The sequence below is a fragment of the Macrotis lagotis genome, chromosome X (assembly GCF_037893015.1).
Source record: "Macrotis lagotis isolate mMagLag1 chromosome X, bilby.v1.9.chrom.fasta, whole genome shotgun sequence".
Taxonomy (NCBI): domain Eukaryota; kingdom Metazoa; phylum Chordata; class Mammalia; order Peramelemorphia; family Peramelidae; genus Macrotis; species Macrotis lagotis.
The window spans coordinates 666,702,397-666,846,575 of record NC_133666.1 but is presented as its reverse complement, the minus strand read 5'-3'; the positions used below and the strand labels follow the sequence as shown (position 1 = coordinate 666,846,575).

Here is a 144,179-nt window from a genome sequence, read left to right as displayed (position 1 = left end):
TGTTAAAAAAAAAAGCAACAGTACAATTTTTTAAAAAATATCTGTTTTATAGGGAGATAAGTTTTGTCCATAATCAGTTTATAAAGATTATTTAAAGTACAATGAAAAATGCCCTCATCTGGGAGACAAGAGACTGAGGTTTGACCGGGATACCATTATTTACAATCTGTATAACTTTAGGTCAGTCACAACATCTCATATTCCTAAATCTAAATAAATGGGATTATAACCCTATCACTAAAAACCTATAATATAAAATGTTTACAAAGTAAGCCCAAATGGTCTCATTTGGATCAAATCAAGATCAGATAGATTATATACTTGTGGCTGTTCAGTCACGTCCAACTCTGCATGACCCCATTTGGGGTTTTCTTGGTAAAGATACTAGAGTGGTTTGCCATTTCCTTTTCTGATGCATTTTACAGAGTGAGGAACTGAGGCACACATGGTTAAGTGACTTGCCCAGGGTTATACAGCTAGTAAGGGTCTGAGGGCATATTTGAAATTAAGAAGGAAGATGAGTCTTCCTGACTCCAGGTTGGCCCTCTATCTACTGTGACATCTAGTTACCCATATAAATATGTATATGCTTATGTTTATCCATTGTGCATAAATGCATATTTGCATACACGTGTGTAGTATATCTGTGTGTGTTCTATATGTGTGTGTGTGTCTGTGTGTGTGTGTGTGTGTGTGTGTGTAATTAAGGACAGATAATACTAATACAATTGGTCTGCTGTAAAGTTGAATTCCAGATACTTTCTTTTTTGAAAACATTTTTAAAAAAAAAACCCATCTTTCAAATTCATTCTTTCAGAAAAAAAATACCTGTCACACTGAAAGCAAAGAGCATTTCAATTTAAAATGTGAAACCAGAAAAGTAGGGGAAAAGGCAAATAAAAAATGTGAAGCCATCAAAGATGAAAGTAACCCCAGCTCCCTAAACAATGAACCTCTTAAAATGTAAAGCCCTGGGTAGTGGAGTCACTTAAGATCCAAAGTTTGAGGTGATGGTCATTTACCCATTTTCAGAAAAGATGATGAGAAAGCCTAAGGAAAAATACACTCAGACATACCACTAAAAATGTTCAATTTCTTAAAGTTTTTTTTAAAAAGAAAAATCTTTGCAAATGTGACCAAGAAAATTAATAAGAAATACTCCTCACACTCCAATTATACATATATATATATATGTATGTATGTATATGGAGTTGGTTGGCCTCTAATGTAAAATACCATATATGTCAAAGCTAAAGATCTAATTTGGGATATAACCCACCCTACTTTGTGGGGAACAAAAGGCGGTGTAGAGCTGACTGCTCTCTCCTTCACCCTCCTATCTTCGAGAAAAGTATTGGGCTAGAACTATATTCAGCACATTCATTATATCTCCATTGGGCACCTAGGTGGCACCGTGAATAGTGTCAAACCTGGAGACAGGAAGACTCAGCTTCCTGAGTTTAAATCTGATTTCAGACATTTACTAACTGTGTGATCTGAACAAGTCACTGAATTCTACTTGCCTCAGTTTCTTCCTCTGTAAAATGAGTCAGAGTAGGAATTGGGAAGAAAATCCTAAATGGGGTCTTTCAGAGTTGGACTTGAATGAAATGACTCAACAACCAAAAATAGCAACATTAACTTACTTTCACTAGCTTAACTTGCTACAATCAAACTGGTTATTCAAAAGACAATCCTAAATAACTGGTAACCCTTCTTACCCAAAGTAAGCAGGAAGCAGAAATTGGGAAATTATTCTGATGCTAGAGTAAATGATCTAATATGGGAAGATAAATGAGCTATTTGGGAATAAAATAAGATCTTAGCTAAACCAAGGATAGATTGCAATCTTGATGGGGGGGGGGCTGAAGGAGGAGCTTCTAAAGGGTTTCAGGCACTAGAAATGAGAAAATGTGTTAGAAATTAGCTTTCCCATATGTCTATGGCTCCTGGGAGATCTCACTCGGGGGTATCTGAAGTCCAAATATTATCAATTTCTTTCTTTGTTTAAGGATTTCCCTGTTCAGTTTAAATCAAGTGTATTTACCTTTTTTTTTTTGTACTTTCCTCTCTAGACTCATCTATCTTGAACTCTTTTAAAATATCTCTAGCTTATGTAGCTCAGAGATCTCTCAGCCCATCTTAAATCATGTCCTGTTTTTATATTATATATGTATACACACACACACACACACACACACACACACACACATATATATATATATATATATATATATAATATATATACATATATATATATATATTATATATGATGGCTCATTCCTGGGTCTTATTTGTTTTCTGGATGGAGTCAGCATCTCTTGGTGAGGGAGACAAAAACCCTCACTCGACTTCTCTGAAATATTCCTGTGTGTTTTATATATATTTATATTGCTCAGAACTGGGGATGCCCCAGCATGCTTCCTCCTGGTCAAGGGAAGGGAAGGCCCATTTGTTCTCTGGATGGAGTCAGCATCTCTTGGTGGGGGAGACATTGTCATGTTAATTCTGGTTGGCTCAGTCTGGTGGCAATAATGTCTCCTTTCTCTCCATTTCCTCCTGGGGGGGAAAGATCATGGACCATATAATATTTTATATTATATATATATATATATATATAATTTGTATTTTTATATATGGCTCTATGAACCCTCTATTCTTTAGTAGATGACTTTCCTGGGTTGCTAATGCTGAAAAGAATCATAGTCTGGGATTTCTGTAAGTGAAATCTTTAACCTGGCTGATTTTGGACTCTAGATACATCTCTGGGTTTAGTTCCAAATCTTTTCTGGCTTTGTCAGACCTCTCAGATCATGCCAGCCACTGGCATAGTCTTTAATAAACATAAGGCCAAGCTCTAAATCACTACTGATTAGAACAATAGAAATTAAAACAATCTCACATCTATCAGATTGACTAACATGACAGAAAAGGAAAATGATAAATGTTGGAGGGAATGTGGGAAAATGGGGACACTAATGTACTGCTGATGGAGTTGTGAACTGATCCAACCATTCTAGAGAGGAATTTGATCTCTGCCCAAGCGGTTGTTAAACTGTGTATACCATTTGATCCAGTAATACCTCTACTAGGTCTGTATCACCAAAGACATAAAAAAAGGAAGTGGGGAAAGAATTACTTTTACAAAAATAATGATAGCAGCTCTTTTTGTGATGGCAAAGAATTAGAAACTGAGGGGATAATCATCAATTGAGGAATGGTTGAGCAAGTTGTGGTATATTTATTTAATGGAATACTATTGTGCTATGAGAAATGACTAACAGAGGAATTTCAGAAAAAACCTGGAAAGACTTTCATGAACTGATGCAAAATGAAGTAAGCAGAACTAGGAGAACACTGTACACAATAACAGCAACATTGTAATGATAATCAGTTAAGAATGACTTCACTATTCCCAGTTTTACAATGATCCAAAACAATTGCAAAGAACTCATGAGCAGAAATAGTATCCACATCCAAAGAAAGAAGCAATGAAGTCTGAATGTAGATCAAAGCTTGTTATTTTTCACTTTATTTTTTCATGGTTTTTTCTTTTAGTCTGTTTTTTTCTTTCCCAACTTGACTAATATGGAAATAGGTTTTACATGATTTCACATATATAACCTACATCAAATTGCTTATGATCTCAAGGAAGGGGGAAGTGAAAGAGGGGGGAAGAAAATTTGTAATTCAAAATTTTTAAATGAATGTTAAATTTGTCTTTACATGTAATTACAAAAATAAAATGATTTAAAAATAAATAAATTCAATTATTTCCATGCCACAATGAGATTATTAATAAGAATAGTTAATGATATGATCATTAGGGGTGTCTAGGTGGTACAGTGGATAGAGCATGGCCCTGGAGTCAGGAGTACCTGAGTTCAAATCTGACCTCAGACACTTAATAATGACCTAGCTGTGTGGCCTTGGGCAAGCCACTTAACCCCATTGCCTGGTAAAAAACTAAAATAATAATAATATGATCATTATTCATAAAAATCTTACTAATTATTATTACTATTATTATAATAATTTCTGCTACTGTTAGGAGCAGACCCAGGAATATTCTACACTTCAATCAAACTGGGGCCTAGCTTCATGGGAGCAAGTACCATCTTAACTAGAGTGATCAGAAACAAACAACCTTCACCATAGGGGGAGTAAATACTTTCCCCAAAACGACTCTGCCTTACACATGTCTGAAGTCCAACCATCAGGGATTCATTTCTTTTGGTTAAGGATTTCTCTATCTTGGGTCTTCCAAATCAAGGGGTCTTAATCTATTTTATGTCATAAATGAGGAAATCTATGGAGACATTCTCAGAAGAAAATTTTTAAATGCCTTAAGGAAAATACACAGGAATATAAAGGAAACCAATCATAAATGAAATGCAACTAACTATATATGTATTGTAAATATATATATATACCTTAAATTCATGGACCTCAGGTTAAGAAACCTTGGAAATAGGGGCAGCTAGGTGGCATAGTGGATAAAGCACCCCCCTTGGAGTCAGGAGTACCTGGGTTCAAATCTGGTCTCAGACACTTAATAATTACCTAGCTGTGTGGCCTTGGGCAAGCCACTTAACCCTATCTGCCTTGCAAAAACAAAGAAACAAAGAAACAAACAAACAAACCTTGGAAATGCATTCCCCATTCCCAGTCCTGCTCAAAGTCATATCCCTCAAGGTGAACCTAGATTTTCCCCCTTTCAATGCAATTCTTTATCCAGTGATAAAGTATTGCATTTTATCCATTGAACCAGATTGTCTCAAAAACTGATTTGCCAGGGCCATCCAGCTAGTAAGTCTCTGAAGAGAGATTTGAACCCAAGTCTTACTGTTTCCATATCTTATTTATCTCCTAAGACACAATATTGGACAAGTGATCAGTCATACTTATGAACCAATAAATCCACCAGGACTTATTAAATATCTACTATCTGTTGGGAACAAGTCTAGAAGCCAAGGGTGCTTTCATTCTATCAGGGAAGACAAATGTATACGTTGGACAGCCTCCAGGGAAAGAGACCCCATTACTTCTGGAGACCTCCCATTTAAGTCAGAAACAGTTCAACTTGTCAATATGTTTTTGTCAATATTAGCCCTCATTCGACTTCTCTGAAACATGGACCCCTTTCTCCCACATCTATTCCCAGAATAAGGGATTAGGTCTAACGGCTCTTCTGTATGATGGCTCTTCGGCTGCTTGAGGATGGGAGTGAAGCAGGACGGAAAGGAGTCTGAAAGGAGAGATGGGACCCTGCAACTCCAGTCCTGGCTCTCTACCCCTAGGTTCTCCTCCCAAGCTAGTCTCCTCTCTAGAGATAAAGCAGAGTGTTTGCCCAGGGCTGGGGATGCCCCAGCATGCTTCCTCCTGGTCAAGGGAAGGGAAGGCCCATTTGTTCTCTGGATGGAGTCAGCATCTCTTGGTGGGGGAGACATTGTCATGTTAATTCTGGTTGGCTCAGTCTGGTGGCAATAATGTCTCCTTTCTCTCCATTTCCTCCCGGGGGGGGGGGGGGGGCGAAGATCATGGACCATTAACAGAACGGATGTGCACTTTGAACCAGAAGATGTTTCTTGGGTGATAAATTTTCGGGCTGCCACCAGAGTACAATGGTCCAGAAATTATCAAGGGGCCCCTTCCCCCAACCGAGAGGGAGAGGAGAAAAAAGGGAGAGGAGGCCAGCTCAGAGGGAACTGGCTTGCTCCCAGGGAGTCCAGCAGAGTGTTGGAGAGGTCACATCCCAGGGGGAAGAAAGAAGAGTCCGTTCCCCTAGTGGGCTGATGAGCTTTCGGCCACACTTTCCTGACACCCGGCGCTTAGAGCCTTCTTGAAGGGAGGGGAAACCAGAAGTGGCATCTGGTTGAAAGAAGCTGGGGACACAAGGCTGCTGCCATGACAACGGCCCAGCCCCTGTCTGCCTTGGACATCTGTGCGGGTGTCATTCTTGGGAAGTTGATTTCACAGAATGTCACCAAGGACCTGGAAAGTCACTTGGGGCTCTTTCTGTCTCTCTTCCTTCCCCAGAGGTCATCTGGGGCCTCTGAGCATTCTTTGATGTTTCCTCCATCTCTGTCCTTGACAAGAGAGAGGCTGCTTCCTTAGGAGACTAAGTCTAGAGCAGGGATTTTTGTCAGAACAGGACCTTCAGGTGAGGCAACTCTCTCCACCAAAGTAGATCCCAACTGTTTTGCTGCTTAGAGTCTTCCAAAGTTTCCTGCAGCACAGAGAAATTAAGCCAGCATGGGCCAGAAGCAGGATTTGAATCCAGGCCTTTTTTTGACTCTAAGGCTCTCTACCATGCTATTCAGCTTGTCTCAATTTATCATGCCTGTAGCTTGTTTGCACATAGTTACTTGCATCTTATCTTCCCCCTATCGACTTTAAGTTCCCTGAGGGCAAAGACTCTCCTTTTTACCTTTTTTTTGGTATCTGCAAGGGTCTTCTGGAGATCCACAGCTAGCCAGGATTTGAATCCAAGCCCTCTAAACCCCAACTGGATATTCTTTTCCCTTATCTATGCTTCCAAGAATGCTAGAGTAAGGAGTTCAGATTTCATTCCATAAAAGATGGGGAATTTATTTCTAAAAGCCTTGAGAGACTTGGAAGGCACATCAATCAGAACAAGGAAGGAGGAGGCAGAACTAGGAAACTGAGGAGGAGGGGATGTCACAGCAGATGAACTTTTCTAACTTCAGAGTGTTGCTGTTAAGGAGAGAGAACAAATCTGGCTTTCCAAGGACTCAACAGGGCTGAGACAGGCCCAGCGGGGAAGGCCCTGAGGACTCACATCTTCCTAGAGTCTGAGGGTTTCCAAGCAGGGAGCCAGCGAGCTCTCCTCCCACTCTCAGGAGAAATCTGCTTTTCCCTGGCTCTTTGCCCATAGGGAGGAATGTATGAGCTAAGTTACTGCAAAACCTCCCAAAGCCTAATCACTTCTCTTTAGAAAAAGGAAGTCTCCCCCAGAGAGAGGCCTAGTCCTGAGACTGCTTGCATTTCTCAGGTAGGATTCCATCCCAGAAAGACCTCCCCTTACCATGCCAGCATGAATAATGCATTGAACTTGGAGTCAGGAAGAAATCCTGACAGCCTCAGATACTAAATACTCAGTCCCATGAAAATCATTTAACCTTGTTGTGGCTGAGCTGCTCCATCCGGGAAATGAAAGGGGTGGATCCAGTGGCATGTGAGATCCTTTCCACCTCTAAATCCTCTAAATCTGTGATTCTTCAATTAGCTGCTTGAGAGAAAGAGGCTCAGAATAGGCTGAGATCCTCTGTCCCCCTTCTCCAAAGAAAATCCTTCCTTTGTTTATTATCTCCAACTTGTCTGACATAGATTGAAGTATCTTGTTTGAATATATTTGTGTGTGGTCTCCTCCATTAGATTATGAGCTCCCCAAGGGTGGGGATTATCTTTTGCCTTTTGCTATAACTGCAGAGTTTAACATTATACCTAGGAACTTATGCTCATCCACAAACTGATTGACTTTATAGATGGGGATAATTGAGATATAGAAAACTTTTAAGTGACTTGTCCAGGGTCACATAGCTAGTAAAATCTGAGGAGACATTTGCACCTAGGTCTTCCTGATTTCAAGGTCAGTGTCCTCTTCATACCAAACTTTTCATATCATTGAGCTCTCCAAATTCATTAAATCACAAGTCAAGTCACAAAATCACAAGTCACAAAAAAGGCCCGATCTTTGACATTTATACACACACACACACACACACACACACAATGGCAGAGTCTAGTGTATTCTCCTAGAGATTATGGCAACTAGGTAGCACAATAGTTAGAGGTTTCAGCTAAAGTCCAGAAGATTGAATCAGCCTCAGATGTAACTCTGTGACTCTGAGCACATTGGATCTCTGACTCAGTTTTCCCATCTATAAAATGAGAATAATAGCAACTACCTCCCAGGATCATTATGAAGATAAAATGAGATATGTGTAAAGTCCTTTATAAACTGTAAAATGGTATAAAAATGTTGACTATTATAATTATTGAAGAATTTCAGCTGAATTGACATTGAACCACTAATGACTATTGAATTCAAATCACCCGTGCACTAGCACTAAAATGAGGGGGTTGGACTAGATGGCCTCCCTCTAAGGTTCCTTCTGGCGCTATTCAATCCAGTGCTCCTCATCTTGCCATAAGAAAAGCATGAGAGGCCTTTATTTTTGTTATTGCTATTGTTTGCCCTTCTTTTGTTGATAGCATAATTTTTCCAATTACATGTTATGAGGGTTTTTCAACATTCCTTCATTTGCATATTTTTCTACCACCCTCCCTTCCCCTCAACAGCAAAGAGTCTAGTGAAAGTTGTATATTCGTATTTGTGTTTAACATGTTTACATATGAGTCATTTTGTGTTTGAGGAATTAGGACTAAGGGAAAAGAAAGAAAACCATGGAATAGGAAGGAAAAACATAGGAGAAGTTTTAAAAAGTGACCATAGCATCCATTCAGATTCTGTGCGGTTTTTTGTTTGTTTCGTTTTGTTTTCCTGGATGTGTGTGGTATTATTCATAACAGATCTCTCAGGATTGTTCTAGATCTCTGAACAGCTGAAAGGATCTGCATCCATTATAGTTGGTCAACTTACACTGTTATTGTTAATGTGTACAATGTTCTCTTGGTTCTGCTCCCATTGCTCAGCATCAGTTTGTGGAATTCTTTCCATGCTTCTCTAAGTCCAAGCATTCGTGGTTTCTTATTGAGCAATAGTTCCATATTGAATAGATTCTTATATCATAAGTTGTTCAGTCATTCCCCAAATGATGTTTGCCCTTCATTCTTTTTTTTTAAAGTGACATTTATTTATTTATTGTTAGGGGCTTTTTTTTTTGTTTTTTGTTTTAGTTTTTGCAAGGCAATGGGGTTAAATGGCTTGCCCAAGGCCACAAGGCTAGGTAATTATTAAGTGTCTGAGGCCGGATTTGAACTCAGGTCCTCCTGACTCCAGGGCCAGTGCGCTATCCACTACGCCACCTAGCCGCCCCCTTCATTCTTGAAGAGGACCATGACATTGCTAACATTCAGACGACACTTCTCAACCTTCTTTAGATCTATTCTAATGGCCCAACTGTCAGAAAAGATACAAAAAGTAGTATGGAATGGTCTACTCCTGATAAAAGATGACTCTTGATGTATCTTTCTTTCCTTTATAGATAAAAGACTTAAATCTTTCTTAGAAAAAAAATTCTCAAATCTTGCCAGGAATTGAAGCCAACCCATTCCCAACTGATTATGTAGGTGCAGACAACACTCTCATTCCTAATTTGTAAAATGAGAAAACTTTTACCCTTCACCAGTCTTACAGTAAAATTCTCCCCACCCAACCCTCTAGCTGAGCAAGATCTCCCAATGATGATATCTGCAGGGCCTAGTTCTGACGTTCTTGAGTCCAGTGTCTCCCTTGGGTCCTCCAGGAGCAGAGCTGCCTTCTTTAGAGTTTTAACTAGTGTTCCCCTACCTTCCCATACCCACATGATTCCTTCTTTCTTTGATCTCCGGAAGCATCTCCTCTCTATGACACAAGCCTAAGTTAAGTACTCTCAGGAATCATGATCTACTAGGGAGGGGGGCAGCTAGGTGGCACAGTGGATAGAGCACCGGCCCTGGAGTCAGGAGGACCTGAGTTCAAATTCCAGCCTCAGACACTTCATAATTTAGCTACCTGCGTGGCCTTGGGCAAGCCACTTAACCCCATTGCCTTGAAAAATAGCCTAAAAAATAAAACAAAACACTGCAGACCCTAAATATGGAATTGGGCTGCTCAGTTTATGATTTTCTTGAAGGTAGAATTGTCATCGCCTTCTATAGGAGCTCACTTCAATGTAAAGAGTACTGGTTTTGATGTTAACAGACAGGCTCAAGTTCTCTCATTTACTGTGTGACCTGGATAATTAACTCAAATTTATATAACATTTTATGGTTTGCAAAGTGTTTTACATATCATTATGTCAATAATAACATATTTGTTTCATTCCACTTTGCATCTGCTGCCCTGCCTGGCTTCAATTCCACCAAACAAGATGCTTCAGTGCTGGGTACACCCCACCCTCTCTATCCCATCCCTTCACCTAGGCTTTTCTGTTTGTATGATTTCTCCCCCTTTAGACTGTAAGCTCCTTGAGGATAAGAACTGTCTTTTTATTATTGTATCCCCAACACTTCACACAGGACCTGGAATATGGTAGTGGCTTAACAAATATCTATTGAATTGGATTAGATGTAAAAGACAATTTGCAAACATTTTTCATTGTTTATCCATTTTTAGTCATGTCCAACTCTTTTTTTTTAAGGTTTTGCAACGCAAATGGGGTTAAGTGGCTTTCCCAAGGCCACGCAGCTAGGTAATTATGAAGTGTCTGAGGCCGGATTTGAACTCAGGTCCTCCTGACTCCAGGGCCGGTGCTCTATCCACTGTGCCACCTAGCCGCCCCCATGTCCAACTCTTTAGAACCTGATCTGACTTTTTTCCTGGGCAAAGATTCTGAAATGGTTTGCCTTTCTTTCTCCAGATCATTTTTACAAATGAGGAAACAGAGGCAAACAGGCTAAGTGACTTGCCCAGGGTCACACAGCTATTAAGATCTCAAACTGGATTTGAACTCAGGTCTTCCTGATTCTAATTCCACTACTCTATCTACTTTACCACCTCATTTTCCCCTTAAAGTGTTATAAATATATTGCTAGAGTCTGCCTTTGTATTTCCATTTTATACTTTTAAAAGTACTTGGGGCAGGCAGCTAGTTGGTGCAGTGGATAGAGCACCGGCCCTGGAGTCAGGAGGATCTGAGTTCAAATGCGACCTCAGACACTTAATAATTACCTTGGGCAAGCCGCTTAACCCCATTGCCTTGCAAAAAGCTAAAAAGTAAAAAGTACTTGGTAGATGAGGAAACTGAGACTGAGAGTGATTTAGCCCAGGGGCTCACAGCTAATAATCTCACCCTAACCTCTATACCACCTAGCTACCTATGACCCCTGTGAGGAAGGTACTATCATTATCTCCAGTGTACAGGTAAGGAAACTGAGGCTGAAGTGACTTTCCCAGGATGACTGAATAAATAGAGTCTAAGACTTCTGATTTCAAATCCAACACTCATTCCACCACTTCAAGAGCAAAAGAGATTTGTTCAGGGTCATTAACAGCAAGTGATGTAAGAACAAGGTTACATTTAAATTAAGTAAAAATGAATCCAATGAAGGCAAGGACCATCTTAATATCTTCTGTCTCTGTCTCTTTTTTAACCAAGGCCAGTCTTTCTTCAAGATTTAAAAGCTCTGAACATTTCCCTCCTGCAGACAGAAAGCCCATATCACAAGAGCTTTTCTAATTTGAAACAGACAGAAAAAATTAGTCCAATAGCAGCAGGCCAAGAGTCCCCCACTCAGGAGAAATGTCTTCATTGACAGAGGGCCTCAAAGTCAATAACGTCTCTCGCTATGCTGGGGGAAGGGTTTATCATCATTATACTAAGTTAACTTCAATGCAGGGGAAATGCTTTTAGGTTAATTATATTACCACTGATGTCTTTTCACTCCTTGAAGGAAGAATCAGGCCCCATCTGGAGAATAGCTCCAAGAGCCACATTTTAGGAAAGACAAATATAAACACACTCAAATAGCAGTTCTCAAACTTGATGGTCTTAGGATCCAATTACATTGTTAAAAATTACTGAGGATTCCCCCAAAACCTTTTGCTTATGTGGGTTGTATTTATTAACAGAAATCAAAACATCTTTGTATGATGAAAAGTTTTCATTTTCCCTTCAAGGGTCCCCCAAAAGGATCTCAAGGACCCCCCCAGGGGTCCCTGGCTCACATTTTGAGAACCACTGCACTAGGGAATGTATTCAAAGGTAGACAGCAAGAGGAAGGATCCTTGAGCCTATGTAATAAATGATTTGGAGAAATTGGGAATGGTTATTCTAGAGAGAATGGGAAAAGCATTATCATTGGAAAGACAGCTGTTGGGTCAACAAGGCAGTGCAGTGAATAGAGCACTGGAAATGGAATCAGGAGGACCTGAGTTCAAATCCAGCCTCAGACACTTAATAATTATGTAGATGTATGACCTTGGGCAAGTCACTCAACCCCACTGCCTTGCCAGAAAAAAAAAAGACAGCTGCCTTCAAGTTTCTGAAGAACAATCAGGCAGAAAGGGGACTGACCTTGCTTTGCTTGGCCTCAGAAAGCAGAACTGGGAGTGGAGTTTGCAAAAAAGTAAATTGAGGTTGGATTATTTCTAAGAACCAGAACTGTCCCAAGCTGAACAAGGGGGAGTAGTGGGGTCACCCTCTCCAGAGGCGTGGTGGTAAATGGCTATTCTTGGGAATGCTACAGAGAGGATTTATATATGAGTGGGATTAATGTTTGTCCTTTTTTGAAGAAGAAGAAGATGACCACATCAGGGAAATGATGCCATGACAAGCACATGAACTGGATTTGAATGAGGGGCACTGTGCTAAGTCACCAGCCTCACTTTCTCCTCCAGAGCCATTAGAGTCCAGTGGCCAGATGTAATCAGGACATCTGGAGATGGCCCTGGATTTGAGGCAGCCAGGATTAAGTGACTTGCCCAAGGTCACACAGTAAGTGGTAAGTATCTGAGGCTGGATTTGAACTCCCATCCTCCTGACTCCAAGGCCAAGTGCTCTATCTACTGGGCTACCTAGCTGCCCCTATGAGTGGGATTATGGGATCTTGGAAAGCCCACCCTCCATTTTACAGATGAGCAAATAGAAGCCTAGAGATATCAAAGACTGTTCAAGGCTAGATTATTCAAGGGGTTAGAACCCAGGTCATTTGACTTCAAACCCAGTCCCCAATGCCACACTAAGAGGCCTCCAGGGCCCCTCCCACCTCTGAGATTCTATAATTCTAGGATTCTGTCTCTATGGAATAATCCTAAGCAGTCTAGCTCTCCATCAGCCCTAGCTGTTTGCATCTCTCCATACTGCCTCGGCAGAGTCCTTAGGCATCTCAATAACCAACATCCAGCCTCTAGAAGACAGGTTTCTCCTTCCCTACTCCAAATGAAGGCTGAGAAGACTCAAAGCAAATCATCAGACCGCTCTGTCTGCCAAGGCCTGGCTCACATTTTGGAAGTGGTCCTGATGACTGACCTCAACTTGCCCATCCATCTGTCCTCTATTACTGCCGGCTCTGCCCCTGTGGGATGCCAAGAACATCCTTCCCATCCCCACTCAGCAGTTCAGATCCTTGATAAAGAATCAAGGTGAGTAAACATTTATCCACCCTTGCAAATAAGATGCCAAAAATGATTCTTCCTTCCCCCAGTCTGTACTTGCAGTGAGAAGCTCCCTTGAGAGTGAGATCAAAGAAATTACCAACGTTTTTCACTAACTCCATCCATATCCTTACCTAGAATAGGTCAGTGAATGAGGGGCTATTAGCGAGATTAATTTTTTTAATTTTTACATCAGCTGAACACTGACCCCACTCAAACCCCCAGTGATGGATGACCTGTGAAAATCTCCACATTGGCAGGTTGGCAGGGACCACAGCAGCAATCTAGGCTGCCCCATACAGAAAAGAGGTTGTCACTATCCACTGTCTCTGCTGGAAGATCCGCAAAGATATAGGACCCCCACTATCCCCAGAAGTAAGCCATTTCCTCTTGGCAATCATTGGGAAGTTTTTTCCTATGCCATAGAGTCTATGTTGAACTCAGCATTTTCTCCCCATTGTCTTCTCTGTGGGTCAAATGGCACCTGCCATGTCCCTTTGGAAATGAGGAAATTGGATTCAGAAAGACCTGAGTTCAAATCCTTCCTTGGGTAAGTCCTCTTTTGGGAGGACATGGATGAGAAGGGTACATACAATGGCCAGGCATGGATAAGTTTTCATCATTTCATTGGAGGTAACTTTGCATTACTGATGTCACACTTCTATTGCAGTTCTATTTTGCTTTGGTCCAGTGATGAGAGATGAATAATTGTTCAAGGACCTTCAGTCACCTGGAACCCTGAGAGGTTTAAGCCACTTGCCTGGAGTCACATAGCCAGCATGGGCAAAAGGGGAGATTTGAACCCAGGTCTTTCTGATCATAAGCTAAGTTCTCCATCTGTTGAATCTTGGTTATTTCTCACCTTAATAATCAAGGTCTCTGAAATACTTTTAATATGCCTAATCTTATTTGGGTCTCATGATAACCCTGTGATATATGAGCTTTGAACCACTTCTGTCCGAGTCCAGGATATTACCTTGGGCAGGAACTCCCAATGTGTGAAGCATTTACACCGATGTCAACAGGCCACTCATCTGCAACTCATAGACATGTTGTAAGACATGGCCAGACTGATAGAGGATTAGGTGCTGCAGAGGTTATCCGTTTTTGCAGATGAGGAAACAAACTTTGAGAAATCACTTTCCCAGATCTGATTATTATCAGTTTCCAGATTTGAACACAGGTCCTCCTGACTCCAAGTCCAGGACTCTGCACTGGGTTACTCAACATTTCTCTATGGAGCAGTGATATTTCAGAGGGCAGTGATTTCACCGACACCAGTTTATGTGTGTGCTATGGTGGAAGGAGTAACATAGCTGAGGAACTGGAATGTCATCTAGACTATAGGCAATGTATTGGGGAGTAGCATTAGATGAGGGAAGGTAATGTGATTCACAGATCATGGATTCAGTGATGGAAAAAATCTTAAAAGTCAATTGATGAGAGAGAAAAGGGATCTAAGTGGCCACCCCTCCATTTTATAATTGGAGAACTGAGGTCAGCGTAGAAAGGTCAAATAACCTATTATAGGATGTCAGAGTTAGAGCCAAAAGGGACCCCAGAAACCATCTAGTTTAGCTCTCTCTTCATTTTACAGATGGGGAAACTGAGATCTGCCTAGAAAGGTTAAATAACTTATGATAAAATCTAAGCTTTAGACAGAAAAAGACTCAGAGGTCATTTAGTTGATGCCTTCATTTTATAGCCAAGGCCCCTGTGCCTCACTTAGGAGTCACACAAGGAGCCAGAGCTGGGATGTGAACACTGCTCCTCTGGCTCCAGACCCAGGAGTCTGTGGAGTGGCACTTCCCATTGTGCCATGCTAATGACCTTCCATAGCGGAGGGTCAAAAAATCCATCCACCTGAAGTCAGTGACCTGCCCCAGTGAGCTCCACAGACCTCATCTGGGCCCATCCTGAGATGAAAGACACAGTCTCCAGGTCCTTGTAGTAGAGAGGAATAAGGCTATTTGCATAACCTGCCCTACAAGCTTGTTAGAAAAGCGCTTTCTTCTCCTTGGAGAGCCATAGCAGTGTGAGTGATGATGATTGGATATGAGAGTGATATGTGCAAAGCATTGCTTTGGGAAGCTTCATTCTGTTTCCTAGCAGCAGATCCTCCTTGCCTGTAGGATAAGGTCCAAATTCCTCAGTTTGGCATCAAATGTCTTCCGTGACCTATTTCTAACCCACCTGTTCAACCTTGATTCCCACTGTGGTCTTATGGGAAATGGATCTTCTGGTCCAACAGCCCGGGCACTCTTTTCTAAACATATCATGTGCATCCCTGCTTCCCTACCTCCATTCGGTTCTCTCCAGGAATCCTTCCTTTCTTCCTCACTTATCTAAACCAGACTTTTCCTTCAAATAGCTCCATTATCACTGTTGCCATGAAGTCTTTTTAGACTGGTCCAGCCCTTGGCAAGGAATTATTCCTTCTTTTGATTCCTGGAAGCTTACTTCTATTCTATTCATCTGACACAGGTCACTGGCTGATTGATAATATTAATGGTAATAGCTAGCATTTATGTCACACTGAAGTTTGCAATGAGTTTTATAAATAACGTCTGATTGGATCCCCACAACAACCCTGGGAGGGAGCTGCTAATATTATCCCCATTTTACATATGGGAAACTGAGGCAGACAGCAGTTAAGAGACTTACTCAGGGTGAAACAACCAGTAAGTATTTGAGGTTGGCTTTGAACTTAGGTCTTCCATCAGGAATTTCAAGATTGGGTTGGGGTTGGGGTGGAATGGGAATGTAGTCATCTGAGTAATTGTAAAATGAGGGAGGTCACAGAGTATCATGAAATTAGAAGTGGAAGGCATGTTAAGGGTCACCTATCCCAGTTGCTTTGTTTTACAGATGAGGGAACTGAGGCCTAAAGTGGTTAAGTAATTTTCCCAAGTAAGAAGTAGTATGAGTAGGAAGTAGAAGGACCACCTTGGACTAGATGACCAAGAAGGTCCCATTCATCTCGGAGTCAACGATTCTATGATCTTGAGTAAACCTTCCCCCATCCCCCATCCTCCATCTTGGCTTCAGTTCACTCATTTGTAAAACAGGAGAGTTGAATTCAGGAGCTTCCAGGATTTCTTCATCTCTAAGTCTACCATCCCCCGACACCTTTTCTTGACTTGAGATGTTTTTCACCAAAAGGTTGTCCATTAGGTAATCAGTTTTTGTTTTTTAAGTTATAGCAATTTTTTCTCACCACTCTCTAACCCCAACACCCACCATTTCCTTCCTCTGCCCCTCCAACCCATCCCAGCCAGCTCCCATTCATCAGCAACCTGCTGGGGCCTCATCTGCTTGTCAGCCACTAGGCTTGAGCCTTGATTTAAGCTTTCATTAAAGTTTAACTACAAGGAAATACAACAAAAAAATCACCTGCCTCATCACAAATCACAATGTTATTATGGGCTGAAATAGAGGATGCAGGCATAGACCGGGTGGATTTCGTTGGGATTAAGTACAAAATGAATTTAAACCACTGGTCGCTTACACACTCCTCCAGTAATACCCTATAAAGCTTTATGCATATAGATTTATATGAGTCCAAGTGTTGATTATTTTTCCTCACTGCACACCAATGGAGGAGTTAGACCCAAGTCATTACCGACTCTCTCACTGTCACGTCGGCCTTCCATAAAATGTCTGTCTCCAAGCTCAATAGCCAATAAGAAAAATGATGAATAATTTTCTGTAGACACTTATAATTGCTCACGCTTCCTCCCGTGAATTTAAATAGCTTTCCTGAATTACTACTTTTGACACAATCAATAAAGTTGAGTTATTGCTATATAACACATTTCGGTAAAACGTGGGAAACAGTGCTCCAGGCCACCAGCCGACCAACAATCACCCCATCGGACTAAAACATTAGACAGGATGGGGACGGGAAAGGGGACAAGGCTACCTCCCCGGTTGACCCACAGACCTCAGCTGGGCCAGTCCTCAGATGAAAGACACACAGTCTCCAGACCTCGTGATAGAAAAGGAATTTAATACATAATTCAATTCGTCACACAATTATTCAATTCAATTCAACACACAATTATTAAACACCAAAGATATACAAAAACATTGAACTCCTAATTCTATAACCCTCTGGGGTCAGCAAAGAACATTCCTCATGATAATCCAGTGAGGCAGGGAAGACAACACTGGGATCCCCATTTTACAGATGGGGGAACTGAGTATCTGAGAGGAAGAATAATGTTCTCAATAGCATATAACTCCTAAGTGTTTTAAGAGCAGTATGACATCAGACCCTAGTCATTTACTAGCTGGGTGACCCTGGACAAGTCACTTAGCCATGATTGTTTTGCAAAAACAATAACAAAAAAAGAAAAAAGTAATAGTAAGAATGATATGGAAGAAAACAGAGCTTGGACAGTATGACATGGAGATGCTATTGGGTTAAATATCATCACCATATTAGATAATTCCTTAAAGAAGAGAGAAAATATTAAACATTTATGATGTATCAAGGCAGCTAGATAGTTTGGTGATGGAGCACTGGGTCTGAGTTCAAATTCAGCCTTAGTACTTCCTAGCTGAGTGACCCTGAACAGGTCTTTTAACCTGTTTGTCTCAGTTTCCTGATCCATAGAATGAGAATAATTATAGCACCTGTCACCCAGAGTTCTTATGAGGATCAAATGAGATGATTATAAAACATTTAGCATGTGCCTGCACATAATATAACATATAAATGTTAACTATTATTATTAATTGATGTAAATAAATATTATTAATATAAATTATTGTTATTATTATTATTAAAATAGAGAGGTCTCTGAGGTCCCTTCTCTCCCTATCTATGATATTAAGTCAATATAGAGTAAAGTCAATCCCCCCAATATTGGGGTGCTTGTCATACTAGTCTCACAAGATTGGTTGCTTTTTGGTATGAAACTGTGTTTTCATTGATCCCTGTAGCAATTTTCAACTTATAGCTTGATGAGAATTGCTTAGACTGTTGAAAAGGTAAGTGACTTTTTCAGGGTCACATGGTTAATATATGCCTTAGTCAGAACTTGAGCCCAGGTCTTCCTGACTACCAGACTAGGTCATTATCCATTAGGCCAGGTGGGTTTATTGTGGAACACATGAAATTCAATGTCTATCCCATGTTTTGTCAATCCCAAAATGCTAGGTAAGCTAATGTTTTCATAAGGACTTAACCTCCTCAAACCTCTCTGTGTGGAGAAGGCAGCCTATTGGGTTGATCAGTGATGCTCTTCAACCAAGGTTGGAATCCGGGTACCTTCGGATCCATCGACCTTCTGGCCCAATTCTCATCAGTCATCAGCAGATAGATACAGGCAGCAAAAGAAATGCCAACTCGTGAGACATAGTTAAATAGAATGATGAAGGTGATTCTTGTTGGAATGAACTGAACCACAAAGCCAAATTTGGGGGATATCCGCCATTCGAAAATGGCCTGTTCGACTCCATTTGCTCAGATAAAGAAATCCTCCCATACATATTAATCACCATGAAAACTCTGGCTGTAGTACTCACCAACCATTCAATTTTCTTTCTTGAAACTTTCATCAAACATCTATCGAGAAAGCAGCCAGGCATTGGATTTCAAACCTACAGGCTAATGTTCCAGATCACACTTAACCGTATGATAAGGAACAAAGAGCTTCCCCTCCATGGACCTCAATTTCTTCTTCAGTAAAATGAGATGGTTGGATTTGGCAACCTCTATCTTCTGCCACTCCTCCCTCCCCCCAACTCTAAACCCCTGTCCTGACTCTCCTACAATCCTGATGAGCTCTCGTTCCTGTGTAACCACGGACAAGCTTCTTCCCTTCTGCAACTGGGTTCTGTCCTCTATAATTATGAAGCTGAATGACTAAATCTGGGGGCCAATGATTCTAAACCATAATCCCTTTTTAGACCTCACTTTCTCCATCTGTAAAATAGACAGAGTAAATTAAATGGCTTCTGAGATCCTTCCAGCTCTAAAGTTATGATTCTATGGTTTGGGTTTCAATTCTGCTTCTGCGTGACCTTGGACAGGTCACTTACACTCGGTGGATCTCAGTCTCCTCATTTGTAAAATGAGGGTTTTTCCATCTGACTCTAAAAATGGGATCCTATGATCTTACCTCTTAATTTCAATTCCTTCTCGTTGCTTGGTAGTTTCCCACTTGTGAAAACAAAGCTTGAAAGGGAATTATGAGGAGGAGGGGGAATTGAAGAAGTTCATGAGGTGGAGCAGCTGAAAGACCAAGTGTAAACTTGTTGTCATTCCCAATAGACTAATCCCTACCTTTGGAATAGTCACACCTGTCCCTGGGAACATGAGGAAGGTCATTTCCACAACTGTGTTAGCCTCTGCTCTGCCCTGGGCATCTCATGGGTTTTTCTCAAGCTGGTTGGCTCAGATACCCATTAATTTGATTAAATACAATCATGCACATTTTCTTTGTTCTGGGTCCAGATGACACAGTGCAAAGGGTCTGAGGAAGGAAAAAAAGCTGGGAAGTTGCTATTCCCCTTGTTAGCTACAAATGTATTGAATGTGCAATATGAGGATCTGGATTCAAATTGTGATTTGGGGTACTTACTACTGGTGTGACTTTGTTTCTTTTCTTTTCTTTTTTTTCTTTAGGTTTTTGCAAGGCAAATGGGGTTAAGTGGCTTGCCCAAGGCCACACAGCTAAGTAATTATTAAGTGTCTGAGGCTGGATTTGAACTCAAGTCCTCCTGACTCCACTCTATCCACTGCGCCACCTAGCCACCCTTACTGGTGTGACTTTGAACAAATTAGTTTCTTCACCTGTAAAATGAGGGGGTTGAAATTTTGAAGTCTCACCTCACATCAATCAGTTTGGCCAATATGATTAAAAGGAAAATGATCAAGGTTGGAGGAGATATGGGAAAACTGAAACTCTAAGGCATTGTTGGTAGAGTTGTGAACTGATCCAAACTTTGTGGAGAGCAACTTGGAACTACACCTAAAGGGCAATAAAACTGTGCATACCCTTTGATCCAGCAATACCACTATAAGATTTATATCATGAAGAGATCACAAGAAAGAATAAAAAATGCACACGAACAAAAATATTCATAGCAGCTCTTTTCATGGTGGCAAAGAACTGGAAATTGAAGGGATGCCCATCAGCTGGGGAATGGCTAAACAAGTTATAGTATATGAATGTGATAAAATAGTATTGTTCTGTAAGAAATCATGTGGGACGAGGCTTCAGAATAACCTGAAAAGACTCACACCAGCTGCTGCTGAGTGAAGTGAGCAGAACCAGAAGAACAATACACACATTAACAGCAAGATGGGGTGATGACCAACTACGATGGACTTGATCATTCCTGCAGTACAATAATCAAAGACAATTCTAAAGAGCTTATGATGGAGAATAGCATCCATATCCAGAGAAGGAATTACAGAGTTTAAATGCAGACCCAAGTTTACTATCTTCAACATTTTTTTAAAAAAAGTTGTCTTGTGAATTATGCCTTTTTTTCTCTAATTTTTTCTCTTCTGTTGTTATTCACAATATGAATAATATCGATCTATGTTTAGCATGGTTATAGATGCAGTGCCTATTATATTACTTTCTGTTAGAGGGATGGGGAGGGAGAAAATGTAAAAAAAATAATTATGGAAACTACTATTACATATAATTGGAAAAAATAAATAAAGGAGAAAATTTTTTAAAGAACAAGTATATTTGCTATTATATCTTTGAAGAAGTATTTCCTTTTAAAAGTGAAAAAAAATGAGGGTTGAATTGATGGTCTCTAAAGGATCTTCCTGCTCTAAGTCTATGACTTTAGACTATAAAAATGAGGTCCCTAAGCTTGTTCAACACCCTTATCCTACCTTCTGCACTATGGGTAGTAAGGCTGTACTAGAAGATACAAAGACCCCACACAGGCTTATATAGAGAGAGAGGTCTCTATTCCCTCTATCTTATCTATTGAAATCCTGGACTCAGGCTGTGGAACTGACCTTGATAAATAGACAGTGGCCACAGCCCTGTAGCACTAGTGCTGGTATCCTGTGTAATGGTCAGAGAACTAAGGTCGAGGGAGAGGATGTGGCAGGAGGCTGTGCAGCCCTTCACTAAACCTGTGAGACAGAACCCAGCATCCAACTGGGGCCAGTTCTGATCACTCAAAAATCAATTAAGTAGGGGTGGCTAGGTGGCTAGGTGGCACAGCGGATAGAGCACCGACCCTGGAGTCAGGAGGACCTGAGTTCAAATCCGACCTCAGACACTTACTAATGACCTAGCTGTGTGGCCTTGAGCAAGCCCCATTGTCTTGAAAAAACAGCAACAACAACAAAACAAAACCTAAAGAGAGAAAAATCAATTAAGTAGAAAACTAGACTGTTGCACTCTAATTTATCCAGTGTAGAAGAGGCTGAGACACTTTGAGACAGATTCCCTTGGGGAAACCACTATGGAAAGGGACTGAGTCAAAAAGTGAATTGGAAAAAATTAGGAAAGGGGGGAAATGACTGAAATTATCAAAGATCTCAGGAAGAAGAAAATTTAAAGACTTGAATATAAGCAAATAATTCAACAGAAAACATTAACAACAAAAGGAAATATGGCTTCCAGATCTAGGAAAAGAGTTCAGATATCTGTGGATAAATTACTGCAAGAGGAAAGGAAATGATCTAACACTTGATGAGACAGAGGACCTGGTGGAAGTTTAGGAGAACATAGAATCACAATATGCTGTTCCTGAGTGGGTCAAAAGAGAAATGAGAATTATGAATCTAGCCTCACTTAATAGCTGTGTGTCCCTAGACAAGTCACTTATCCCCAATTGCTCCAAAAAGAGGAAATGAGAATTATAAGAGTAGATTTATTATCTGTACAGCAAAAATAATCAGTAGAATAGAAAAACTGGAATTTGTGATAACATTTCACCAAAGAATAAAAGAGAGGAAAAAATAGGTTGTAAATCTATACAGAAAACTATACAGAAGTGAAGGACGATCTAGGGGGGAAAACAAAAAAATAATAACATTATAAGAAAATTTGCTTATTATGCAAGCAAAGCATACTGATCTTGAAGACAGGATATATAGAGACAACCTAAGACTCCCTGAAAAACACAATAGAACAAAAAAACCTTAACAATACAATGCAGGGAATAATAGACCAGAACTGTCCAGAACTTCCAAAGAAAGAAAATGAAATATTGATTGAAAGAATTCATAGATCACTTCTAGAAAAAAATCCCAAGTTGCAAACTCCAAGATATAAAGTGGTTAAATTGAACAGTTCTATACAGAAATGGCAAGCAATCAGGAGAAAGGCCTTCAAATGCAAAGGAAAGGAAATTTGGATAATAGAAGAATATGCCGTACTACCAGAAAATGAAATAATGTGTTCCAAGGAGCAATGAAACTCATGAAACAACCTAGGGTGACCCATTCTACAAAATTTGAACTTAATCATACATGAAAAAATAGACATTCAATAATAGTTATTTGAAACATTTTTGGAAAGAAAAGAATTAAAGAAATTATTTGCTTCTAGAAAACCTCAGATACCAGAAATGCAGTGAAAAAAAAATTCAGTAGCCAAGGACATCAACAGAATGATAGCAAAATAAACTTTTTTTCTAAAAATGCACAGGGAAACAAGGGTGAAGGAGGAAGTCTGGTGGAGGTAAGAGTGAAGAGGTGAGCATGGGGCATTATGGATAGAACCTACTGACATTGTGCCTATAAGTAAATCACTGTGTGTGTGTGTGTGTGTGTGTGTGTGTGTGTGTGTGTGTGTGTGTGTGTGTAGAACTATATTATAACATGAGAGGGTACTTAAAAGGGATAAAGAGGAATGTGTAATAGGTTAAGGTCAAATGAAAGGTTAGAAATAAGGAGGTAACCCCTAGGATCTCAGAAAGAGAAGTGCTTAGAAAGGAGTAGATGGGGAGAAGGGGGGAAAGATTGAAAAGGAGGAAAAAGAAATGTGGGAAGGGGGGGGAGAATAACCAAGGGAGGATATAGATCAATGATATTAGTAGCATTAGTAGGGATGTGGTGAGGGAGGGGCCATACCATGAAGCACTGTGCTCTCTGACACCTGCCTTAACTAGAATTGTTCTGCCATTTGGGCACAACAGAAAAGAGAAATTCATGTGGCAAACTCTAAAAGGTAGTGTCAGAAAGTGCCCAAACAGGGGAAAGCTAGAAAGGAGACCATGAAAGCTTTGATTGCACAAGCAAATCATTTAAAAGAGAGACACCAGATAAGTATTCATGAATCAGAGAAGGAGGGGCTAGAGTAGGCAGAAAAAAAGGATGGATAATGAAGAGAGAGAGAAATTTCTTTCAGAAAGGAGAACAAAAAATGATATTTTAAAAATAAATGATCAGGACTAGTTGAAAGGGAGAAGAAGGGGGACTACTTGACTAAGAGGGAAAAAATAGGAGGAAGAATTATATAAACAGATAAAAACAGGAGAGAAAAATGGAACCCTCCAAAGGGAACCCCCAAAGGAAAAAGGTAATAAATGGGGGGGGGTCAAGGATAGAGGGAAGAGAGCCAGTGGGAACAAGGCTACCTTAAAAAAATTAGGCCAAGTAATTAAAGGAATATAGTATTGTGTTTATAGCAGAAGAGGAGGAAAATCACAATTTGAAAAACATCAAATTAGAGATAGACAGAGGAAAATATAAACTTAATTCTCATATCTTTAAATGTGAATGGAATGAACAATCCAATAAATAAGAAAGTGCAAGAGAATGAATAAGGAAACAAAATGATACAATCTGTTACTTAGAGGAAACATATTTTTAAAATGAAGACAAATGCAAAATAAAACTGAAGGGATCTGAAACCATGTACATACATAAAAAACTGCTATCATGCTCTCTGGAAAAAAAACAAACATTCAAAAAATAAATAGAGATAAACAAGGAAATTATATTTTGCTGAAAGGAACCATAGACAACAAACCCAATATCAATATAAACTTATGTGCTTTATATACATTAGCATCCAAGTTCAAAAAGGAAACATTACCTGAACTATAAGAAGGCATAGACAGCAATTTAACAGTAATAGGAGTCTTTAATATTCCTCTCTCAGTTTTAGATAAGTCTAAAAGAAAGATAAACAAGAAGGAAAATACAGCACCAAACAATTTCTGGGAGAGACTAGAGTTAAAAGACATATAACGTCTTCTAAATGAGACAGCAAAAGAAGATGCATATTTCTCAACACTATTTGAAATTTTTCTAAAAATTTGAACATGTATTAGGGCACTAAAGATACTGAAAAAATGTGAAAAGATAGAACTAGTTAATACGTCCTTTACAAGACTATAATAAAGTCACTATAACAAAAATAGTGATTGGTTGAGGGACTACAGACAAAAAAATACAGACCCAAATGAAGACTTAACAATCAAATCTTAAATAATGAGAGGTACAAAGATCAAATCATTGGAAACTAATAATTAGTAAAAAAAAATGATAATTAAGAAATAATATACCAAAATTTCTGGAATGCAAGCAAAGTAGTCCTCAGGGGAAAAATTATCTCCTCATAAACACCTGTTAAATTTTTTAAGAAAAGAAGATTAATGAATTGAATATACAGTTTTTAAAGATTAGAAAGTCAACAAATGAACTAGACAAAATTAAATAGTGAATAAGCAAGATGATGTCATAGAAAAATCATAAGAAATAAAGTAATAAACTAACAAAATTGAAAACACAAAATTAAGAAGAGAAATACTTCAAAAGATATAAAATACCTAATTTATCAGAAGACAAGATAGAGATCTTAACTAATGCCCTCAGAAAAGGAATTAGTTCTAGGTACACTAGCTATAAAGGAAATACCAAAGGAAAAAGTTTCTGGTCCTAATGAGTTCACACGGTTATCTATCACACTTTAAAATAAAACAATTATTACTCACACTTCACAAATTATTCTCAAAACTGAAAAAAGGTACCCTACCAAAAAATTTTTACAAGACAAATATAATAACAAAAATAAACCAGAGACAAACAAAATACAGAAAGAAAACTATAAACTAATCTCATTAATTCTGCAAAAATTTTAAATCAAATTCTATAAAACAGATTACAAAGCAATTTATCCATGAAAACTTTTATTATAACCAAGTGAGGATTTATGCCATGTATTCAAGGATGATTCATCATTTGGAAAACAATCAACAAAATTAATTATTATTAAAAATGAAAACAATCACGTTATTATCTAAATGAATATTTTAAAAATCCTTTGACAAAGTACATTCCTTTAATTCTAAGAACTCTAAGAAGTATTGGCATTGGAGGACCTTTTTTTTAAATCATAAGAGGTATCTGTCTAAAAACAAAAGCAAGTGTCATATTCAATGAGAATATCCTAGAACCTTTTTTTTTCAATAAATATGAGAGAAACAAAGAAGGCAACTCTCCCTACTATTATAATTTGATATAACTCTGGAGATCTTAGCAACAGAAATGAGACAAGAGAAAGAAATTAAAGGCATAAATAAAAGTAAAGATAAAATGAACACTATTCCAGTTTGCGGATAAGATGGAAAATCTTAAGGAATCAGCAAAGTCACTAATTGAGACAATAGCTTTAGCCAAGCAATAGACTACAAAAATAAATTCTCACAAAGCAACAGCATTTCTAAACAATAATAGCAAAACACAATAAGCAGCATTGGAAGGGAAAACCCATTCTAAATAACTTCAAAATGCATAAAATATCTTGGGATCAATCTATTAAGGCAACAAAAGACATATATAGATTCAAATACAGAGAGCTTCCTACAGGAATAAATAACAACTTTAATAACTGGAGCAATATTCAGTGCTCATGGCTAGATCATGTCAATATAATAAAAATGACAACAGTATCAAATTAAATTGAAACTTTTAAATAAACTCAACCAATTAAATTACCAGGGATACTTTATAAAATTTGATAAAATAACAAAATTCATTTAGAAAAACAAACTTCTAGAATATCAAGAGAAAGGATGAAAAGGAGCAGGGACAAAGAAAAAATAACACTTCTAGAGCTCACACTATATTATGAAGCAGCATTCATCAAAACCATCTGTTATTAGTTAAAGAAAAAAAGATAAATCAATGAAGACTAAATAAAGAGGGAATCAGAAATAATAGAACCCAATAACTCAGGGTTTGGTAAAGTAGAAGATATAAATTACTGGGAAAAATTCTTTATAAAAACTGTTTGGAAAATTGGAAAAGTATAGCAGAAATTAGGATTAGAAAAACATTTTACATATATACATGTGTATGTAGCTAATAGCCATACCACAATAGAGAAATGGCCAAACATATGAATAAAAAGTTCTCAAAAGAAGAATTGCAATGATTTTACACCCTGCAAATTTGCAAAAAAAAAAAATGACCCAAAATGAGGATTGTGAAATGAATAATAAACACACTTATATTTTATTGGCAGGGTATGAAGTGGTACAACCATTTTGAAAAGCAATTAGAATTATGCAAATCAAGTGATTAAATGTTCATACTCTTTGACCCAGATATTCTATTACAGAGCTTATACCCCATGGAAACCATTAACAAGAATTAAGTTCCATGCTGCAAAATATTTATAGCAGCACTTTTTGAGATAGCTAAGAATCATAAACAAAGTAGATGCCTATCATTTAGGAAGTGGGTAAACAAATTGTGGTATATGAATGCAATGAAATATTACCATGCTGTCAAAAATTATATGTGAAAAGTACAGAGAAGCATGAAAAAATTTGTATGAATTGATGCAAAGGAAGCAGAGCAAAGAAACAAGATACACAGTAACTAGAACTATGTAAAAAGGAAGAATAAGGACATAACAAAAATTCAAAAGTTAATAACAAAATTGTGATGACCAAGCAGGACTGGAATGAAGAGATATGAGAAGATACTCCAACGTACTCCTTTGTGGAAATGGAAATGTGCATACATTCTATATGTTTTCAGTCTTTTTCAATGTATTGATCATAGAGCTGATTTTTTTTCCCCAACCTTTGGGCTTATCAAACATTTGCTTACGATGGCCATTTACCACTGCTTATCGTGTACCTAATCTTCTCCACTGATTTGCTACTCTATTTCTTAGTCAGTAGAAGACTGTTTTGATGATTACCATTTTGTAATATAGTTTGAGATCTAGTACAGATGGGTCACTATCCTTAACATTTTTCCCCAATGATTCTTTCGATATTCTTGATCTTTTGTTCTTCCAGATGAATTTTTATATTCTTTCTAGCTTTATAAAATAATTTTTGGTAACTTGATTGGTATGGAACTAAATAAATCAATTTAAGTCGGATTTTTTTTATTATACTGATTCTGCCTACCCATGAGCAATTAACACTTCTCCAAATGTTTTAGATCAGACTTTATTCAAGTGAAAAAGTATTTTGAAATTTTTTTCATATATAGTTTCATATAGTTTCTCAGCAGGTAGACTCCCAAGTATTTTACTTTAAATGAATTTTCTCTTTCTATCAATTTTTGCTGTTTTTTTCTTGGTAATATTTAGGAATGCTGATGAGGGTTTATTTTATATCCTACAACTGTCTTAAAGTTGTTAATTATTTCAACTAGTTTTTTAGTTGCTTCTCTAGGATTTTATTAGTATAACATCATATTATCTTCAATGAATGATAGTTTTATTTCCTCATTGCCTCTAATTTCCTTTTTTTCTCTTATTGCTATTGCAATGTACATACTCTTGCCTATGACAAAGATTGTGATTCTTCCTTGTCTGTCTATCCTGTGCCACTCTCCACTTCCCTGTCTACCAGACCATCAGCATCATCAGCTGGTACAAGGGAGGCAGCCTGTCTTTTTTTCTCAGACATAGATTCTTCTGGAATCCTTTATAACCAAGTCTCCCATTGACTCATATCATGAGCCTCCCCCATGGAAACACTAGTCCTCCATGACTCATAGCTATAATATGCAAAGAGAAAAGGTTGAAACTCAGGTAGGAGTATGCCAGAGTCAGTTTGAGCCAATTTGAGAGAGTGAATTGTTAAATTTTCAATGTGAACATTTACCCTTTGGGAATCAATAAATGCTATAAATCAGGACTTGATTTATTATTCTGGTGACTATCTAGATTTTTTTTAAGGTATTTTGCAAGGCAATGAGGTTAAGTGGCTTGCCCAAAGCCACACAGCTAAGTCATTATTAAGTGTCTGAGGTCACATTTGAACTCAGGTCCTCCTGACTCCAGGGCCGGTGCTCTATCCACTGCGCCACCTAGCCACCCTGACTATCTAGATTTAAGAAAAATGATGAGAAAATGTTAATAAGGCTGTCTAAACTTAAACATATATCATGCATACAGTTTTGGGGGAGTCAACTGTTAAACATTTACCAACATACCCCTGGAACTGGGAAAACTATTCTCCAATGGGAAGTTCTTTTCCAGCTATGCAGTTTACAAGGCAAGATCAACAGAAACTGTTTTTGCCTTCTCTTTGGACCACTGGGGTCACAGAATCATAGATTTAGAATTGGACTGAAACTTCAAGCTATCTAGTCCATGCTTTTATTTAACAGATACTGAACCTGAGACCCAGTCAATAAAATGACTTGTTCAAGGTCACTCAGAGATACACAACTGCTTAAGATGGTTGAGTGATAGTCTACTTGGAGATACTGGGAGGATTCAGAAAACTCTGTAAGGTCTAATCTTTCTCAAGGGATAACTGCATTTCAAAAGTTCATGAGTAATGTTTTTTCTGGTTTGAAAATTCATAGATTGTACTGAAATGAAAAAGGGCCTCCCCCCACTTTTTTGCAGAGGCGGGAAGCTATGCATATGGAGCACTGCATACAATATCAGATTTTTTTTTTGATATGTTGGTTAGTTTAGCTGAACAGTTGTTTGCTTCTTTGTTCTAAATGATTGCTCTTTGGGAATAGAAAATAAGGGTCTAGTAGAAAGAGGCATAAAAGGGGGCGGCTAGGTGGCACAGTGGATGGAGCACCGGCCCTGGAGTCAGGAGTCCCTGAGTTCAAATCTGGCCTCACACACTTAATAATGACCTAGCTGTGTGGCCTGGGGCAAGTCACTTAACCCCACTGCCTTGCAAAATAACTAAAAAAAAATGAAATAGACTAGAAAGAGGCATAAAATCCAGAATTATCATATTTATTTTATTTCATTTTTTTTAGGCTTTTGCAAGGCAATGGGGCTAAGTGACTTGCCCAAGGTCATACAGCTAGGTGATTAAGTGTCTGAGCCCGGATTTGAACTCAGGGACTCCTGACTCCAGGGCCAGTGCTCTATCCACTGTGCCACCTAACCTCCCTGTGAATTATCCAGAATTATCACTATAGCCCTGGAAGGGATCTTAGAGGCCAATCCCTTTAGTTAGAGGTTCAACCCCTTTATTTTACCAATGAAGAGAATGAGAGCCAGAGAGATTGTGACTTACCCAGGGTTACACATCTAAACAGTGTCTGAAGTAGGATGCTAACCCTGGTCTTCCTAATTCCAAGCTCTAATTCCACAATGATGTAAAAAAAAAATAATGAAAGAAAAATAAGAAAAAAATAGATGATCTAAATAAAAAATATTACTCAAAAATGTAAAAGCAAGTTCTCGTAGAATGAAAAATTTCAATTTTTGCCAAAAGTCTTTCCCAATTTCCTCTTAATACTAGCACCTTCCCCCGATTATCTACAATTTATTCTTTATAGGTCTTATTTGTTTATAATCTTTTGCACATTTTCTTCCCAATTAGATCATGAACCCCTTGAGGTCAGAAACTATTTTTGCCTTTCTTTGCGTCTCCACTTAGAACCTTGCCTAGAAAATAGTAGGTGCTTTATTTAACTTGAGGGTAGTCAGAGTTTCATTTTAATCCCCCCTACCCTCTCCCCTTTGCCTAACACATTATCTTGAATATTCGTTTTGTTGTTGTTCAATCATTTTAGTCATGTCCATGGGGCACAGTAGCTAGAGCACTGGTCAGGAAGACCTGAGTTCAAATCCTACTTCAGATATTTAATTCTTACTCGCTGTGTGATCTTGGGCAAGTCACTTAACCCTGGCTGCTTTGCATCCAGGGCCATCTCCAGTTGTCCTGATCCATATCTGTCCTAGATGGTTGTGGAAGAGAAAGTGAGGCTGGTGACTTAGCACAGCCCCCCTCACTCAAATCCAATTCATGTACATGTTATAGCATCACCACCCTGATGTTGTGATCTTTTTCAAGAACAAAGGACAAAATATCAGTTATATTTTACAATTTATGATTCCATTTGGGGTCACTGAAGCATTTTGCCATTTCCTTTTCCAGCTCATCTTACAGATGAGAAAACTGAGGCAGACAACATAAAGTAACTAGCCCACACATCTAGTGAGTGTCTGAGACCAGATTTAAAGTTAGGACTTTCTGATACCAAACCCAGAGCTCTATAAACTGAGTCACCTGGAATAGAGTAAATTATTTTTTTTTTGGCAAAGCAATGGGTTTAAGTGACTTGCCCAAGGTCACACGGCTAGATAATTATTAGGTTCTGAGGTCAAATTTGAACTCAGGACTTCCTGACTCCAGGGTCAGTACTCCATCCACTGAGTCACCTAGCTGCCCTTTATAGTAAATGCTAAATAAATATTTATTGAATTTAATTAAAGGGGTGGCTAGGTGGCGTAGTGGATAAAGCACTGGCCCTGGAGTCAGGAGTACCTGGGTTCAAATCTGACCTCAGACACTTAACAATTACCTAGCCGTGTGGCCTTGGGCAAGCCACTTAACCCCATTTGCCTTGAAAAAACCTAAAAAAAAAAAAAAATTTAATTAAAAACCCAAAACATCCCATTCCCCTTTCTCTTTTTCAACATGGATACATGCTTTTAGTTTCTCTTCTCCCCAGAAACTCCATTTTGGGCAATCCAGCTGGAATAGAACCAGGCAAAGATGGGGGGGGGGAAATTCCAAAAGTTTCTAACACTTTTTCTTTTTTGGGCCCAACTCCCTTAAAAAGAAATTCAAGTTTAAATAATAGAAAGTTATGCCTTTTACATTGACTAGAGGCCAAATGTGGATTTTTCTTTTTCTTTTTCAGGGTAGATTGAGAAATAGGAGAGATACTTAGGAATCCCTGAGAAAACAACTCCAAAGCTGGTAGATAATGGGGCCTCCCTTATCCCAGCCCTTCCCTAATCTCCATCAGTTGTGCTTGCCAATCAAAGGGCCCAGGCTGTGTGAGCAGCATCCCCAGATGGCTTCCTCCTTTGTGATTTCCCCTCCCTCCACCTACCCACTGGCGTGCAAGCTCACACGTGCACAATAAGGCCACTGGAGTGACATTCCCTTTCAAGGTTCCTATTGCATAAATGTTATTGCAAATCTCCTCCCTGACTCGGTGAGATACCAACACCAGCCACGAGCCGGAAAACTCTCAGAAGAACATGGGGCTGGAATTTCCAAGGCCAAACCAAATACTGGCACTAGAAAAGGAAAAAAAAAATGCTCATTATCTCACTCCCCAACTATGGAACAATAACTCCATTGAAGAAGTATGATCTAGCCCAAGCTTTAAATTAAACCTCTAGAGTTTCCCTCTGCAAGAAGATAAAATCCTTTCAGCTTAGGTTTTGATGAAAGAATTTGTGGGGGATTTTTCTAAGAGGTTTTTTTTTTTGAAACCTCATTTTCTTTTTGTTGAATTCTTTGAAGCTTGGTTTAAACATTTCACCTGAGCAAATAATTACTCTATGAATGTTAAAATATTCTTCCCAGAAGGAGCTCCTTGATGGCAGCAGCCAAAGAGTGCTTGGGGCGCCCACATTTCAAAGGGATGCCATCTTCTCTAAAGACAGCTGAGGGGGTAGAATAGAAAAGAGAGCTTCATTTAGAGTAAAAAGATCTGGATTCTAATTCCATTTCTTCCCTTACTAGCTCTGAGAGGAGGTCAGTCAAGCAAGCAACATCTATTAAGTATCTTTTCTATGATATGTTATTGTGGTTCAGTTGGACCCAATTCTTCCTGGCCCCAGTTGGGATTACTAGAGTAGTTCGCCATTTCCTTCTCCAGTTCATTTTACAAATGAGGAAACTGAGGCAGGGGTGAAGGGACTTACCATAGGTCACACAGATAGTAAGGTCTAAGAAGGGATTGGCCCTCAGATCTTCCTGACTCTGGTCCCAGAGCTCGACTCACAGTGGGCAGAACACCAGCTCTGAAGTCAAGAGTACCTGAGTTCAAATCAGACCTCACACCCTTACTAGCTGTATGACCTTGGTCAAGTCACTTGTCTCTGATTGCCTTGCATCCCAGGCTATCTCCGGACTTTCTGATCCATATCTGGCCTCTGGACCCAGATGGCTCTATTCATGTGCATGTCGTGGCATCACCTCCTGATGGCCTGGCCTTCTTCAAGAATGAAGGACAAACATCATCACCATCATCATCAACATCATCATCACCAAGAAGGGCAACAGTCATCCCTTGCTCTCAAGGAACTCACAGTCTCTTAGGGAAGCTAGCATGCAGATGATTGTGTACAGATAAGACAGAGACTGTAAATGAGAGATAATCTCAGAAGGAATGCACTAAGATTAAGAAGAACTGGGAAACTTGCCGAAGATGGAACTTTAGATGAGATTGCAAGGAAGCCAGGAAAGAGAACATTCCAGGCCTGGTAGACAATCAGGGGAAACTACACAGAACTGGGGAAAGAATAGCAAGGAGGGCAGGGGTCACTGCCTGGCTGAGTATATAGAGGGGAAGAAATTCTAAGAAGCCTGGAAAAATAAGAAAGAGTAGAGTTATAAAGGGGTTTATTTATTTTTAGGTTTTTGCTAGGCAATGGGGTTAAGTGGCTTGCCCAAGGCCACACAGCTAGGTAATTATGAAGTGTCTGAGGCCGGATTTGAATTCAGGTCCTCCTGACTCCAGGGTCGGTGCTCTATCCACTGTGCCACCTAGCTGCCCCTATAAAGAGTTTTAAAAGGAAGATGATTTTCTATTTGATCCTAGAGATAAAAGGTGGGAAGAGTTCCATACCAAGACCTGCCTCTACCAACAAAATCACATGTCAAAGGCAACTGTCTTGGACACACACACACACATGTGCAATTAAAAAAATCTTAAAGAAGTTTGGTGGCAATGGATCACAGAAAACCAAGCCCTTGGAAGAATGATGATTGATGGTAACAAAAAGTGATGGAAAGAAGTATGGTGGGTGTGACTGAGCTTTAATATCTTGCCGCTTGTTTTTTTTTCCGCCAGAAGTGATGTAAAAGGTATCAACCATGGTTCTGACAACAGGCAGATGAATCAGTCATGCAGAGAAAGAGACAGACCAAGTCTTACATGGGAACACCAGGAATATTAAAGGAATGGGGGGCATCTTCAATGGAAGTCTTAAGGAAAGATAGGGAAGAAGTTATAGGACATAGGTTAAGAATATGGGCCAGGAAAAGCAAAGTTTACATAGGAGGAAGATTGGAGCCAGAAGAAAAGGCCCCAAAAGGAAAATTTCCATGGGACCATAGATTGGGGCCAAAAGAGACCATGTTACAAATGATCTCTCATTTTACTAAAAAAGGCAAGTGACTTGCCAAAGGTCATACATCAAATCATTGAATTGAGTTTAGATATCAGTCTTTGACCCCTTTTCCAGATTCTTCCTGCTTTACCACACCTCTACAATGAAACAAAAAAATCCCTAAATGGACAGAAGAAATTGTTTTTAAAAGCTCATGTTGAATAAAAGTCATATGAAAAAAAAACTAAAAATTAATATGCTCCCATGTTCTGGGCCAACAGGAAGACAGCATCACTAGGAGGAAAATGAGATTCCAACTGTGAGCATCTGGCAGTTAAGAGGAACCAGGAGAGGGACCATTAGCTGATGCTGAATGAGCAAGGCCCATGAATGAGTCCCGGATTCTTCTCTTTATGTTAAAAGCCAAGTTAGTCAAATGATGGGTCCCCAAGCCATTCTCCTCCGAATCTATCTTCTCCCAGGGAAAGTTGAAAATTAGTTATTTTCATCTGTTTAAGAGAGAGAGAGAATCCTGCCAGACTAGAGGAAGGTGGAACCAACACTGGCCAAGGGGATAGATAGTCCAATAGATTTGAGGCAGTTGTGATTTTGCAGGAATGGTCAGACTCTCCGAGCACCAGTCTGATCCATGGTGGAATTCTCAACCAATAGGGTCTCTTGCTTTTTTTCCATCTATGGCAAAGGTTCTTAACCAATTTTTTTTTTCTGGGCCATGGATTGTTTTTAGAAATTTGGTGAAGTCAGGTAACCCTATCCAGATGTGTACTTTTAAATAATGGAAGGGTATGCTAAATTTGAGTTTGGAGTTAGCAAAAATAAAAGTTTCAGCATATTTTCTCCCATCCAAGTTTACAGATCCCCTAAAATCAATGGAGCCCTTGGGAAGTCTAAGGATCCCAGATTAAGAACTGTTCATCTGTGGTTTGCATCAGTTCAACAAAAACTGGGCTAAGATAGGAAGGGAAGGAAAGAGAATAAATATTTGCATTATGCCTACTATGTGCCAAAGGCAGCTAAGTGGTGCTGCAATGGATAGAGCACTGGTCCTGAAATCAATAGGTCCTGAATTCAAATTTGATCTCAGATACTTACCAGCTGTGTGACCCTGGGCACATCACTTAATCACTTAGTATTGCCCCCCCACACCAAAAAAAATTCATAAAAACAAAACAAAAACCAAATCACCAAATCCAATTGCTTCAAAAACAAACATAAACCCAACAACTGTGAGTAGGCATTGTGGATCCATCTTCCAGGTCTAAAACACCCTGATAGGGTGCATTCAGAGGTCAGGGTGGTATAGATAAAGTCACTGCCCTGGAATCAGGAGGAGTGGGTGCTGCCACCAGTTCTCACCCATTGCTTGCTGATGGACCACTTCTATACTCTTGGTCTTGAGAGACCACATGGTTCAATTCAACATTCACTAATTTTAAAAACAAAACAAAAGCAAACAACAATACTGACACTTATTAGGCCCTGACTCTTGCCTAGTGTGGCGGGTAAAGAACTGGCCCAGTGTTCTAAAAAAGAGGTTCTAATCTGGGGGCAACCACAGACCACTTTGGGGATTTGGGAATATGAGAATTTAGATGGAGAAAAAAACAGCACTTTTATTTTTACTAAGCTCTAACTGAAAATTAGACTTTCCTTCCATTCTGACTTTTTTTTCTGTTTTTTTTTCTTTTTGGTTTTTGCATGGTAGTAGGGTTAAGTGACTTGCCCAAGATCACTCAGGGAATTATTTAGTGTCTGAGACTAGATTTGAACTGACTCCAGGGTCAGTGCTCTATCCACTGTGCCACCCATTCTGAATTTTTTAAAAAACAAACATAATTTTGAGAAGAGGTACATAGACATCACCAGATTGATTAAGGGGTCCACGCTACAAAAAGAATTCCAAAGTTCTGCTCTCAGACTGTAAATGGCAGAGCAGGCAGAATTGGAAGAGACACGAGTTTCCTGGGAAATTCTATAGGCCAATGAAGTCACATATTCAGTCCCTAAACTCAACCCATTTACTATGTACAAGGTCATATGTGAAGGGCAGCTAGATGGCACAGTGGATAGAGCACTGGCCCTGGAGTGAGGAGGATGTGATAAATCCAGCCTCTGATACTTACTAGCAATGTGACCTCAGACAAGTCACTTTACCCCGCCCCCCCAAATTAAAAAAACCCAAAAAACAAAATCCTACGTACTCAATGTTAACGATAAAAAGATGGAAAAATAGTTCTTTCCCTCAAAGATTTTACTTTCTAAGGGATCTCTAAGACCCTTTCAACTTTCCAATAAGACTGAGTCGGAGGCAGCTAGATGGAGCACTAGATCTGAAGCGGAGAAGATCTAAGTTCAAATCCAACCTCAGCCACTAACTAAGTGCATTCTGCTTCAGTTTCCTCACCTATGAAATGGGGATGCTATTACGTCCAGGTTGTTGTGAGGACCACACGAGATGGCATTTGTAAAGAAATGTTGGTTATTATGATTTTCCAGTCTCCTGACTTTATAGGAGGAAAGATGAGACCTACAGAAAAAAATGACTTACTTGAGTCCGCGCATAGAATGTGGAACATAACATCAGATCGCCGAGGAAGGCTGGATTTAGACTCTTAGGACCGGGATACGATAGCTTTGCAATTTATTTCCTGTGAAAATTTGGGTTTTCTCTCTTTCAGTTTCCCTTTCTATAAAATGAGGAGAGGGGCAGCTGAGTGGATAGAGTACTGTCCCTGGAGTCAGGAGGATCTGAGTTCAAATTCGACCTCAGACACTTAATAATGACCTAGCAGTGTGACCTTGGGCAAGTCACTTAACCCTGTTGCCTTACAAAAACAAAACAAAAAACTAAAATAAATAAATAAATAAGTAAAATGAGGGGGTTGAACCAAACCTCTTGGGTCCCTTTCAGTTCTAAATTTATGAATCAACCATGGTGACACAGGGGGAAAGGATGATGGATTAGCTTGTTGATTGATTGTATGATATCCATCACTGGAGACTCTTTCTAGCTCCATATCTCTGATCCTACAATCCCTCTGCCTCTGTTCTTTTTTTGTGTTGTTTTGTTTTGTTTGTTGCTTTGAACTGCTCCATAGACCAGCAAGAAGAGGATTCTGAGACCATGCCCACAGGGCATCACACCAGTGAGTAAGTGGGCTCTCTCCTACAAGCAGACAAAGGGTGGGGATGGGGCGGGGGGAGGATTAATGCATTCCACCATAATCAAATCTGGGTAATTTCACTGGAAACCTTTCTATAATTTCATCAGCATTAAAGTATTACAATAGCAACAAATTAAACCAACAGGCATGAATTCAGTTGCTCAAGATGGAAAGCACGGCTCAATTTAGAAACGGATGCTACAGTTTATTAAGCTTCTGAAATTAATTCAATTCTGAGCCCCTGTTAAATATACATTAGGATGTATCACCACCCAATAGCATGGCTGGGGGGGAGGGAGAGAAAGGGAAGGGATGAGGAGAGAGGAGAGGAAAGAAAAAGACAAGGAAAACCCTTTTAAGTTTAAGCCCCATTATTTCCAACAGACAATTAATAAGCCTTTATTAAGCAGTCAATTAACCTTTAATAAGCTGGCTGGATGGCACAGTGGAGTTAGGAGAACCTGAGTTCAAATATGATCTCGGACACTTACTAGCTATGAGACCACTGAGTTTGCCTCAGTTTCCTCACCTGCAAAATGAACCAGAAAAGAAAAATGACAAACCATTCTGGTATTTTTGCCAAGAAAACCCACAATGAGGTCACAAAGAATCACATGGGTGAGCAACTAGCAAAGCAAGGACATGAGCCTTTACTTTCTGATGCCAAAGCTAATCTTTCTCACACCATCTTTGTTCATAGAATCCAAGTCTTGGCATTGAAAGGGCCCCCAGAAGCCATTGAGTTTAAGTGATTCATTTTCTACATAAAGAAACTGGGGTCTGAAAAAGCAACTTGCCCACCCAAGGGTGACACAGCTCCTAAATTCCAAAGCTGGGACCCGGTCCAGGTCTAATGACTCTGAACTCATTGTCTTTCCCATGCAATCCAGTCCTCGCTTTGTTCTCTGTTTGGTGGGAGGGGGTGTTGTCTCCACTAATTAGACCATGAGTCCCGAGGCCAAGACCCTCCTCCATTTTTTTCCATCTCCCTCTGAGTGCTTGGGCACAAGAGAAGAACTCACTAACATGTTGCCATGCCCCCGGCTATGAGCTGGTACATGTCCTGCATGTGTGGGAGGCTTCAATACAGTTCTCTAGGGATGCGTGATAGATTGAAATCTGGGGAGATGCCGTGCATCTCATCTGGAGCCCCTGGCCCTTGCTGAACCTTTCCCATCTCCCAAGGTTCTCTAGGAGATGGGGGGGGGGCAGAGGAATCATCTGTCAACAAAGCCTGCCCTCCCCCAACCCATGGGGAAAACATCACCCACATGCTTTTCTCTAAAAAGAGCAGGACTCATTGGAGAGCATCATGAACAGAACACCATGTCCCCAGTCTGCTCACTTCTGGGAAGATTCAATCTTCTGCAAAGGGCACCAGAGAGAACTATCTTGTCAGAAAAAGAGGCAACAAGCAAGCTGAATGGGAAAAAGAAATTTCTATCTTTTTTTTAAAGGTCAAATAAATGCAATGTTACCAAGAAGGAAGAGTTCCCCATCTTTCATGGTCACATAATCTCTGGAGTCTTATCAGACTTCCAGCCTCAAAGGCCAAGGAGACCAAGCCTTACCTGAATGACAGCCCCCTGGGAAGAGGGCTGGATGTGGTTTAAGAGTCTAAATCTGGACTCTTCTACCTACTTGCTGTGTGACTTTGAGCAAATCACATGGCCTCTATTTACTCCTCTATAATATAAAAATGTCCTCTAAACCAGACTCAATTAGATTTTACTAAGACGCTCTCTTCTGATCTGAGGTTTCCTCCATCCCTAAATCCTATAACAAATGATCCAAAGGGGGACTTGAGTCAAATGAAATCATTCCCTTATTATCTTCATCCAGTCATTTCCTCCTCACATCAGAGTCCTCCCTGGCAAAATGAGAGAATTGGTAGAGATTATTTCTAAAACTGGGCTAAATTATACCTTTATATGGAAAATCTTTTAAAGGATTATTTGGACAAGTCATGGATACCTTAATCGTTGCTCAAAGTTCACCTCAATTGCCACCTCTCTCAAGGCCTTCCTGCCCTCCTGAGCTAAAGTTACCTATATGACCTTGGGCAAATCATTTCAATCTCTAGGGGCGACTAGGTGATGCAGTGGATAGAGCACCAGCCCTAGAGTCAGGAGTACCTGAGTTCAAATCCAGCCTCAGACAATAATTACCTGGCTGTGTGACTTTGGGCAGGTCACTTAACCCCATTGCCTTGCAAAAAACAAAAACCAAAAAAACCAAACCATTTAATATCTCTAGGCTTCTATATCTTCATCTGGACAGTGAAGAAATGGATGAAGTCAACTCTAAAGGCTCTTCCAGCTATAAATCTATGATCCTATGCTCCTGAGCAAGGCCTGGGCCTCAGTTTCTTCATCTATAAAAATATCACTAATTATAACAATATTCACAATAGTATTTTCATAATGCTTTAAGGCTGGTGTGGCAATTTGCAAATATTGTCTTACTTGAACCTCACCACCACCGTGGGCATATAAGTGATATTATTTTTCCCCATTTTACGGATGAAGAAACTGAAGCAGACAGAGGTTGGATGATTTGTTCAGGGTTGAAAGCCACATTTGAACCCCAAGTGCAGCACTCTATCTACCATACTATCTGCTCTACCTACAAAACTAAAGTTGAAAGGATGAGGGGGACAGGCTGAAGCTAGACTAGATGATTTTTAAGATTTCTTTCAGCTCAAAATCCATGATTCCATGGTCCCTTTCAAATGGTCATCCAACTTTGACTTGAAGACAGTGCTATGTAGCAGCAAAAGGACTAGATTTGGGGTCGGAGGACCCAGAGTTCGAGTCCTGTTTACCATTTTCTACTTGGGTGACCTTGGATAATTCATTTAACCACTCAGGGCTCCAGTGTCCTCATCTGTAAAGTGAAGGCAAATCCTGGGTGACCTCATCCAGCTCTAAATCATTGCTCCTAAAGCCACTAGTGATGTGGTACCCATGACTTCTCCACGCACACCCCATCCCACTTCACCTTCACCCATTACTGTAACCAAGAAGGAAGACGTGTCTAACTAGAAGAATTGAAGAAAACTGACTTTCTCTCTGGATCTCTCTTCCCATCTGGTGGGACTTTTTGACCCTTTTCCTTTGATGTTCACAGTGGGAGGAGAAGATGCTTCTTCCCTCTTTTGCACAATAGTTTCTGGCTCTTGTTTGCTCCTAGTGGTGAGAGCTTGTATTGGCTAATCAAATCATAAAGGCCTGGTTATCTCTTCTGCTTTGTTTCTTTACCTGAAAATAGGTGATCAAGCATTGATCCTGAGAAGGATGCTTCTAGTCTTGTGAGTTTTGAGACATAGGTAGTTCCTGGGTCTGGGGTGCTGATGGCCCAGAAGGAAGTTACCTCTGAAACAGTTCCTCAGAGAAGGTGATAGCGAACACCATCATGCAAAGCTGAGTGAGTTGCTCAAAGAGAGATGGACATGAAATGCCACATGTTTCATATTTTAGTGTTCTAAGTAAGAGCCTCCTGGGAGAGACTAGCAGGAAATGGGGGTCACTGATGCGTGTCAATTCACGATTATGAGGTTTTTTTGTGTTCTAAGCATTTCTTTTGTGGTGGAGAAAATAGATAGCTGTCCTATACCTGGTCTGCTTTAGTAAGAATTTTTCTAGAAGAGACCTTTGCTAATCCCTTTTGGGGAGATCTTAGACATGAGATTTTTCTAAAGATTTCCTGAAGAATTCTACTCTGGAATGGAAGTAAAATGAGCCAGAGAGTTCAAAATGAACCTGCTCTCCTTCCTTTAGAGATAGGAATCTGTGAATGGAACACAGTCTATCTGAGCCCTGAGTCGGACCACATCCTGCCCCCTAGGCAATTTGTATATAATTAGTTCAAATTCCTATAATACTTTCAAGTTCACAAAGTGTCCTTCTCCCAACCAACCTGTGTAGTTGGCATTGCAGATATCAGTGTCTCCATTTTAGCATCAGAGAAACTGAGGCGCAGAAATAGAAGTAGTGTTGCTGTAGTCACGTGGACAGTTAGTGGCAGAGCGAGAATTCTAACCCAGGAGGTGGTGCAAGCAAGATGGAAAGAGTTTTAGGTTCAGAGTTAGAGCCCCTAGATTGAAATCCTAATGCCTTTATGTCCCTGTGCCTTGGTTTCCTCAGCTGTAAAATTGAGTATTGGAACAAAATGACCCTAAAGATTCCTTCCGACCTCCTGTGATGAAAAGACAACTGGAAGGGGTCTTTCAAAAGCATTTAGTGTGACCCCTTCATTTTACACATAAAGTGCTAGTTGCAAAGCAAGTGACAGAGATTGGATTTTGGAACTACGTCTCCTTGACAGTGTTCTGCACATCTCTCTTGGTCCAATTTGGTCTTTTCAATCAATCAATCAATCAATAAACAATTATGGAGCACCTACTATGAGACAGTCCCTGCCCTTTGGAAATTTACATTCAATTGAAGGGTAATGGAGATAATGAATAGCCCCTCAAAAATATGCCACCCATAGGGGCAACTAGGGGAAACAGTGGAAAAGTACCAGTTCTCAAATCGGGACCTGAGTTCAGATCTAACCTCAGACACTAATTAGTAGTAAGATAATAAGTAAAAAGTGCAAAGTGCCTATGTATAATAAATGATATATCAATATTCTTTGGGGTAGCTAGGGAGTGGAATAAAGAATCAAATTCATGAGTTCAAATTTGTTCTCAGACACTTACTAGCTATGCGACCCTGGGCAAGTCCCTTAACCCTGATTGCCTCAAAAAAGAAAAAAAAGCACACATATAAAAAAATAAAGCTTGAAATGAAAGCAGTATTTTAAGAAGCTGTAGGAAGAACACAAGCAGGCTTTTATTAAGTGGATCCTGAGGGACCTCGGTCAGGCTGAGGCTGACAAGGAGAGCATTCATTCAGGAAGGGCAAGGTTGGGCAAGAAACCCCACAGGGAAAGGACTTGAAGAGTCAGCACTTCAGGTCTCAGCTGAGACAAGGCTGGTCCTGTCACGCTTGGCCACAGTGAAGGGCACTAGGTCGAGATCCTCTTTAAAAAAGAGAACTGGAAGAATGAAACAATGAGAGGCCAGTGAGCCCCTGTTTTTTCTGGAGTCTAGGAGTCCTTGGGGAAATCCGAATCCTGGAACTCAATAAATATTATCAAATATAGGCCACACTCTCAATTGCAAAATGCTGGTGGGAGAGGAGATGCAGTTTGGGTTGTGGACAGAAGTCCTTGAACTTGAAGCTTTAAATTTGAACCTAAAGTCAGGAAGGACTGAGTTCAAGTCCTTCCTGAGATATCTGCTAGCTGTGTGACCTTGGGCAAGTCACGTAAACTCTGTGTGTTGTAGAGAATTCTGTACATTGCAGAGGACATAGTAACTTGAGTTGATAGAGAATTCCCTCCCCTGGAGGTTCCACTTCCCAGTGACATCCCAAGCTTGGACTTTATTCCTATCCTGTGATGGGACACATGGAAAGGGCAGGATCATGAAAACGTCTTGCAACTCTCTGTCTCTAGATCTCTGTCTATGTCTGACACCCTGTCACATCCCATCAATTGGGAGTAAGTACCTTCTTCTATGGATATCTAAGGACATGAGATCAGGAGAACCTGAGTTCAAATCTAATCTCAGATACTTCCCAGCTGTGTGACCCTGGCTAAGTCATTTCACCCTGTTTGGTTCAGTTTCCTGATCTGTAAAGTGATTTGGAGGAAGAAATGGCAAACTACTCCAATATTTTTGCCTAGAAAACCTCAAAATGAGGTCATGGAGTGCAGAAAAGGACTGAAAAATGACTCAACAACAGCTATCATATGGGGTAACTAGGTAGTGCAGTGAATAAAACTCCAGCCCTAGAGTCAGGAAGGCAGGAGTTCAAATCTGCTCTCAGACTTTTATCTATCTGGATCACCCTGGACAAGGCATTTTACCCTGTTTATTCAGTTTCCTCATCTGTAAAATGAATTGGAGAAGGAAATGACCTTCATATCTTCGCCCAAAAAACCCAAGTGAGGTTTGTCCCTCTCCTCTGGACAAGCCATTGAGACTATTTGCCATTTTCATCAACTATGCTGCCACTTCTCCATGAATGGTCCAGGCTTTCAGAGTCTGGGAACTCTAATTATTCCACCACTTCCCTGGGATGCCACCATCCATAGACTGTGAAATCTCTGCCACTACTTCTCCAGGGCTGCCATAGTTGGGTCGTTGGAGAGATGATGATGTTTGTCCTTCATCCTCGAAGATCCTGACATCAGAGAGGTGATACCATGACAAGCAGGTAAATTGGATTGGGAGGGTGGGGTTATTCTAAGTCCCCAGGCTCACTTTCTCCTCTATAGAACCATCTGGGTTCAGTGGCCAGATCTGAATCAGGATGACGGGAGATGGCCCCAGATATGAGGTAATCAGGGTTAAGTGACTTGCCCAAGCTCATACAGCTAGTAAGTGTCAGAGGCTAGATTTGAACTTCCGTTCTCCTGATTCCAAGGTGAGTACTCTATCCACTGCACTATCTGCCCCTATTAGGGAGCTAGACAAGATGGGTCAGCATCATGCTCCGTCACAGAGACCAGCTACCACTACTGTCTCATTTAAATTCTCCAGTCAGTATAGTCAGTGGATAGACCACTCGACATGGAATCGGAAAGATCTGAGTTGAGATCTTGCCTCAGTATGACCATAGACAAGCTTCAAGTTCAAGGACTTCTATCCACAACCCAAGCTGCCTCTCCTCTCCCACCACCATTTTGCAGTTGAGAGCTTGGCCTATATTTGATAATATTTATTGAGTTCCAGGACTCAGATTTTCCCGAGGACTCCTAGATTCCAGAAACTTCCCTCTTCCCTCCCCCCACAAAAGCGTATCTCCCAGGAAGTTTTCAGGTTTGAGATTCATCACTACAACTCAATAGAGTATACTGGAAAGTAAATTGGAAGAAGAACAATATTGAGAGTCAGGCGACCTGGGTTCAAATCCCCAGACCTCTACCATCTATGTGATTCTTAGCCAATCATCTCCTTTTATAGATGGGGGGGGGGGAGAACCAGAGACCCCTCTGTGTCTCTCTTTATCTGCAGAAGTAGGAGGCTGGATCCAGTGACCTCCAAAATCCCTTCTAGGTCCTGAACCTCCTGAATCTCTCAAAAAGAAAAATTTAAAAAAAGGGAAGGAAACTCTTTTTTTTTTTTTAGGCTCACCACCAAAAACTTAAGAATAACAGTAGGTAATATTTATAAAGTGTCTGCTCTATGCCAGCACTGTTTCCGCTATAGAGATATTATCTCATTTGATCCTCACAAGTCTGGGAGGTAGGTGCTATTATTGTGCTCTTTCTTCAGATGAGGAAACTGAGGCAAACACAGAGTTTAAGTGACTTGTGTAAGGTCACACAGCCAGTAAGAGGCTGAGGCTGGATGCGCATTCAAGTCTTCCTGAGGTTGTAGCCAATGGGCCATCTTATCTGTTCCTAAAGATCTCCAAGCACTGAATCTTAAACATTCATTCTCTTTTTTTAATATATGTGAATATTTTATTTGTTTTCCAATTATATACAACAGTAGTTTCTACCTATCATTTTTGTAAGATTTTGAATTTTACAATTTTCCCCACCTTCTCTTCCCTGCCCCCCACCCCCACCCCACACAAGGCAGTCTGATAATCTTTACATTTAAACGTTCATTCTTAATGAAGTATGATTGCCTTCACGAGGAGACATTAAGGAGACATTCTTAATCCAGAGGGCACGTATGTCTATAAACTTTACAAATTAATCAGGCTGGCTCCTGCCCCTCCAATGACTGCCTCTGAATCTGGCTATAGATTTGTGCCTGTATGTACTTCAGCTACACCGGCAAGCATTGCTTGTCCCAGACAGACCAGCCTAATTGCCATTCCTCCTATTCAGCCTTTCATTTCTAGCAAGACTTCCCAAGGGCTTCTCCCCTCCCCCATGTCTGTGCAGTCTTCCAGACCTCTCTCTCAAGAGCCAAGCTTCGACATCATCCCTTCAAGGTTCTAGAGTGCCCATGGGGTTCTCCTTTATGCCACCAGTTCTAGACTTTCGGTGTGTGCTCCCCCTTTGTTGGTCAATGATGAAAAGCTCTCCAGTTCCATTTAAATAGTTAACATCAATTTGCTTTTACCAAGGGATATTTACTTCAAAGATATAGCAAGAACAAACAGAAATATCTCCCCCTTCATCTCAGAGTCCTATTTTCCCCTTCATCTCTTCAGTTTATTAGGGAGTGGGAAACTCCCGGGTTAGCTCCATTCTTACATAACATTGGTCCCACCAAGTTGTTCATATCTAGGTTCCAAATGACTGCTAGGCGAGTCTTTGTCTCAGCTTCCACCAATCTCTGTCTCAAAGATCACTCCTCGTTTCTTGGCCTGAAATATTGCCCATTCATGTACCCTCAGGTAACCTTGAGGTTTCCTGGAGACTTTTGGAATTCACGGGTTCATAACTAGAACAGAAAGAACAAGGATGGAAGGGCACTTCTCAGGGTCCATGACATCTCAGAAGACCCCTGGGTTTCTCCCCTTCCAGCACTGTGTCTTGTCTAGCATCATGATCACCAAGATTCTCCAAGAAAGAATGAGGCAAAGAGGACACGACTAAGTTAACAGGCCTTGTGGAAGGCAATGAAGGAGCCTCCTCTTCAGAACATGGACAACTTTGTAAAACCCTCTGAATAACCCCAAGTGTCTCTAAGGCAGTTCTATTCCATGTCATCCCCAGTCTCCTGGAAGTAGGGGAAACTGCATTAGCCAAGCTGTCAGTTGGGGTCCCCTTGGTTTCCCATGTCACATTCTCCCTCCTCATCACCATCTTTGGCTTTCCTCAAGGTTCCTCTTACAGGAAGCCTTTTTAAAAAACCACATATTGTTTCCTATTGTGTTTGCTGCTGTGTGTTATTTCAGTTGTGTCCGAATTTCCATGACCCCATTTGGTTATTTTTTTTTCCTTTTTGGCAAAGATACTGGAGTGGTGTGTCATTTCCTTTTCCAGTTCATTTTACAGATGAGGAAACTGAGGCAAACAAATGCAATGACTTGCCTAGGTTCTACAGATAGTTAAGTGTCTGAGGCCAGATTTGGACTCAGATCTCCCTGGTTCCAGGAGAACCACTCTATCTATTTCACCACCTAACTTGCCTCCCCTACTCCAATTGCACTCCCAGAACAGTAATTTCCCCTCACTGCCTTTGCCTTCATGGATTTCTTCTTCCTAACAAAGAAAACAATGCAAGCAAAGTCAACAAAGCAACTTTTACTGCCAAAGTATACTTCCCCTAAGCAGAGGAAGGCGCATCCCCAGGAGGTTTTCAGGTTTGAGATTCATCACTACAACTCAATAGAGCATACTAGGAAGTAAATTGGAAGAAGAACAATATTGAGAGTCAGATGATCTGAGTTCAAAACCCCAGACCTCTGCCATCTATGTGATTCTTAGCCAATCATATCATTTTATAGATGAAGGGGGGGAAAGAGACCCAGAGAGTCTTGACTTCCTTAAGTTTACAAAACAATTTGGGAGTCAGTATGGTATAGCTAGGGAAGGACCAGATATCTGTATTCTAATCCTGGGGTGGCCTTAGGCAAGTCCTTTGGCCTGATTGGACCTCAATGATTTCATCTGTAAAATGAGCTGGAGAAGAAAATGGAAATCTACTCTAGGATCTTTACCAAGAAAACTGTGTGACCCTGGCCAAGTCACTAAACCCTGTTTGCCTCAGTTGCCTCATCTGTAAAATGAGCTGGAAAAGAAAATAAGAAACCTGTCAGTATCTTTGGGGGAAAAAACACACAACACAAATGGGATCACTGAGAGTTAAATATGACTCAACAATACACACACACACATATATGTGTGTGTGTGTGTGTGTGTGTGTGTGTGTGTCCTCCAATATTTGTGAGTCATTGTGGAATTCTAAACCCGGAACCTTTTATATAATCCCATTTCTCTAGGCATCCCCACCTAAGTTGCTTGTGTCCTCAAATCCCTGTGCAATGAGAATGATTATGCAAAGGAAGGAGACATAAGAGTTTGAGAACTCAGTATAACTGTAAATTTGTCCATAGCATGATTATGAATGGGTCACAGAAACAAAATTCCATCCGTTTCATTAAGCTAACCAGTGATGTTGTGGAGAAGAAACCTCATTTGATGGATTAGACATTAAGAAATAGGTCTGAGGGGATTTATCAGGTCAGAGGGTTCAACGATTGAATAATAAATCTCTAGATTGACTGCAATTAGAAGAGGGAACATGTGAAGGCATCTTGGAGGTTATTTATTAATTGGCCTAAACACTTTGACAAGGAAGCTCCCGGGGTGATTTAACAAAGGACTGAGAAAAACAAAGGCAGACACACTCAAAGCTCACCTCCAAATCTAGTTCACTGCCCAGTCCTGAGTATTAATCAGTGTGTTACGGAAATTCAAAGTCTCTATTAAACTCTTGCTCTACTGAAGGCAAAGCTTATACCTCTTTCACCTTAGAAAAGAGGTGGTGAATTTTAGGGGCAGCTAGGTGGCACAGTGGGCAGAGTACCAACCTTAGAGTCAGGAGGACATGAATTCAAATTCGACCTCCAACACATGATACTTACTAGCTATGTGACCTTGGGCAAGTCACTTAACTCCATTGCTTCATAAAAACAAACAAAAAATAAAAAGGTAATAAACTGGGACAGCTAAGTGGAACAGTGGATAATGCACTGGCCCTGGAGTCAGGAGGACCCAAGTTCAAATCCGGCTTCAGACACTTAATAATGGCCTAGTTGTGTGACCTTGGACAAGTCACTTAACCCCATTGTCTTAAATAAATGAAAACAAAAAAAAATGAGGAAGAGGTAATGAACCACAGGGGCAGAATGAGACATGCATTAATAGACAGGATTGATGAACCTGCTTGTTTTCCTTTGTTCCTCCTGAAAGGAAGATAAGAAGGCAATAGGAAATGACAACTATGTAAAAATGATTGATAAAACACTTAAAAATTCTTCCTCATTGCAAAATGCAGATATTATCAAGAACAGAGACAGGAACTGTCCTTTGCTATTGGAGAGGGTGTCCCTAACACACTGTCAGTAGAATACATATTCTGACCAGATGTTTTAACAGTGGGGAGACGGAATCATCCAGTCTTCTGTTCTTTTAGATGGGGGTGGACTGGGGAAGAGGGCTGGATCTCAGGAGACAGCTAGATGATCCTGGAGTCAGGAAGACCTGACCTTAGGTATTTCCTACTCTCTGTTTGCCTCTGTTGTCTTAATTGGAGTGATAGATATCAGATAAATAGATGAGAATATATATTTATATTATATACATATTATAATATATGTATGTATCCATACAAATACATATAAACACACACACACACACACACACACACATGAGCATCTTCTCCTCAGAGTCTTGTAGAATGAGTCCCTCTTTAACATTCCAATCATCTGTCACCCAGTTTCTACCTGAAGACTTACAATGTTAAGGAACTCACTTCCTCCCTTAGGCAACCCATTCTTCTTTTGGGGAACACAATATTTATATAGACTTTTTTCCTTATGATGAGTCAAAATCTTTAACTTCCATCCACTGCTTTTATTTAATAACCCCTTAGATCTGATGCACAACTCAATTTTTCAAAGTATTGTTATCCCCATTTTATAGGTAAGGAAACTGAGGCCCTGAGATGTCAAGTAACTGATCAGAGGGCAGTTGGTGACAGAGCCAGGTGTAGACCATTTATCCCTCTCCCTTCTCCTCCCCCAGCCACCCAGGTGTCCTGATCCAGCCCAATGGGTCATTTTTACCCAGGTATCTTGTTTGTGGAACTGACACTAATTTGACTAAGAAACTTTATAGGGAGGGGAGTAGACATAGATTAGTTCAGATACTTTTTGGAATCCTAGGTCTTGGCTAAACTGAGTCCATTCAAAGGCCACCCCGACACATACACAGAAAATGGCTTTGTTGCAAGGTCCAGGTGGGTGAGTTCAGTTCCTGGTGGGCCAAAGTAAGGAGAGAGTGGAGAAAGTTAAAAGCCAGAGGCAAAAATATGCATATAGGAATCCTTACTGTATCCCAAGTCCAGGGAACTGCACTTTGGAAAAGATGGAAAGAGTAAACCAGCCTTTAGGACAATAGTCCCTTGCATCTGAAGTTTACTCATCATTTTAGGGCACAATTGTTAAACCCCAACTTCCTGAGCACATGGACTATATCTTCTTCTTCTCTGGATTCCCCTACGCTACCCAGCATCGGGTCAAGACTAATTAGAACACTAGGCAGACTAGAAAGATATGAGATTTGATTCAGGTAAATGTAAAGTCATATTTGGGCTCAAGAAATCAACTTCACAAGTATAAGGTTGAAGAGAAAAAAAATGACTCAACAGTAATTAGTCAGGAAAAGGTGTGAAGGCTTAGGAAGCTTATAAAGTTTTCTATCTTATTCTATATTGAGAGATATAGAGCAGGCAGCTAGGTGGCACTGTGGATAGAGCACCGACTCTGGAGTTAGGAGTACCTGAGTTCAAATCCAACCTCAGACACCATCCCAATCGCCTTGCTAGAGGGAGGGAGGGAGAGAGCTGCCTATGTTGTGCTCTAGAGAGCACCTTTCACATGTTGTATTCAGTTCTGAGCCTCAGAATTTGATAAGCCAGAGCATACGCAAGAGAATAACACTTATATAGAGGCTATTATGTTACAGGCACTGTAATATTTAAAGTTGGGGAAACTAAGGCAGACAGTAGTTAAATGACTTGTCCAGGATCACACAGCTAGGAAGTATTTCAGGTCATATTGGAACTTAGGTCTTCTTGACTCTAGGCCCAGATTTCTGTCTACTATACTATCAGCTGCCTCCCGGGGCCTCTAAATCACAGCATATGAAGGCTTGTTGAAGAAACTGGAGCTACTTAGCCTTTTAGGCTTAGAGAAGAGAAAATTTTGATGGTGGGGAGAGAGGGCACTATATGTTCAAGTATGGGGTGTGCCCCAAGTTTTAATGCAGTTTAGCTACATGTTGGAGTGTACCCTGTATTTGGGAGTTTGCCATGACAACGAAGGATTGAATTTATTCTATTTGCCCTCAGAGGCAAGAAATAAGGGACATTGACTTTGAGTACATTTTGTATTTGCTTACCTGTGTAAATATAATTTCCTCCTAATTGAATGTAAGCCCTTTGAGGGCAGAGATACTTTAGTTGTTGTCTTTGTACTCCAGCACCTAGTAAAGTGATTGGTTCATAATAGACACCTAATAAATGGTTAATAGATAGGGGATAGATGAATGAATGAGTGAATGAATGAATGCATTCAATCAGATTTCTTTACTCTTATTCCATTGCTCACCCCACTACACGTCGAGTGCCCCAGGGGTCAATCATCTCCTTATGTCTACTGGGTATATAGCTCTTCACTGAGCTGAGGGTAAGTCATAATAAGCTGGATAGAAAGGAAGGAGAGCTATGGCCCTTGCCCTCAGAGGGATTGTAGCTTAGTTTCTTGGGCAGGGGAATTGGGAAAATGATATCACCTTGATTATAGATATCCAAGGAATCATAGCTTCTCAGAGTTGGAAGAGATCTTAGGAACCCTCTAGCCCAATCCATTCAGAATAGGATCACTAACAAGTTGACTTCTTGTGACAAGAAATACACTATCTCTCATAAGACAACTCATTCTAACTTTAATTATTAGAAAAACTCACCCTCTAATAAGCATCAAACTGCTTGCCCACAGCGTTCACCCACTGCCTCTTAGTTCTGCTATCCATCATGTTCTCCTTAAGTCTTTCTTCTCCAAGCTAAACATTCCTGGATATCTACTCCTCCCTGCCCCAAATATGGAGCAAGTCTCCAAAGGAAAGGTAAGCTATTTAATTAATGAAGATAACACTTTAAAACTCTATGATATGGTCAGTGTAGGTAAGGTCTGCATTAATGCAAATTGCAATTTCTCTATAAACTCTCCTTTGTAAAATAAAAGAGCTAGAGAAGAGAGTATTTAAGGTTTCTTCCACCTTTAAATCTTTAAATGTTTCTTTTGTTGTTGTTGCTTTTGTTTTTATTTTGTTTTGTTTTTGTAGGTTTTTGCAAGGCAAATGGAGTTAAGTGGCTTGCCCAAGGCCACACAGCTAGGTAATTATGAAGTGTCTGAGGTTGGATTTGAACTCAGGTCCTCCTGACTCCAGGGCCAGTGCTCTATCCACTGTACCACCTAACTGCCCCTAAATCTATTTTCTAAGAGCCTATAACTTAGCTGATGGAGTTCAATAGTTGCTGTGGCCAAAATAGTCAGCCAAGATAAAAATGATCCTCTTAAGACTTAGCTAGGCTGGTCTTTGGACAGCAAATATGGCCTGTATTTGAAACCTGTGCTCCTCCGGAATGATCCACCTCTAAAACATGAGAAGCCATCAGAATTGGACATTTTTGTTGGATTAAAATATTATTATATACCATATTCCTATTCTATCATTACATAATACATTTTCATAGAATTATTAAATATAACATTTTATCATTATATCATATTTATTCTATAACTGATTTTATAATACATTTTTCTTTTAGGTTTTGCAAGGCAATGGGGTTAAGTGGCTTGCCCAAGGCCACACAGCTAGGTAATTAGGAAGTGTCTGAGGCTGGATTTGAACTCAGGTCCTCCTGACTCCAGGGCCGGTGCTGTACCCACTGCACCACCTAGCCACCCCATTTATAATACATTTTAACAAAAAATAGAATTACATCATTTTTCTCTATTTCCCATCATTCTATTGCTTCTATGTTATTCTAACATAGTCTAACATGGTAGTAATTAGGTGATCCATTGGTTAAAGTGATGTGTTCTGGAGTCAGGAAAAACCTGAGTTCAGATCTGTTCTCAGAAACTTACTTTGTGACCCTGAATAAGTCATCTAACTGCTATTTGCCTCAGTGTCCTCAACTGTAGAATAGGAATCATAATAGCACTTACCTCCCAGGTAAGTGTGGGATGTGAGGAGCAGATGTGAGGAGCAGATGATGCACAGTGTCTGATATTTAGGAGCTATTTATAAATGCTTATTCTTTTCCCTAGTCAATGTATGTGTTGTATTCATTCTATTGACTTTAGCTTCCATCCTTTTACATGGGTCTTTTTACATTTTTTGTATTTTTTTTATTTTTGAAATACAACACTCCATTAAATTGATCTTTGAAGGTTTGGGGATTTGCTCGGAAGAGAAAGCAAGCTATCCCCTCTAAGTTGGCCCCCACCTTTGGAATGAGAGCATAGCCAGTCCTATATTCCCCTACTTCTATCAGGTGACATCTTCTCTCTAATCATTACCCTCAGAGAAATATTTCTACATATGCATGAGTAACAAAAACCATAGAAAAGACAATGTGAGTCAATAGCACCAAATCACCAAAAGAACTAAAAGCTAGTTTTGCCTTCCAAGGGAAAAGACCCAGGTCCAGGTTTTCTCTCATTTTGCAAGTTTATCCAAACAGAGAATCAGTAGCATTAAGATTCTCTCTCATTTCTCTCCAGAACATCCAGTCAAGGTCCAGTCTTCTTGCCCTCTTTCCTTTTGCCTGTTCCTTCACAAATAATGAAGCATGTAACTAGTAGTCATTAGGATGCATCCTTTATCTAGTTAGCATTGTTTCTAATTAAAACAGAAGGGATAAATGCAATTTGAAAGTACAAGCAAAAAATTGAAATTAAAAAATGCACTCATGAGATAGGGAAAGATTAAGCAAATACCAGAAAGAAAAAGAAATTACAAGAAAATACAGTTGCTCCTGAGGTCACAGGAAGCAGTGGAATTCACATAGTTTAGGCCCTGTCATCATCAACATCGTGTAGAAAGACATTTAAACCCAGAGTCTCTAAGGAAGGGGAGAGGTAAGAAAGATTGTGATACAGAGATAGAATACCAAAGACATGACATCATGCTCCAAAGCAAGGTTTGAAGACCTGTGAAAGACCTGGCCTGGTAAAGACTGACAGATTGCCTTCTGCGGGGGGGTCAGGAGGGAATAAGATGAGGGGAAAAATTGTAAAATTCAAAATAAATAAAATCTTTAATTAAAAAAAAGACCTAGCCTGCCTGGATGCCCATAAGCAAATCACTTAGCCTATCATTGTCCCAGGTTGATTTCTAAGACTATAATTTTCAGGTAACTTTCTACTCTCCATGGGTAGAGCAAACTTTCACACTGGGAGCCTCCCCCTTGCAAATTAAATTAAATGAACAAAAATAATTAAACAAGTACAGTATGCAACAAAAAGGAAAGCAAACTTGACTTAAGGGAATTAGACCGATCTATATGGCCTTGACCTCTGTAGAGTTAATGAACCCAGAATTCTGCCTCTCAGAAGAAATCCTGCAGAATCGGCCTCATCTTCCTGCTTATCGCTCTTCTGGTATTCTTGAAAGGCTCTCCCTAATTCCAATTGTGAGGATCAGCCTTCAGGATTCAGAGGGCATCTGCTAAGCCAGCAGAATGTGCCAGGTTAAGGAAGCTCCTCAGGCACCACCATCAGCACCTTCTTCCAGGGATGTGTCCTCCTCTGACCCATTCAAATGCCAGCAGGTGAATGGCGCCATGTGTCAGCTGCTAAGCCAAGTAGCTGACCCAGCTCCAGCCTCTCATTCGGGCAACTCTTGTAATTCAGTGACCATATCATTTCCTCTCCAGTTGGATGTTAACTCTTTGACAGCATTGAATGTCCATTTTAAAAACTTCCCTCCCTACACCTATCACAGAGTCTGTCACACATAAATATCATGGGGCAGCTAGGTGGTTCAGTGGATAGAGCACTGGGTCTGAAGTCAGAAAAACTCATCTTCATGAGTTCAAATCTGGGCTCAGACACTTCCCAGCTGTTTGACTCTGGGCAAGTTGTTGAACTCTGTTTGCCTCATTCTCCTCCTCTGTAAAATGAGCTGGAGAAGGAAATGGCAAACCACTCCAGTGTCTTTGCCAAGAAAACCCCAAATTGGGTCATGGAGAGTTGGAAGTGACAGTTGAATAAATGAGACTAGAGTCGCAAATATAGAGTTGGAGACACCTAAAATGTCATCTGGACCAACCTCCTCTTTTACAGATAAGGAAACTGAGGATCACAAGGATAGTAAGTGACAAAGTTGAACCAGGTCCTCCCAAGCCAAATCTAGTATTCATTCAATGCTAATATGGATGGCTGAATGAAGATTAATATTGGATATTAACATTGATTTATCTGTTTTCTTTTAGTGTTTTTTTTTTTAGTTTTTGCAAGGCAATGAGGCTAAGTGACTTGCCCAAGGTCACACAACTAGGTAATTATTAAGTGTCTAGGGTCAGATTGGAACTCAGGTCCTCCTGACTCCAGAGTCAGTGCTCGATCCACCTAGCTGCCCCTGACTCATCTGTTGATGTGTTATCTTTTTCATTAAAAACATATAATAATGCTTTTAGCTCAATCCCCTTTCTGTTTCTTTGAAGGCTTTCAAACTGACTCCCACACCATCACCACTGGAATACACAAAAGGGATCATGGGACAGAAATTAATCCAAGAGAACTGAATTTCTGTTCTCAAGTCTGCTCTGATAGACCTTGGGCAAACACCTTCATTTTTCTGAGTTTTCTGAGTTCTGCTGCATAATGGACATATAAATGCTCAGTACTCTCTTGAGTCTTCCTTTATTAAATAGATTATAATCTATTCCATCAGTAATGATCTTGATGTAGATGCCTCTCAAATATCTCTATACTTAGAGCTCCATCTCTAAGATATATCTAGAACATCTCTCTCCAGAACCCCTAGAGTTCAGAACTCAGAATCCAGCTACTACATACTTCCACATGAATGCCCTATGGTTAGCACAAACACAACACGAACACATCTCAAAAATGACTTTTTTCTCTTCCCCTGCCCCCCCAGCCCACCCCTCCTTCAAACTTCTCTTTTATGACTTAGGTCACCACCATCTTACAATCAACCAAGCTTGCAACCTTCGTCATCATCAACTCTTCACTCTTCCTCATCTCCCAAAACTAATGACTTGCCAACTGTCCAAAAGACTTCCATCCCTTTCTCCTCACTTATACCATCACCACCTTCATTCAAGCCCTCATCACTTCTTACCTGGGCCTGCTGTAGTAAACCTCCTAATTAGCCTCTCAACTTCCTACCCTTCCCCTCTCCTATCCACCATTCTGACAAAATAAATTTTCCTAAAGTATAAGTCTGGCTACATCCCTAACACTAGACTCTTTTTGTTGCTCCCTCCTGATTCTAGTGTGCAATATGGAAGCCTTTGTTTAGACATTTAAAGTCCTTTCCAATCGGATTCTCACCTACCTCTCTAGAGAAATTTCCCATTCTTCCCCTTTATGAAGCCTCCATTCCAAAGAAACTGTCCTTGATGTTTCAAGTCCTACCTCCATGTTTTTGCCCATACTGGAATGCTTTCCTTCCTGACCACTCTTAAAATCCCTCACTTCCTTCAAGGTTTAACTCAGGCACCAGTTTCTACATGAGGCCTAGGCTGATCCTTCCAATTGTTAATGTTCTTTCTATCTGATCCAGCACTAAGGGATTGTCAAACACTCCCTGGCTCTTTTAAGATATTACAATCACTGACCATCACTCATCCCTTGACTCTCATCCCTTCATTTGGAGCATTGAGTTCTTCCATTGCTCTAGAGGCTATGACTGTCATATAAATAAATAATACAAATACAGAGTCAAGATTGAGCTAGGAAATTTTCCATATCAAGAGTAGAGCCTCCGGAGTTATAGATTTTCCTATTTTATAACCCCAAGTAATAACTTATGTCAACTCCTAGACTAGAATTCATGGCCTACTCAACTAGGGTTTTTTCCCTTGCAATTTTTCAAATTTAGGCAGGGTAAGATGTTCACACATGCACTTTCCAGAAACCCTTCATTTTCGTATGCCTCAAAAACGCCCCAGTGAGATCACTGAGACGTTGGCCTGGGGAGAGTACCACCTGGGGAGGGCAAGTTATATGTTACATTTCCTTATTGGTTAATTAATAAAATGATATGCTGTCTTTCTTTACAAGTTTGCAAGTCATGATTTTATGATTGCTGGGCCACCCAGATTTCCAAATACACCCAAGGGTGTTATGTGAGGGATGAACTGAACAGGAAGCACACTCACATCATAAAGGTGAGAAATCAGAGGCCGAGAGAGCAGAATTGACTTACTTAAAGAGTGAGTTGGTAGGAAGAAGCAAGATTACAACTCAGGATGCCTGTTTCCCAACCTAAGACTTTTCTATATGACCTTCTGTCATCACTAGACGGCTGCCCCAGCTATAAGATTTATACAAGTAGATTGTTCAGGGAGAGAACAATTAAATGAAATGGTATCCTTTCCTGTGCCAAATATTATTGTGAAATCCTGGACAATCTGGTTGTTCATATACATGAATCTTCCTTCATGTCTGATGGTGGTTGGAACATGTATGGAAATGTGTCTGTTAAGGCCCTGAGCTGCCTTGACCTCTCCCAAACAATTCTAGGAACTCAAAGGATGCATATGACTCAACACTTTGAGATTCTGAAACAATATCTTTATTGAATGCTCAACAGTAGGAGCTGATGATCAGACAAAGAAACAGAATAGAAGCACCCAGTATTGGGGAAAGGACATCAGTTTTCTTCCTACCCTCTCCCCAGCCATCCCTTACTCCTCCAGGGATAGGCTTTAATAGTCCTAATAGTCTCCAGATGGGAAGAGAAAAGAGAGTGGGGACTCACCCCTGGAATAATTGCAGTAGCCAGCACTGGCTGGTCTCCCTGCTTCAAATCTCTTTCCATTCCATTCCATTTTCCACCTGAGTTCAGATCCTGCTTTTGACACATACCTAGACAAATCACGAATCTTCTCTTAGTCTCAGTTTCCTCATCTGGAAAACATCATGAATCTTCTCTTAGTCTCAGTTTCCTCATCTGGAAAACAATATAGTCCCTACTTGCCAGGGTTGTTGTGATGATCAGATGAGATAATGCATGCAAAAATGCTTTGTAAACTTTAAAGTGCCAGATGAGCCCCAGCACATAGTAGGACTGAATAAATTATTGACTGTATAAATGACTCTGCATCCAATTCGGAGACTTTTTGTCATTTCACAGTACTAACCCCCTGAGTCATCATGGCTGGAAAGAAAGAAACAAGCTTTTATTAAACCCCTCTCTTTGTCCAGGCACTGCAGATATAAATATACACCAGAAGAAAGACAGTGCCTGCCTTCAGGGAATTTCCATTCTAGTGGGGGGGAAGACAATACATAAAGGGGAGCTAAAAATGGGGGGGCCTGGATGATGGCTCTGCTACCAAGGGAATGACAGTTGCAACTGCTTCAAGGTTTGCCTACACTAATAATGTACAGTACTCATAGACCAGTCTCAGATAATTGATACGTATAAGCTGTGTGACCTTGGATACATCATTTCACCCTGATTGTTTCACATCCAGGGTCATCTCCAATTGTCATGATTCATATCTGGCCACTGGACCCAGACATCTCTGGAGGAAAAAGTGAAGCTGGTGACTTAGCACAGCATACCCCTGACTCAAATCCAATTCATGTGCTGGTCATGGCATCACCTCCCTGATATCATAGTCATCTTTGAAAATGAAGGACAAAAATTACAGTATTCATATATAGGCTAGGTTACATAGGATGTGATGGGCTCCCACTCACTGGCATCCTTCAAGTAATGATTGGACCACTATAAGGTCCAATTTTCATTCAGGTAAACTATAAACCACATAGCCTCTGAGGTTCCAGAATCCCCTGGGATTCTATCATCCGCTGTAATAGTAGAAAATACTAGTCAGGCCCCTAACCAGCGTGACTCCTTGTCTGAGCGAATTTCATGCTCTCCAGCCAGGCCTTATTAGAGTCATCCATCACTTGCTCTTCAGTGGGGACACTGGCCTGGCTGGTGGCACAGAAGCACCAGTGTCACTGGTGGGGCAGACATTCTTGACCCTGCCGTGGCAGCCGATACTGTTAGTCACACTTTATTGTTTTAAAGCCTGCAGACTTTGGAGCCCCAAGGGAAAGCTTACCAAGAAAAAGGGCTGAGTTCAGTCTACTATCTATCTAAGGATGGGAATCGGTATCTGGAGATACCAAGGTGAGGTTGGAGTGCGAACAGATGGCAACCCCCACTATACACCTCTCTGGGTCCCCTCTGCCGCCTTTCTTGACCCCCACTTCAAGTGTGTGCAAACAGGAAATATTGAATTCCTCTGGGACTAATTTTGGCTCCTTTTCAAAGGATCCATGACAGTGAAGTTGTGTCGAGATAATTAAGGCTTTGGAGTACGGGAGAGGGAGGGGAGGGAAGGAGAAGAGCATCTCATTTGATTATTTCTAGTAAACAGAAAGAACCAGATTAGAAGGAAGAGGAAAAAAACCTCTGTTTTCACCAGAAATGAAAGAATATATCACCTTTGGGGAAAAAGGGGGCAATTTGTGGTTCAGTTCAGACCACAGGTGTAGGGGGAAAAATGGTGGACATTCATCTAACTAGATTTTGCCACAAACTTCGTTACCTTCCCTCTCTTGATTCTAATATTCTAACCTACAATGATTAATAACCTTTATATAAAGTTGGCAGAGTATATTATAGACATCATCTCACTTAAGCCTCCAAACAATCCGTGAGGTGGTACTATGGACATTATTATCTCTATTTGACAGGGGAGACAGCTGAGTCTTAATGAGGTGAAAGGATCTAACCAGGGTCATCCAACTCCTGAATGTCAGGGGGTGGTAAGTAGAATCCAAATCTAATGTTACTGTCTGTACCTACTTAATGCTATTGTCTTAATGTTACTTAGTGTTTCTGTCTACTCAGTCCCGATCCTGCTTCTTCAAAGAACAGAAATCTAGATGGATGCTGTGAAGGCAGCTGGGAGAATTTACTCTGAATATATTCTGTGTCTACAATGTATGTATTCTGTATTCCCTTATTCAGATACGGGTTTTCCTCAATAGAAGAGAAGCTCCTTGAGGACAGGAAACGCTTCGTTTCACAGTTATCCCAATTGATCCTCACAACCACCTTGGGAGGTAGGTACTATTATCATTCCCAGTTTATAGATGGGGAAACTGAGGCAGGCAGGAGTTTAACGATTTGCCAGGAATCACACAACTAGCAAGTGTCTGAGGCTGGGGTTGTCAGCTCATCTTCTATGGGTTTTCTGAAGATCGGGGGGATCATTGATAGAGAAGAGGGCTATTATTATTGCTGTTTTTTAATTACAGAGCATATTTCTGAGCACATCAATATATATTTAAATGGTAACAGGGAGCAGCTAGGTGGCACAGTGGATAGAGCACCGGCCCTGGAGTCAGGAGGACCTGAGTTCAAATCCAACCTCAGACACTTAATAATGACCTAGCTGTGTGGCTTTGGGCAAGTCATTTAATCCTCCATGGCCTTGCAAAAAAAATAAATCAATCAAACGAATGGTAACAAAGGGGTGTTTTAATGGCATACTTTGATATTATTAGGTTTGGGATTCAGGGCATATGGCTCAGTTCCCTCATCCATAAGGGAGGGAATTGGAATGAATAATTTCTAAGATCCCTTCTGACTATGGGACTATGACTTGAATTCAATTCTATAAACATGTATTAGACACTTAATGTTTATTAGACAACCTCAAACTTAAGAGATATCAAACTGGACTCCAGAGAAGAGCAACCAGATCATGTTAGGGTTAGTGCTGGGGCTAGTGGCCCATCTCTAAGTCCATGAGCTCTCCCCATTAAACTATATAAGTGTGCAGCTAGGTGTGAGGGAGGCATCAATCAGGCTGTGAGTTTCAAAGCTGAAAAAGTCTTCTTGCCCATTGATCAACGAACTTATTACTAATCAAATTAATTTCTGTTGAAGGAACTAGGCTCGTTTAGTCAGGGGGAAATGAGGACGCAAGGGAAACATGACTGTGTTCCAGTATTTGGAGGTTAGATGGCACAGTGGATAGAGCAGCACACCTAGAATCAGGAAGACTTGAGTTCAAATCCAGTCTCAGACATTTACTAACTGGATGACCCTGGACAACTCACTTCACCCTGCTTGTCTCCATTTCTTTATATGTAAAGTGAGATGAAGAAGGAAATGGTAAACCACTCTAGTACTCTTTGCCAAGGAAACTCCAAATGAGGTCATAAAGAGTTGGACACAACTGGAAACGACTGAACAGCAGCCACTGTAGAATAGGGATTAGACTTACTCATCTAGGCCCTAGAGGTCAGGACTAGAAGCTACATGTATGTGGAAGTGGTAAAGAGGCAAATTTAGGTATACTCCAAGGAAAAAGTTTCCCCTGCAATTGGAATATGGGATGGACTCATACTCACTGAAGGCCTTCTAGTAGCAATCAGATGACCACTTATCAGGAATGACCCAGAGAGGATTCTGGGTCAAGTTGGATGCCGATGTCCTTCCGATACCACGTTCCTATGAATCCATCTCTCTGGCTCTAGGGAGAGGAGTACCAGCAGTCTCTCAATACTTTGGGCTGGATCCTTGACAGGCAGAGAGAAGTACAAAGTGGGCTAATTTGTCTCCCCCTTGCTCAACATCCCAGGGTCATTTTTCATCCTTATACATAAAGAGAGATAAAACACAGCCTGCCTGGGGAGGGGCAAGGCACCCAACTCCTACTATTAAATTAGTGGGTAGTTCAGAAGCTGGAACACATTTTAAATAGCGTGCCTAAGAATGCCCAGGGGACCAGCCCAGCTCCCCCTGATTACAGCAGCAGCAGTATGCTGACAGGATAATTAACGCTTTGGGGTCTGTAGAAAAACATCAGATCCCCCTGCACATGGGGCCTGCTTCCATTTCTCTCTTCCCTCACATCTAACTGTGAACACATTAAGGATGTGAGTGCCTACAGGAGTCAAAGAAGCATCCTCTACCCTCTTTCCTCCAGACTCTCCTGAAATAGCCCAGATTTCAATAAAGGACTCTTCTTTTCTTTTAAGTAAGCAGAGGACTCCTCACTAAGGTTTGGTTTTCCTGGAGATTTAAGTCAAAGTAGGAAGGATTGGGATGCTTCTCTTTTTTGGGGTTAGATTAGGAGATTTGGGGCAAACAGTCAGAAATCCACACTGTCATCTGAGGGGGAAGAGGTAACTAGTACACCACCCCACGGGGAAAAGTCAGCAACTCTGAGACATGGGTACAAGGGCAGGAAGTTGCTCCTGAGGTTGTCATGGGATGGGAGAAATGGGCAATTGTGGCTGGTGAGGGGAAGCTCAACTCAGCCTAGGATTAATCTTTTGCAACTAACTGTTTTACTAATTTAGGTGCTAAGCTTTGTTTTTTTAACTTCTCACCCAGAACCACCTTCAAAATTTACCACCTTAGGGAAAAGTCCTGATTGCCCCACCTTAGTGATGTCTTTGTTATATACTAGATATGAGCATCTCTCCCCACCTACCCCCAACTCACTCATCTTGGCTCCTGACTCAGAACTTCCACCTCAACCCCAGCAGCCTTCTATCCCGGGAAATGTTTGCACTCCTGGGTTGGTGAGTCCTCTCCCAGAAAGTGCCCAGGTGACACATTTTCCCTTCTCTTCCAACTTTGCTCTTGACTCTCGGGACATTCCCCCACTCTCCATCCTTCCCCAGGCATCTAGGTCACACAATGTACTGGAATTGGAGTCAGAAAGATCAGAGGACAAGTTCAAACTCTGGGATCTTGGGCAAGTCACTTCTGTGTTTGCCTCACTTTTCTCATCTGTAAAATGAACTGGAGAAGGAAAAGGCAAAAGAAACCCAACCAAACAAACCCCTGAAACTCAAATAGGGTCATGAAGAGTCAGACATGACTGAAAAGCAATTGAATAGCAACAACCTCATGATCTCTCCCCCTCTCTCTAGTCAACTAGTCTCCACCCCTAGCTAGAGCTGACCCTGATTCCTGTCATTCATTGCTTTTTGACCCCAGAGAAACTCTGGTTAGGGAGCTATTGCCCCAGGAAGGCCAAAAGTGGGCTGTTGTCCAAATCCCATAGGACCAGAGATGTTAAATGACTTGCCAGGGTCACAAGTATTCTGACTATGAAGGAACAAACAAGTGAATAAAAGAACATTTATGTGCTACGGCACGTTATATTATTCATTTTTAGTCTTGTTGGATCCTTTTTCCATTTCCTTCTCCAGTGAAATGAAGGCTCATTTCACGGATCAGGAAACTGAGGCAAACAGAGAAAAGTGCTTTGCCCAGAGTCACATAGCTACAAAGTGTCTGATTTTGACACTGGACTTGAACTCAGCAAAACGAGTTTTCCAAATATCATGCCTAGCCCTCTAGTCATTACATCACCTAGACTACAGCCAAGACCTTAGTGAGACAGTTCCTGCCCTCAAGGGTCTGACATTCTAATAGAGGAAAGGTGGTGAGAGAAGGAAGTTTTGTCAGATCATAGATTTAGACCTAAGCGATTGGAGAGACCAGCTAGTCTATTTACCTTCATTTTACAGATGAGTAAACTGAGTCTCAGAGAGGATTTTCCCCAAATCCCAAAGCTAAGAATTGTTTGAGACAGGATTGGAATGCAGGTCATTCTCAAGGACAGAACTCAGTCTATTAGGCCTCTCTGTTTCCCAACTCAGAGGAATTGGGCAGGACAGGACAGTCAGTTGTTATACCCAAACCCAACATTTTTCTCACTACACTATAATGAAAAAGGAACAGAGAGGAAAGAAGAAAGGTGTGTGGCTTGATCTCTAAAATTTCCCTTTATCTTTGTTAAAAAAAAAATTCTCAACTCTCTCTCCTGCAAAGAACCCCCGCCTTCTGTCTGGCATTGCCCCCAGGGAGACTTGGGGCCAATCCCAATTTCAGGGATGCTGGAAGCCATAAATCAGCCCACAGTGATGCCAAGGAACATTTCCTGTTCCTCCAGCAAAACAATAGCTTGTAATACAGATGAGCTCATGCAGCCCCTACATTAGACTTGCCATAAATTATTACAAGGTAACAGGAAATCACAGTGACCTCAACTGTACTGCAGGGGAGGCTAGGGAAGACTTAGGAGTGATTCCAAAACCTCAACACCCTCCACACTCTGTTCTCAGGCATTGAACTGGGGTGGTTTTATCTCAGGAGACAAGCCAGAGTGGGCAGGAGAAGGAAGAGCTGAAGGCTTCCCAGAGGACACAGAGAGACTTCTTTTTGAAAAATGATCAAGTTTAAAGAGGCAAACCTGGATACAGAACCAAATCACACAGATGTGCTTACCTTTGGAGGCTTTTTTCTCCATGTACATCATCCTCTCCTCTCCTCTTTCTCTCCTCTTCCTCCTCTTGTTTCCTTTCCTCTTCCCTTCCTTTTTCATCTCTCTTCTTTCCTCTCTTCTCTCTTCCCTTCTCTCCCCTTCCTCTTCTTCTGTCCTTTCCTTTTCCCATTCATTCTCTTTTCTTTCCCTCTTTTCTCTCTTCTCTCTTATTTTTTCCTCTCCTCTCCTCTCCTCTCTTCCCTTCTCTCCTCTTCCCTCCTCTTCCCTCCTTTCCTCTTCCCTTCCCTTCTCCTTTTTTCTCTCTCCTCTCCTCTTATCTCTCTCCCTTTCTCTCCTCTTCTCTCCTTTCGCTTCTCTCCTCTTCTCCCTCTCTTTTTTCTCTCCCTCTCCTTCTCTTCTCTTCTCTCCTTTCCTTTCCCTTCTCTTCTCTCCTTTTTCCTCTCCTCCTCTCTTCCCTCTTCTTTCTCCTTTCCTTTCCCATCCATTCTTTTTCTCTCTTCTCTCTTCTTCCCCCTCTCCTTTTCTCTTCCTTTTCTTCTCTTTCTTTCCTCTCCACTCTCTTCCTTTCTTTTTCCCTCCTTTTCTCTCCTTTCTCTTCACTTTCCTTCTCTTCTTTTTCTCTCCTCTTTTCTCTCTTCCCTTCTCTTCTCTCCCTTCCCTTCTCTCCTCTTCTCCTCTCTCTTCTCTTTTTTCTCTTCCTCTCCTCTTCTCCTCTCTCCTTTCCTCTACCTTTCCTTTCTCTTCTCTTCTTTTTTCTCTCTTCTCCTCTCCTCTTCCCTCCTCTTCCCTTCTTCTCTTCTCCTCTCTACCCTCTTATTTTCTTTCCTCTTCTCTCCCCTTTTCTGTCTTTCTGCCTTTTTTCTCTCTTCCTCCTCTTCTCTCCCTCTTCTTGTTCTTTTCTCTCCTCTCCTTTCTTCTCTCTCTTTTCTCTTTGTCCTCCTTTTTCCTTCCCTTTTCTTCTCTTCCTCTTCCCTTCTTCCCAGTCCTGGCTGGTGTTGCTAGAGTGAGGAGAGTTAATTCTTGCCTCCCCATCCCCACTAGAATCTTGGCTCACACTACATGGGCTGGCCAGGTACTGATTAGCCACATGTTATAGGTGACAAAACTTGAGTATCTGGGAGGTAATTTGCCCAAGGTGGCACAGCTACTGGAATCCCTTGTCTTTCCTACCCCAGGACACTGAGTGGGTCTCCAGTTGCTGAACTTATAGAAGACCATGCAGAGCCCAAATCTGAACCCAAGTTGTTTATTTTTAAATGCCAGAAATAGATTCTCGCAGTAAGAAGGGATCTAGGAGCAATTCAGTCCAACCTGTAAAAAAATAACCTCTTGTACAGTACTCTCAGTCAGTGATTCAGTCTCTGACTGAAGAGCTCCAATGATCAAGGACTTCACTTGAAGAAGCCCAATCCACTTTGGAAAAACTCTCATTATTCAGATTCTTCTAAGTCCCCATTCAGGACTCCTCCTGCTGCCTCTGCTACAAGCACTATCCTCTAGGGCCAAAAAAGAAGAAAGCTAATTCTTCTTCTTTAGGACATATGTCTCCCAAACTTCACAGGCCGGCTGGGTGGCCAAAGTTCAATTGCTCCCCCCTCCTCCAGGATTAAAGTGTGACTTATAAGAACTCTAGAACTTCAAACTAATTCAATGTTCTATTCAATCATTCTTTTTTTTTCATTCTTTATGGTTCAAGAGTTCCCACCAGTGAACCTGGACACAGGATGATCAGGTGATACCAATTAAACAGCCAGACATCAATGATCTTTTAGAGAATGTTATTGGCTAATAGTAAGAACAGTTGGTATAAAAAGTACCAAACCCCAAAGTCACTAACAAATACAGAATCTCAGGGGAATTTTTTTTGAGGCGTGCCCAGTCCCATGCTATGTACGGTCTGTGGGAGATGCAAATATTCTCTCATTTGAGCTTCCCAATCACTTTTCTTCTCTCTTTCTTTATTTTTCCAAATATATATTATATATATATATATATATACATATATATACATATATATAAAGATGGTTTTCAACATTCATTTTGGTTAAGTTTTCTCCCTCCTTTTCCTTTCCCCTCCCTAATATAGCAAGCAATCTGATATCAGTTACACTTGCACTATCATGTCATACATTCTTCCATTTAGTCATGCTGTGAAAGAAGAATCAGAACAAAAGGGAAAAACTTCAAGAAAGAAAAAATAAATTTAAAAAAGTGAACATCTTATGCTTGGATTTGCATTTAGACTCCATGGTTCTTCCTCTGGGTGTGGATGGCATTTTCTATCACAAGTCTTTTAAGAATTGTGTTTGATTGTTGTATTGCTGAGAAGAGCTGTCTATCACAGGTAATCATCATACTGTTGCTATGACTGCATACAATTCTTTCCTAATTCTGCTCATTTTGCTCAGCATTAGTTCATAGAAGTCTTTCTAGGTTTTCCTGAAATCCACCTGCTCATCATTTCTTAGAATCATAATATTCCATTACATTCATATATTATAACTCTTTCAGCCATTCCAATGGATGGGCATTCCCCCAAGTTCCCAATCTTTGCCACTACAAAAAGAGCTGCTATGAATATATTCATACATATGGATCCTTTCCCTTTTTTATAATCTCTTTGGGATATAGACCTAGTTGTGGCATTGCTGGATCAAAGGATAGGCACAGTTTTATTGCCCTTTGAGCATCATTCCAAATTGCTCTCCAGAATGGTTGGATCAGTGCACTAGTGTTCCAGTTTTCCCACATTCCCTCCAAAATTGATCATTTTCCTTTTCTGTCATATTAATCAATCTGATAAGTGTGAGGTAGTACCTCAGAGTTGGTTTACCAATTTGCATTTCTCTAATTAATAATAATTTAATTTTTCATATGACTATAGTTTTCAATTTCTTCATCTAAAACTGCTTTTCATATCCTTTGACCATTTGTGAATTGGGTATGGCTTGTATTCTTATAAATTTGACTCAGTTCTCTATATATTTTAGAAATTAATCCTGTATCAGAAGCACTGGCTACAAAAATTGCTACCCAGCTTTCTGCTTTCCTTCTAATATTGGTTGCATTGGTTTTGTTTATGCAAAACTTGTCAATTTAATGTAAACAAAATTATTCATTTTGCGTTGTATAATGTTCTCCATTTCTTGTTTGGTCATAAATCCTTCTTCTGACAAGTGACTCAATCACTTTTCTTCTTTTCTTTTTTTTCTTTTTTTTGGCTTTTGAAAGATATAGGCAGTTAAGTGACTTGCCCAAGGTCACACAGCTAGGTAATTATTAAGTATCTGAGGTCAAATTTGAACTCAGGTCCTTCTGTCTCCAGGGCCAGTATTCTATTCACTGTGTCACCTAGCTGCCCTCAATCACTTTTCAAAGTAGATATGATTATCTCCATTCTCCATAGAAAGAAAAAGAAGTAGAAAATGATTTAATCAAAGAATGTCCAAAAATATTCATGGCAGAACCCCATCTAGAATCCAGCCCCACTGGCTACCAGTTCATCTAAATGCCCTTAGATCCTCACTAACTACATACTGGGATAGGACTTCTTGTTTTGTGGATGCTGTGTCTAATGGAGGGTTCCTTATTTGTTCCTCGGTTTCCTCCACTATAAAATAAGAATAATAATAGTACCAACCTCACAAGGATGTTAGATCTGGAAAGAATTTCATTACAGAGTGTCCAATATTCCTTGCAAAAAGTCTCATCCTTTAATAAATAAGCTGCCACTTTTCAGGATACCTCTAGGAAGATGTGTCCAAAGCCAGATTTTAAAAGCAAAAATGGATGTGGAAGGTTAGAAAGGGAGGGGGGATGGGCATGATGAAGGGTAGGGACTTCAAACTAGAGATCGGTTACACTAGTTTCTTTTTTTAAAATTTTATTTTTTTTAAGGCAACAGGTTTAAATGACTCACCCAAGGTCACACAGCTAGGCAATTATTAGGTGTCTGAGGCCAGGTCCTTCTGACTTCAGGGCCCGTGCACCCCTGAACTAGTTTCTAATTACAGCTTTCCCCTGATATTTTAGCTTTGGACAAACCATTACACCTCTCTGAGAATCAGTTTGCCTTTCTATAATGAAGGAATGATAATCCATCACCAGAATTCCAAGAAGCCCTAGACAGAGCTCGGCCTATGGGCAGGGAATTATCATTTCTCTGTGCACTGCCAGTCCACCGGTTTGATTTCAAAGCTCAGGGTATCAGGAATTGATTTTTTTTACCTGCTAGGGGTGGGAGCGGTGAGGTCTGGGCAAAATGATTGCATAAAGCTAGGACAGTAAGACAAGTTATGCTGTTAATAAGGAATTGGGGTTCGGGAGGGGGACTGAGCAAGAACTAATGATCTGAACAGTCCCTCTAATTAACAGCTAGCATGCAGCAAAAGATAACCTTCTGCTGTTGTCTTTTGGGCAAGGAAAAATTTGGTCATTTATATTCCCTAGGAGTTGGGTTGCAAATTAGCCTTCTCCTACCCCCACCCCACTCCCAGTCATTTTATGAGCTAATAAGTCCTTTCCTTTGCAAAAGGATGTAGGGCAGGCAGCCCAGGCGTGTGAGCTCACTGAAGTCATTTAGCCCTGACTAATGAGAAGTGTCTCTACTGAAGCTGAAGCCCTTCCTCTAAAGCCTCATGGGTGTAGATCTGGAGGTGACCCTGGGGCCTGAGAGACTGAGCCAACCATGAACACTAAACTCTGGCAAATTCTGCTTACCCAGCTGTCTCAGCTTCAAGTCCCAGCCTTGGGCAGGAGAAGAAGCAAGTCTTCCAGACAGGAATTTGTTGTAATTAGAGGCAAAGTGGCACAGAGGAAAGATTGTTAGGGGATCATAGGCTCCTAGATCTAAAGCTGAAAGGGTCCCTGGGGGGGTGTTGTATTCAACACCTTCATTTTAACAAGGAGGAAACTGAGACTCAGGGAGATTGAAGGATTTACCCAGTCACATAACTGCAATCATAGTCATGCAATCATTCATTGAAATCTGGAAGGACCTCCAAACCTAAATCCCTCATTTTTACAGAGAGGTAAATGGAGGCATAAAGAGATTAAGTCACTTGCCTTTTTAGATATCTAGAGTATGTGTCTGAGGTGGGACTTGAACCCAACTCTCCCTCTCTAGGAGGAAGAGAAGAAGAGGAAGGATGAGGGGAAGAGGGGAAATGAAGGGGAAGGAGAAAGTAAGAGAAAGGGAGAGGAGAAAGATGAAAAGAGAAGTTATTGTATTCACCTGTGCAACAGACTGAAAAACATTTTTTTTTCAAGGCAATGGGGTTAAGTGGCTTGCCCAAGGCCACACATCTGGGTACTTATTAAGTGTCTGAGGTTGGATCTGAACTCAGCTCCTCCTGCCTCCAGGGCTGGTGCTCTATCCACTGCGCCACCTAGCCTCCCCTAAAGAACATGTAATCAAAAAATAATGGTAAGTGAATAACATCTTGTTCTAGGACCCTTTCTATTTGAAGTCTGTTGAGGGGAAATGAGCAGACCTGAAATAATAATAGCAATAACAGTAACAACAGTAAAAGTAATAATAATAATAATAATAATTCTCTCAAGCCTCGAGAGATACTGCCAACTATAATTTACCTTCAACTATCACCATCATCAATCTTGGGAATGGGTTAACTATTCACTAATCACAGCAGATGTTAGACAGTAGAAGCATTTTTTAATTATCTCTCCATAATGAATTGGAACGTGAAAGAACTAGTTCGTGTTTATTATAAGTCAATATTAGGCAAGCAGAGTGTGGTAGAACCATCTAACCTGGAAAATTTCCCTCTGAAAGTAATTACCCTTGGATGAAAATGTCTCTTCTCAAATCACCAGGGGAAAAAAAATCTAAGGTCTCACCCCACTCACTAGAGACCCCAAATAGACAAGCAAATCCTAGCAACAGAGAGTATAAACCAGAAGTTAAAATGTCTTTTCCTGACAATGCACACAACTGAGATGGTCATTTACCTTGCCATCTAAATAAAGCTTTCTATTCATAGGATCCTGGACTCCCAGATAGCCTGCTGGAAGGGATCTTAGAAGTCATAAAATCCAATCCCCTTTTTTTTTTGTTGGATGAGGACACTGAGATGTTATGAAACTTGCTCAAAGTCATATAGGTCAAATGGGGCAGGGCCTCCTTTGAACCCTAGTCCAGCTTATAAATGCAGAGGGTTTTCTTTGAAAACAATTATAAAATAAAGACTTATTTTTAAAAGAAATGTTAATAACACACATAAAGTACTTTTAAAGTTTTGGAGCAGACATATATACAGTGTCATAAAGGTAAAAGAATTTGAATGGCTAAAAATTGCACTAAGACTTTTAGGACACCCTGTATGAAAGCAAGTGAGTCTCAGAGCAACAGTGTGAGGTCAGCCTGCATTTCCTCATTTTACAGCTGAAGGGACTGTAACTGAGAGAGGTTAAATAACTTGGAGAAAATCATGTAGCTATAAAGTGACAACTGGCAGGATTCAAACTCTGAAGTCCAGTCAATCCATTTCCATGGCAATAAGTTTGCTTCTCAGCACCTCCTGAATCAATGGTTTAATAAAATGGATAAAGCACTGGGTTTTGCATCAGGAGACCTAGATTTGAATCTAAACCTTGTCACTAGAGGTGGTCTGTGACTTTATATGTCTCCTTTTCTCAGAGAGTTTACATTCTAAAGAAAATGATAGCATGTAAATAATGTTTTTCTTAAGTTATATCGTCAAGTCAAGCCAAGTCTACAAGTATTTATTAAATGTTTAATGTATGCTAGATGCCATAATAAGGGCTGGGGATACAAAGACAAGCAGAAAAAGAGACAATCCCTGCCCTCAAGGAGCTTACATTCTAAGAGGGGAAGCTGAAAGGAAGCTGATAATTGGAGTGGGGAGATGGTGCCCACCAAACAGGATAGCGAAAGTCTACAAAAATTAGGAGTAGAGTCCAGAGAGAAATGAAATCCCTTAAAATGGAAGTGAAGGAAGTAGCCAATCAGAGAAAGGGGCCACAGGGGCAGCGCAGCCTTCTAGGGTGAGAATGATGTAATGATATGATGGAAAAGGTCCAGAGAATCATGAGTGGGAAGAAATTTAAAAATCAAATCAGCTGAGTTCCATATCTCCAACTAATTCAGGGGGAGGGAACATCTGCTCAACTGACTATATAAGCCCCACAAAATCATTTGGACTGGCACTGCCATGGCCACTGCAGATGGGATTCAAAATTCAATAAATCTAGGAGCTTTCTAGAGGTGAATTGATTAAATGTTTGACCAACTTATGTTAAAAAGATCCAAATGGTCCTTGGCAGAAAAAAAAAAGGTTCCTTATCCTTGAACTAGTCTATCTTGACTAGTCCAACACTAGTCCAATCTGTCCAACACTAATATCACCATCTCCCCTCAGATCTATTCCTTCTCTTGATTTTCCTCTTTCTACTACTACTACTACTTTGTGAAGCCTTCTTTTTTATCTCCCCTCAATTATATCGATTGCTAAGTTCTGCTGGATATCTCTCCCATCTGCACCTTCCTCCTCATTCCCATCCCTATCACCTTCATTCAAATGTACATCACCTCTTCCTTGAGAGTGTGGTACAATGGATAGAGCATGGGACTTTCATTCAGCCTGGTCTGAGGTCAAATCCTATCTCAGATACTTACTAGCTGTTTGACCCTAGGTAAGTCACTGCTTGTTTCTCTATAAAACAAGAGGGTTGAGTTAGATTCACTGATCTCTAAAGCTCTTTCAATTCCTAAATCTAGGATCTTTAGACTTGAGTAATAGCCACTTCCCTAGATTCCTTGCCTTCAGTCTCTTTCTTTCCAAACCATCATTGTGGTTGTAATTTCATAGCTTATGGTTCTGATAAAGGTCTCATTTCTAAAATATAGAGATAATTGAATCAAATGTATAAGGTTACAAGTCATTCCTCTATTGATAAATGGTCAAAAGATATGAACAGGATGTTTTCTTTTTTTCCTTTTTTATTAATTTTATTTATTTAAATAAATGAATTGATTTATTTCATTTAATGGAGTTAAGTGACTTGCCCAAAGTCACACAGCTAGACAAGCATTAAATATCTGAGGCAGATTTGAACTCAGGTCCTCCTGACTCCAGGGCTGGTGCTCTCTCCACTGTATCAACTAGCGGGCCCCTACAGGAAGTTTTCAAATGAAGAAATTAAAGTTAAATATAATCATATGAAAAATCCTTATTGATTAGAGAAAAGCAAATTAAAACAGCTATGAGATACCACCTTACATCTATCAGATTGGCTAATATGACTAAAAGGGGGAAATGATCAATGTTGGAGAGGTTGTGGGAAAATTGGGACATTAAGGCATTGTTGGTGGAGTTGTGAACTAATCCAATAGTTGTTGTTGCTCAGTTATTTATTCAAGTCCAAGTTTTTGTGAGGCCTTAGATCCTACTGTTCATGGGAATTTCTTGGCAAAGATACTGGTGTAATTTACCATTTCCTTCCAGTGGATTAAGGTACAGGTATTCAGGGAAGACCTCTGGTGTGGGGGTTGCTGAGACATTTTCAGGAGGGCTCATTCTCCTTCCATTCAGCTCTCACCTCAGGCTCCCAGAAGCTGTAGCACAGTGACCACAATCCCAGTAAACTGTTTTGGCAGATGTGCTAAACCCAGTTGAGGGTAATTGAGGAGTTTCAAATCCATTGGTGAGTTAGAGCAGTGCAAGCAAGTGATGACAACCAACCAATCAACTAACAAGCACCAAGACAAGGTTAAGTGACTTGCCCAAGGTCTGGAGTCAGGAGTTCAAATCCAGCCTGAGACAGTTCCTGAGTTAACTCTGGACAAATCACTTAAACCCTGTTTGCCTCAGTTTCCTCAACTATAAAATGAATGGGAGAAGGAAGTGGCAAACCACTCCAGTGTGTTTACTAAGAAAACCCCAAATAGGATAATGAACAGTTGGAAATGATGGGAAACAACTAACCAATGAGATCAACAGCTACTCACTTCCGACTCTGAGACACCTGATCACCCAGGAGAACCCAGCTCTGATCTCATCCTTCCACTTTTTGAAAATCTTCAAATGTCCACTGAATAAGGCCAAAACTCTTCACAAACTCCTATGGCTCTTTCTAGCGTTCTTTCCTATGCCGTATTTCGCCTAAATAAAATTAGTTACTACCTCCATGCTTTTTTTTTTTATGCTGGCCAAGTCTCACTTTCTATTTGTTGACATTCTATCATCCTTTAAGACCCAGATCAAAGCCCTTGTCCTCCATGTAAAATCACCCACTTAAAAGTATCCTCTCCCTTTCAACTTTGCTCATACCTCCCCTACAGACTAACAACATTTTAGTTAAAAAACTAATAATAGTTTTGAAGGCAACTTCTATTCCTTACTAGATTGTGTATTGCTTGAGGGTAGAATATAAAAGGGGTTAGATCCCTTTTATGGATCCCCATGGGGAAATGAAGCAAGATTTATAAAGGCTTTCTTACCCTAAGTTAGAATTAGGTTTAGGGCTGAGACCTTGGCACTGGTGAGAAGGAATTTGCAATTCAAAGACATATTAAAAAAAACTTGACTGTTCTGTATTCCAAAAGACCTTGGCCCTGGGAACAAAAGTCTTCTTTCTATGGAGAAAAGATCAAGTCCAGTCATGGGTTCTGGGAACTGACAGATCTCCTTTTCATTATGAAGAGAAAAGTCACTTAGGTTTTTCCTTAGTCTGTTCCTTCACACATGAAGAGTCTCCCTCTCAAAAAGAGCTGAGGTTTCAACTCAACAAAGATAAGAGAGAGAGAGCTAATAGAGTTCTTTGTTGAAAAGTGCTCTCAGCTGAGTTTTCCTGCTGAATCCAGAAACCAGCCACAGAGAGAAAGTCTATGACATCATAGCAGTTGTGCTCATTGGAACAATGCTTAGCGATAACCAGGAGACAAATAAATAAGAATATCCATCCCAGCAGAAACCACACATCATTCTAGATCAGTGAGGAGTCAACAAGGCAGGGTCAATATTATATTTACATGGAAGCAATAGAAGGCTGAATTGTTCTACTCATCTGCTCTAGGTATTTGTGTCCCCTACATATATTTCCGGAGTCACATCATTGTGTCAAAACATCACTCTCTCTCACTCTGTGGAAATCCACAGTAAAATATAGCAAAAGTTGCTCAGAATTTGATTCTTCCTTACATATGGCCATAGTGAGTCTGCTGCCATGTCACATGAGTTCTCAGTATGGGACTATATGGTACTCCTAGGTACGTTAGTCATCTCATCCACTGTTGGCATTGGGTAAAAAGAGGCAAGCGTTCAGGCAGTAAGTTCCTCATGTGTGGGAGCCAGATGTCATATTTGCCCATGATGCTCACTTACGACCAGCTTTATGTCAGCCATCAACTGTGCTAGGCATGCCAATCGAGGTGTACTGCTTGGGTGCCAAGTTCACCCACTTCAGCATAGCTTACACCCTGGTGATCATCATCACCACAGAGATCTACATGCCCATTCTCTACCAGCTTGGGATCAGCAGTACCTTTGAATACTTAGAACTTTGATTTAAAAAGCAGATTTGTATCCTTGGAACGGTTTTCTTCATTACTCAAACAATACTCTGCACTGGAATTGTTATTTATCCTCCCACCCTTGCTTTGAATCAAGTCACAGGATATGAACTCTGGAGTGCAGTGGTCACAACGGGGCTTGTCTGTACTTTCTACTATGCATTGGGAGGCCTCAAAGCTGTTATCTGGGCAGATGTTTTTCAATCTGTCATTATGGTGACCGGATTTGCTTCCATAATTGTGCAAGCTTCAAGAATTCAAGATGGAATAGTCACAATCTTGCAACATGCTAAGGAAGGAGTAAGATTAAGAATATTGGACTTTAATTTTAGTCCTTTTCAGAGACACACCTTCTGGACCATTACAATAGGTGGCACCATCACCTGGATTGGCATCTTTGGAGTCAAGCAATCCCAAGTGCAGAGATACCTGCCTTGTAAAAACAAGTTCCATGCAAAACTAGCCCTTTATTTAAGTCTCGTGGGACTCTGGATAATTCTTATCTGTGCGGTTCTTAGTGGCTTGTCATTGTACTCGGTGTATCATAACTGTGATTCTTGGACATCAGGCAAAATCAGAGCCCCAGATCAAGTCATGCCCTACCTCTCCATGCATATTTTAAATCTTAAATTTAATGGCTTTTTTGTCTCTTGCACTTAGAGCAGAATGTTGAGCACGGAGTCCACCAGCATCATCACCTTAGCTGCCATCACCATAGAAGATCTCATCAAACTACAATTAATTTCACCTTCATCAACGACTCATTTTAGGTTTTCTCAAGGAACAAGTGTGATGTTTGGCATACTTTGCATCGGGATCATGGCCCTGGCATCATTAATGGGAGGTCTGTTACAGGCCACACTTAGTATATTTGGCATGATTGGAGACCTCTCTTGGGCTTGTTTACTTTGGTAATTTTAAATCCTTATGCCAACTCAATTGGTTAATTTCTGGGTCTTATATTTAGATTCTATTTTTCAACATGGGTTGGGGCTTACTTTTACCCTCCACCTGCTTTGAGAAATTACCATTACCCCTTTCTGTTGCAAATTATACTGAAAGTAGTTTTTCTCTGAAATTCACAGACTTAGCAGACTTCTCAGTCTTACTACCATGGAAAACTGCTACCAAAAGGACTTTTCTAATGAATAATATATATATTCTCTTTCTTACTTCTACCCAAGCACTTTGGGGACATTAGTGACCCTATTTATGGGAACGATTTTCAGCCTTCTAACAGGTAGAAAAAATCAGATTATAAACCCACAATACCTCCTGAACAAAGAAGATATGACACTGGGTAAATTTTTAGCAGAGACAATATTCAGTGTCAGTCAGTCCAACTGATAAAAGATATTGATAATCTACCTTAAGAATTAAAATAAAGGGACAGCTAGGTGGCACAGTGGGTAGAGCACCGGCCCCGGGGTCAGGAGTACCTGAGTTCAAATCTGGCCTCAGACACTTAATAATTACCTAGCTGTGTGGCCTTGGGCAAGCCACTTAACCCCAATGCCTTGCAAAAACTAAAAAAAAAAAAAGGAATTAAAATAAAAAAGATAAAAAAGTACTAGAATTTTTCAGTGGAAGACAGCTCAGAATGGTTCTGAATGATGGGTTATTAAAACATTCACTGAAATAGCTAAAATAAATAAGGGCAGTGAGATAAAGTGCTAGACCTGGAGTCAGGAAGACTTGAGTTCAAATTGACCTGTCACTTGGATAGAGAATTGCCCTTGGAGTCAGGAGGGCTAGATACTTACCAGCTATGTGACTCTGGGCAAGTCACTTAACCCTGATTGCCTCACATCCAGGGCCATCTCCAGTCGTCCTGATTCATATCTGGTCACTGGACCCAGATGGCTCTGGGGGTAGAAAGTGAGGCTGGTGACATAGCACAGCACCTCTCACTCATATCTAATTCTTATGCATGTCATGGCATCACCAACCCTGATGTCATGGTCTTCTTCAAGGATAAATACCATCAATGTTTGACCCTAGGTAAGTCATTTCACCCCATTTCCTCATCTGTAAAATGAACTGGAGAAGAAAATGGAAAGCCTCTCCAGGATCTTTGCCAAGAAAATACCAAAGGGAGTTACACAAAGTTCAACACGATTGACCAAAAACAAGAAAAATGCACATAAGAGGATATTGATCATCTTAGTCTTCTTCTCTGATGAGACCCTTTTGCAATGATGATTTTAGTTATGAACATTATAATCTTGCCTTAAGGCCAAAAATAATAGTATTTATATGGTGCTTTGTTTGTAAATTGCTTTTAATTCATTTGATGCTCACAAGTCTTAGGTAGATGCTTCTACCAATGCACAGAGTGGGTAAGTGAAGGTAACACAGCCAAGTTAAGTGTCTGTGATAGAATTCCAATTCAGCTCTTCTCGACTTTGCTCTTTTCACTTTGCTCTATCCACTGAGCCACCTAGCATTGAAAAAAATGGAAAATAAGAGAGGAGGGCCACTAAGGCAAAGAGGATTAGGTCATATCAGGATCAATTGAAGTCAAATAGGAGCAGGGGTGGGGGTGGGAGTGTAGAAGAGAAGGTTAAGAGGAGGGGGAGAAGGAAGGGAGTAAATTTTTATGTAATATCAAAATGTACCAAGCACTAAAGGCTAAGTGCTTTACAAATATTCTCATTTGTCTTTACAACAACCTGAAAGACAGGGTCTTTTATTATTCCCATTTCACAGTTGAGGAAAATGAGGCAAACAGAAGTTAAGTGAATTGTCTAGGGTCACACAGCTAATAAGGGTCTGAACTCATCTTAATGATCTTCGGGGCCAGGGTTCTCTCCACCATGTCCCTTAACTCCCTCTGTAACTGATGGTGGAGATGGGGGGAGGGCAGGCATAATAATATTTAAAATCTTTCCGACAGAAAGGATTAGACTCGTCTCCTTGATCCCAAAGGACAAAATTAGGAGAGGGTAAAAGTCAGGAAACAAATTAGAATTTGGTCTAAGGAAAGACTTTCTGCTAATGAGAGTCAACCAAAAGTGAAAAGGCCTGCCTTGGAAGGAAAGGGGTTCCTCATAAGTTGAGGTATTCAGGTGGAAGCTAGATGACTTCTATTAGGTTGGATGAAACAGAATTCTTATCTGGGTTAGAAAAGATAGTCTCTTAAAAACTCTTCCAACTCAGAAATGGAGGAATTTTTCGGAGGAGAAAACAAAGGTCAAGAAAAAAGATCTTATGGTCTTCTGCTAGCAGGCCACACTGCCCCCAGGCAGTTGGGTGGAGATAGATCTGATACTCTGAGTCACAATGGACCAGGTCAGGAAGTCCAGGAAAGAGTTAAATCAAAAAGCTAAATATGGTTTGATTAGGAAACAAACCTGAAGTTCAAACAAGAGATCAAAGCAACCTGTCATACTCAATGGGGAAAAGCCACTTCCCTTCCTCATCATTGAAGAATCCAGCAAGGGCAGTTGGGGGAGAATGATGATCTACTTAGAGGATTCACTTAACAATCTGGGAGCCAGAGGAAATGTCTGATGGGAAGGGCTAACCAAATCTGTCTCTAAGACAAAAGAAAACTGAGCTTCTGATCCCATGCAACAGCAATTCATTAACCACCTACTATGTGCCAATCACTGTGGTAGGTACTTAGATCAAAAGACGAATACAAAATAGGCACTACCCTCAAACGGCCTACATATGGTGGGGTGTGGACACAAGTACTAAGAACCTAATATGTACTAAGCATTTTATAAATATCTTATTTTCAATCAAATCAATAAACCTTTACTAAGAGCCTCTTATGCTCTATGGCAGTGTGTTTTCCAGGAAGGTATACATTGATAATGAGGTTGGCATTTCCAGCGCTAGCTCAGTATTTGGGAGGTTCCAGAGAAAATGTAGGAGAGGTATTAGACTGACTGGTCTACAGAATCCTTATGCTGACCTCACTGTTGTATGCCTATGAAACCCAGACAGTCTTCCAGCTCCCTGTCAGGAAACCGAGTCGCTTCCATTTGAACTGTCTTAGGAAGATTCTGAAGATCACCTGGCAGGAAAAGATACCAGACACTGAGGTCTTTCTTGAGCTAAACTGCCAATGTTCCAACAATGCTACAGAGAGCACGACTGCACTGGGTTGACCATGTTGTTCAATTGCCAAATGTACGCTTGCCAAAAAAAGACTGTTTTATGGAGAACTCACACAAGGCAAGAGTTCACAGGAGGATCAGAAAAAGTGACTCAGGGACATGAAGATCTCTCTTAAGAACTTTGGAATTGATGTTGTGATCTGAAAGACGCTGGCACAGGACCACCCAATATGGCATACCCTCATCAGCGAAGGTGCTGGGCTCTATGAGCAAGGCAGAATGGAAGCAGCTCAAGGGAAATGTGAGATATGGAAGTTTAGAGTAACCACCCCAAGTGTTAGAGCATTCCAAGCTCAATTCTGTCTGATCAGCCACAGTGGACACACTATAACTTGACTCTAACAAATGATGTCATTTTGGTCATTGATAACAAAGGACAAAAACCAACCATGTTCCAAGGACTATGCTGATCGTTTTATAAATATCTCATTTGCACTCACAATTCTGAGATGCTGGTTAATTCTTACCCTTCATACTATCTTCATTTTAGAGTTGAGGAAACTGAGGCAAAGAGAAATGACTTGCCTAAGATCACACAGCTAGTGTCTGAGGCTGAATTTGAATCAGGTTTTCCTGACTCCAGGGCCAGTGGTCTTATCCATCTCTTAAAGAAACAAATATAAGGAGGAAATGAATTCTATCCAATCTTTGCACAAAGATAGGAGTTCAAGGAGAATAAGTTTGACTAGACTATAGAGTGTTTGTTGGGAAATCATGTACAGTTATTTTGGAAAGAGGATAGAGCCAGATTTCAAATAATAAACTGAAAATTTTATCTTGTATCCTTGAGGCAATAGAGAACCACTGAAAATTCTAGAGGGGGAAAGAGAATGACACATATTTGTGCAATGGGAAAATTATCTTGGAAGCTCAATAAACAATGGGTTAGAGAGAGGAGACCAAAAGTCAAGAGTCTAATTACAAGGTTTTGCAAGAGTTCCAGCAAGCAGTGATGGGTCTGAACCAGCTTAGTGGTCATGAATTAAGTAATGGGGACAGAGGGCAGAGATGCTATACAGAAGTCAGATACGTGACTTACAGGTCAAATAAGGGCCAACATATTCCCAAATGATACCTGAACCAGATTAAAAGGCAACTGGAACAATGTAAAGACTATCAGATTGCCTTCTATGGGAGATGGGAGAGGGAAGCGAGATTAGGGGGAAAATTGTAAAATTCAAAAATAAATTTTTTTAAAAAAGACAATTGGGACATCAACAAAATAAATTAAAATATGGTAAAATATAATGCATTTGAAAACTAAGTCAATAAGTCACTCTCAGAAATCTTTTTGTATAGATTAGTGACAGCCCCCAACCTCTTTCTATTTGAATTTGACACCACTGTAGTTGAGAATTAAAAACAAACTTGGGGGCAGCTAGGTGGCACAGTGGATAGAGCACCAGCCCTGGAGTCAGGAGGACCTGAGTTCGTATCTGCCCTCCAATACTTAATGATTGCCTAGTTGTGTGACTTTGGGCAAGTCACTTAACCCCATTGCCTTGCAAAAAAAAAAACCAAAAAGATAATTAATAAAACTTGGCAAGTTTTTTTTTTATTTGGGGGGTGTAGTAAAAGAGAGGAAAGAAGGGAGAATGACTCAAAGGTATCCCCAAAAGAGAAAATGAATTCCTATGTCCAAAACTATCTCATGCAGTTCTTTTTGTAATGATAAAGAATTAGAAATGAATGGGGTACACTCATCAATAGGGGTACTGTTAATTAAGCAAGCTATGCCATTTGAAGGTATTAGAATATTATTGAACTCTAAGGAATGATGAAAGGGTCAGCCTCAGAGAAACCTGGGAAGACTTGTATGAACTGATGCATATGGAAGGAAAGACAACAATTTCTATAGTAACACTATCACTGTCAAGATCAACTCAGAAAAACTTAAGAATTCCAATCAATGCATTAGCCAATCAGCTCCCGAAAAGGAAATTAAGGTCTCAAGAGAAATACATTTTCAGAGCCAATGGGGGAATTTGTTTTTCCTTGACTTTGCATGTTTGTTTGTCACAAGAGTTTTGTCTTATTTTGTTTTAATTGAAAGGAATGTAAAGAAGAGTAGGACTAGGGGTGGGGGCAGCCAAAAAGAGAAAGAAAAATAAAAGAGGGTTACTCAAATATTTTTTAAAATAATAAATAGGCTATTAAAGGGTATTGAAAAGGAAGCAAATTAAAAGGACAGAGGAATAAGACAAGAAATTACAAAGGGTCCCAAATATCTTAGTGCAATTTTAAGCTATTAAAACTTAATTGAATTTATTATATACTTAAAAGTAAAGGTGGGCTAGGTGGCACACTGACCCTCAAGTCAGGAGGACCTGAGTTCAAATCTGATCTCAGAGAGTTAATAATTGCCTAGCTGTGTGACCTTGAACAAGTCACTCTTAACCCCATTGCCTTAAATAAATTAAAAAATATTAAAAGTAAAGGTAAGTTATGTGTTATAAAGTTCCATTACAATCCTCTTTTTCAATTCGATTTTATACATAAAATGTTTGGTTTTATTAAGGTTAGAATTTTTAAAATTGGGGAAGAAAGAAAGGAGAGGGGGCAGGAGAGGGGAGGGAAGAGGAACAGAAGGGGAAGAGATAGAAAGAGGGAGAGAGGGGCAGCTAAGTGGCGCAGTGGAAGAGCATCTGCCCTGGAGTCAGGAGTACCTGAGTTCAAATCCAGCCTCAGACACTTAATAATGACCTAGCTGTGTGGCCTTGGGCAAGCCACTTAACCCCATTGCCTTGCCAAAAGAAAAAAGAGGGAGAGAAAGAGAAAGGGAAAGAGACAAAAAGGGAGATAAATGCAAAGGAGATGGTTAGACAGAGATAGATGAATTGATAGTAGATAGATGAATGGATGGAGATGGATAGATTGGGTTAGAGGAATGGATGGATGGATGGATGGATGGATGAAAGCATGCATGTATGGATAGATTATTAATGATGACATTTGTCCTTCATTCTCAAATAAGACCATGACATCAGGGAGGTGATGCCATTTCAAGCACATGAATTGGATTTGAGTGGGGGAGGGGCTGTGCTAAGTCACCAGCCTCACTTTCTCCTCCAGAGTCAACTGAGTCCAAGTGATCAGGACAACTGAAGATGGCCCTGGCTATCAGGATTAAGTGATTTTCCCAAGATCATACAGTGTCTGAGGCTGGATTTGAACTCCAGTCCTCCTGACTTCAGGGCCAGTGCTCTATCCACTGCACCCTCTTTGCTGCCTCATGGAAGATTAATAGAATATTAATGAAGCCCTTAACTAATACTAGAAACATAAACAGAAGACATTTGCTGCCCTCAAGGAACTCACTCATTTTTTAAAATTTTATTTTTATTCTGATCATTAATCAATTGTTAAATAAAAATGTATTAAGTGTTTACTATGTGCTATAAACTGCTAAGATCTGGAGATACAAAAAAAGGAAATAAAATGACCCCTTACCCTCAAGGAGCTTACAATCTAATATAAACACCAAATAAAATATACCCATTTGCCTCTACTTGGTAGAACAAATAAAGAAAATTATATGTGTAATTGAACATCTCTAAGGACAAAATAACTCCAATCTTTGGCTTTCTTTTTTTCAGCTTCAATTCTCTCTCTCTCTCTCTCTCTCTCTCTCTCTCTCTCTCTCTCTCTCTCTCTCTCTCTCTCTCTCTCCCCCCCCCTCTGCCTGTATACATATATTTAAAGAAAATGTCTCAATGGCTCTCTCTGCTTTTTCTCCATTTTGGATCCCCTATCCCTATTCCCAGTCTCAAGGGAGAAGACATCACATGGAAGAAAAGAGCAGGAAGCGGGTTGAGTGGTTTGGGGCCAGGGTGGGGAGGTAGAAGAGAATCCTGCTTGGGTCGAAGATGTCCCTGCCAAGCCTCAAGATCAAGGCTCTCTGAGTCTGAGGTAGGGCACTTTCCCAAAGACTTCTTCCTTCAGCATCCCTTCCCTGGAGTCCTGGCCTCCTGCCCTTCTGCTGAGCTTGAAAAATCCCTCAGCCCAAATGCATCTCCGCCTGGCAGCCCACTTCCGATGCACCAGCAAAACACAGAAGCAAATGGTAGTGTTCAGAGGCATCTGGTGCAAAGGGCGTTTTAATTTAAATCAATGACGTATTGATCCGTCTTCTAAGCTGGCAGGCCGAGGGCACAGTGCAGGCGTTTCTTTCCACTGGACCGGCTCTTCTGGTGGCCTCGGGCCTACAATATAAAACTGATGTCAACCATTTCCTCTCTGAACAGGGAGACCTTTGAGGACCTTAGGGAGGAGGTCACTGGGGGAGGGCCAGTTCAATGGGTTCCTTCTCTAGGCTATAATTACCAAGTCCAGAGCTGACGCCCAAGTTCTTCCTTCCAGCACAGGAACTGAGTCATGGGTTCAACTTTCCCTTAACACAGCCTTCCCACAGCTTCCTCCTCTCCCTCTCCGAAACTGCCCTGCTTTTCAAGTCAGCTGTCCCAATTTGGTGGACTGAGGCCCAGCCAGTTCCTTCCTCTAAGGGAGGAACTGGAGCATACAGAAAATGTGGGGGACCGCCTCCCCCAACTCCACTTCCTTTTTATCCAGACCATGTCTGAAAGTCACAGAAAGGAGTCTGGGGAGCTTGGGGCAGTGGGTTCAAATTCTGACTCAGCCATGTAAGTCATGGGCTAATCACTTCACATCTATGGGCTCATTTCCCTGTCTGCAAAATGAGAAGATTGACTTAGATGACCTTTCGAGGTTCAGTAGCATTTCATGTTTTGGTTTTTTTTTTGGTTTTTACGAGGCAATGGTCACACAACTAGGTAATTATTAAGTGTCTGAGTTCAGATTTGAACCCAGGTCTTCCCAACTCCAAGGTTCCACCTAGCTGCCCACCTAGCTTCCCAACTCCAAGGTGGGATTTGATGAACCGGATGAATAAACCCAGACAAGTCACTTAGTCTCAGCTTCGGTGTCCTCATCTCTACAATGAGGAAAATAAACATCATCTACCTCATAGGTTGTTCGGAGGATCAAATGAGATCATATATGTGAAGTATTTTATAAACCCTAAGTATTATATAAATACTAGCTATTGCTCTGTTCTATACTGGGGATACAAAGGGAAAAACGAAATCGTCCCTGCCCTCAGCTTACATTCTAGTGAAAGAGACCTCTGAACACACACACACACACACACACACACACACACACACACACATACATTTATTTATCTATCCACACATATCTCTATTTTGTCTCTAATGAAATGTAAGCTCTTACATTCTATTAAAGGAAGCAATATCTATGCGCGTTAATACATAGACATATTTTATGTTTATACGCAAATGTGCACATCTATAATGTGGTGGTGATTCATCTTTCTCAGAGAGGACTAAAATGGCCTCGCTGTGTTAGAGACAAGTTACAATGTGTTTTCCTGTGGTTGACCAGACCCATATGAGCTCAGAAAGCTCTACCATAGTAGGTCATTGTGCATGTGAACATTTGGGGTGAATTCTTTCAATTTGAGCATCTCAAAATTTTTTTCTGAAAAACTAACTGGGGCAGCTAGGTGGAACCTTGGAGTTGGGAAGACCTGGGTTCAAATTTGAACCCAGACACTTAATAATTACCTAGTTGTGTGACCATTGCCTCGTAAAAACCAAAAAAAAAAAAAAAATGAAATGCTACTGAACTTATAAAGCACAGTGCCTTCTCTAATGAGGGCAAGTCATGCTGGGCAGTCCTGTGCCCATGTCCTATTCGGTGTCTCACAACAGATTCCAGAGTTCTTCAGAGAGACATTGAGAGTGTCTTTTTATCTCCTTCTAACCTCTCCGTGAGCCCTTGCCTTCTGAGTTTTCCTCATAAAACATCTTTTAGGTTTGACATTCAAAACTGACCACCATTTCAGAGCTGCCCTCTCTGCAGTAGAGTTGACAAGTTGGCAGTTTAATTTGAGAAAGGATCTCAGGGGGCAGCTAGGTGGTGTAGTGGATAAAGCACCGGCCCTGGAGTCAGGAGTACCTGGGTTCAAATCTGGTCTCAGACACTTAATAATTACCTAGCTGTGTGGCCTTGGGCAAGCTACTTAACCCCATTTGTCTTGCAAAAACCTAAAAAAAAAAAAAAAAAAAAAGGATCTCAGGTTCTGGTATCTTCAGAACCTTCCTAAAACTATTGAAATGGAAGCCATTCAGTTTCCTGACATGGCACTGGTAGACTGTCCAGGTTTCACAGCATATAGCTGTGAGGTCAGCATAAAAGTTCTATAGACCTTGAGTTTGGTAGTCAAGTCTAATACCTCTTCTCTCCCACACTTTCCTTTGGAGTCTCCCCAACACTGCGCTAGCTCTTGCAATGTGTGTGTCATCCTCATTATCAATGTTTCCCTCCCTGGAAAGGGCACTGCCAAATACGGGAACTTATCCATAGCATTAAAAATGTCTCCATTTACTTCTGATAAAGGGTGCCATCCTTCCCCAAAGAAAGGACTCATGGTGTCTGAATACAGATTGAAGCATACTTTTTTTTTTACTTTATTTTTCTTGAGGTTTTCTTTTATGGGGGGGAGGGTCTATGCTTTCTTTCACAACATAGCTATTATGGAAATGTTTTGCATGACTACACATTTTTAATCTATATCAAATTGCTTGCTTTCTCAGTGAAGGGGGTGGGATGGGAAAAAGGGAGAGAATTTGGAACTCAAAGTTTCAAAAACAAATGTAAAAATTTCTTTTTACATGGAACTAGGGAAAATTACAAAAAAATTAATAACAAAAATTTCTCCATTTGCTATAATTAACATATGTGCATATGTGACATAATCCATGTCTGTGCACATACACATGTGTGGGTGAGATAGATAGATAGATAGATAGATAGATATAGATAGATTATTCATATACAAATATACATAGACATACATACAATCTCAGATGGTGCAGTGGGTAGATTACTGGGCCTGGAATCAGGAAGACCTAAATTCAAGTTTGACGTCAGACACTTACCAGCTGTGTGATCCTGGGCAAGTCAATTAACTCTCTCTGCCTCAGTTTTCTCATCCTATAAAATGAGCCAGAGAAGGAAATAGCAATCCCCTCCAGTATATTTGCTACAAAAATCCTAAAAATGGGGTCACAAAGAATCAGACACAACTGAAAAAATGACCAAGCAACAAAAAATCTAAGATTTTAAAGAGGGCAAGGGAAATTACTTGTCATATAGGTAAGAAGTGGCAAGACCAGGATTAAAGCCTCTAACTCCAAAACAATTTTTTTTTCTACATTACCACATTAACCTCCCTATTTGGTCAAAATGACCCCTCATGATAAGAGGTAAACTTAGTTGACTACTGAATACAAGCCAGGCCTCAGGGGAAATACATAAAGCCTGTGCCACCCCCTTTACCCACACATCCATGGGGCCCAGCAACCAGTTTACCTACAATTTTCCCAGAGAAAATTCCCCTTACTGTTACCTTCAAAGAACCAGTAAAGTTAGTCTCACTGTCTCCCATATATTTCTCACTGCTCTCTGGGGCTTCCAAGGGCCTCCATCCTAACTCATGGTAAAAATAAAGAGCCTTTTCATTCAGATCTTTAAAAAGTTATTTTGGCACCTCCCCCCTCCATCCTCTAATCCCTCATTCCCAACAGCAAAAATATATTTTGTCAATTCAACCGTGAAATGTATTACAAAAATAATTTTCTTATCTAGACCTGTGACTTCACGGGTATAAGAAACTCCTGGTAACAATGGGGGGAAACTGTTACCTGTTTTGTCATCTAAAATCTAAAATCACTAGACAGTGAGACTAACTTTACTGGGTTCCTAAAATCTTAAATAGTTTCTTGACCGTGGACAGGTTCAGTGACTAACTTGGGTCCCACAGATAATATGTGTCAGAGGGGCAACTTGAGTCCGGGACTTCCTAACTGCAAGGCCAGTACTGACAAAACCAAAAATACAAGAAGCAATTAAGACAAATTCAGCAGAGCCAGAAGAAAATGGTTGCTCTATTCACTCACAGATGGGTACATCTGGTAGCTTCCTATTTTAACCAACGTTGCCAATTAGCTTCGGGTTTCTAGCTGTCAAAGGATTGTATATATTCAATTTCTGAGTCCTTGAAATTTCGGTGCCCTGGCTCAAAGCTGTGGTCATCCTGCCCTGATAATGGTTCTGTTTTCAGCACAGAATGACAAATCTTAGTTGGATGGAACCTTTAAAGACTTCTAGTTCAGCCTTCCCTCCAGGAATAGTATCCCTGAAGAGGTTGCACAATCTTTGTACTCCACCAAGGTTCACTTAAGAGAAGGGAGAAGAGTTCTTCCAATCAGTTAGCAAATAGAAGGTATAAATAACCCATCACCACTTCCACCCTTCCTCCTTATTTGGTAGGGATTCTGGATCAGATCTCAGATAACAGAGTTTCCTAATCTACTTCCAAGACTGTGGGAGAGCTGAGCCCTTCACGTTGTTGTTGCTTCGTCCTTGATGCTCAAAGAGTACCAATGACATCACGAGGGCTATGTCTTGACTTACAGCAAATTGGTTTTGAGCCAAAGAATGGAGCAGACCCATTGAAAGCCTTGATTTCAGATCCAAACCTGGTTTCCTGTGGGCAGATTGGGAAACAACTCCTTCCTTCCCAGAAGTCAGCTGAGATCCACAACAAGGAGTTGGGTTTTGGGGAAGGAGTGTGCCCTTATGCCACCCCTGCAACATACACACATTCCTCCTTAAGATCCCTTTCACAAGTCCCCTCACATCTACTCTGAAACTGTAGAGAAAGAAGCCAGAAAGAGATAAGGATCTAGAAACCCACTTATCCCCAGCCCCTAATTCATGACCTGAAACATAGTAAATCGTTTTTCAATTAATCTCTTCCCACTAGTTTAACAGTTCATTGAGGAGGGCAGGATCTATTTTTTTTTTTACCTTTCATTGTATCAGTAGATTTTTAGCACCTGGGTCTGGCAAATAGTAGGTGCTTAATAAATACTTGCCAAGTTGACTTAATAAAAGTGTTTGTTGATCACAAGTTGATAAAGATGAAGTGAATATGTTCCTTGCAGTGGTGAACTGCGACTCATCTGCAGTTATAAAAATAATACACCCACCTTGCACCTGTATTGCAACAAGAACATTTTAGAAGCTTCCCCTCACTCAGGCAGCAACACTGGACCACCATGAGCATCTGGCACACAATGTCCCACCTCCTAACTCCTAGGGCTTTAGGAATAGCTGTCCCCCCACACCTGGATTGCCCTGCCCTCTTATCTCCACTTCAGTCTGAGACCAAGCTCAAAGTCCACTTTCTTCAGGAGGTCCTTCCTAGTCCACCTTCCCCTTTCAGATTATCTTTATATACTTAGTATATATCACATATTCCTAGATATTTATATGATGTCTCCCTCAATCGATTGAAAGTTCCTTGAGGGCAGGGCCTGTGTTTTGCCTCTTTTTTGCAACCTCAGGACTTACACAGTAACTGACACATAGAAGGCACTTAATATGTTAAATATTGACTATATCAAATATTCCCATTTTATTTCCCTCATTAAAATGCAGGTCTTTTCTGCCCTTGCTCTGAGATAACCTGTCATCTACTTTGTGTCAGTGACTTAGACCTTTTTCTTCCCCAATAGAACATGAGCTCTTTGGATTGTTTCTTTGTATTCCTAGTACCTAATATACAGTGAATGGTAAGTAAATGTTTATTGTATGACTAATAGGCTAGTTCATTTTGGCCTTTATCACTTTCCTGTGACATAGGAAGGATAGGAAAAGTTATTCCTAAATGGGGAAACTATCATACAGAACAAAGATGAAAGACCTCATTGAATGTGGTTCTACTGCCTTCCTAGGAGGAATGATCAACTTTCCATTCTTGGGAGAGCATATGTTAACTCTAGAATAGAATTAACCCAATTTCATGACATCCCATCCCAATTCTGTTACTGTGTGGGCTCAGGAAGCCACTTCCCCCCTCTGGGTCTGTTTCCTAATCTCTATGTACTGAATTCTCTCTGGGCTCCCTATTCAGAGCCAAGTCAGTCACATCTCCCCCTCGAAGTTCAATGGGTGCCTCTGAAATGATAAAATGTCTCTCCTCTCTTATTATCTGCTTGAACCCACATTCCCACTGTTAGCCACTGAGCCCTCAGTGTTCCCTACTGTTAGCCACCAGTGAGTAGCACCCCAGTCTATTTAAACCATTTAATATCAATTAGTTTTTATAAAGGGTCATTTATTTTGAAAATAGAGCTAGAATTCAATTATAAGAACTTTCCTTCAACACCTCAGGGATACACTCTTCCTGGGGAGAATCTCTGGGGAGAGCAGAATCAAACTGAAATTAGTTTCTCTCTATGATTGGGGCCCTTCCAAGGTTACATCCAAATTGGGACTTTGATGAAAGATGAATCCTCATCTCATCTACTGCTAGGTAGGGGGTCTAAAGAGGCTGGACCAGCTGCCAAACCAGCATGGACTTGATTTCTGCCCTACTGGGCCTTAGGTGCATTGCTTTCCTGACCTTTCAAAATCCACAGGGTCACGCTTCCATACTAATCTCCGCCTAAAACGAATGAACAAATGCCAACACAAATAGCCAAGCTATGTCTCATTCTTGGAGGGAGAAGGGTCCATGGCCCCTACTGATACTGAATTGCTTTTCATTGTATGCTAGGAAGATACTAGACCAGATGGAGTAATGCTTTTGGAATGTACCCCCAGTTCCAACAAGCAGAGTCAATCAAAGAGGATGCTCTTCCCTCATGTGGTACAGGCTATCTGTGCATGCCTCAATGCCTCTTCACTTTCCCAGAAGTAGGTTCTCTTACTGGTACTCTGCCCATGCTCATAAGAACTGAGCTTATTGGCTAGTCCCACGTTCCATACAAAAATGAGGGGGTTTAATTAAATGGCATCCGAAGTCCTTCCAGACTAAATCCTATGCTTTCATGAATCTATGAATACATAGCAATAATTACTCATTGAACACTTATCGAATTCCATACTCCCCACAAAATCACAGCCTATGGGATGCCAGTGATCAGGTGCTACAAGAGACCCTGTGAATCTACTGATGGCCTATATGTTTGGAAGGAAAAAATCTTGTAGACTCATTTCAAGTATTACTTGGGTACCAATTTGGTCCTGACGAGTTTACTTTGGGGGGCTGGACTTCCTAGGATGGTGATAGATTATTCCTTCATGGAGAACTTTCAGTGAAAGCTGGCTAACCACTGGTCAGGCATGCTATGGTGGGGATTTCATTTGGACCCTTCAGACAAGAGTCACATAGGATAGAGCACTGGACCTAAAGTCAAGAAGACCTGAATTCAAATCCAGTCTCAGACATTTACTAGCTGGATGAACCTCGGCAAGTCACATCATCTTATTTGTCTAAGTTTCCTCATCTGTAAAATGAATTGGAGAAGGAATAGGCAAACCACTCCAGTATCTCTGCCAAGAAACCCCCAATGGGGTCACCAAGAGTTGGACACGACTGAACAATAACAACAGAGAATGTAGAATCTGAATAGAGGCTTAAAAGAGAAGAGGATGGAGCAAGCATTCCATCTAAATATTCCAAGACTGGAGAAGGGCACAGGAGTGGAATATCTCAAACAGCAAAGAGGCCACTCTGGCTGGAACCTAAGTAAATTGAGGGGAATGATGTGCAATAAGACTGAAAGGATACATCAGAAACAGAATGTGAAAGGATGCTAAATGGAGAAACTCACGTTTTATCCTAGAGGCAATGGCAAGTATTAGAGATACTCAAGCAGGGAGGGCTTGGTTAGATGCAGGCAGAAATATCAATTTGGCAGCAGGATGGAGGATGGTTTGGAAGAGGCAGAGAGAAAAAAGAACAATTAATTAGAAGGCTATTGCAATAATTCAGTCATGAGAAAAGGAGAGAGAGGTCTTGAACTGGGGGTGGGGTGTCTTTTAAGGGGATGTCATTCGAGGTCTCAGGGGTAAAGTCCAGGTCCCCTTCTTTTCATTCAACATGGAGATTCACTGGGGATCTCTACTGACAGAAAACTTAACAGAAGGTGAAATGCTGAAGATCATGTACCAGAGTGGTTTCTACTGGTCCTGGCTGGATCTTCTTATTGTTATAGCCTGACATCTTTTTGGCAAGCCACTTGTTTTCACACTGCCCTTGGAACATGCTCAATTCTCACTCACAAAGCTATTTGTTTCTTTTGCTTACCCATTGGAGATGTCTCCACTCTTCTAGAAGGCAGTTCCAAAAAGAAAAATCATCATGGGACACAGCAGTCAAGTTTGGCCATGGTATCACCCCTCCTTCTGGGTGCAAAGATGCGTGTGGTGTGTTTAAGAAAGAAAAGGCATAAATGTACTACAAGACAAAACTGTGGGAAGGAAAAGTAAGGAGGCAAGTTTTTCTCCAATTTTGGTCCCTCACTATGTCAAGAAGAAATGCAAGTCTTCAACACATTGAGAAGACACACACACATATATCTATTTTACAGGCAGACAAGAATCAGAGGTGTTCAGAATAGGCAGGCATGAATGGGTTCATGGGATTAATCAACAAACCTTTTTCAAGGACCTACCATGTGTTAGACACTGTGCAAAGTACTGAAGACACAAAAACAAAAATGAAAAAGTCCCCGGCCCTCAAGTGGTTTCTATTCTCTCCAGGTAGACAACATGTATATGCACTCATCAGTTTGTTTAAAATACATTCCATTCAGGGAAGCATGGAAGAATTTTTTTTTAGGATTTTTTTTGCAAGGCAATTGGGTTAAGTGGCTTGCCCAAGGCCACACACCTAGGTAATTATTAAGTGTCTGAGGTCAGATTTGAACCCAGGTACTCCTGACTCCAGGGCCGGTGCTTTATCCACTGCACCATCTAGCTGCCCCAGCATGGAAGAATTTGCATGAACTGATGATGAGCGAGATGAGCAGAACTAGAAGAACATTGTTCATCCTAACAGCAACATGGGAGTGATGACCAACCTTGATGGACTTGCTCGTTCCATCAGTGCAACAATCAGGCATAATTTTGGGGGTATCTGCAATGGAAAATACCATCTGCATCCAGAGAAAGAATTGTGGAGTTTGAACAAAGACCAAAGACTATTATCTTCAATTTATGTAATTTTGCTATCTCTTATACTTTATTTTTCTTCCTTAAGGATATTATTTCTCTCTCATCACATTCAACTGAGATCAGTGTTTACCATGGAACCAATGTAAAGACTAACAGAATGCCTTCTGTGGGGGTGGGGGGAGGGAAGCAAGAATGAGGGGGAAATTGTAAAACTCAAAATAAATAAAATCTTTTTTAAAAAAATTAAATAAAATCCATTCCATAAAATTACAAGAAAACGTTTGAGAGTCCAAGGATGGACTGGAAAAGTTGTTATGTTGGAAACAACATTGGTTCAAGAGTTTTTGAGGGGGAATAGGGATTCTAAAAATCATAGATTCAGAGGTGAAAGGAATCAAAATAGACAGGCCAATCTCCTCGTTGGACAGATGAAGTCCAAAGGGATGAAGTGATTTGGCTCAGAATCACAAAGTCGACATTTGAACTCAAAACTTCTGGCACCAAATCCAAGGTTCTTTCCCCTGTCCCATTGTACCTCTAATGATCTGTGTCATTGGACATAAGACCCCCAGCAATCAGAGGACAGACCATGGAAGTATTTGAGAATTTGACAACAATGGGACACCATTAATACCAAGTGGGTTTTTTCCCCTTTCTGCTTTCCATTCAAACACCACTCCCCACCATCTTTCTCTGGCTCCTTTGGGGTTCGATCATGATAGCTGACTTCAGATGTTTCAAGGGCTATCACATGGAAGAAGTATTAGTGTTGTTCTCCTTGGCTCCAGGGTAGTTTCAATGATACCAATGTAGGTTTGATGGAAGGACAAATTTCAAATAGAATTGTCCCATGGTTTGGTCAGTGAATAGGTGCCCCATGCTTAGAAATTTTTCCACAGAGTCTGAACAGCCACTTGTCATACAAGATATAATGGATAGGATTCTTGTTCAGGTCCAGATGGGAACCCTGTCAGCTCTGAAGGACTGTAATTCTCTGATTCTCTAAATGGATGAACAGACCAAAAGGCCAGTGTGAAACCTTCCATTAAGCTACCTCTGTGGAATCTGTGATTAAGTTTGAGAGAAGGTTAATGACATACAAAAGTTTAGACAGTGAGTGGTAAACTCTGAATCACAGAAAATAAAATGTCAGGGAAAGGAGGGTCTTTAAAATAGGCAATGTCAGAGCTAGGAGCAACCTGAGGACAATGTTAGAGTTGAAGGGTCTTAGAACAGGGAATGTCAGAGATGGGGGGACCTAAGAAAGGAATGTCAGAGAGGGGAGGGACCTAAGAACAGGGGATATGGGGGGGGAGGCTTTAGAAAAGAGGTCAGCAGAGCTGGTAGATACCAGAGATTATAGTTCAGTCCCCTCATTTTTATAGATGAGGAAAGAAAGCCATGAGTGGAGAAACAATTCACCAAACTTACTATACCCAAAAGATGAACAGACTGGAGATTAGAGTTTAAGAAAAGGAATGACTGAATAAGGAAATATAAGTTTTAGGGGACATTCTATTGTGCTGTAAGAAAAGATGAAGAGTTTCAGAGAAACCTATGAAGACTTACATGAACTGATACAAAGTGAAGTGAGCAGAACAGGGGCACAATTTATTTTATAACAATATAATAAAGACAAACAACTTTGAAAGAAATCAGAATCAGAACAATGACTAAGCAGGATTCCTGAGGACTAATGATGAAACATGTTGTCTACTCCCTTATAGAGAGGGAAAGGTTTCAGAACATAGAATGAAATATATATTTTTCAACATGGCCAATAAAGAAATTTGTTCTAATTGAATATACATGTTTGTAACCAAGACTGTGGTTTTTTTAATTCATAATTAGGGAAAAAGTGGTTTCAGTGGGAGAGAAAGTCAAGAGAAAAGGTTAATTTTTGCTCATTGAAAAAATAAAAATATATATTTTTAAAGGTTAAGAAAGTTAGCTATGTGGACCTGTGCAAGTCTCTTAAACTCAATTGCCTTGCCAAAGGAAAAAAAGTTTAAGGATTTAGATAATTTCTCAGGTGCAGATTATAAAGAAATAAACTCTCTCCATAGACAGTACAGAATGAAATTTTCCCCAGGAATCAAGTTCTCACAATAACCTAAGGTGGAGAGCATTCCCAGGATATGGGACAGGTAGAAAGATTGACAGTACATTCAAATGTATTGTCTCCTGCAGGACAAGTGACCACACTTTTAGTGTATTTTGGACAGTATCTATGATGCTGTGATGAAGACTCATAGATTTTGAGAACTGAAAGGAATTTCAAAGACAAGCTAGTCTGACTCATATCTGAACAAGAAAGTTCTCTACATGCTTTTCAGTCTCCCCAACTAGGGATCATCCATCCTTGGCCTCGAGACTTCCAGGGAGAGAGAGCTCACTCTTTACCAAAGCAACCCATTCCATGTTTGAACAAATGTGAAATTTTCCCTTATATCAGTTCTAAAGAACAGTTGTGTAATTTTCATTTACAACAACTCTCCTACAGGGCCAAGTAGAATACACCTAATCTCTCTTCCATATAATATCCCTTCAAGGTTAATAATAGCTAGTAGTAATACTAGTTAGTATATAGGGCAGCTTAGATGGCACAGTGGATAGAGCACCAGCCCTGGAATCAGGAGAACTTGAGTTCAAATCCAGCCTCAGACTCTTAATAATTACCTGGCTGTGTGACCTTGGCCAAGTCACTTAACCCAAAGTAAAAAAAAATAATAGCTAGTATTTAAATAACACATTGCAAAGTATTTTACAAATATGATCTCACTTGATCCTCACATTTACCCAGGTACTATTATGAGCTTCATTTTACAGTGAGGAAACTGAAGCAGACAGAGGTTAAATAACTAGCCTAGGTTCACAGCGTTGATAGGAGTCTAAGGCTAGATCTGAACTCAGATCTTTTTGACTCCATAACTGGCATTCAATCCACTGTACCATCTAGCAAGGTTCTTCAGCCTTACTTCTTGTAGATTCAGTCAAACTTCTTTTGACCCAGACTTACTTCAGGAAGAAAAATCATTGACAAAAAATGTCAAGATTCTGACACCAGATTGATCTGTGCTCTGAATTCTGGAGTATTTTGACCTCATACCATTTTCATAGATATTGAAAAGTCTAAGAAGAGTGGTTGAGGCAGCTAGGTGATGCCTACTAGTTTATAATCTTAGGCAAGTCAAATAACTTCTGTATACCTCAGTTTCCCCATGTGTAAAATGGGGTTAATGGTAGTACCTACTTTCCAGGGATGTTGTGAAGATCAAATGAGATAACAATTGTGCTTAACACAGTGACTGATACAATACAAGTGCCATATAAATATTAGCTATTATGATTACTGCCAGCTGATAGGTGGATGGAACTTACCTATAAAGTTCTGAGATGAAAATAAGTCAGCTAGTTCTTAAAGGAACTTGATTATCAGTGCTTTGCTTCTCTCTCTTTCTCTTTTTTAGTATCTTTTTTGGTTTGTTTTTGTTTTTGCAAGGCAATAGGGTTAAAGTGGCTTGCCCAAGGTCACACAGCTAGGTAAGTATTAAGTGTCTGAGGTCAGATTTGAACTCAGGTCCTCCTGATTCCAGGGTTGGTCCTCTATTCACTGCACCATCTAACCCAAGAAATAAAAGCCTTCCATTTCCTAAAACATCAAGTCATTTCAGGGAATAAGTTAATCAATAAACATTTATTGAGGGTCTATCAGTCCACAGATCTTGGAGGACACAAATGATTCTCATGCCTCTGGGATCCCAGAGTAGACCAGCTAGAAGCACTTGGGTGTCTATTTGCCTTTGCAATACTGAAACATTCTTTTAAGATCTCCAACCTTCTCCACAAAACAAAACCCTATTTTAATGGGTTTTTGTTAATATCATTATTTTTATTTCATCTAGGTTTTCCCCTATATTCCTCCCCTTCCCTCTCTTCCCAGAGAGGCATCCCTTAGAACAAAACTTTTTTTTTTTAAAAAAGGCAGATGGGGGGAAATTCAGAAGTACCATCAATACAAGGAAAAAAATGAAAAGTTATATGTAAAGTTCCCTATCTGTGTTCCCCCAGCTCTGCAAAATAGTAAGGGGAAGTGTCTTCTCCCTGCTTTGGGGCCAAGTTTATTTTTGATATTTTCACAACATTCAGTTTCCCTTTGTTTGGTGGTGGTTGTCCCTTACATTTATATTGTTGTGATCATTGAGTATATTGTTTTCCTAGCTCTGCTTGCTTCTCATTTGCTCAGTTCATATAAATCTTCCCATGCTTCTCTTATTCATCAGGTGTATATATCATTTTTTGACAGCACAATGAAAGTCACATGTTGTTCAACTCTTCCCATCTAATAACAATATTCTCCCACATGCTCCATGATTACAAATCACAAGGGAAAAAATCAATCTCTGAAGAACTGAAATTAAAGATCACCAAAAGGGCAATGGGGAAGCATGTGGTGAGTGGGAGTAATTTGCCACATACTTTGTAATATCGAAATGTCATAAAGGAAGTCATCAAAGAAATATAAGCCTGAAAGAAAGGTGAACCAATCACATAGCAAAAACAAGGGCTGGCCAATGGTATCTGTGCAACTTAAAGAGAATATGAGGAAGACCCTCTATATATATTGGATAGACAAAGGAAGACAAAACAGAGAGTCACTAATGAGTTGTGATTTCTGTCATTGGTGGGAATATCAACATTGATGAGATCATGAGACCTTTGGGAATCCTGGAAAGGACCCTTGCTTACTTAATATTTGTTAGACCCTTGAGGAGGCAAGGTGAGGTGAGAGTGAGAGACACAAAAAAAAAAAGATAGAAGTTTCATCTTTTAAAGGAATTCACTTTTGGGGGGAATGTAACAAGACAAACATTTTTGAAATAACCAGAAAAGAATCAGAGCTCAATTCCATGGACCAATGAGTTCCTAAGATTCTAGCGGATGCCTTACTGAATGGTGTGTCCTGAAACTGCTTCCTGTCTTTTGACTGGAGGCTCCTCGGGGAGCTGAGGCGGCGGCATTTTTGGCTCTGCTTTTATTTATTGCGTGGGGCTCTATGCATTTATGACTTTCTATAAATATTTAATCCTAATGAGGCAGTCACATGAAGGGCCTTGGGTTTGCCTGGGCAGCTGGATGCCCTGCTGAAGGCAGATGACTAAGTGAGCAAGCCCCAAGTTGGATATTTTCCTACAGAATCTGCTGGCTCACCACTATAAGCCAAATAAATGCCCTTGCAGGGGAAAGGAGAGAAGGGGAGACAGGGTGGGGGTGGGATGTGGGGAGGAAGGAGGAGATGTCAAGCCTCGGAGGATACTTGCCTAGTTGGAATCAAACAATAGCCGTGTTCCTATAGTTTGGGACCTTGGACAGCAGCCAGCTGGATTCCCACTCTCCCCATTACCTAGCGCAGTAAACACACCAAACCAAGGGCTGGGATGGGCTGGGACTGAGAGGCAGTTGGAACGAGGAATTCCCAAAAGGGTGATGGGCGTGGGGAAGGAGGAGGAACATCTGCAAAGGGCCATTTTGAGCAGGCACTGTTTGCTCTTTGCTACTGTGTTAACAAGTGTGTGGAAGGTCTGTTCTCCAGGTGCCTTTTTTCCATCATCCATTCCCACCCACCCCCATCATCAAAGAGAGAAGAGAGTGAATAGACAGAGAAAGAGAAAACAGAGACAGAGGCAGAGTCACAAAAGGAGAAAGAGAAATAGAGAGGAAATGAGAGAAAGAAAAAGAGAGAAAAAATGAGAGAAAGAGATAAAAACAGAGACAAAAGGAAGGAGACAGAGCAGGAAAGAGGAGAGAGAGAGAGAGAGAGAGAGAGAGAGAGAGAGAGAGAGAGAGAGAGAGAGAGAGAGAGAGAGAGAGAGAGAATCTTCTGGGAAAGTCCAGTATCTTGGTGTGACAGCTCCAAACAGCTTTTCACACCAGCATCTTCCTCATCTCATAGCTGCCTTGATTAGATGCATCCCGGGGGACCTGTCCCCCAGTGCTAGTTACTCAGTCTCTGACAGCCAGGCCATTAGCCTAATTACATTGTTGTCAAGAGGGTGGCCTCTGAGATCACAGCATCTGCTGGAGGCAGAGGGGCAGTGCTCTCAGAAGAAGAGTTTGGGGCCTGGAGGGATGCCCTTGTGGGGTTACCAGTTTTCCAAGAAGACAAGGGAATTTGTAGATTGATATGGAGCAACTACCTTTCTAATCACTTTAAACATTACTCCCCTTTATAAACTCTGTTACACCTTATTTCCTTTTTCCCATTATCAAGGCAAGCCAAATCAACTTTGTTATTGTTCCCTATACACAATCATCTCTCTCCCATCTCTGTATCTTTTCCTTGACTATGCTCCATATCCTTATTTCTACCTTATACCTTATAAAATTCTTCTTTAAAATTATTTTTCAAAAAGTTAGCTTAACTGGCACCTTTTACATGAAGGCTCCTCTGAATCCCCTCCCTCACCTTGACTATCTATTTTGTGTAGCATCACTGCTGGGGCTATTCCCCAACTTCTACTCTCATTGGTAGACCAAGTCTCCAAAAGGTCACTGACTACTTGTTGACTCCAGATTCTGGGGTAACCTTGAGAAGTTGGGTTTTTTTCTAGTACTGTCACTTATAAGCCCCTATCTGGTTCGTCCCCTATTGATTATCAGTCATCTGGAATTAATTAGCTTTTAGAAAGGTATTTTTAAGATTTATTATTTTATATTATTTTATTTATTTATTATTATATTATTTTATATTATTATATTTAGGGATATAAATTAAGTATATCTTTTATATACCTAATTTATGTAAACACTTATAGAATACATATATATAAAATATATCTAATTTATATATTAGATATATATTTTAGAAAGACATACACTATATATATATATATATAAATATATATTTAGCTTTTGCAGGGCAATGGGGTTAAGTGGCTTGCCCAAGGCCACACAGCTAGGTAATTATTAAGTGTCTGAGGTCAGATTTGAACTCAGGTCCTCCTGACTCCATGGTTGGTGCTCTATCCACTGTGCCACCTAGCCATCCCAGAAAGACATATATTTTTAAAAGGTAAATTCACTAATGTGGTAAAGTAAAAACAGCTGGTACAAAAACATCCCTTCCAAAAAACATCCCTCCCAAAAAAATGTCTGGGACACAATGTCCCACAAGCACATATGATATCCAATGGAAAATGGATTCATGTTTAGAAAGTATATATGAGAATACATTTGGGAAATAGATCTTTTATAGCTGCTGATGACTGGAATTCTTTTTCTCCCTTTTGTGGAACTCTCATGAAGCTCTCTTTTGTAAATATGACATTCTCTGGGTTCCAAGGGTCTGTGCCCTTGCAGAACTCTGAAGCTGCTTTTCCTCTGGGTAAACTCTTGATAAAGACATTACTATAAACCACTGTTGTTCCAGGACGAGTTCAAATCATCTGACCTTTGGAAGTTTTCAAGGTCATTCATTCCAGTGTTTAGCATAGTAGCAGGCTCATAGTAGGTGTTGAATGTTTATTGATTAATTGATTGATCCTCTAGTCTAAGAGATGGAAGAAGGGGGGGGGGGTCTCTCCTTCCCCCTCTAAGTGGTTCCTTCTCAAAGGGCTCATGACTAGATTGACCTGTTAGTGAAGTGACAAATTAGGAACTGCCTTGACTGATCCTCTCCAACCAACCTGAAGATATTCCCTAGAAGGGGGATCACTTGCTGCCATTCAGTATTACACAATTTGTGCTTTGATTGATTGATTCAATAGTGGTGTCTAAGAATTGCTCACACCTACTTTGAAATCTTAAGTTGATTAATTCAGTAAAAGGATGTCTCACCTGATCAAAGGCCACAGAACTGTCTTATTATTACATCAATTAGGATTCAAAGTATAGGACACCCCTCCTTCACTTGATTTCACTTTTTTGTTGTAGATTCTTGATAGATACATATTGTTTTTCCCTCATTTAAATGAAAGTTCCTGGAGGCTAGAGACTGTTTCTCATTTCCTCCCCAGAGTTCAAATCACCTCCGACACTTTCTAGCTGTCACTTAACACTGATTGCCTCACATCCAGAGCCATTTGCCATCACCCTGATTTATATCTGGTCAATGGACCCAGATGGCTTTGGAGGAGAAAGTGAGGCTGGTGACAGCACAACACCCCCCCCACACACTCAAATCCAATTCACATGCACGTCCTGACATCACTTCCCTCATGTCATGGTCTTCTTTGAGAATGAAGGACAAACAAAAACAAGGCAGAGATACCCAGACATGTACTGTCCCTATTTTACCAATGTGGAAACTGAGGTTTGGAGATCAAGTGACTAGTCTTGGGTCATATAGCTAGCTAATAAGTGTCAGGGACTGGATTCAAGCTCAGATCTCTCCACTCCCACTATACCTTACTGCCTTGGGGTAGTAGATCATCAAATGAACTCATGTGGTGGATAAAGCGCCAGGTCTGCAGTCAGGAAGACCTGAATTTAAATCCAACCTCAGTCACTTACTGGAAGAACATGACAGAACAACATCATATCAACAGTGCCTGAAATATATTAAGCATTTAATAAGTTTTATTGAGTGAGTGATTGAACTGGGCAGACAGAGGACATCAAGAATGGACACCAAAATTCAGTCCTTTTGTCCCCATTCCCATCATCACCACCTTATGGACAATAGAAACTCCACAAGGAGCACACACTCTCCATATGCTCCACCTGACCCCCAGAGAAGGAAGAGACCCAAAGCTCTGCATCATTTTTTATAGACCAGGAGTTTCCCCAGTGGAGACCAGAGCCATTTCGGGGAGAAGACCAAAGAATGGTGTTGATGACAATGACTAATGGTGGGTCTCTGCAGACAGCTTGCCCTTCCTCGCCAGACAGCGGGTGGGTGAGCCATATGCCAGCATTTACAAATTAATCCTTGAGTGGGGAGCCCCAGCTCTGAGCATAGTCTCCCAGGGATTCCAGATAAATTTGTCTGAATCACTTTAGTTTCAAGGGGGAGCTCTCTCCAAAATTAGGATCAATTATGGCTCTTCTCCCCCACCCCCACCCCAAAATCCAAAATATTATCAGTGTTGAGAATTCCCAGTATGGAAACTCCTTCCACCTATACAAACCAACAGTTCCTCTTGAACTTCAACTTGTAGGATGCTGCCTTCAGATGACCTCTCCAAGGCCCAGCTGAACTCTGCCATTATGTAGTATTTTAAGAGTTGAAAATTGAAGAGTTGTTTACTGATTTTTGTCTCCATGGTCATAAAACTAGATGAGTCAAGTGCAGGAGTTAAACCCAAATCTCCTTCCTGAAGACAAAGCCAGTACTATAACCACTGTGCACACTACCTTTTGTTTATTCCCCTGGTTTGCAGAGACCGAGACTTGGGAAAGACCTAGCTTTTAAAAGGCCAAGGTCTCCCACTGCATCCATATTTGGCCCCTGGACCCAGATGACTCTGGAGGAAAAAGCGAGACTAGTGACTTTGCACTGCACCCCACAAAACTCACATGTCAAAGCATCACCTCCTCTTTGAAAACTAAGGATAAACATCAACCATAGTTCACAAAGAAAAGATCCACTGAATATAAGTCCTGTACTGGGGAGAGGGAAGGGGCCTGCCTTAAGAGAGAGAGATGCTTCCAGAAATAGGGAAATGGTTGTCCCTCTATATTCTGCCCTGCTCAGACGATACTGGAAGAACATTGATAAAGTGAGACAGGAGGGCAATGAGGATGGTACAAGGTTTCAATTTGGTGCCATATTTGAATCAACTGAAGGATGTGAAGAAGATTTGGGAAGGGAAGAAATCAATAACTATCATCAAGTGAAAGGATCAGCTTTGTTCTGATTGGCATCTCTATGGTGCTTTAGGATTTCCAAAGCACCTTACAAATATCTCGTTTATTCTCCCAACAACCATCGAAGCTAAGTGCTATTTTAGTCAATTTTATATTTATTTGTAATAAGTGCCAAAGGACTGGGGATACCAAAAAAAGGCAAAAGACAATCTCTGCCCTCAAGGGATTTACAATATAATGGGAACCAACATGCAAACAAAAATATACAAAGCAAGCTATATGTAAAATCAATGAGAAATGATGAACTGAGGGAAGGTGCTAGAATGAAGAGGGGGTGAGGAAGACTTCCTGTAGAAGGTTTAATTGGGATTTAAAGTAAGCCAGGGAGGTCAGTGGTCAGAGAAGAGGGAAGGAGGGCAGTCCAGACATGGAGGAAAGAGAATGTCCAGAACTGGGAAATGGAATGTCTTGCTCAAAGCCAAGAGATGTGTTGGAGAGTAAGGTGGAAGAAGACTGGGAGGAGCAGGTTAGGAAGGGCTTTGAATGTCAAAAAAGAGCATTTTGTATTTGATCCTGGAGGTAATAGGGAGCCACTGGAGTCACACACTTCAGGAAAATCACTTTGGCAACTGAATGAAGTATGGGTTGGAGTGGGCAGAGCCTGGAGAACAATAGACTCCCTGGCAATATTCCAGGTATGGGGAAGTGAAGGTCTTGGCCAGGATGGGAGCAGGATCAGAGCAGAGAAGGGGAGGTGTGGTGGTTTAGAAGAGATGTTGAAGAAGTAGAACCAATAGTCCTTGGCAGCAGCTTGGATTTGGAGGGTGGGAGATACTGAGGAAACCCAGATGACTCCTAGGTTGGGAGCCCAAGAAACTGGGAGGATGCTCCCTCTGACCATCATCCCATCAGAAGGGCTCATAGACTGTGGGCTTCTTGAGAATAAACACAATCAGCAACAGCATCTGAGAGTCAACAATTGATAGAACCTGTTATATTTCTAATAAGTTTAAGTCACTACATTAAGCACCGGGAATGCAAAGAATAGAAACAACATTGTCACTGCCTCAAAAAGTTTACATTCTAATGGCAGGGACAACGTATATATATTAGGATGGCTAGGTGGCGCAGTGGATAGAGCACCAGCCCTGGAGTCAGGAGGGCTTGAGTTCAAATCCAGCCTCAGACACTTAATAATTGCCTAGTTGTGTGACCTTGGGCAAGCCACTTAACCCCACTGCCTTGCAAAAAAACCCTAAAAAAACAAACAAGTCTATATTAGATACATAGCAGATCTAGACAAATGTTGCCTACAGAGGCTCTGGAGCTTACTACAAGCAGCTGGTGGCTCAATGGATAGAAAAACAGGGACTGGAGTCAGGAAGACGTGAATTCAAATTCTACCTCAGACACTCACTAGCTGTGTGACTTTGGGGAAGTTGCTTGACCTTTGTCTACCTCAGTTTCTTCCACTGAAAATGAGAATACTAATAGCTTCTACCCGTTGAATAATAATATTTATATTATTTGAGAAAATTAATTGACATATATATTTGAGATATTTGTAAATATGCTTGGAAAAATAATAGGGGCTTAATAACTTCTTATTGTCTTCTCTTATCACAGTACTCAAACACTGCCCACAGATGGCTCCAAGAGCATGGCTACATCTTCCCACTGGAGTTCTAGGAGTACCCCAATGGATTTTTTTGTAATGCACTTGCTTTCAGCCATGTTTTTCTCATTGTGATCTCATTTGAAGTTTTCTTGGCAAAGATATCGGAGTGATTTGCCATTGCCTTCTCCAGCTTATTTGACAGATGAGACAACTGAGGCAAACAGTGACTTGCCCAGGATCACACAACTAACAAGTATTTAAGACCAGATTTTAACTTAGGAAGATGAGTCTTCCGGACTTCAGACCCAACCTCCTGGAGCCACTACGGAGCCACTTAAGCCCCCTAAGGGATTCGGGGTCCCTTTCCAATGTCAACAGCCCAAACCCCCTCAATGTCAATTGTCAGTTATGGCTAGTATTTTCCCACTATCCTTGGTACCCTCCATGATTAGTATTCCAATATGAGTTAACCAAGTCAAGTCAATTAGATCTTGCCAAGAGATAGTTACTGAGCATTGTCAACAGATGGTACAAATGTGGTAGCAACAGCTCTCTGCTCCATAAAACAACCCTTCAAATACTTGAAGACAGTTCCCATCCCTTACCAAGTCTTCTCTTCTCCAGGCTAAATATCTCTCACTCATTCCTTCAATCTCTCTTCCCTTCACCATTCTCATTGTCCTCCTTTGGACACTTAATAGTCTTCATAATTGTGGAATCACAGACCTCCTGAAGTTGGAAGAAACTTTCCAAATACCTCATTTGGAAACTGAAGCCCAGATAAATTAAATGATTTCCCAGGTTCTTCCCACAATGTGATGTTCAGAATAGAACTTAATTTGCAGAGGCTAGTATAAAGTAAGTCCTGAAAGGCTTACCAATTGATTGATTGATTGATTGAATAGTATAGATTGGACCAGTTCAAATTATAATGATGCTGGTGCCTCCCTAGAAAGAAAGAAAAAAGGAGTGCATCTCTAGTCCCTTCCATCTGTAAACTCTGAACACACCGACTTCCAAATTGGGAACTTCAAGGTTCTAAGAATGTCTTGGCCCCAGACTCACTTGTAAATGTCAAACAAACAGATTTTGTTTCTCAGGTGGTGTCTCTGAAGCTGAGCCTTCCCTCTGCCTGCCTCTGCAGAAGGTATCTGGAGTCTCCACTATTCAGACAGTCACTGTGGAAGGAGAAAGCTGTCTGGAGAGTTTTCATTTGGCATGATTCTAAACAGGCCCAAGAGTCATCCAGCAAACTTGGTTAAGCCAGGCCTGCTATCTCCATGAAGGCTCAAAGCATTAGTTAATACTAACTAACTGGCTTCCAACAGTTTGGAGACCTTAAGTAAACAAGAGGGAATTATGGCCAGTTTGCAATTTAGACAGGTTTCCTCTTAGCTGCTTCCCAGCCCTGAACTAAAATAGCAGAGTCCTTCTTCAGGGAGTCTGGGGAATAAGAGATTTTCTTATTAAACTTTCTTGATAAACTGGATTTTCCCATAGGGTGTTTTGGCTCTAAATCAGCTCACCCCTTTACTTAATAGAAATGGAAAATGCCTACTTTGATCTCCTTCCTCTTCCCATTTAGTCGGCAAATATTTATGTAAACCCCACCCCCATGGACTACCCCTCCAGCTTGAACTAGTTGAACTAGAAGATGACTTTAACAAATGTTCAAGACACTCTATGAATCCGTATTCCTAAAACAATAACTCACGGGCCCCCACTAGTCTATTTATCTTTAATAGTGAGCCAGAGGACATAATTAGCTCAAAGCAAAGACATTTTTTAAAATGGCATTGTGGGAATGTGACTACAAAACATTCTCTCAGTAAACATTGTGCATACTCTCCCAGAAATATTTACAACATTATTAGAAAGAGTGGATATACTCTATTAGAAAAGCACCCAAAGAAGAAATGCCCATGAACAGGGCAACCAATACCCTGGGACACTATATGACCTTGATTTCATTTCTCTTACAAGATAACCCAGATCTAATGGGAAGGTTGGACCGTTATGCTTCCTAATCCTAATTTTCTACATAGTTCGACTGGTTTCCTCAGATGAACTTTCTGGGGTTCAGTGTCTCCTCCCAATCCTCCATTCCCACTTTCTGAAAAGAGGTCATTTAGGCTGTGAGCTTCTCAGGGTTCCATTCCTCTTACAAGCTGGGAATGAAATCACTCAAAGGGTAAAATCTTAATGGCTCATTGTGTTTGAGACTCTCCCTTACGTGGGGTAAATTCATCAAGTCAATTGAGTGAAGACAATTCTATTGATCAGTAATCCCATGTCCGAAACCCAATATCTCCATTCATCTACATTTAGGCCCGAATGATCCCCTAATCATCAACATTTATTTATCACCAACTATATTCCAAACACTGATAAATGACAAATACGCTAAAAAAAAACAGTTCCTGTTCTCAAGTTAGTACTTGCTAAAACTTAAATGAGGCAAGCGGGACTTTGCCTCAGAGCGCTATAATTTAAAAGGACCATAACTTTAGAGCTAGAAGAGATCCAAAAAAACCACACAGTCCCATAGCCTCATTATACAGATGAGGTAACTTGAGCCCAGAATGCTTAGTGACTGGTCTAGGGTCACACAGCTAGCCAATGCCTATAGGTTAGATTTGAACCCAGGTCTTCCTGACTCAAAGTTCAATAAATATCCTAACTACCGCATCATGCTGCCTGTCCTTTTGACACCTAAATTTATCTCAACCACTTTTTGGGTAATATTTTCATTGAGAGAAGCATGGTAGAGTGGATAGGATTACAGTCAGGAGAATCTAAGTTCAAGGTGTGTTTCTGACAAACACTGGGTATGTAACCCCGGACTTATCAACTTCTCAGTGGCTTAGGCCATTCGGTAATGCTGTAAATTGCAACATCTAGACTGATAGACGTTTCCTCTCTAGGAGTTTTCTATATCAATGAAATCACAAATGAAATCCATTTGTTTTCTCATCATGAGTTACAAAGTCAATCTGGGGGCACTTTCCTGCTGTTTGTCCCAGGTATGCTACTGTTCCAAGCCCTGGTCTTGCTCATTATGACTCTAATAAATGTGATCTATAAAATGGCACGAATCCCAGAACCCTCCTGCTTCTGGGGGATTTGGAGGAATCGCTCCTTTCTGCCCAATCTTCCTCCCAAGTCAGACTTTTTGGAGGCAATCTGCCTATTGCAACCTGTTATTAATTGCCTCTTTAATGTAGCAGGCAGCTGTATTAGCTTCTGAAGTTATCAAAGGAAAGAGGAAAACAGAAAACAGGCCAAGCCCTTGACGAACTTAGACCCAAGCTAGATATGTCTGAACCAAACTACCATCACTACCACCACCGCCACCAACAGCAACAATAATATTGCAGTGATGTGACTCAGTGGATAGATGTGAGTCTGGAGTCAATCAACCAATAAATATTGATTAGCACTGTGCTAAAGGGTTAAAGAGGCAAAAGTCAGTCCCTGCCCTCAAGGAGCTTACAATGTAATGGAGTCAGAAAGTTGTTGCTCTTCATGCTCTCATTTGAGGTTTTCTTGGCAAAGATACTGGAGTAGTTAGCCATTTTCTTCTCCGGCTCATTTGACAATCAAGGAAACAGAGGCAAGCAGGGTAAAATGACTCATCCACCATCATCCAGCTAATGTCTGAGTCTGGATCTGAACTCGGGTCTTCCTGACTCTAATACTGGCACTGAGCTACCTAGGTGCCCCCTTTCTATAGATAAGGAAACTGAGGCAGGCAGAGATGAAGTGGCTTGTGCAGGGTCACACAGCTAAGAAGCATCTGAGACCACCTAGCTACCCCAGAGACAGGAAGATGAGTTCAAATCCAACATCAAACACTAAATGTGTGATCCTAGGCGTGTTTACTTAACCTCTGTCTGCCTCGGTTTCCTCAACTATAAAATGAGAATAATAATAATAATTTTTTGAGCATCAGACGAAACCAGATTTGTAAAGCGCTTAGCATGGTTGGCGCTATATAAATTCTAGCTGTTATTAATATTATTATCAATTATTAATAATAATGATTGCTACTGTTTATCACTTTAAGATTCACAAAGCAGTCATTTCATTTGACATAAATACGAGTCATATATAATAGAAACATTTTCAAGTCTTGGATGAGAGACCCACTTTTTCCCAGCAATATCCAGTCAATTAGGCTTCAGTCTAATACTGGGGAGCTTGCTCCTTGCTAACTTTCACCAGGTCTACAGGTCTTTTCCCAAGCTACTCCTATGGGGTGGGAGTGGGGTAAGGATGGGGGAGAAGAAGGGGAGAGCAGCAGCCTTCACCTCATTTTGAGCTCTCCTCTGGTAGGATTTGAATTTCCCACTGTATTTTCAGGTTCCCTGCGGAGATATTAGTCCCTGCTAGCAAAAATCTGAATCTGAAGCAGTAATGCAAACAGTGCAGATGTAAACAAGGCTCCCCCTGTTTCTAGAATTCTAAACTTGCAAGGATCATTAACAAACCATTCAAGGGTCATGTGTCAGCTAGATCAAAAGAGCAGAAGGAATGTTGGATCAGTGGGTCTTCCCAAGCCTCAGAGATTTCCCAGCAGTTGCCTCATTTCAGAAATAGAAAACCGGAGCCCCCAGCAGCCCCAACCTGCCCAAATATGTCTGCCTGGTTTCTGCCTTCCTTCTGTCATGCAAGTCCTTCCAAAAAAAATTCAAGATTGGGCTAGGTGCTAAGGACCAGAGATTTAGGTAATAAATAGATTTTTGTCACAGCTGGCTCTAGTTAAAATACTAGCATCCTTCTTAGGAAAGTGCTGAGAATAACTGATGAGATGGGATGCATCGCATTTCATTCCAAGCTCCCCAGCCCACACTCCTCTGTTGACACACCTGGACTGTGATTTTCCAAAATTCCACTGGCCCCAGGAAAACATTATTATTACCCTTCTTTGACAGGTAAATTCAAAGAATGTCTATTAAGCACCCACCAGATGGAAGGGGAAAGATAGGGTTGTGTGAAAGAGGGATGGCTTCCTTGTCAGGAAGATCTTGGTTCAAATTTCTGATGTTTCTTAGCTGTGTGACCCTGGACAAGTCACTTAACCTCTGCTTGCCTCATTTATGAAAAACAGATCATAATAATACTACCTCTAGGGTTTTATGAGGATCAAATGAAATAATAATTACAAAGTGATATATATATATATATATATATATATATATATATATATATATATATCTAAAGAGATGGGGAAGATAGGTGAATAAGAAACCTGGGTCTGGAGTTAGGAAGGCTCATCTTCCTGAGTTCAAAACCGGACTCCCACTAGCTGTGTGACCCTAAGAAAATCATTTAGACCTGTTTGCCTCAGTTTCATCATCTGTAAAATGAGGAGAAAATGGCAAATCACTCCATTATCTTTGCCCCTCCCCCCAAAAAACCCAAATGGCATCATGAAGAGTTAGTTGGACAGGACTAAAAACAAAAAAAATATATATTGTTCTGGATTTAGATTTAGAAGGTACCTCAGAGGTCTCTCCCACTTTACAAATGAGGAAACTAAGACTCATGAAAATGAAGTCACTTGCCAAAGGTCTCAACCAATCAACCCATTAAGGGACTGTGTGACAGTCACAGGGAATATAAAACATAAACAAAACAATCCCTGCCTTCAAGGAGTTTATATCCTATGGGTACTGAACCCAAGGCCTGGGCCTCCAAATCTAATTCCCTTTCTCTGCCTCTGTCTAAGCCAAAAAGAACTTGGCATCAAAAATGGCCCCAAATTAGGCCTATTTGGGGAACAGAAAAAGCAAAAAAAAATACTTCTCCTCCCCCACAAAAATCCACAAGTTTGTTCTAAAACTTTCCAATGCCTATTGGCTCCTGTTTCTTGTCAGAGAGCAGAAATTATAATGCCTTAACTGTTTATGGAAACCCTGGAGAGAAAGCCTCCATTTATCTCCCTTAGAAATGAAGGGAGTAGGGGAGGATGGAGGGAGAAAGAAAAAAAAAGAAGGGATTCTATCCCTTCCCCCAGTCCCAATCTTGAAAACCAGTAGGAGCCAGCAAGATATGCCTACCATAGGGATTATTTATTATTGCAAATAAAAGGCATTTGTGTCTCAGCATCCCTGGTTGGTTACTGACCTTGGATTTGATTTTCTAAGAGACCATAGATTGTAACAGCATAACTCTGTATTGGCATATCTATTTCCCTGGCTGGTGATGGAGGCGGAGAGAGAAGAGAGATGCTCTCTATTTGTCACTGCTACCCGAGCCCTATCCTCCCCCTCCCAACCCCAGCCCCCCCCCCGCTCTGATAATGGTCCCCAGCCCTGAACCTGAAGCATGAATTAGGGCCTTTCATCTATGCTAGAAAAACAAACCCTGAAAAATAGAGAGGGACTGCTATTCTGACAGGCTCCCTCATTAATAACCCCACCTACTGTCACCGTGAATCCTTCCAGTACCAGCATCTGCCGCTCCAGATCTGGAGATGGGACCAAATCCAATCCAATCCTATCCTGGAAGCATCTATTAAGGACCCAAAATGGGCAAGGAGCTATGCCAAGCAATGGGGGCACAAAAATAAAATGGGGTGGGGGAGAAATAATCCTTCCCTTGTAGGAGCTTTCATGCTACTGGGGTAGGGGGTGGCAAGGAATCTACAACATAAAAAAGGTATATGATATGAGAGAACTTAAGGGAGAAGAGAACTTTATAGGGACTAGGAAAAGCAATCAATGAATCCATCCATCAACAAGCATTATGTACTGTGTGTGACTGGGGTTAGGTGTTGAGGAAGGGGAAGATAAAACGCTAGGATCTTGTTCTGTTGAAGGAGGTGACATATATAAATAACTATATACAAGTAAATTGGGGGAACCAGGAGGTGAAGGCTGGACTAGGTGGTATTCAACAACCCTCCCAGTCCTACACGCAGGATTTGTTGAGTGAAACCTTTATAGAGAAAAGGACTGGATCTGTAATTTCACAGGAGCTCCTGGGGAAGAATTCCCTTCAACCAATGCGGGTTGGTGCCAGCTCTATAACTTATCATCTTGGAGAATTGTTGGGGGGGCATTGAGAGGTCAAGGGACTTGCCAAGATCGCATAGTCAATATGTTTCAGAGAGGAGACTTGAGCCCAGATCTTCCCAGCTCTGAGGCCAGCTCCCTAACCACCTGACAACACAACCTCCCACCATATAGACATAGGCTTCTTTTCCAAAGAAGAAAAGGGATCTGCAGGAACCTAGTCCCTTACCGATTGAGCATCTTGGTCCTGTCTACCTTAAAGGGGAAAATTGAGACATACCTAAGGCCTTTGCCCCAGGATGGCATGGCAAACTGAGAGGGTAATATGGTGAGAGGGCATGTGCCCTCCAGAGGGGCGGGGGGAGATGTGTGGAAACTCTTCAGACTCCCAAGATTTCAGTTCAGCTGCTTTTGAATAATTCACCAGGCTTTTCTAGCCCTGATCTCTATACATCTGCCATGGGCTTGGTAGGAGGGGAAATGACAGTTGTTGACAATTTGCTTAGTAAACAGATCATTATTTCTCCAGCATACATATGTAAGAGCTGCTATCATACTTCCTGAGCTGACTCTGACTTGAAGCCTGTTGACCTTTTCAGCCTGAATCCCTGCCGATGCTATAGATCACACTCATCTTCCCTGATGTCCCCACCCAATGGACCAGCCTCCCCCACCCAACACTGCCAGGCTCTGAGAAACCAAGCAGCCTTTTCATTTGGAGATAAAGATAAAAAGAGTAAAGGAGAAAGAAGACTGGGTTTAGAGCTAGAAGGGACCTTGAAGGTCAAGTCCCAACTCTCTTCATTTCACAGATGAGGGTACTGAGACCAAGAAAAATTGAGTAGCTTGCAAAAAGGTTATCTGGCTAGTAGGAGTCTGAGGTAGGTAGGACTTGAACCCAGGTCTTCCTTACTCCAAGTCCAGTACCCTAACCAAAGAGAAAGGGAGGGAGAGAAAGTCTGAAAGACAGAGACAGTCACAGACAGACAGAGAGAGAGAGAGAGAGAGAGAGAGAGAGAGAGAGAGAGAGAAGAGAGAGACGCACAAAGAGACAGGGAGAATCGCAGAGAGAGAAACAGAGGCAGAGAGATAGAAAAAAAAATGTAAGACAGAGAGAGAAAAAGCCAAGAGAGAATGAGAAGAGGGAGAGACAGAAAGAGAAAAGAGACAGAGATAGAGACAGAGATATTCTACAGATTACAGATGAGTTCCAGAGACAGTTTACTTAGCCAACTATGGAACTGGGCATGAGTTTATACCTTTTCAGGAATGAATGTTGACATGTGTTTGCTTTGCTTTATGATTCCTTCCCAATTAAACATTTTATTACATCAATACATGCCCCTTGTCTATTCTGGTAGCCTGGTGTATACACTGAGTTTAAATGATTTCAGAAGTTGCCAACTGACCTGGAATGGGGACTCAAGCCAAATGAGGTAGATCTAGCCCCAAAGACCCCCCCTCCCAGAATAAACCCAGAGTTTTGTGTGAATCCCGGATTGAATGGAATACAAACTACACACAAAATCTCAGAGAAGAGGGGTGGCTAGGTGGTGCAGTGGATAAAGCACCGGCCCTGGAGTCAGGAGTACCTGGGTTCAAATCTGGTCTCAGACACTTAATAATTACCTAGCTGTGTGGCCTTGGGCAAGCCACTTAACCCCATTTGCCTTGCAAAAACCTAAAAAAAAAAAATCTCAGAGAAGGGATCTCATATGCCATCTAGCCAACCCATACCTGGTCAAGAGCCCCCTCCATAAGGTTCACAAGCAGTAATGAGGCCTTCATTTGGAAACATCTAGTGATAAGGAACCACTCACTCCCAAAGCATCTCAATTCACTTTGGGATGGCTCTATTTAAGAGGAAGGGTGTCCTGACATCTGGACAAAAATGTGCCTCTGTCATTTCTACTCATTGATCCTAATTCTGTCTTCTAAATCAAACTGAACAGCTCTAATTCCTCTTTTATGTGCCAGTGTGAATATAGCAATCATGTCCCCGGGAAGTTTTCTCTTCTCAAAACTAAGTATACAACACATTTTTCTTCAGTGATTCTCTCCTTGCCTGCTGAAGGGAACTTCTTTTTGTCGTTCATTTTCTTTTAGAAGGCAATTCGAGGGAAAATAACAAGGGATGCAGAATCTAGAGTGGAAAGGGAGCAAAGTATTGTGGAAAGGGTACTAAGTAGGAAAGAAAGGAAGGGAGAGAGGGAGAGACAAAGGAAGGAGTTAGGGAGGAGAGAAGAGAGGGAGGAAAGGGAGGGAGGAGAAAAGGAAAGAAGGGAGGAGGGAAGGAGAAAAGGAGGGAGAAAAAACTGTGTAGTCAAAAGACTGGGTTCAAATCCTACTTTTAATGGTGGGAATTTGAACTTTCTATCTTGTAACCTTGGGTAATTCACTTAACCTTCTGAGCCTTAATTTTTCATCTGCAAAGTGAGGGGGTTGGGCTAAATGGCCTCTGAGAACCTTTCTCACTCCAGATGTATTATCCTATAGTCTTAAAAATAATATTTAGACAGAGTGAAAACCAGGTTTTTTAATAATAGGTTAAGAGGCTGAAATTTGATTCAGGGAACAATAAGGAGCTGATGAAGTTTCTTGAGCAAGGGAATAAGATCAAATTAAGATAGTCTGCAGGCCATGTGTGCAGTGACCTCTAAGCACAAAAGGTGCTGAATAAGTGTCTGTTGTTCTCTGAAGGATAGATTGGACAGAATGGAGTAGGGACAGGGTTGAAACTACCCCAGGAGAAGAAATGCTAGAACCCCACCTACCAAAGAGTTAGCTTTCCCTCTAGCCCTAGATGGGATCATGAACTCCTCCAATCCAATCTGCCTGCACACAACAAATTCAGTACCTACTGGATGCAGAGTCCACAGAACACATGGTCCAGGCATGAATAATCTGACTTTAATATATGATTTCAACATGCCACTCCTCTGCTCAAGAATCTTCCTTAGCCCTCTATTATTCCCTGGATGAAATCTACTCCATTTCCCTCCTTTTGGTCTAAGTTTCTTCATCTATAAAACAAAGAAAGTTGGTCTAGCTCAAGAAGTTATTATTCTGTGGCTTTTCCTGGCATTATCAGATCTCCCTATTTTGCATAAAAAGTTCCCCACCACAAGCATCCTCCAAAAGCTTTCAAGGTCCCTCATTTCACTAACAAAAAACATAGATAATTTCAAATAGAGATTTCTTGGCCCAGTTGTTCCCTTTATCACCATACGCTAGTAAAATAATGACTTTATTTAGTTTTCCTGAAATTTAGTTTCCCCTGAAAAACCCCTACCTATTTGACCAGGTCAGCACAGATGCAAGTAATAAATAATAGCAATCTTCCAGTAGTCGAGTCAGCACTTCCCATGAGTTATGGTAGAAGGAAATTGCCAGTAGAATCCAAACATAACTTGGTAAGTTCACAATAAACTCTGATCAGAAATACCTGTTTTACCTGTAGGATACAGGCTTTGAATTAGAGTCACATGTAGGCATGAACTGGGAAATATCCCACTCACTTCCATAGGATTTCTCCAAAATCGCATGTTTAGTTATAGCAGGACAGAAAATTGCCCAAGCGATGGATGATTTATGGAGAACACTGGTCTACAGTTTGGGACATCTATGAGCTGGATAATGTCCAGAGGACAGCAATCAGATGTCTTATTGGGATCATTTTAAAAAACTGGAAGAAGAAAAAGGCTTGAGGAAAACATAAAAGATGTCTTCAGGTATTTCAAAGGTATCGTATGGGACAGGAATTTTGGAGTCCAAGAACCTGAGTTCAAATCCTATCTCTATCAGAACCAGTGTGATCTTAGGTGAATCATGTAATCTTGGTTTCCTCTTTGTTTTCTTCATCTGGAAAATGAATGGGTTAGATGAAACGCTTGTTTTCTCATCTAGAAAATCAGAGACTTGGACTAGATGGTCTTTGAGGTTCATTTCAGCTCTACATCTATGAACCATGATTTATTCTGCTTGGCCCAGAGATAAGAACAAGGAAGAGTTGCGTTCAATGATTTCTTAGGTTCCTATGTGTATCCCCAGTGCCTAATATGATGCCTTGAAGGAAAGAAGGAAGGAAGAAAGGAGGGAAGAAGGGAGAGAGGGAGTTAAGTCCTTTGCAAATATTATGTAATTTAATCATCATAGCAATCTTGAGAGATAAGTGATATTTATTATCCTCATTTTTCAGTTGAGGAGACTGAGGCACACAAAAACTAAGTGACCTGCCCAAGATCATATAGCTAGCAAGTGTCTTCCTGACTCCAGAGCCTGTGTTCTAACCATTATGATATATAGCTGCCTCCATGATGATTAGATCATAGAATCTAATCTCAAAGCTTATTTTAGGAATCACCTAGTCTGTAAGAGCCAATCTCCTAATGATAAATGTTCAAAAGATATGAACAATTTTCAGAGAGAGAAATCCAAGTTAACTGAAGTAATGAAAAAGTGTTTCAAAAAACTGATAATTAGAGAAATACACATCACAGCAACTCTGAAGTTTTACTTCAAACCCATCCGAATGGCAAAGTTGAAAAAAAGAGGGGGGGGAAATGACACATATTGGAAGGGTTGTGGGAAAACAGGTACATGAATATACTGTTGTTAAACTAATGGTGTTGCCATTCTGGAAGCAATTTGGAACTAAGCCCCAAGAGTTACTAAATTGTGCCTATACTTTGCCTTAGCAAACAACAGTACAAGGTCTATGTCCCCAAAGAGATGAAAGAAAAAGGGAAAGGTCTCATATGTAAAAATTCTTCATAGCTTCTTTTTAGACAGCAGCAAAGAACCCATAATTAAAAGAATTCCCATCAGTTGGAAAATGGTTTAACAATTATGGAATATTGATGCAATGTAATAACATTATGCCATAAGAAAAGAGATGGTTTCAGAAAAGCCTGGGAAGACTTATATGAACTGATGCAGACTGATATGAGCATCACTAGGAAAACTAAACTATAAAATTAACAATTTTGAAAAACCTGAAAACTATTATCAACTCAATGATGAACCAGGATTCCAGAGGACTGATGAGAATGTTATCCTCCTCCTGGCTAAGATTCAATGGACTAAATATACAGAATGACACACACTTTTTTTTTACCATAGACAATATGGGAATTTGAGAAACTATACATGTTTGTTAGAAGGGCTTTGTTTTGTTCGGAGAAGAGAGAAATGTTCGTTTAAAAAGGAAAAAGAAGAAAACAAACTAGCCCAAAATGTTCATATTTTTAAGTATAGTAGGGGTTAAGATCCATTGATCACTGTCAATTGAGTCTCCCCTGTGCTTGATGAAGTTATAGGATATAAGAGACAGATAACAGAAAGAATGAGAGGCAGGGGTGCAACCCTTTCATTCAGTCATTTCAAAATATCCCCTGGTATTGAGGTGTGGCGGGAAGAGAACTAGAACCCAGGATGAAAAGTCTGCCTCTGATGTTTACTATCTGTAAACTTGACAGTTGACTGTGTGACCTTGGGTAAGTCACTTAAACTATGGGCTGGAATGTTCTTCTCTATAAAATGAGGGACTTCAACTCAATTGATTTTGAGGGGGGTCCTTCCAGCTATAAATCTGCATTGATAGGATCCCTTGACCCCACACACAGAATGATCCACCATGCCCTTCAAAAAAGTTAAGAAAAACAAACCAGCCCTTCAGGCATCTCTGACAAATAGAGGCAACACTCTGCCCCCATTGTCCCACACTCCTCCAACAAAAAGGAAGAAGCTGCAATTCCCCCATCCTTCTCTGAGGCTCTTTTTGAGCATAATAATGACATGACTGTGTGCAGTTATACATACATTGTTTTAATCATTGCATACACTGTTTTTCTGGTCCTAGTCAGTCTACATACTAGAATACATTCTACATCTATTCACACAAGTCTTCCTATTCATCATCTTGCCAACTTAGAAACTGAGGCCCAAAGTCACACAGGAATAGCAAACACAATAATAATAGTAGTAGTAATAATAATAATAATAAAAACAAATTGCTTTATATTTTGCAAAGCTCTTGTCTTACTTGATCCTCAGAACAATCCTTAATAAAAGTCCACTGGATTGTTCTGAATGTCAGTCCACCAGGCAAAGTTTCCTGGGATTCAGGCCAATGCTGCTTCCTCCTCACTCCTAGTGGAGTCCAACTTAGGGGCTGAGCATTCTTACAAACAATTCTCTTGTAACACACTGTCTTCGAAAGAGTAAGGGCCTAAAGCTCCTTGTTCTTCCAGTCTCCCTCCCTCTCTCTCCTTCCTGTCCACAACCATCCTGCCCCCAACCCCTATCCAATGTGTCCATCTGGCCTAGAGGAAAATGAACAGGATGCCTGGGATGGGCTCCATGGACGCTGCATTCCTCCCCAGCTCCTGAGCAAAAACACTCCCATCACTGGACAACCAGCTCAGAAACCTTGACTCCTCCCCTAGGCTGACCCAGCCAGGAAGAACAAAATGTTTTTTTGATGATGAGATTTCACTGGTGCCTTCCCAGAGTGCTTGGAACTACAGCTGGCAAGGAGAGAAGCCAAAACCTCATGGGCCAGATGCCTTCCAAAACAAAAAGAACCTCCCCCCTCCTCCTTCCTCCTTTTCCCCTTCCTTCCTCCTTCTCCCTCCTGCCTCTTCCTTCTCCATCCTCCCTCTTCCCTCCTTCTTCTCCCTCCTCCTCCTCTTCCTCCCAGGTTAGGGAAAAAACCTTGCCTCACCAGTCTTTGACAGATTTCAATCCCTCTCAATAACTCAGTGGTCTCACCTCTATGGGTATGCCTTTCATCAGTGCAAATAACAAATCATCTTTGCTTTTTCCTCCCTCGTTAGTCCCCTCTGTATCTTATTTTTCTACATATTTTTCCTACTCCTGCCCCACCCCAGCCCATAGGACAGCTAGGTAGTACAGTGGATAGAGGGACGGACCTGGAGTCAGGAAGACATGAGTTTAAATATGTCCGGAGACAGTCAGTGGTTCTGCCACCCTGGGAATCATGTCATCTTAGGTTAGCCTCAGGCTCCTCATCTGTAAAATGGGGACAATAATGAGTAACCTACCTCCTACAGTTGTTGTGATGATCAGTTGAGTTAACTGTTCTTCACAAACTGACAATGCTGATATACGTGTCAACTGTTGATATTCACCCAACTTGCTGGAGATTTTTCTATCAAAGGTGCTTAACCTGGGGTCCATGAATTTGTTTTTTTTTTAAATACTTTTATCTTATATTGCCATAAAATTGGTTTGCTTTATAATCCTATGTGTTGTATCTTGGGGCATTTCAGAATATGATTCTAAGAAGAGTTCCATGACTAAGTGCCAAAGGGGACCAGAACCTAGATTCGATCTTTTTTTTTTCATTTCAGGGATATCATTCTGTATTTCATCCAAATCATTTTCCCCTCCAAACATTATCTTATTTATAAGCCTTCTGAAGATCAGTGTTATTGAGCAAGTTGTAAGTAAGACCCTAAAGCAGATCACTTAAGAATCTCTGATGATTGAGGTGGCTAGGTAGCGCAGTGGATAGAGCACCAGCCCTGGAGTCAGGAGTGTCTGAGTTCAAATCCGGCCTCAGACACTTCCTAATTACCTAGCTGTGTGGCCTTGGGCAAGTCACTTAACCCCATTGCCTTGCAAAAACTAAAACACAAGAATCTGATGATTTCGTCATTACTTCCTAGATTTTTCCTCTCATGCTACCTGCATTCCCATCATCACTTTCACCACCACAACCACTCTCTCCCTCCAAACTCTTGTCCCTTTATTCTCATGTCCACATGCATTAGTATATTGATGAATGTTTAACAACCAGCTTGGGGCTGGGGGGGGGGGGGTTTCACACATTTTTTCCATCAGTTTATTAAGTGCAGAAATCAACAAAACATTAATCAAGCCCTGATTTATACCATTTGCCAATCTGCCAAGAGTAGATTTGTAAACACTGAAAATTTAACAATAGGCTCTCAAAAATAGTTAAAGCTTACCTGCTTATTCCCTTCTACCTATCATTCCCAGGTTCTAATAGGTGAATTTTCATTTAGTCTTGAATAGGAATCAGTCCTGTGAACTCCTAAACCATCACCACAACATGTTGTTCTTGTTTTGGGGGGTTTTGCAAGGCAGTGGAGTTTAAGTGACTTACCCAAGGTCACACAGCTGGATAATCAAGTGTCTGCGGTCAGATTTGCACTCAGGTCCTCCTGACCCCACTGTGCCATCTAGCTGCCCCCACCCCATGTTTTCTATCCACCTCTCCTACAGGTCCTCTTTGTGTGTTGACTTTAGATGGTAAACTCCTTGGGGATAAGACTATCTTTTGTCTCCTTTTGTAGCACCCACACTTAGCCCAAGATCTGGCCCATAGCAGGTCTTTGAGAAATGCTTATTGCATTGACTTTATTGACTTGACTTCTCCTAATAGAATTTAAACTTCTTGGGAGCCAGGATGGTTTTGCTTGATTGGTCTTGTTGCTTTGTTGTTACCAAAGTCCCAGGTACATAGTCAGATGCTTTATATATACTCTAGCTGTAAAATGAAGAGCCTTCAAGCTCATCCCTTTCTGACTTAAATCTATTAAGATCTTATTAAGAACCTACTAATTCCATTCGATTCAAAAAAACACCTACTTTGTGTCCGTTCTATGCTAGCCTCTGGAAATATAAAGATAAAAGTAAAACAGTTCCTGTCCTCAAGAAGCTTACATTCTGCTGGAAGAATCAACTTGCATTATTATAAGAAATAGCAATAATGATAATAATAATGATGATGATGATGATGATGCATAACATTTACATAGGGTTTTAAGATTTGTAAAGCACTCTACACTTATTGTGTCTTTGGACCTTACAGCATGATTAATAGAGGCCGCTATTTTATCCCCACTTTACAGATGAGAAAACTGAGGCTGAGAGACATGAATTGAAGCAAACCTTCCTGAACCCAAGTCTACCAGGACACCTAGCTACCAACTGAATGCAAAAAAAAAAATCAATAATAAAAATGTATAATCTATTTTTTAAAAAAATGTATCATCTCAAATTGTTTATTATGTCTGGGAGAAGAGAGGGGAAGGAAGAAGAGAGAAAATTTGCAACTCAAAAAATTTTAAAAGGATTAATAAAAATTGTCTTTATATGTAACTGGGGAAAAATTATTTCAACAAAAAAAGCAGTAATAATAATAATAACACATGAAAGACAATATGGGGCAATGACTAGAGATCAAGATAGGGACACACACACACACACACACACACACACACACACACACACAGACGCACAGTCTCTATGCTTCTGACAAAGTCACACAACAAAGCCTCAGTGTCCCAGGGAGCTCAGCCAGAGTTGGTAAAGGAAGATTCCTCACTGGTATTCCAGTCTCTACCACGTCAATGAAATCACCGGCTTGATCTAAAACAAACCCCAAAGGAACCCCAAATTTATGCCACTTGTCACTCTTGGGTCATCACTGAAAATTTTAGGGGGCCTCCTTGCACCCACCGCCCACCTCCCCATGGATTCTGCAGAGGTGGTGATGCTCCAAGGCACACAAGGAAAAAGTGTGGACTTGAATAGAGAGGTCCTCTCTTTGAGGAAAGCGACTTGGGACCATGAAAATCACCTCTTAATTTGTCAAATGCAAGGCGCCTTGCCCTCGTTCTCCTCTTCAGTTCTGAGCATACTTGACTATCCAGCAGCACTGCCTGCTCTTCATTTTTTTTAATGGAACTATGATTTCATCAGTGAAGGGATTTCTCTGTGAGGGAGTCCCAGTGCAGTCTAGCACCTGGTCTTTACCTTGAAAGGCTGAGCAGACAGGTCCGAATTTAAATCCTACCCCCAAAAGTTTCCCAGGTCTATGACTCTGTGCCAGTCACTTCACTTCTGTCTGTCTTAGTTTCCTCATCTGTAAAATGGAAATAGCAATGCCACCTATCTCCCAGGGAGAGAATAACTGTAAAGTGCTTGGCACTAGAGTAAGCATTATATAACTATTAGCCATCATCCATAATTAATCATGATGATGCTGATGGCCTGGGGGCACTAACCAGGTAAATGACTTATCCAGGATCATTCTGTCAGTATGTCTCAGGAGTAGGATTCTGAAACTCATGGACTTTGAGCTGGAGGAGACATTTCCCGGATCATGAAGCCCAGATCTTCATTTCACAATAAGAAAACTGAGGTCTGCAGGAGCTAAAGAAGCACAACTAATAAGTGTCTAAGGCAAAACTTGAACCTAGATCGTCTTAGAACCAAGCCTAGATCTCTCTCCACTAAGCCATACTGGGAAAGTAAGAAGAAGAAAAAGATTTAAAATGAGCCTCCTTTGCCCATCTTTACAGGAGGGAGCCAAGGGCTGCTCCATTCTTGTGCTTGTGAACATTCCAAGCACATGGCAGATCCTAATAAATGCTTGTTGTGAGGATACAAGAGCCTTTAAAATTGAATTCTTCTAGAATCATGCTTTAAACAAAATCCAGAGGCCGTGTGAGAAGCCTTGAGAGAGGAGCTGGGAAGGATGTGAATTGGGGGAGGGGGTATTTCCCAATCCTGCCCCCCCCCAGGATCCTTCCCGCAACTTCAAGCCTTTCCCAGAATAGATAGCGCCTCTGTCAGACTGGGGCAGTGGACAGGCCAGACTGAGCAGAGCCACCCTCACCCCAACTTCTCTAGGACAACCAGAGCTGAGTATTAGGGTTCCCCTCTGAAAAGCTAGATAACCAGTAAGAGGAAATACTTAGTAGAGATTGCCACAATGCTAACAGAACACCGTAGAGTGGCAGAGCTGGGAGGACCTTAGAACAGAGGATGTCAGAGCCAGGTCTCCAAATTCAAAATCAGAATTTGAAAACTAGAAGACACCTTCTGTCTCAGGGTCCACCCTTTTCATCTCACTTCCCAAAGAGCATCTTAAGCTTACATTTCTGAAGCACTTAAAAGGTTCTTAATTCAGGAAAATCCCATGATTTCAAGTAGAAAAGAAAACTGACGGTCTTAAGTGGTCCATGGTCCCAATGTTAATTGAAGAGGTGAGATTCCTAGAACCCAGATCTCCTGTCTCTAAGCTCGGTATTCTTTCCAAAACATCACCCTGTCCCCCTAATTATAATAAAAATTAAATGGATCATGACTTAACAATTGCAAAGCATTATTTGCGCTTCACAAGAACCCATGAGGCCTATAAGGCAGTCATGCTCCCCATTTTGCAGATGGGGAGACTGAGTTTCTGAGTGATAAAATAACTTGCTTACAGTGAGCCAGATAATAAAGATCAAAGGGAGAATTATGCACCTAGGTCTTTCCAGTTCCAAATTCAGCCTTCTAACCATGGTGCCACACTCCAGCTTCTAGATCCAATTATATAAGCAACATCACAGGTTGTGACCTGTAAGAAAGATTGGCTGTGGGTAAGCTGTAATACCTTGATTATCTTCAGATAAGCAAGCAGAGGCTGTGGTTTAATTCTTTCAGTTATTAAAAGCTTACCTTTATATCTTTGTCCTAAAGCCAAAAGAGAGCCCCAGGGACCATCTAGTTCAATCTCTGCATTTGACAAATGAGGAAACTGAGGCCCAGGAGGGTTAAATGACTCTTGACCAAGGTCCCAGAGATGATAAATGGCAGGATCAGCCTTCAAATTTCATTTGAGCATTTTAATGGATATCCAAGGGTATGATTAGAGTTGTAGGAAAGGAGTTCAAATCCCGGCTCTGCCATCTGCCGCCTGTGTGACTTTGGGTAAGTCGATGTGCCTATTCAAACCTCAGTAAGGAAGGTACTAGAGAAATCATTTTACATAGGAAGAAACTAAGGCTCTGTGAAATGATGACTTGGCTATGTCCAAAAAAAGTCATCTAGTATATGTCAAAAGTGGGATTTGAACCCTGGCCTTTGTGACTCCCAAGCTGTGCCTCCTCTGCTATTTGGTCATTTCCTTCTGAACAGAAGTATAGTTCATCCAGGGCAACAGAATATTAACATTTACCCCTCCTGACCATGACTTGAGCCCTACTGACCAATAAGAGATCAGCCACCACTCTGCAGAAAATTCTCTGTCCAATCATAAACCAGCACATCCTCACAAGTCAGTGGAGAACACTGGAATGGGAGTGAGCCCGCTGGTCTCCAGGTTGGAGTTGGCCAATAAACCCAACCTCCTTGGGGGAGTTAATGTCCTTCCACCGAGTTGCCTCCTCCCACCTTGCTCAGTCAACTTGGCAACAGCCAGGACGCAGACATCTATCAGATAAAGTAATATATTGGCATCCATCACTCAGGAGAGGAGAAATAAAGTCATTGCCGTATCATCGTCTCTGGATTAATGTCCCTGCTGTGAAAACAAACCCTGCTTCTTTGCCTCAACATTTATTTTTGATAAATGCTTTGACTTTGTCTTGACATTTCAGGAGCTGCAGGAGACCATTAGTCGGTGACAGTATTCTCTGCCATTGACATTATCTCTTAATTATAATATGCAAGTAATGTGGGGAAAAATGGACCATAAATAGCTCATTTGGAGCCTGCTGCATTCTGTCCTGTCAGGAATATTGGAAAGATTCTCGTTGGCTTTCACAAATGAGCAGAGAATAATGGATATCTGGGGCACCCTAGATGCACAATCAACTTTCCGGTGATAAAAAGTTCTGAACATAAGCAAGGATTCTGGAGTTGCAATAAATCATCTGAATTTCCACCGTCCCCACCACCTCCTTTCTTTCCGCACCTCCCAGATACTTGGTGTGTTACTGGAGCAATATTATGGGCTAACAGCCTGCCACCTCCAGCCCTGCAAAACAATTTAATATTTATTGTAGAATTGATGGGCATTGATTTTTCAAGAAGTTAATTCCATTATGAGGCAAAGGAGCAGGGCAAATGGGCTGACTTGTAGAAGTCGCATTACTTGCATCTCTCTTGGCCCCAAAGCACAAGGGAAATATTAACCCTGACTTAAGTCTTGTACCCTGACCCAGGAACAAGACCCCCCCTGAAACTCTGGGTACCGATTAGCAAAAAACAGATTAGTAAAGAGCGATAAAAGCTAGGATTTTTGTCTTTATTTAAGGCTCATAAAGTGTTGTGGGAGGCGGCCTGGCTTAGTATATGGAGCACCAACCTTCAGGTCAAAATTCAGGTTCCACTTAGGACACACACAGGCCGTATGACCTTGGCAAGTCAACCACTTGACTCTCCAAGCAGTTCTGTCAGATCAGTTGCCAATCTTCCTTAGATCAGCAAGGAACCCTTTTAAAAAGCTCCCTATAGGGAGTTAATCACATTTATGGGATCATAGCTTCAGAGCTGGAAATACCTTAGAGGTCAATGGTTTAACTCTTACTTTATAGATTAGGAAACTGAGGCTTGAATAAGCATATCGACTTACCCAAAGTCACATAGGCAGCAGAGGGCAGAGCTGGCATTTGAACTCCTTTCCCACAACTCCAAATACAGCATTTCTTCCACTGTGCTGCATCTCCTGCACCAATGAAATTACAGGTCTGGGAACCCCCACTACCAAAAAAAAATAATAAAGTGCTGTACACATATTATCAGATTTGTTCCTTGCAACAATCCTGTGAGGAAAAATAATACCAATGAAGTTATCCAGTTTGATACCCCTCCCATTTTACAGATGAGATAGCTGGGGCCCAGGAAAGTCACTTAATTTACCCTGTATTATACAGATAAGAACAAACATCAAAGGAAGGATTTGAATTCAGGTCTTTTAACTCTAAATGCAATATACTTTTCTCCATCAGCCTATAAATATGGTTTGTTGTTCAGTTGTTTGAGTGTCCAACTATTTCCTTCTCCAACTCATTTTATAGTTGAAGAAACAAAAGTAAAAGAGTTGAATGACTTTCCAAGGGTCACACAGCTAGTAAATGTCTGAAGTCGGGTTTGAACTCAGATCTTCCTGACTCCAGGCCCAGCATTCTGTTCACTGTGCCACCTAGCTGCCCCCATAATTTTGGTAGGTAGTATTATTTCTTTAAGTTCTACACTTAATCAATGTCAAAGGGAAAAAAATTCATTTCCAAAAACCGGAAAATTAAAAAATAAAAAAGGTTATGGCATAGGACCCTGAATCTCTATTGTGTGTGGTTTGCTTTTTTTTAAGGTTTGTAATAAATTTACCATGTTACTATCAAAGTTGTACTTCTGAACCTCTTTCTCTTCTCTTCTATGTATTTTCTTAATTGCTTCTATTCAGCATTGCTAAAGGTTTGGTACCAAAAAAGGCAGGAAAAGAACATTTCTAGAAAAAAAAGAAAAATGGAAAAAAAGCCAACTTGTGAAGAAACACAGTCTCTCAGATAAAATGTTGAGGAGAGGCACAGGCTGCTATGAAAACCAGATGGAGGACTGCCCCTCAAATGAATGTATTGAGAGGATTTGTTTGATGGCAAAACAATGCCTGAAGTAACAATGGCTGTAGGGCCTTGTGGTCCATCAGCTCATTTGTGCTTGACTATTTTTAGAGTTTTAAACTCTAGAATTATAATCAAAGTCCCGTGAAGTGTGGCTGTGACCTAAAAGAGATTGTCACTGCTTCACCAGCTTGACAAAATTATAAATTAACTATTTGGGAAGATTTTATAAGGATTGTTAGAGATTGTAACTACCCCAAAAAAATGAATTTTTTATGTTTTGTTGGCCACAAGAAGGCCCAGTTTTGAGGCATTGGAAGTGTTAAGAAACCAGAGAAGCTTTGGGAAAAAAAGAAAAACTAAGGGGCAGGTAGGTGGTGCAGTGGATAAAGTGCTGACCCTGGAATCAGGAGCACCTGAGTTCAAATGCGACCTCAGACACCTAATAATTACCTAGCTGTGTGACCTTGGGCAAGTCACTTAACCTCATTGCTTTAAATAAATTTTTTAAAAAAGACAAGATGATGAGATAGAAGTAAAAGACTAAGCTGAGCACAGGCTGAGAATTGATTCAAACTGTTTTGCTGGGAACTTGATTGACTGGAGAATGACTGCTTTGGAAGCTGAATGTGAGAAAACTGTGTAGAGTGATAGTTCATTTTTCTTTTATCCCATCTTCAGACTGAAAGAAATCTCACAAGAAGAAAACTTCTGGTTTTACCTTCTACTGTCTTCTCTGCTTTGAGAGGCAGAAATAGAGGGAGAAATGCAGGCTTGCAGCTATTTTCCTGAGAGCTGTGGTTTTCTATCAGAAGAGATTTAGAGTTGATTGGACAAAGCAGAATTTGTTGATATTTGTAGAACTGAGAAGCATGGCAGTCCTCCTCTGCTCCTTGTCACTAGCAGAGAATGACTCTTTTTGTTATCTTGATAAGGGTACCTATGAGCTAAAAGAGCTGGAGAGAAAAAGAGGAGCAGTTTGGTCTAAGAGGAAAGATGTGATGATGAGAAAAGGAGCAACTAATAGAGAAATGGTTTTGTATATTGTGATCTAGATTATTTCTGAAGGGAGCAAGATCATCAAAGATTCATGTCCAGACTTAGTATCCTAAGCATGGTTCTCCTCTTTCATAGATCTGCCTGATAGGTTTCTATAAATGTATTCCCACTCTCCCTGGGGACACTTTGTGTCTTGATGGTAGAATGTGATCTCAGTTTGTAGATTGTTATCTTATGATTATTTCTGCTTTTGCCTTTTATTGAGTAACCGTGATGGTTACTCTTTGCAGTGACTCAACGATAGTGACACCTGCTTTTGTCTTGTTAAGTGTTATGATAACTATTACTTTTGCCTTATCATTTGATAAATGTTTATATTTAAGATTTAATGGTGTCCTCACACCCCATACCAAGTTAAGATCCAAATGGATACAGGATTTAGACATAAAAAACAATATTATAAGCAAACTAGAAAATCAAAGAGTAGTTTACCTGTCAGATCTATGAAAAGGGAAATAGTTTATGACCAAGGAAGAGGTAGAGAACATCATTCAAAACAAACTGGACAAGTTTGACTATATTAAATTAAAAAGCTTTTGCACAGACAAAACCACTGGAACCAAGATCAAAAGAAATATAGTAAATTGGGAAACAATTTTTGCAACTAGTATTTTTTTTAGATTTTTCAAGGGAATAGGGTTAAGTGGCTTGCCCAAGGCCACACAGCTAGGTAATTATTAAGTGTTTGAGGCTGGATTTGAACTCAGGTACTCCTGACTCCAAAGCTGGTGCTCTATCCACTGTGTCACCTAGCCACCCCACAACTAGTATTTCTGACAAAGGACTCATTTCTAAAATATACAGAGAACTGAGTCAAATTTTCAAAAAAAACAAGCCATTCCCCAATTCACAAATGGTCAAAGGATATGCAAAGGCAATTTACAGATGAGGAGATCAAAGCAATCCATAGTCATATGAAAAAATGCTCCAAATCATTACTTATTAGAGAAATGCAAATTAAAGCATCTCAGAGATACCACCTTACACCTCTCATACTGGCCAATATGACCAAAAAGGACAATGATCAATGATGGAAGGGATGTGGGGAAATCTGGGACACTAATACATTATTGGTGGAGCTGTGAACTCATCCAACCTTTCTGGAGAGCAATTTGGGATAATACCCAAATGGCAACAAAAATTTGCATGCCCTTTGACCCAGCAATACCACTACTGGGTCTGTACCCTGAAGAGATGATTTAAAAAAAGGATAAAAACATCACTTGTACAAAAATTATTTATAGCGCCCTGTTTGTGATGGCAAAAAATTGGAAATTAAGTGAATGCTTAACAAATTGTGGTATATGTATGTAATGGAACACTATTGTTCTATTAGAAACCAGAAGGGATGGGAATTCAGGGAAGCCTGGAGGAATTTGCATGAACTGATGCTGAGTGAGATGAGCAGAACCAGAAAAACACTGTACACCCTAACAGCAACATGGGAGTGATGTTCAACCTTGAAGGACTTGCTCATCCCTTCAGTGCAACAACCAGGGACAATTTGGAGCTGTCTGCAATGGAAAATACCATCTGTATCCAGAGAAAGAATTATGGACTTTGAACAAAGACCAAAGACTATTACCATCAAATTAGAAAAAAAAAGCATTATAATATTATGCAATTTTACTATATCATACTTTATTTTTCTTCCTCAAGGATATTATTTCTCTGTTATTACATTCAATTGAGATAAATGTATATCATAGAAACAATGTAAACACTAACAGAATGCCTTCTGTGGGGGGGTGGGGAGAGGGAAGCAAGAATGGGGGGGGGGGAAATTGTAAAACTCAAAATAAATAAAATCTTTCTTTAAAAAAAACCAATGCAGGGGCAGCTAGGTGGCGTAGTGGATAAAGCACCAGCCCTGGAGTCAGGAGGACCTGGGTTCAAATCTGACCTCAGACACTTAATAATGACCTAGCTGTGTAGCCTTGGGCAAGTCACTTAACCCCACTGCCTTGAAAAAATCTAAAAAAAAAAAAAACAAACCCAATGCTGAATATGGCACTGGATAAATCAAATGGGTCTAGCAGAAGATTTTCCTAGAATGAGTATTACCAGAGAAGATGATGTGGAAGCTGCTCTCATCCCAGTAACATTATAAATTTAAAGTCATTCTTCAAGGTGCTTCAAGGAGATTTAAAAAAAAAAAGATTTAATGGTGTCACAGTGATTTAATTTGTATAGATAGAAAGCATACCAGTGGAATCTTGGGAGTTAAAGTATCAAATAGTACAAGCATATTCCCACCACAACAAGGATAACATACTGAGTAGGAGTTGGAGTTTGAGTCGAATGGCATGCCGCTCTTTGGGAATCTCAGACCTGCTCCCATGAATGCAGTTGAACTGGCCTAGGAAGTGAACCTTGGGAGGGATAGGGGAAGAGGTGGTACTGATTTCCTATCTATTCTCCTTTCTTTTTTAAAGAAACATTATTGTTATCTCTCCTTAACCATTTCCCCTCATTAAAAGAAAAAAAGAAAAAAAGTCCTTTGAACAACTATGCATAACCCACATAAAACTGATCCACACATTAACCAAGTTTGAAAATGTATGTTTCCTTCATTTGAGCTCCTCAGCTCTCTGTTAGGAAGTGGTTAGCTTGCTTCATCATTGGTAAAGTCTAGTCATGATTGGTTATTGCACTGGTCGGAGTTCTCATGAGTCTTTCCAGAAAAACAATTTGCCGTTTTTGTTATTGTATAAATCATTGTCCTGGTTCTGCTCAATTCATTCTTTATTAGTTCATACAAGTCTTCCCAAGTTTCTTTGGATCAATATACTTTTCATCCTTGCCTTAACTACAAAAATAACCCCTTACATTCATATAGCACAATTTGTTCCTCAGTTGATGCACCTCCTTTGTTTCATTTCTTTGTCCCCATGAAAATAGCTGTTATAGATATATTTTTGAACATTTTGGTTCTTTTTCTCTTTCTTTAATCTCTCTGGGGTATAAGCCTAGTAATGGTATTGCTACGTCAATTTAGTGACTTTTGCAGTTTAGTGGCTTTTAAATTTTATTTCCATATTACTTTGGAAATAAGAACTAACTGGACAAATTTGAAGCTCCACCAACAGTGCCTTATTGTGCCTGTCTTCCCACAGCTCCTCCAGCAACTGTTATCTTCCTTTATTAAGAAATCATTTTTGCCCCTTGTGATGGGTATGAGATAGAACCACAGAATTATTCCAGTTTCCATTTCTCTCATTATTAATGATTTGTAAAATGTATCCATTTGGCCACTGATGACTAGGATTTCTTCCTTCGGAAACTATCTACTCGTATTCTTTAACTATTTACCTAAAGTAGAATTGTTTTTGTTGTTATATATTTGAATCGGTTTCTTGTATATCTTGAATATTTTTATCAAAGAAATCTCATCTATAAATATTGAGAGAAAATTTATAGAAGGTTCAGATCAGCCAAAAAAGCATTTTTTGAGTTTTCATTAGTTCTCAAGCCCTGAAATAAGCTCTATGGATACAAAAATAAAAGTCAAATAGTCCCTACCCTCAAAGAGCTTACTTTCTGTTGGCTCAATGTGCCTGAGATCATATCTCATGAATGAAATCATAGAATGCCCCTAGATGGGACATATCCTGTACTATCTAGTCTAACAACTATCTAGTCCTCCTTTTACAAATGAGGAAACTGAGACCCAGACAAGTTAAATAACTTAACCGAGAGGGCATCTAGTCCAATTCTTTCATTTTACAGATGAGGAAACTGAGTCTCAGGAAAGTTAAATTACTTTCCTGGGGGAGTCTAGAAAAGCCTTTCATTTTACAAATGGGGAAAAGTAAACCCAGGGAAGAGAAGTGATTTACCTAAAATCACACAGGTTGGAAATGTCAGATTGAACTGGAATTTGAATCCAAGTCTACAGATTCCTCCAGCCCTCTTTCCAATAACCACTCTGCTGAAATGAAGTGACTTGACATAACTAATTAGAATCAGAGACATTTTAATATAGGTTATCTTCACTCCAACTCCAGCATACTTGTACCAAAAGTGCCTCTCAAAAATCTTGTAGGAGGGGAGGCTAGGTGGATAGAGCACCAGCCCTGGAGTCAGGAGGACCTGAGTTCAAATCTGACCTCAGACACTTAATAATGACCTAGCTGTGTGGCCTTGGGCAAGCCACTTAACCCCATTGCCTTGCAAAAAAACTAAAAATAAAATCTTGTAGGAGCTGCTAAAAATACAGTGTAGATAAAATAAAAATCTAGTGTAGAAACACCTGGATCAAACCTGGAAGTCACCACAAGGGTGGAAATACTGCTTTATCTAAACTTTTCTTCAGGACCCAAAACAATGCTCTGTATAGAGCTGGTGCTTAATAGATGTCAAGTAAAAGAATGAATGTGTGAATTAAAGGACAGAAGGCAGATTTCACAACTAAACCGGCAGATTAACCCCATGATCTAGATAAAAAAAAAAACAGGCCCTCAAAAATAGAAAAACAATGTGCAAATCCCCAAATATTCCCTTACTGATGGATCTAGCTCAAACTATATTCTTCTAAATCAGAAATTTTTAAGCTGAAACTCAAAGTTTATCCCTCCTCTCAAGAGGTCTATGGATAAATTTTAGGGAGTCGGTAAATTTCCGTGACGTTAAAGTTGCATCTTTATTTTCACTAATCTCTAATTAAAATTTAATATTTCCTCCCATTAATTAAAAATATTATTCTGAAATGGGAATCATCACCATCACCTACTACCAAAGGGGTCTATGATACACAATAAAAAATTAAAACCCCTTCATAAACTACTTTTTTTAGGGAGGTTTTGGGATTATTTATTAGCAATTGACTGTTTTATTTAGTCAAAAATGTAACATAAGCTTAGTTTTTAAAAACTATTTTTGCCCTTGAGAGAAATTGATGGCTTAGGGGAAGAAGAGTGGTATTGTCTTTGTCAAAAGGGCATTCTAGGGTGGCTAGGTGGCAAAGTGGATAAAGCACTGGCCTTGGAGTCAGGAGTACCTGGGTTCAAATCCGGTCTCAGACACTTTATAATTACCTAGCTGTAACCCCATTTGCCTTGCAAAAAAACTAAAAAAAAAAAAGGCATTCTGACCTTAAAAATGAGGGGACACCCTCATGGGAGCCCAGGGCTGTGTTCTTCCTAGAACTAAAACATTTTAGAAACATCTAGAACCAGTCAGGTTTTATGACTTGTCCATGGTGCCTGCCTCACAGGGTTGAGTTTTTGTTCATTTAGTTGGAGGTTTTTTGGTTTGAGTTTTTTTAATTCAAACTTGTGACTTCACTGATCTAGCAGACCTTAAGTGAGGAAACTCTCCCTTCCAATGGACATCAGCAATTTCTCAGATACTAAGAGACTTGTGCCCAATGTCACCCAGTTGGTATGAGTCACGGGTGGATCATGAAAATAGTCAGAAAGCTTGGACTGCATTAAGCTGCCTCTTGTCTAACAGGCTTATTCAGATTAAATGCGATATCACAAGTAAAGTCCTATTTGAATGTTTAAACTTTATATAAATGTCTGTTGTTACTGTTGTTGCTGCTGCAAGTGGCATCTTTGCCCATGGTCCTAGAAACCACCTGGAAACCACTCTCTGAACTTCAAGTTACTCCTTTGTAAAATGAAGGTAATAATAGCTTCATCCCACACCTCTGAGGATTGTTGGGAGGAGGCTTAAATAAAATATTGTGCAATTAATAGGGATGATTAGAGGGAGGTGTCCTGGGGACTAGCCCCCTCTAATAATCCCTGTTGAGAGAGAGAGAGAGAGAGAGAGAGAGAGAGAGAGAGAGAGACATGCTGAGTAACCCTGGACAACTCACTTAATGTCTCAACCTCAATTTATTCATCTGTAAAATGGGGATGACAATTCTATCTTACAGCATACTGTAGACTCAAATAAATAAATATATATATGTATAATATAAACATGTGTATATACATAAATGTGCTCACACATATTTATAGTATGTATATCTATGAATGTATGAATTTCTTTGTAAATGATAAAGTGTTTTATAAGCATTATTATTGTTATTGTTATTATTATTATCATTCCTAGTTCCGTAGAATTACCCCGGTTTGGGGAAGGAGTTAGCTGATCCTATTACAAAAGTAAAATGACTTGCAAAGGGGTGGCTAGGTGGCGTAGTGGATAAAGCACTGGCCCTGGAGTCAGGAGTACCTGGGTTCAAATCCTGTCTCAGACACTTAATAATGACCTAGCTGTGTGGCCTTGGGCAAGCCACTTAACCCCATTGCCTTGCAAAAACCTAAAAAAAATGACTTGCAAAAAATCAAAATGCTACATATAAAAGCAAAGTATTTTCATGGCAGGGGTGGGGGATTGAAGGAGAGGGGAAATAGAATGAGACAGCAGAAAGTCTAGGTTCAGTGGTTCAGACCACAAGCAGAAGCTGGCTTCCCTGTTTTTGAAAGGAAAGGTGCAGAATGACACATAGAGGAGGTTAAGGCCAAATTCCAGCTAATCCTCATATCAGTCAAAGACTTCTGACTAATGTTGAATTCTGGAGGAAGGAGCCCCCAAAATGCAAGGTTTTTAATCACTAAATTAGCACTACCCAAAAAAAAAACCCCATGGTTGGTTGGTAATACACACACACACACACACACACACACACACACACACACACACACACACAAGCACACAGCATCCCTGTCCTCTCTTCTGTGCCCACCCATACCACCAGAATCTGAAATTAGAGCAGGACTGGTTTCAGACCTGGCTGGGTGTGACCCCAAGATATTATACTGAGCTGTAGAGGGGAGCTAGGGAGGCTTTTGGCTTCAGATTTGACAAATACATCATTTCATTGGACAGAGACGCCTCTGAAGATTAAATTTTTCCAGAACCTCCCTTTCCCCCCAGCTCCCCTGGGTCATTCTAATTTATGTCCCTTCTAGCTGGAGTCTTCCCTATCCTACCACCCACTGTTAGTGGGGAGGTTTCCAGAATTTCCAGGCATTCCTTATAAAGACCTACCAGTCCAGTCTCCCCTCCAGATTCAGGTTATATCTTCAGATGCTACTCAAAGTGTCTGAGAATATATCAAAACTGGTTCCTCTGAGCTAAGCAATCTCTCTTAGGAATCATAAGGTCTTAGTATCTGAGAGTTGGAGAAGATCTCAAAAGTCATTGAGTCCAACTTCCTTATTTGGACACTGAGGTCAATGACCTCGTGTAAGGTTGCGGAGTAAAACTGGTAGCGAAGCGAGACCTAGGACAAAGATGGCAGAATGGAATGAAGTTTGGAATAGGAGGCTCCAGTCTCAGCTCTATCACTATTGTTAATTGTGTGATCAAAAGCAAATGACTTCCTCGGCTTTCCCATTCAGAAAATGAGGATAATAACACCTATATTAATAATAACTACTTGCAGGATCATAGATGTTGAGCTGAGACTGTTCATTTTACACAGAAGGAAACTGAGACCCACAGAGATTAAATGACTTGAGGTAGCTAGGCAATGCAGTGGGTAGAACCTGGCCCTGGAGTCAAGAGGACCTCAGTTCAAATCTGGCCTCTGATACACTAGCTGTGTGGCCCTGCACAAGTGACTTAACCTCAATTGCCTTGCCAAAAAAAATATTAAATGACACGTCCAATATCACACAGGTAGCAGATTACACAGGTATTCAGATTATAAGATTCTGTTAGACACTGGAGATTCAGTCCCTCTTCTGAACTTCTCTATGATATTGAATCACCATCCTTCTAAGACTTGAAGTCCTCCTCCATTCTCTACTCTCCCTTACCTCCCCATAGCCAATCTATTGCCAAACTTCTCTCTTATATATCCTCTTCCTTCCACTGACACAGCTGCCAGGCTAGTTCAGAGCCTCATCACCTCTTAACTGGACTACTGCAAAATTGATGACCCTGACTCAAGTCTTTTCCCTCTTCAATATATATGCTCTACGGGGGCAGCTAGGTGGCACAGTGGATAAAGCACCAGACCTGGAGTCAGGAGTACCCAGGTTCAAATCCAGGCTCAGACACTTAATAATTACCTAGCTGTGTGGCCTTGGGCAAGCCACTTAACCCATTTGCTTTGCATTGCAAAAACCTAAATATATATTATGTGTGTATATATATATACATATATATATATATATATATAAAGAGAGAGAGAGAGAGAGAGAGAGAGAGAGAGAGATACATATGCTCTACACAGTGCCAAGATGATTTTCCTAAAGTAGAGGCCACTTCCCTTGTCAATAAACCCTACTCTTACTAGCTCCCAATTGAATCAAATTTGAATTAAATTTTATCTTGACATTCTTTAATTTCTATTTTTGTATAAGTTTTACAATGTTGAAAATTATTTGTTCAGTAATAGAAGTAAATATACACATATGAAGAATGTGAAGTAAAAATTTTGTCAGCTGTGTCAGTGGAAGGAAGAGGATATATGAGAGAAGAGTGTGTAATCAAGGTTTGGAGACCACTGTTCCATATTATATTCAGGGTAACCCTCTAGAACTCAGATTTATGATATCCTGGCTTCTAGTTCTTTCTTCTCTACCTTGCTGCCTTCCTTTCACTGTTTTGGAAATATCTAGAAGTCTGGTTCTGCTTCTTATTTCTGCACTGAAGTAACCTGCTTTAGGTACCCCTGATTAAAAGAAAAACACTAAAATCAAAAAAAGTTCTCCTGGCTTCCACTTCCTTTGCCAAAAACTGAGGCAATACTAAGGATGTGTGGGACTCAGGGGCACAACAGACTCAAAAATCAAATGTGTGAGTCAATAGTAAAAAATGCAGAATTTGGAGCTGGATTAAAATCTTGGTTCTGCTGCTTGCTATCTGTGTGACTCTGACTAAAGTTACTGAATCTCTCTTGGCCTCTATTTTCTCATCTGTAAAATGTGAGTAAACAAAATGACCTTTGAGTTCCCATATTGCTTTAAATCTATGTGCCTATAATCTTCCCTCAAAATACATCCACAACAGAGCTATTTGAAATGAATGTCAATGGCATCCTCCTAAGAAAGGAAAAATTGCAAAAAAGTCAACCAACATCTTGAAAGGGTAGAAAGAGAGTTCCTTAAGCAACCTGCCAACACACACACACACACACACACACACACACACACACACACACACTCCCCTTTACCCAAAGTTGGAATACCTATGAATCTCTGGACATTTTTTCCCATGTCATATGATAGGAGACAGCTAGGTACCTCAGTGATAAAATCCAACTTGACTTCAAACACAACCTCATATGCTTAGTAGCTGTATAACCCTCAGCTAGTCTCTTAATCTCTGTTTGTCTTTACTGTAAAAAAAAAAAAGGGAATAGTAATAACATCTGCATCACAGGGATGTTATGAGGATCAGATGAGATAAATAAAAAGTGATAAAGATACTTAATAATTCCATTTCCCCACCTTCACCTCTAACTGCCTTTTGGGATTTCTTATCCATCTGATAGTCATTTCAACAGCACAGAGCCCCTCTTAAGTCATGGACCAGGTATTCCAATTTGCCTTCTACATATAACCTTTCTTTAAAAAATCAAAGTTAACAAAACTGTAAACAAAAACAGGTGAGATTTATAAAGTGCTTTAAATATGTTATCTCATTTGAACCTCATGACCCTGTGAGATAGGTGCTATGGTTATATTCATTTTACGGATGTGAAAACTGAGTCTCTGAAAAGTTAAAGTGTTTTTGCTCAAGGTCTATCACCATGGCAAAATCAGATCTAGATCCATGGTCTACCGAGAGCACATAGCAATTTCCTCAAGGACCCCATTGGCTCTCTAACATGAGAAACACCCTACTTGCAGATATCTGTTGGTCACACTGTCAAACAAGGCTGGAATAGGTAGACATGACTGTGGTCATAAGAGCTATTTCTTGGATTTTCTAGAGGTTAAATGGCTTCTGAGGTCCTTTCCTATTCTGGATCTATGATTGCGTTATTCTGTTTTGGCTGATGAGTAAAATGGGAGGAATCTTGAGTTCCCAGGAACACTCAGGTCTCTTCTAGGAGAAAAGAACCTGGGACTAAAAAGTGAGCTGAGCTGGGCAGGGAAGAAATCCCTCCAGTCTGGACAGGTTACAATGGTAGAAAGAAGGTCTCAGGATGGGGAAAGTTTTTCAAAACCCTGAAATCTCTCCATAAAGCACTTCTTACTAAAATTTTAACCTCTACTTTGCTCCAAATTTTCAATTCAACATAATGGGAGATGTCCTTTCTTCTCCCCCCACTTCCAGAGGGCTAATATCTCATTTTATTACAGAAATAGATACAGTCACAAAACTGTGAGTTGAGTTGTGGTAAGAGATTTTGCTCCTAGGGGCAAATTTTTTTTCCCAGTGTTGTGTGTGTATGCGTGTGTGTATATGTGTGTGTGTGTGTGTGTGTGTGTGTGTGTTTGTGTAAGAGATGATGATAAAAGAGCAGAAGACAATCTGAGCTTCAGTGTCTGGAAGTAGATACATGGCCCAAGGGAGTGTGATTTCCTGCTCTATAGGAGTCCAAAAGTCTGAGGAAAATTATTATGATGGGATCATGAAGTTGTAAGAACTTAGATCTTGAGTTAGAAGGAATCTCAGCAGCCATGAAGTCAAAATCACATATAGTAAACAGGAGAGGCAGGATTTGGACTTGGGTCATCTGACTCCAAAATTTTATCTAATTAGTTGCTCCCTGAGACATCAGTAAAAGTCTCCATTTATCTCTTCTGACTCTGACCAATCCAAGATTGTTTTCATGGTAGTCTCAGATTTTCAGGACAGCAATGCTCAAGATTGCCTCCAGATAATTGCCTGGGGCCAACATACAGTGGATCTGAGGTAGAAGGAAGGGCCCTAGGAGACATCTGAGCCAAACAGGATTTGAATAAGGATGTCCTCTAAAATATCACAACAAAGATCAACCAGGATAAACTTAGTTCTTCTCAACAATAGTGACTAAAGACAGTTCCAAAAGAGTTGTGGTTAAAAAATGCCATCCACATCCAAAGAAAGAACTATGGAGCCTGAATGCAGATCAAAGCATACTATTTGCACTTTTTAAAAATTTTGAGGAGGTTTTTTCCTTCTTTTTGTTCTGATTCTTCTGTCATAACTTGACTAATATAGAAATATGTGTAATAGAATTGTATGTTTATTCTATATACTTGCTGTCTTGGGGATGGGAGAGGGGAAAAAGGAAGGGACAAAATGTGGACAAAATCTTACAAAAAAATGAATGTTAAAGACTATCTTTACATATAACTGGAGAGAAGAATAAAATAAATAAAATAAGTCTTAAGGAAAAATAAATGAATACATAAATAAACTATCACAACAAATAATGGTCCAATTTTTGTATAAGGAGCTTCTGAAACAGGAAAACTATTACCTAGGAGAATTCTCTCCACTTTGGGATAGTTCTTGTCAGAAAGATTTGGGGGTTTTTTCCTCCAAAAGTCAAGTCTAAACTAGTCTCCTTTGACCTTCCCCCATAATTCCTCTTCCACAAATACTTAAAGACAGCTAGGTACCTATCCCTACCTAAACCTTTTCTTTTCCAGGCTGAGCATGTCCAATCCCTTCAAGAGATGCTTTTATAGACCCATTTGGACACATCGAGGGAGGGAGAGGGGGAGGGGGCTCTTCTTGGCACTCTCTGGTTTATCAATGGCACCTCTTGAAATCTGTTTAATTGGGCAATATGGGGAGAGAGGGCATTGTGTTTTATCCTTCATATATCAGAAATTCCAGCAAATCTCCACCACAATAATAAGTCAGAGTGGTCAAGACCAGGATGGCAAATGCAAAACAGACTTGGTTCTGGGAAATCATGAATTGGAGGAGAAGGATAAAAGAATCCAAAACAAAAACATAAAAGAGTGCTGGGTTCTCTCTGGGGAAGAAAATGGAAGACTCTAGAGTGGGGATCACCCCTATTTGGAGGGGGAGAATTATCAATCAATCAACAAACATTTATCAAGCAAGCATTATCACTCTGGCTTTGATTTTGAAAGGCAGCCTAAAGAGGATAGGGAGCCAACCTCCAAGTCAGGAAAAGCTGGCTTTTCCAGTTCCTTTGTCTGACACATACTGTTTGGGTGACCCTAAACAAAAGTAATTTTCAGTGACTGTAAATTGCAGAAAAGGTGTCAACCAGCATCAGGAGAGGGAGTTTTCTCACCTGGGAGTCCCCTAGACCAATGAAATCACAGAAAACTTACATTCATTAGCGAATGAACTAGAGCGTCAACAAGGTGTATGTAACAGGAATTGAAGAACAGGAAAAACCCAGCTGAGATTAAAATTAAGACAGGATATATTTGTTAAGATGAAATCTTTACAATGAAATCACAGCTCCAGGCCCTATTCCTGTCCCTAGATACTCTCCTCAGTTCCAGGCTTCCTTCCTGAGTGTTTTGGATACCCAGCACCCCCTCATCTCATCTCACTGATCAGTCTACCCAGAATCATCAATCTAGTTCTGGAAGGTTCCCCAGGGATCTTCTTATTTTATTTTAGAGATGAAGAAACCAAGGTCCAGAGTCCAAGGAATCCACTTGTCCAAGGTCATACAATAAAAGTCAAAATTGGGATTCAAACCCAGACCAAACAAACCAAAAGGAAGAAGTAGGAGTTTGTTTGGCTTCAGAGTTGGAGTTAAGCCAGGAGGGAGTAAAGCCATCCATATGAAACCCATGCAGGTGGGGGCAGGGGCTAGAGGGGGGCACAAATGCCTTAATTCTCAAGAGGAAAATGCAGAGGCTCACCCAGTCCAGGTGTCCAGAGTCATGAGAGAGCCCAGACAAGGAGCTTGGGGGTTGAGTACCCAGCCTTAGTTTAGAAAAGATGGTTCATCATCCAACCTTTCTGGAGAGCAATTTGGAATTATGCCCAAAGGGCAATAAAAATGTGCATCCCCTTTGATCCAGTAATACCACTACTGGGTCTATACCCTGAAGAGATTATGCAAAGGGGTAAAAACATCATTTGTACAAAAATATTCATAGCAGCCCTGTTTGTGGTAGCAAAGAATTGGAATGTCCTTCAATTGGAGAATGGATGGCTTAGTAAACTGTGGTCTATGTATGTCATGGAACACTATTGTTCTATTACAAACCAGGAGGGACGGGAATTCAGGGAAGCCTGGAGGGATTTACATGAACTGATGTTAATCGAGATGAGCAGAACCAGAAAAACACTGTACACCCTAACAGCAACATGGGAGTGATGATCAGCCTTAATGGACTTGCTCATTCCATCAATGAAATAATCAGGGACATTTTTAGAGCAACTGTGATGGAGAATAGCATCTGTATCTAGAGAAAGAACTGTGGAGTTTAAAGACCAAAGTCTATCACCTTCATTTAAAAAAAAAAAGTCTTATGTACTGAATAATTTTGCTATCCCTAATATTTTATTTTCTCCTCAAGGATATGATTTTTCTCTCAAAACACATTCAAATTCGATCAATGTATAGCATGGAAACAATGTAAAGACTATCAGACTGCCTTCTGTGGGGGGCAGGGAAAGGGGGAATTGTAAAATTCAAAACCTTACATAAAATGATAGGTAGAAACCACTATTGTATATAATTGTAAAACAAATACAATATTTTTAAAAAAAGAAAAGATGGTTCAAATCCATCTCTTAAACTTACTAGTTGTGAACCAGTGATGGAGGTTGATAAAGGGTGAACAGGCTCTAGAGAACACAATATTCCACAAACTGAGTTTAATTAATCCATTAGATTAGATTGTAAACTCCCTGAGGGCAGGGACTGTCTTTTGCCTCTTTTGTATTCCTAGTGCTGTGACACATAGTAGGCCCTTAATAAATGTTGATTGATTAATTTCCTATCTATCATATCATATATATATATGTATATATATATATATATATATATGAGAGAGAGACAGAGAGAGCTTGCTTTGTATATTTTTGTTTTCACATTGTCTCCCCTATTAGATTGTAAACTACTTGAGGACAGGAACTGTCTTTTGCCTTTTTTGTATTTTCAATACTGTAACACATAGTGGGTACTTAATAAATGGTGGTTGATTGATTTTCTAATTATCCTATCTATAGCTTGCTTTGTATATTTTTTGTTTTCAAATTATCTCCTCTTTAGATAGTAAGTTCCCCAGGGCAGGGACTGTCATTTGCCTCTTTTATATTTCCAGTGCTATGACACATAGTGGGTGTTTAATGTTGATTGATGGATTTCCTATTTATCCTATCTATAGCTTGCTTTGTTTATTTTGGTTTTCATGTTTTCCTCCCTCTTTAGATGGTAAATTCCTTGAGGGCAAGGACTGTCTTTTGACTTTTTTATATACCCAGTGTCCAGCTGAGAGCCTGGAACATGGTAAGCCCCTAATTAATGCTGATTGACAGGTGATCAGCAAGAGGTTGGAAGGGGAGAGACCTTTGGAGGAATCATGCTGGTGGTTTGCAGTCTGAGAACCTGGCATGGAAGTCCATTCCTCTCTAATGTTTAAAGTTTTTGTGTGATTTTACCTCTCTCAGCCTCTTTACAGCCCCCTGTAAAAAGGGGGGAGAAGAGGAAGACTGGATGACTTCCAAGATCCCTTCCAACTTTAAATCTATGCTTATAGGTCTTCATCCCCCACCCCCAAGGCAAGTTCCTCCTGGGCATCCCAGATTGGTTAAAGGAGGGCAAAGTTCAAAAAGAGGAAGTATCTGTCTCTGCCCTAGAGAGAGTTTCAGATATCTAGGTACTTTCCATCCATGGCTCCCACTTCCCTTTTCCTGCTGATGAGAGTAAAAAATCCAGTTCTTAAAAGAAGCAAGGAGCCCAACTGAGCATCTGCAGAAAAGGGGAGAATGGGGATCAAGCTAACAAAGAGATACAGCGACTCCCTGTGGTCATTCCCCCCACTGTGTGACCTTACCCTCCCCAGACCATTTTCCCCAGACTCCTGCCTGATGGCCCCTTCCTTAACCTAATCTGCCCAGGGTCCTGACTCAGACACAAGTAAGAAGTGGGTCATTTTTTTCACACCCCACAAACTTTCTTCTTCCTAATAGATTATCTCTAATAATAATTTTAGGGGCTAGAATGCCAGACCTGAAGTCAGGAAGACTCATCTCCCGGGTCTCAGATACTTAACTGTGTGACTCTGGTCAAATCACTTCTCCCTGTTGGCCTCAGTTTCCTCATCTGTAAAATAAAGAGGAGAAGGAAAAGGCAAACCACTTCAGTGTCACTGCCAAAAAAAAAACCCAAATGGGGTCATAAAGAGTCAGACATGGGGGTGGCTAGGTGGCACAGTGGATAGAGCACTGGCCTTGGAGTCAGGAATACCTGAGTTCAAATCCGACCTCAGACACTTAAGAATTACCTAGCCGCCTTGGGTAAGCCACTTAACCCTTGCACTTAAGGCTTGCAAAAACTAAAAAACAAACAAACAAACAAAAAAAGAGTCAGACATAACTGAAACAACTCAATAACAACAACAATGACAATAATTTTAAATTATTTTAATTTAAGTTAAATTAAAATTAGTTTAATTAAATTAAAATAAGTTTAAATTAAATTAAAATAAGTTTAAAATCATAATTAAAATTGATAAATAATTACATAATTAAAATTTGGCCTGATGATTAAAATGAAAAATAAGAATAAAATTTTAAATTAAATAATAATAAAATTAAATTAATTATAAGATTTGTCTTCATTGTTTTTATTTTAATAATAACTTAAAATTTGCAAAGTATTTTACTTATTGTCATTGGAACCTCCCAACAAACCTGGGGGGATAAGTAGCCCATTTTACAGGTGCGGAAACGGAGACTGAGGTTAAATGATTTGTTCGGGGTTACCCAGCCAGTATAATAAATCAATCAAAAAACACTTTTAAAAACATTTACTATTGCCAGATTCTGTTCTAAGTGTTAGAGACAAAAAAAAAAAAAAAGGCTAATCTCTGTCCTCAGGGAGCTTACAAACTAATGAGGGAAATAACATGCAAACGATATCTATACAGGATGAACAGGAAATAATTAACAGAGGAAAGGCACTGGAATTAAGAGAGGCTAGAGAAGGCTGCATATTTGGAGCAGAATTTTCTCCTACCTTCTAGACCCTCTCAACCCTCCTTCTCTAGCTTCCCAGACTTCCAATCAATGCCAATTCAGCTTCACCTCGGTGGTGCCCTAGCTTATAGCAGAGACAGAATTCAAATTCAGGGTCCTCCTAATTTCAAATCCAACATTCTATCCACTGTTCCAACTACCTTTGGACCAACCCCCTTCCCTGATTTTCATGGCAGTCCCCCAATTCTAACCAGTTCTGCCCTCTTTGGCAAGGGCCACCATATCAAGGACCTATCATCCCTCCCCTCAGACTTTTGCTCCACCGGTATTCCAGTCAGCTGCTAATGGTTTAAGATATGATGCGGGAAGGAAGCAATTTAGTACAATTAAATTGTAAACTCCTTGAACCTTTTGCCTCTTTTTTGTATCTCCACCGCTTAGCATAGTATCTTGCATATAGAAGGTGCTTAATAAATGTGAATTGATTGACTGTAGAAAAAGCCAGAGGATCTGTCTCTGACACTATCAATATGATCTTACACAAATCCCTGGCCCATCCTGAACCTCAGTTTCCTCATCTTTTTTCAACTCTACAACTATAATCCTTTCCCCCTATCTCATTGCCCCCCTCCTTCCCACAATTTCCCCAAAAAAGACCAGAACACTCAATAGGTCATTCAGTGCTTGGAAAAAAGCCAAAGATTCAAAGCCCTTTGAAATGATCTAATTCAATCCTTTTTTATAATGATGAACCTTTAGAGTCACAGAGAAATTCAGTGACTTTCCCAAGACCACACAATAGGAGACTCGAAAGATATATACGGACATTTTGTCTTCCTTATAGAGTGTAAGCATCTCAAGGGCAGGAATTGTATTTTATTTCTGTATAGTTGGTGTCTAATACAGCGCCATTTGTCTAACAGCTTACCATTCCTTTACTTTGGATATATTTTAAATCATTTGCATGTGTGATTGTGGTTCCCATCATTCAATAGAATGTAAGCACCTTGAGGCCAGGGTAGTCATATTTGTCTTTGTATGGTCAGTACACAACTCACATAGTAGGCTTTTTGTTGATGCTTGCTAATTTTATATAACTACAGAATTCTGGTTAACACAATGATCAATTGAAATTCCAGGGAACTCAAAATGAAACATAAGACCTCTCTCAGAATATTGTTCTGGACATGGCCAATGATACACAGTGGTTGGTCTAGAGTCAGAAAGACCTGATTCTAGATCCTGCCTCTGATGCTTATTGGTTCTATGACCCTAGGTAAATCACTTAGCCTCTGGCTGTCTCAGTTTCTTCATCTATAAAATGGTACCGCTAGGACTGTATGAGAACAAATGGTTTAATATCTGTAAAGTCTTTGCAAACCTGAAAAGGATTACATAAAAGCTAATCATTACTATAGTATTATCATTATTGTTATTATTTCTATACATGTTTCTAACAAGGGTTTTATTTTTTGTTTTCCCAACCGAGAAGGTTAAGTGAGCGAAAGAATGAGGATCTAAAAATAAAATTTAATTTAAAAAAATAATAAAATACTTGCTGGCATGTTCAACCAAAGGGATGGGACCTGGAGGATCTATGATTTCAAAGGCTTGGAGAACTCCCCGGGGAGGAAAATCCCTCCACTAGTGCGGGTGAGCACCTTTTCAGCATCATTTGCCCACTCAACTTGTGTGGGTCCAAGGAAAGATTTGAAAGTCTTCCCGACTCAGAGGCCAGCTCTAGCGCCTCTGGTAGCTGCCTCTCCAATGTGACAGGTACCACAAATAGGAGTACCCACTCAAACACATCCAGAGACACACATGCACACAGACGTGGGCAGACATTGGTACAGAGCCACCCAAGCACAGCTCCTGGAGTGAACACCCCCAGATAGGCAGACCCCTAAGTTCACAGGCACTCAATCACTGCCAAAATCTCTGCCTCCCCTCCTCATTTCCTCCCCTACCCCCACCCTAGAGTGTTTGGCCTGACAAATGGCCTTGCTCTGAGGTGCCCTTTTTTGTCACCTTCCCAAAGGGCCCAGACTGATGAATGTCCCTGGCCCAGCACTCGCTTCCATCACCCTGTTAACTGGTGACAGCCAGACAGATTGCAAAGGAGACAGGTCCTGATTCATGTTGGCTGCAGAGAAACTGCAGGGACCTTCAGCCAAGCCGAACCAGAAGGGAAAAAACACTTCTAGGATGGAGGCAGGAAAGCCTGGGTCACTCAGACTCAGAGACCCAGGGTTCAGGCAGAAGGGAAGGGTGGGCTTCTGCTGGGGGGGGGGGCGGAATTCAGTGAGCCCTCCCAAGCCCTTTAGCCAAGGCTGTCCTGAGCACAGTACTCCAGTTCAAAGTAATAATATAATAGGAAATATGGTTTCGATGCCATCTCCAATTCTTGCTACTTTTTTGACCATGAGTTTGACTGAGCCTCAGAGAGGAACAGGAGAGATAAACCATGCCGTCATAGGATTGTTAGGAGAGTCAAATGGATGAAGGGAGGGAGAACTCTGCCAACTTAGTTTGTTGTGGTGGTTGCTCAGTTGTTTCAGTTGTGTCCCACTCTTCATGACCCCATTTAGGGTTTTCTTGGTAAAGATCCTGGAGGGATTTATCATTTCCTTCCCCAGCTCAGAAAACTGAGGCAAACAGGGTTAAGTGACTTGCCCAGGATCACACTGCTAAGTTATCTGAAGTCAGATTTGAACTCATAAAGTCATCTTCCTGATTTCAGACCCACTGCCATTAGCTGACAGATGTCTCCAGCACACCTAACTTGAGATATCTAAAACGTGGGGATACAGGCACTAGAGTTCCAGGAAAAGGATTACGATTTGATATACAGATTTGAGAAAGATGATAGAGCTAAAAGTGACCATAGAGATCATTGAGTCCAACTACTTAATTTTACAAAGGAGGAAAGTGAGGCTGAGAGAATAAACTTCTTATCAGGACCCTCCAACTACCCCAAGGAGTAGTCTTCCATTTGTGAAACAGATACCTCAAAAAGACAAAAGCAGACTTTTAAGTCATGGCAGTTGCCATGGAGTTCCCAGAGACTATCAAAGCTGACAGGGACTGTAGGGTTTACCAATTCCTAGGGTTCACCAATTCCCTTAAAGAACAAGTTGGAGGGGGCGGCTAGGTGGCACAGTGGATAGAGCACCAGTCCTGGAGTCAGGAGTACCTGGGTTCAAATTTGGTCTCAGACAC

At 40.5% G+C, this 144,179-nt stretch overlaps 1 long non-coding RNA gene and 1 pseudogene across 1 annotated transcript; one reads left to right on the top strand and one right to left on the bottom strand.

Moving 5' to 3' along the window:
* The first annotated feature begins 73,482 nt into the window (after window positions 1-73,482).
* On the top strand, window positions 73,483-75,175 carry LOC141499567 (sodium-coupled monocarboxylate transporter 1 pseudogene; annotated as a pseudogene).
* A 6,178-nt stretch (window positions 75,176-81,353) lies between these two features.
* On the bottom strand, window positions 81,354-131,993 carry LOC141497827 (uncharacterized). The gene is made up of 3 exons (XR_012471452.1): window positions 131,919-131,993; window positions 122,867-122,994; window positions 81,354-82,157 (listed from the first exon to the last, which is right to left on the bottom strand). It is a non-coding gene; the product is annotated as an uncharacterized LOC141497827 (long non-coding RNA).
* Window positions 131,994-144,179: the final 12,186 nt, after the last annotated feature.